The following is a 144,179-nucleotide window of genomic DNA, read 5'->3' as shown; positions in this document are numbered from 1 at the left end:
GGAACTACCAGAAGGAAAGAAAATCAGAAGAGAAGCAGAGACCACGAGAAAAATCCAGAGAGCCCAGAAAAAGTGAAGATTCACTCGGGGCTAGGAGGCCTGCCAGTGTATCTAGTAAAATCCCAAATAAAGCCTGAAAAATCCACCAGGGGCTCCAGGACTGTCCTTTATCTGTCTGCCCAATCATAGAGCTTCTGCACCGTGTCTTCCTGCTGCTATAGTGGGTCACCAGTAAAAAGAACAAGGGCAGGACACAGGGTTGCATTCCTTCTCTCCAACCCCTTGTTACTGGTACGAACCTTATAAAGCACACTAAGCACACTAGAGTTTGTAGACTGCTGAGACCTGGATGTGGCATCACAAAAAGGAGAGATATTGGCAGTGCCACAGACACATCAGTCACCCCACTGACCAATGACTAATCTCTCCCAAGGGAACCCTGTCTCAGGACCTGCAAGATCAAATCTTAGGAAAGTCAAACTTTTAAAATCATATAAAGTAGGAAAAAGTTTTGTTGTTGTTGTTTTAATAAGCAGGGCCAGTTGCTCGAAAAATGAGAAGTAATTTGAATCTTATGTTACTATTAAAGATACTCAAAAATATTGAGAAATCTATAGCAACAAAAAGAACAACAAAAAAGGAACAAAATACATTGTAATTTGAGAATTCAAGGGAATACGACATCACTAGGAGAGACTAGGTCTACAGAATTCAACTAAAAAGACATGGAAGATTTTATGTTTCTATCAGATACAGAGTTCATATTTGCCATGATAAAGAAATTCGAATAATTGGAAGAAAACTCATAAAACAAATGAATAACCTGAGAAATAAAATTGAAGAGAAAGTAGATATTGACATATCAAAGAATAGCAAACACAGAGTGTAAAAAGATAAATAATGGAGATAATATAAGTTAGAGACAGAGATGGAATCAGAATTTCCAAATGGAAAATAAAATTGGTGACCTCTAAAATAAACAAAAGATCAAAGTAGAAAGAGAGAGAGAGAGAGAAATACAGAGAGAAAATTATGAAGAACCAATTCAAGAATTATTCCACTCCATTAAGAAAGCAACATAAGGATAATAGATATTCTAGAAGGGGAAGAGCGATAGAGAGAGAAGGTACAAAGAACTTACTCAAATAAATAACAGAAGGAATCTTTCCAAACTTGGGGAAGAAAATAAATACATAAGTACATAAAGCTAAAAAGAACAGCTGGTTGTACAAACATATTGAGAGCTACAGCATCTAAAACAGATCATATAATCATGAAAATTCCAAGAATGTTTGCCAACAAAAGAAAATTGAACAAGGCTAGGGGAAAAAGCAGTTAACCTATAAAGGCATTATTATCATACTCTTTTAACAATCTTTTGAAGAAATCCTACAAACAAGGAGATAGAACGGAATGATACATTTAAAATGCTTAAAAATAATAACTATCATCCAAAAACTGTATCCTGCAAGACTAGGGGTATAAAAAGGCCTTCTCAGACAAAAAGAAGCTGAAGAAGTTTATAAACAAGCGCCTTCCCCTAGAAGAAATGTTGGAAGTGGTTATCATATCCAAATTAAGAAACACATACAAAAAACTGAATGACTAAATACACAGAACCAGAAAAATAAAGAATATTGGCAGCAGAAGACATTCATTTATCAATAATCACCACAAATGTAAAAAAATTAACTCATCAATAAAAATAAAAAGTAATATTAGAAATGAAAGTTCATCTTTCTGTTGTCAATGGGAGATCCATGTAAGCTCTAAGATTTGCCAGTTTCATCAAAATTTTCTAACGTGCAGACATGAAGAAGTTTATACTATCTTGAGAGCCTCCATATTTCTGAATTATCTATTAGTTGTTTTCATTTCTCATTTTATTAGAGTCCTTTACTATATTTCTCAGTGATTCTAGCTAGAAGTTTGTCTGTTTTTTCCCAATGACAAGTTTTGGGTTTTATTGATGGTTTGAACTCTTCTATTTCATTTATTTCTGTTCCATTTTGTATTATTTCTTTCCTTCTCCTTGTCTTTTGGTTTCATTTTTTTTTCTAGTTCTTTAAGATATAACTTTATTTATTTGAGTTCTTATTTCTTTTTTTCTTTTTAAAAGATGTATTTATTTATTTATTTATACAAGCACTGGGTACAGTCAGAAGTGCGGGAGGGTGAGAGGATTCACCAGAGACAGAGTGGGGAGCAGAACAGGCAGACCAACAAAATACACTTCTGAAAGGAGCAGCAGGCGGCAGGAGAGGTCTGCGCGCCATGTGGGACTCTCACCAACGGCTGGAGATCGAACTGGAGCTTCAGAGGCTGCAGGCAGCTTTACAACCCAGCGCTCAACCTCTGCACCACCAGGGAGGCCCCTGAGTTCTTATTTCTTAAGGTGGACATGCATTATTATGTTTCCCTCTTAGAACAGTTTTTGCTGCTTCTCATTGGTTCTGACAAATCATGTCTTCATTTTTCTTTGTCTCTGGGTATTTAATTTCTTCTTTAATTTCCTCTTCAACCCCATAATTATTCATTTGCATATTGTTCAGTCTCTACCCATTAGATGTTTTTGTGGCTTTCTTTTTGTGGTTGATCTAACTTGATATCATTGTAATCAAAGAAAATACCTGATCTGGAGTTCAATATTTATGAATTTATTAACATTTGATTTTGTCACCCAATCTGTGGTCTCTCCTAGAGAATGTTCCATCTGTACTTGAGAAAATAGTATGGGCATCTGTTCTAATTCCTCAATTAAGGCTATTATTCTTTGTTGATATAATGCCTGTTTGATCTCATTGATGTAAGTGGGGGTATTGATGTCATATATATTTGGTGCTTCTGTATTGGTGAGTGCTTTGTCTTTGATGTATTGGTACCTTGATCATTATATCATGAGCATCTCCACCTGTTATTTTTTTTTAACTGGATGTTTATTTTATCTGATACAATTAAAGATGTCTCTGCCCTTCTTTGGGTTCCATTTGATCCGAGAATTATTTTTGAAAAATTTTGTTTGAGCCTGTGTTTATATTTGGAGTTTAGATGTGTTTCTGGAGACAACAGAAATTTTGGCTTTGATCCAACCGCCCACTCTGTGCATTTAGATTGTTAAGTTCAGTACATTTACTTTTAGAGTCATATATGAGAATTTGCTACTGACATGATTGTCTTTAGTTTTGTCACCTCTATTTGTTTATTTGTTTGTTTTGCAACTTTTCTTCACATTGATTTAGATAGCAGTGCTCCTTTCAACTTTTCTTGAAGGGGATGTTTAGCATTTGTAAACTCTTTCAGCTTTTGCTTGTCTGGGATATCCTTCATTTCTCCTTCATTTCTGAAATACTCTTGTAGGATATAGTATTCTTGTCTGGCAGTTTTCATATTGAGCATTTTTAATACATCAATCTATTCTTTCTTTGCATATGGAATTACTTCTTAGAAGTCTGATATAAGGGCCTCCCTGGTGGCGCAGCAGGTTGAGCACAGTGCTGTGAAGCTGTCCGCAACCTCTGGTGAATCCAATCACCCCCCACACCTCTGACCTGTACCCCAGTTCTTGTAAAAATAAAAAAGAAATCTTAAAAAAAAAGAAGTCTGATATAAGATTGAGGGGAGTATCTTTATACATTACCTGCATTTTCCCTACCTGCTTTCATAGTATTTCTTTGTCTTTGTGGTAGTTTTACTACTGTGTGTTGGTATCTTGCATTTGGGTAACCAGGTATTCTTTTATCTTCACAGGCTTTTATATATTTAATTCATTTCCCAGGTATGGGAAATTTTCCTATTAATTCCTTGAATAGGGTCTCCTTTTGCTTCTCTCTCTCTCTTCTTCTTCATTTGGGGTGCCCATTACTCTTATAGTGTCTTTCTTAATGGTATTAGATAGTTCTTGAATTGCCTCTTAATTTGTTTTTGTTTTTAAATATTTATTTATTTATACAAGAGCTGGGGTATAGGGAAAAGGTGTGGGAGCATGAGAGGACTCACCAGAGTCAGAGCTAGGAGCAGAACAGGCAGACGGACAGAAAGTACTACTAAGAAGAGCTGCGGGCAAGACAAGACACGTCTGCTGTGCCATGTGGGTATCTCCCTGGCCATCTGGGAATTGAAAACGCACTGCAGAGGCTGTGGACAGCTTCACAGCACTGTGCTCAACCAGCTGTGCCACCAGGAAGGCCCACCTCTTAATTAGTTTTGCATTTAATTTCTTTGTCTCATTTCACCTGATTTATTAGTGCATTTCTATCTTTGAAGTCACTGAAGTGATCTTTTTACTTCCATTGCTTTCTGTAGAGTTTTGATCTCCTTTATTGAGCACTTTACTTTTGAATTTCTGTTTTTTTTTATTTAAAGCTTCCATATCATCTTCTATTCATTGATTTATTTCTGAGCTCATTAATTTGTTGCCTTATGTTTTGTTGCATCTCTTTTACCTGTCCTGTGTTTTCTCTTATTTTGTTGACTTGCTTCTCTGAGCTCTCTTGTATTACTTTGTCCTGACTTCTGAAATTTCTTCTATATATTAGACTATTTTTTAAGGGCATAGAAGTAAAAAAGAACCATTTTCATAGTAAATCAAGTCATTCTTATTTAAGTAACTAAATGAAAGGAATCAAATAAATTTTATATAATATTTATTTATATATGGTTATGCATTATTGTTTAAATCATATGATATATGTATATGATATATGTATATGTATATGATATATTATATATGTATATGATATATGTATATGATATATGTATTATTGTTTAAATCATATGATACTTATGTTGTCCATATAATCAGACTTAGATTTCACTCTTAACCAAATCATATTTATTGTCAGTTTCCTTTAATTTTTATTGAATTTTAATTCAGATATATAATGTTTTTAGAAAAACAAATGAGTCAATGATCATTAAATTCAACAAACAATAATTGATTATAGAGTTCTCTCTACTCTTTGCAGATTTATGTGATTTATTTAATATAACTGTTGTATTATGATTCTTTTCTAAACATGCTTAAGAAATATTCCTCATAAATTCAAGGTATAATCAATTGTAGAAAACACAGAAAAAATACAATATAGATTCTCTGTGTTTCTAATTTTAACAGGAAATAAAATTGATATCTATTCTTAGGTCTTTGAAATTTTCACTTGCATTTTTGCATATGCTAAAGAATACATGCACAACAGTCAATATGATGCAAATTTTTTATTGCTTAACTGAAAATGTTTAGGGAAAAGTATCTGAAAGTTAAAGTTAGAATTCTAAAGTTAGAGTTAGAATTCTAAAGTTAGAATTCCATTAAAGAACTTAGAGTCCAACATAATTCCACTAGCTACTCAGAAATTTAGTTAAAATTTTGCCATAGACTGTAACAATAGATTAAGTTTCTGCAAAGTGGATTCTCTTTCATTTACATGAACTGAGGACTTAAAAGCAGCGAGGAGGGCATATGAAAGATTCCTGATCAAAGAAATGAAAAAGTAAGCCAGAAATCAAAACAATTAAATTTCAGTAACATCTAGATGCACTAGGTTTCTCAACATTTGACAAATATGAAAATGAACGGTTTTAAAATAATCAAGAAAGATGGTAGAATAATATGTTTTTTAAGAAAGTGTTTATTTGCATGTTTTAAATAACAAGGGGAACCACAAGCAGGATGAAATTTCCAAAGCAATACCATAAATGGAGTTTTGCAGTCAATTGTTGCCATCTAATGCACTAGTGTACAACTAAACTAGCATATTTAGTGTGAAGTATGTTCATCAACACAGTGTCAGAGGTGGCATAATACACTATATTGAGGTGCTCAGGACTAGCCTATTTTGAAATAATTATACTGGTTAATAGCAAATGTTTCAGAACAGTGATGGATCTTAGAGAAAAAAAATTGTCTCTGTATGACACATTTTGGAATATTTGGTTTTAGAATACCCAAGATCATGGTAAATAAGGAACTCCCACAGGGTGATGGCAATCATAAGTAATGAAAAAATCCTTTCCGCATAAAGCATGAGACCTGCTCTTGAACTGCGGCCAAAGCTTTGCCATGAATAGATGGACCTGACATAGGTCTAAGTATGAACAGGCAATTCATTAAGATCATATGCAGTACGTTGTGATGTTTGTAGCCAAAAGACTACACTGTGGTGAGCGTCATAAGTCTATGAAACATCCTATCGTGTGCTCAGTTTGATGTACACTCACACTGAGACAAGGATCTTTTCATCCAAAACAAAATTTATGATACTAATCACTGTCCCTTTTGCTTTATTAAAATGTAATCTTCAAAAGAACAAATTTTGGGGTAGATCGTTTTGCCTAAGATGCATGAGAAAACACTTTAACCCTCTGAGTTTCATTAAAATATTTCTTGGGGCCTCCCCGGTGGCGCAGCAGTTGAGCGCTGGGTTGCAAAGCTGCCCGCAGCCTCTGCTGCCCGCAGCCTCTGCAGCACCGGTTCGATCCCTGGCTGCCGGGCTAGGGTCCCACATGGCGCAGACCCCTCCTGCTGCCCGCTGCTCCCCTCAGCAGTGAACTTCATCAGTCTGCCTGTTCTGCTCTCCACTCTGGCTCTAGTGAATTCTCTCACCCTCCAGTGCTTGTGACTATACCTCAGTGCTTGTATAAATAAATAAAATAAATCTTAAAATATATATATATATTTCTTGAATATATCCCCTAAAATAATTTTAGTTAATCTTTTTTACTCAAACTTTTACTCAATAACTTTACCTCTAAAAATAACTTATACTCAATCCAACATTTGAGTATTTTATTGAGATTAAATAATAATGAAGTGTTTATATTCTGATCAGTGTCCTAATTATACTGTTATGAGGCCTATGATGAGACAACTTTTAAATGCTAAATATTGACTTACTGAAAAACGATGTGGTTTTTGAGAGAAAGATGCCCCCAAAAGGAGGGCACAAATGATGAGTAAAATTTACTTCTAAGTATAAATGATGGATTACACATCTTGCCAGTGCAAACTTGATTGTTCTCTAAACCAAAGCCCTGTCTTCCCACTCAGGTGTTTGTGTTCCTTTATAATAGCACATACTCCCTTATAGTACATTTGTTAAATCAAAAGATTTTCTTAAAGTTTGGTGGTATACCCTATGGAGTTGATTTTGACAACTAACAAATTATTCCTGGTCTTTATGTCAGAGTTATCTTCATGCTGAATCTTTCTTGGTGAATGGTTTTTCTTTTCCTGTTTTTCTTGGAATATCTTACAAAAAAATGCTTCCTCCTTTCAGAACAGATCAGTTGAGAAAAAAATGCTACCACCTTTATCATTGTTGGGGGCTGTAAGTGGTGGTATATATTCCCTTACAATATTTTCTCTAAATGTATTATATATTAAGGGGATGCCCCTCAATAAGAATGTAAGAGTTTAACAACCAGAAAATAACCACATTACTTGGGATATACCTCCTGATATTGTTTTCTCTATTTTGTGTATATTCATAACAACTTGTCCTTTCTCTCTTTTAATGCTGTAATGTCACCTTTTAACAAGGACTGTCAAATGCATTTCCTTTTGAGGAAACTGAACTGGTCCACTGAATATTTAGTAAGTTATTTTGCAGACATTTGACACTTGACATTTTCATTTCACTTAGTGTTGTTTGACACATAATATACAACAGTTTTTAAAGGGAAACACATTTGTAAATCAATTTTGCTTAGTAAAGGAGCTTAATCTGAATTGTAAATGCCTGTGGCTTTCTGGTGATTACAATCATTTAATCATTAATCATTGATATTTTGGATAAAAGAAAGAGACTCCTTTCTTAAAAGACCTGAAGAGAGCTTTGTGACTGAAGGGGAGGGAGAAATAAAGTGTTAGTGACCTTAGGATGTATCTTCTTATTTTATTGAAATGCCCCAAATAAAAACATAACCAAAAATGCATTTTTGACCTCTTCTATATAGAAATTCTTCAGCCATCATAAAGAGTAGTATGTATTTCTTTGAATTTAGATTACCATATTTGTTAAATGTTTAGGATGCTATTAACTTAGTTTCTGAACTATATTCAATTAAAACAAATAAAATGAATGTCTAATGTAAGTAAAATCTAAGCATCGAGAATTAAACCAGTTAAAACAAAATATAATACAATAGTCATCCTATCTTCTCCATGTCTCCTATCATTTTTCATCAGTGTGCGATGGAAGTAATGGAACATTACAAGTAGAGAAGGAAAGAAATAGGAATTGTAATGAAGAAAGGGGAATATCTTTGAAGAAATGTACTCTGGTATTCTACATTTGTGAAGATAGAACTTTTTTTTATTACTTTGTTACCATTTTTAATATATAAAATTGATTAAAATCATTAAAATATCTATTATAGATCCTCAAATAGAGAAGTTGATTACACATTTTTCTAAAATGTAATTTGCCTTTTCTTTGACCTTTTTGTTGTTCCTTTCCCAGAGATGCTGCAAATACAATCTGTCAATTCCTACTAAAGGAGATCTAAATGTTCCATCTCTGTGGCTTATTTTTCATGAAAATACAATGGTGGGGGGAAAGAAGAATAAATATTTCAGAGATACCAATTGTGGATTATAAAAGGTAAATTTTTTAAAAAATATTTATTTGTTTATTTATTTATTTATTTATTTATTTATTTATTTATTTATTTTTATATAAGAACCGGGGTACAGGCCAGATGCATGGGAGGGTGAGAGGATTCACCAGAGACAGAGTGGGGAACAGAACAGGCAGACTGATGAAATACACTGCTGAGGGGAGCAGCGGGCGAGCCAGGAGAGGTCTGCTTCACCATGTGGCATTCTTGCTGGCCGGCTGGGATTGAACCCTCACTGCAGAGGCTGGGGACAGCTTCACAGTGCAGCACTCAATTGCCTGTGCCACCAGGGAGGCCCAAAAAAGGTTAAACTTGATGCAGAAAAAAATAATGATTGTTTGGAAGCTATTGGCATAATGTAAAACATGAGTTAGCATGTATTAAGTGCCTTAAGGAAAATAGTGTGATATGAATGGCTGACTGACAGATGAGAACCTGCCCTGAGACAGGTACAGCTCTTAAAACACAACAAAGAGGGCCTCCCTGGTGGCACAAGGGGCTGAGCGCAGCACTATGAGGCTATCCATAGCCTCCGCAGCACTGGCTTGATCCTGGACCTTCCAGGGAGCACTCCACATGGCATGCTGCTACCCTCAGCAGTGTATTTCGGTGGGTCTGCCTATTCTGTTCCCTGCTCTGTCTCTGGTGAATCCTCTCACCATTTGCACCTCTGGCCTGTATCCCAGTTCTTGTATGCATAAATAAATAAATCTTCAAAAAAAACACAACAAAGAATAAGAGTCAAGGTCTCTGTTCTCATGAAGAGTATGGTCCACTTGGAGGAGAGAGACAAAGGATAAATAAATACACGATCTTAGAGAATATACAACCCTAGACCAGAGTTAAGAAAGATATAGAGAATAATAGTAGCTTCTGTATTCACCTTAAGAAATGACAGTTATTTTTTTTTAAAGATTTATTTATTTATTTATACAAGCACTGGGTATAGTCAGAAGCACGGGAGGGTAAGAGAATTCACCAGAGCCAGAGCAGGGAGCAGAACAGGCAGATGGACAAAGTACACTGCTGAGGGGAGCAGCAGGTGGCAAGAGAGGTCTGCGCGCCATGTGGGACACGCTCCCTGTGGCTGGGGATCGAACTGGCACTGCAAAGGCTGCGGGCAGCTTCGCAACCCAGCGCTCAACCGCTGCGCCACCGGGGAGGCCCAAGAAGTGACAGTTAATTGAACATATGCCTGATAAGTACTCAGCCATGTGACAGTCACCATGAAGACCTCTGTGTGTGTGTGTGTGTGTGTGTGTGTGTGAGTCACCTTACTTAGTGAGTATGTTGCGAATTTGAAATGCATGAGAATTTCTGGTGATGCTAATAATTTAAACATTACTATTGGTATTTTTATTTGAGAAAATGCAGACATGATCAAATCTGAAAGAAAGAGAAAGTGTAAAGTCCCTAAACAGATATTAGTTAAGCAAATTTAAAAAAAAAATATATATATAATACATATAAAAGCTCTAAAGAAAGTCACATTCATAAAAAAATATGCTGGATAGGAGGGTAGAGGCTTGAGTTTCAGAAGCAAAATATAGTTTGAATGCAGATCTTGTACTGCTTTTTTAACCTGCATAATGAGTTTAGAATTTTTTTCTAACTTTGAAAGAAAACACTGGGGCTTTTAGAACAGGATAATATGATTTGACTTACATTTTGAAATATGACCTTCTTGGTTCATGGAAATTTTATGTTAGAAAGACTAAAGTTTGGAGCTGGAAGCAGAGTTAAGGGATATTTATGAGAACCTGATTGTACTCATTGTTAGAATAGAATAGAATAGTATAGAGTAAATTTATGGGAAATCCAGATTTCCATAGTGTCCAATACATGTTTAAGATTATATTTAGGCAATATGTGAAGCCGACAAGAAAACAGTTTCTATATGACTGGGATTTCACAGAGCACTTTATTCAGTGATAGTATTTAAGAGACAGGAGACCAGATAGATGGCATCAGCTCTGTACATGTATAGATGGATGGAAAGGAGAAGTGGGTACAGGATAAAGCTCTGATTCATGTCACTCTTAGCGTTAAAGACCAGTTGCCAGTCAAGAAGAATTAGAAGAAAACTCTGAGGTATGAGAAAAATCACCCAACTTTTGTTGATATGGAAGCCAAGGAATGTGTGATGTCAAGAAAAGTGATTGAGGTTATAAAGCTTCTCAGTCATTTTGCTAGATGGGAGAAAAAGAGAAATAGGGCAACAGTTTAGAGGAAATGTTAAGGGGTATTAAAACATGTTTATAATGATGGGGAAATAGTCTGTTGCAAAGGGAATATAGATAAGAGAGAAGAGAAATGCTAAATCAAAACTGAAAAGATAACAAAATAAAATCAACACTTTTAGCAGAGTCATTGGTCACTGAGGGAAGCAGACATCTCCTGCTTGGCTAAAGAAGAGAGGCTCTTGGGCCTCCCTGGTGGCACAGTGGTTGAGCGCTGGGTTGTAAAGCTGCCCGCAGCCTCTGCAGCACCGGTTCGATCCCCGGCCGCCGGGGCGAGTGTCCCACATGGTGCGCAGACCTCTCCGGCCGCCTGCTGCTCCCCTCAGCAGTGTACTTCATCAGTCTGCCTGTTCCGCTCTCCCCTCTGGCTCTGGTGAATTCTCTCACCCTCCGGTACTTCTGACTGTACCCAGTGCTTGTATAAATAAAAAAATGAATCTTAAAAAAAAAAAAAAAGAGAGGCTCTTTCTGGCTTATCATACCATTGGATGATGTCACTTATGTGTGGAATATAGAAAAGTCAAACAAAATGTCGGACAGACAATATTAAAACCAACCCTTGAGAGCTGACCATAATCTGAGGCATGAGAGAAGAGGGGAAGGGGTGGTGAAGGGTGGGAATGGGGAAGGAGAGAACAATGGACTGTAGAGGATGAATATGGGAGCTTTGGTGGTGGGAATGATAAGGTGACTACATCTGAGAGGGAAATGCTATACTGTAAAAACACGAGCAAGGTCTCTCTGTCCTCTCTCTGTGTGTCTCTCTCTCTATATATATAAATACGTGTCATCTATCTATATATATGGCATAACTTAAAAAAAAGGAAGACACTGTGTTTCCTTTTTTAATTATTATTTATTTAATTGTTATTGAAGTAAAATGTTTTACATCCTAGCAAGTGTTTTGACTATATAGGATTTCCTACCTCAGGTAGGAAAAAAAAAGAAGGAAAAAAAATGAGATGGGAATCTGTGGCTGTGGGTTGATGGAACATGGGCGTGGATATATTCAGTTCTTGAGTGACATTCTTATTCAATCCTTAAACTTGGGTCATAATCATAGTTCTCTTTTGAGTTTACTCTTTCATAAATACTGACCATAGTATCTGGAGCCCACTTAAATATTTGGGTTTGTTTCGTGTGTGTGTGTGTTTGGTGTGTGTGTGTGTGGCAGGGTGCAGTGAGTGGAGGCGTGTAATCCAATAACTCCAAGATCCTCTGTTTATTGTGGCAGTTCAATGTACAGAGCCCTGGCTCATCCAGACTTTTCCTATATAAAAGGGACTCCACAATTTCTGAACACCACTATGTTATTTTTTTAGATACCTCTGCATATATTTTTTCTCAAATATTTTAACAGGCACATAATTTCAACTTGTAGGTCTTTTGTTTGTGACAGAGATGAATAAAAACAACAAAAACAAAAATGAACAAAGACTGAACATTTGCACTCATCTAGTTTCCTACAGAGGATCTTTTATGTTGCTGGGTCAGCATTAACAACTGTTTTGCCCCGAAGGAGTGGAATAGTGAGAAAATCAGCAGGAAACCAAGAGGGACTGCAATATTGCAGACAGTGAAATCAAGGAAGAAAAATCTATGAAGGTGAAAGGGTAAGAAAACAGCATCAACTTGAATAGTGTGGATTCTTTTGGGAATCTGCAAAGAGGAACAAAAGAAGACAGAGAGAAAAAAAATATGCAGATGCATTGATGAGGGGAATTTCGGTAAAGAAATGAATATGCAGAATTGTAAGTCCCTGCTAACGTCTCTTTTCAAGAGAAATTTCTGGAAAGACCCATTCATTAATTAGAATGTTCTTGGAATCATTTTTGTTGTTTCTTTTAGAAGTGGTACTCTGCTGATTTCAAGAATGTTTTATTATTACTATTAAATTTTAATCCAAATTATTAGTATTAAATTTAATTTTAATTGGTTTAGTATTTGTTTGATGCACACTTGTACAATGTGGAAGCATGAGGTCAAGTGGATGAGACAAAAAGTGAATGGTATTCTACCCTTTCTTCAGCAGTGACCTCTGGTGGTAGAAGCAGACAGTGCATGCACTGTCCTGGTAAGTGCAGAAAGGCAAGGATAGGCTCCATGTTACTCTATTGTTATGGAAACATTAATGAGGAAGTCAACATTTCCTTTTGAGGAATTGGGGAATTTTCAGAGGCACTTTTTTAGGGGAAGGAAAGTGTCTTTTAACTTAACCATTTCTGTTTAAGTCATCATTCTTTGTGAGACAGGAGTCTAAAAGATGGCAACAGTTAAAATGGACATTGGTAGAATTTTCCTGTCCAAATGCACCATTTGAAGGCTCTTTTCAGTATTTAGAAAACACTAAGTATTGTCAGCTATGTAATCAGGAATGAAAATAGCCATGCTAAGCTTGATATTATTTTCTTTGCTTTATGCAGAGTACATTTGTTCATTATTAGATTTAAAATGTTTTCAGCATTTTAAACACCTAGAACGTGTTAAATGATCATTCCCATTTTTACTTTTAGTTATTAAATAGTTGTCTCTTAACAAGTTGCTGTCATTATTAGAAATTTCTGACTGTGGGCCTACCCTGGTGGTGCAGCGGTTGAGCGCTGGGTTGCTAGGCTGCCCTCAGCCTCTGCAGCGGCAGTTCGATCCCCGGCCACCGACGAAGGTCCCACAAAAAAAAAAAAATTCTGACTGCATTATTTTAATATATGCACATTTTTCTTTTTTACCACCTTAAAGGAAGTTTGTTACTAAAAATTAATATAACTTTATATCAGTTTTGTTCACTGCTGAAATCTTTCTACCTAATGCAGTAGGAAATGCTTGTGGTTGGCAAACAATAGGGGCTAAATAAATGTTTATCTGATACATGGGCATGTGAATCTTGGTTTCTCTCTTACTGCCTAGTATAATAGTGCATTGCATATAGGAGACCCTCAAGTATACATTGACTTAAATTGATCACCAGTGTTCTAATGAGTCATATGAACAGATGTGGATGACAAAATTTAGATTGAAATCATCTCTCTATGTATGTTCAATGACTCTTCAGTTCCAATCTAAAAACCATAATTTTACAACAATGTAAGTTTCTGCATCTCAGCATATCACTTCATTGGTGAATTTGAACTTCTCACCATATTAGTGAAAATTTCAGTTGAATTAATATATGAGTTTGCAAAATGAAGGAGAGTTGAAAAAAGGAAATCGTATCAGGTAGTCCTTAAAAATAACTATCATAGCTTATTACGGTGCTTAAAATATATCAGACATGATATAAAATCCATGAAGAAAATAATTAAACATAGGGTAGATATGGAACAACAATGTTAGAATGACCCTTTATGTCACCAAAATACCAAAACATGAATATTCTAGCATTAAGAAAGTCAAAATGATCTTTTTAAACTAGCACTTGATTTCTAAAATGTAAATAATAATGACATTACATAATGAATTAGGTATGAAAATCTGAAAGATAACAGATACAAAAGTGGTGAGTCTGTGCTAATTTTTTTACAAATTAGAAAAAAATGGAGAAAATAATAAATACAGATTTGTTAGCAGCTGTTCTACATTTTAAATCATGAAAGCAAATGATTGAAAATAATTTTATCATTTTAATGATTAATTTACTAAAAATAGTAGCCATTACATGAAATAATGCACACTGATAAGATTCAGAAATGCTGCTTAGTTTTTACTTCACCATGTGAACTTTACAACCTATATCCCAGGTCTCTATTACATGAGGAGTCCATTCAATCAAAAATCTCAGAACAACTTTCACTTCACTTGTCAGAATTTTCAACTTGAAATTTTGTCTCATATAGCTGCTGTCAAAGCTTGACAATTGATATTTGAAAGGTTTGACCTAAGGGACATTTATTTCTATAGGTCTCTAAAGTTTGCCTTTCTAAGAGGGCAGCGAGGTAACTGGACTCTTTCTCTATTCTTCATAAAAACACTTTCACTGAACTAGGATTGAACATTTGTCTTGAGATTTTTTTTTATAATTGGTTGCCCTAAGAAGAAAATCATTTTATGTTGCAGATACCTCCTATTATTGGTGTACAGCATGTCTTACACATAGAACTTGATATTAAACTGTCCTTAATATTGATGTGAGGTATATTTTGGTTTATTCTCTTATCCTTTCATTTTTCCTTGTTAATGAACTCTGATTTCTCATAACAAATAATATAAATGATATAACTCATTTTGTCTTTTACCTCATTTTCTAGGAAGCATTATACTGAGTTTAATGTTCACTTTATTATCTTTTTTTTGCTTTAGATGCTTTAATGTTAAGCATGATTAAGCTCTAAAATTAAATACAACCTCAATTAAATCTAGTTTACTCAGATTTTGAAATTTAAATTTTAAATTTTTTTTTTTTTAAGGATTGATTTATTTATACAAGCACTGGGTACAGTCAGAAGTGCGGGAGGGTGAGAGAATTCACCAAAGCCAAAGCAGGGAGGAGAACAGGCAGAAGGACCGAAGTACACTGCTGAGGGGAGCAGCGGGCGTCAGGAGAGGTCTGCGCGCCATGTGGGACCCTCCTCCGATGGCCAGGGAGCAGCCGGGGTGCGAACCGGTGCTGCAGAAGCTGCTGGCAGCTTCGCAACCCAGCATTCAATCGCATACAAACCAATTTTTGGTTTTGTTAAAGTCTATTCTGTATAAATAGCCAACAGTATATCACATCAAAAAACAGACTTTATCTATCTAATATATCTTTCTCTCTCTTTCTCATCTTCTCTTTCTCTATCTCTATTTCTCTAGCATCTATGTAACACTACCACATGCACTTAAGTGTGACTTGACTTTATGAACTGGATAACATTTTAGATTCTTTAGATATAAATTTGCATCCTGGCTCCCCCCATTTATTAATTGAACTTATCATCTCATCTTGAGTAACTGATCTAAATGTCTAGGCCTTATAAAACATACTAAATAACAGTATTTAACAAAAATTGCTATTAGATATTCCCAAAGAGACATGAGGTGAAACGACTGGAATTTTAATACAAGGACTATCCTTTCAATGCTATCTACTGTGCTCCATATGCAGAAATTATAACCTTTTTTTGCTAAAACTATGGCTCATCTAAGCATTTAAACAAAGTTTGAGAATTAATATCTTTTTAGAGTCATTCATATACCATAAACCATTTATTATTCAAAAGCAAAATAATTTCATGTTTATTAAAAGAATTCTGGTAATAGGAGATATTCCCATTCCTATCTGTGATTCACACTTTATCTGTGATAAAGGAATCAAATTATTCATTTTTATCAGTGTCGATTCATAGTTTTAGGTCCTTGGCTCCAATTTCAATGTAAAATTAGAGTATTTTAACAAAATGCTATTCTGGAAACTTAATCCTGGTGAGTACCTTTATGAAATGAAAGCTTACCACCAATAACTTGTGATTGTTTAGAGATGAAATTAATCACTAAACCATATAAATTGTACCTTATTAATATAGTCACAACATTCTAACATGGAAAATGAATGTATCTCTTATTTCTTAAATTTATTTTTTCCTGCATGAATATATGTTGACCCCTTGAGTAAAATATTTAGGAATATACTTTTAATAGGTCATTAAAAATAATATGTATGCTCTGTAGAGACTACACTCTCATTATTTGGAGATTCTTAATGAGAAGAACAAGACACAGAGAGGTTTGTAATTTGACCAGGACCATTCAGCTTGTAGGATGGATGGAATTCACAGTTATCTGCTCAAAACTCTATGCCCTGAGACATTAAGCTATACAAGCTCCAAAATACACTGTGCTGCTCTAAATATAAGATACAATTTAGAGCAAAAGTAATGGAGAGGGAATTTGAAGGTCATTCTTTTTGCTTGGTCTCTGCTAATAACTAATGCCTGCCTGGGAGGCACATAATATGTTACTTCACCACTAAAAGGCTCAATTTCCTTTCTGCATTTAATTATGAAGTTGAGACATGTGGTCTCTAAATTCCTCTCTGGTTATCAAGTCTTATTGCATCCATGGAGCTTTGCTCCCATGTGTGCTAATATGTGGGTGTAATAACAGTCACCTCAGTTTTCTCTGATTCTTTGCCCAGTGTTGAGAACATTGTCCTGCAAAAGTCTCTTAGATCTTGAAGAGGTATCTTTTTTTTTTTTATAGAAGCATGTTTTATTTATTTATTCATTTATTTGTTTGTTTGTTTTTATTTATACATGCACTGGGGACAGTCAGAAGCGCGGGAGGGTGAGAGAATTCACCAGAGTCAGAGCGGGGAGCAGAGCAGGCAGAAGGACCGAAGTACACTGCTGAGGGGAGCAGCGGGCAGCAGGAGAGGTCTGCGCGCCATGTGGGACCCTCCTCTGGTGGCTGGGGAGCAGCCGGGGATCGAACCGGCGCTGCAGAGGCCGCGGGGAAGCTTCGCAACCCAGCGCTCAACCGCTGCGCCACCAGGGAGGCCCTTGAAGAGGTATCTTAATTGTGGTCAGAATCCCAGGATTTCTTCCAGCATTTTGTGGTTAATATTTCCTTTCTTTCATACCCTGACATGCATATGTTATCCAAGGCCTCTTCCCAATTACTAACCCCTATAACTGATGACTTAAAAAAAAAATCTTTCAAATCTCTTATATTAATCAATGCCAGTGCCTGTACCATTGTCCCAAAGGAAGAGGGAAGCAGCAGGGCTATTTTTTCCCCACATGATTCTTCTCCCTAGGGGTTAGTCAAATGTTTATTTATTTTTATGCAAAAATTTGGTTTATTAAAGTATGATCAAAATAGTGTTTATATAGATAAGTTGCTATGGGATAGCCAACATTTAAAATGATGTATATCACATATGCTAGTTTATGTTATCATGTTCTTTTAATTGACAACATAAAATTCAATGAATTCTCACTGAGTATTTTAAAAGAATAATGCTAATATTATTTTTATTTTTAATAATACTAATTTTATTTTTTGCAATTTGATTTTTTTTCATTTTTTTATTTTATATTTTTTACATCATTTTTCATTTTTGCACAATGTATGCATTTTCATCTTGCTTATATTCCTCATACAATTTCCACTCCCAGGCAAATGTTTATTTAATTCAATGTTAAAATTGCCTTGTTTTCTAATGTAGGCCAATTGTCTATGAACTTATCTTTTGCACACCCTCTATTCTGTTAATATGTGTTTATCACAAATATCCCAGTCATTCCTGCAAATCAATCCAAAACAGGTCATCATTACAGATTAATATGCTTAGACATACCAATAACAAAATTCTGTTTGACTATAGCATTAAGAAAACTGTCTCCATGCTGTACAGACCAGACCTACCATGAGCCACTAGCCCTTGTTGCCTTTTATTTTATGTGATTTAGTAATTCAGAATTTGGGCTAAAAACAAGTCTCTGTATTGGGTCAAGACATACCAGTAAAGATATGAATAGTGAATTCATAAACTGTTAGAACAGTATAATGATTAGAATATCTTTTAGGATTAGTTAGAGCTTGATTATAATTCAAGTCTTTCACTTAATACCTCAGTGACCTTAACTCACTTGCATCTCTGGAGTTTCATTTATAAAATGGGGGTCATTTTATATGTGAAGGAGTTGTGAATTCCAAAACATGTAAAGTATAAAAATACAATAAATTCTGCATGTTACCATTTAAGAACAATTGTATAAAATATATATTTGAGTGCACACAAAGAGAAATAAAAAGGATCACATGATTGGATAAGTAAAGTCTTTGGCCTCTCTTATTACTGTCTTTTCTCTTCAGGAAATTTCAAACTAACTGATAATCTATATCATCTGACTAATACATGGGAAACAAAAAAAAATATTTGTATAAAAATCTGTATACAAAATGCATTTCAAGTCATCAATATTTTGTTTTATATCCCTGTTAAAACTGAAGTGTAAAATAGCATAATAATTTGGTAGTGTTGATTCTTTAATAATAAAACAACAACAAGGTGGTTAGTCCACAAACATGATGATCCTGTATCTCTAGAGTGAGGACCATCTTTCTCCATGCTGACAGCCACATCAGGAATCCAGCAGTAAAATTCAAAACAGATATTGAATCTCAGTATGTCACCCAGCCAGACATTTTATTTTAAAAACTTTTGCCTAAAATGAGTGAAATTTGAAACAAGATTTTTTTTTACTCCTGAGTATTTAAAAATATGATTTAGAAAACTGTCCTATAAATAATCTTTGTTAAAAAATAGATATAACATACCTAAAAGTAGACACAACTATAAGGAAGAAGTATCTAAAATGCCAACTTAGTCAATTTTTCATAAACAAATGCATTAGTGTCTGCAGACGTTTGTAATTTTTATCTTATTGCCCTATGACTCAGGCATTAATTACTAATGTGTTTACTTCAGGAAGCTGTGGGTATAACTTTTAAAATAAGTGTAAGCTCTTACAAATTAGCTTTCATAAAATGTTAATTTATGATTTATCAATATGCCTGTAATAATATTTTTACAAATATATTGAACTAGGGTACGTAATGCAATAAAATGCTAAGAGACATATTTCATAAATTTTCTATGAATGCTCTGAAAACCAATATCATTTTTTAATATTTGCAATAAGAGGATTCACTTGGAAAGACACATTTAGATGAGTCTTTCATTTAAAGTCTTTCATTAAAGATTCATTTAGTCTGAGTAACATCAAAAAAAGCATAAATAAGGGACATCCCCGGTGGTGCAGTGGTTGAGCGCTGGGTTGCAAAGCTGCCCACAGCCTCTTCAGCGCAGGTTTAATCCCCGGCCAGAGGGCGAGGATCCCACATGGCACGCACACCTCTCCTGCCACCCGCTGTTGCCATCAGCAGTGTACTTTGTCAGTCTGCCTGTTCTGCTCTCCGCTCTGCTCCCATGCTTCCGACTGTACCCAGCACTTGTATAAATAAATAAATCAATCTAAAAAAATAAAAAATAAAAAAAACATTAATAAAACCATTGTTTCTGCTGACTGTGTTTGTGTGTCTGTGTGTCTACGGATTTAAAAACTATCTTCATGTGTACAATATATAATTAAATTCTGTCCTTGGAAAATTTACTCTGAATCACAGATAAACACAAATGTAAAGCTTAAAAATACACATAAGATTAAAAAAGGAGGAAGTAAAAAATATGACTATTAGTAAAACTAGTCAAATTTTGTAATCAATAACAAAGAAGAAAATAGCCACTTATGTTTCATTCATGAAAACAGAATGATTTATTCAGGAAAATCATTGGATTCATATATAGAATTCAAATTTTCTGTTACTATCACAATACAAAGTCTTTGTCTTTATTATGTCCTAAAACTTCTGATATTTAGCAAGTAAAAAAATTTAAAAAATTAATAAGGTTCAGTAATTTCAAAATAAAAATTAATATACCATAATTATATTGAAATCAAACTGTCAAAAATTTAAAAATTGGGAAAAAAGTAAAACTTTGGACATCTGTTTTTTTCCTAAATTTGATCAAGGAGATTCATAAAATATTGAGTAAATTCACACATATTTATGACCTGGTTTCTACAGTATTAAAATGTATTTTCTATTCTAATCCAACTCAAGTATTCTAGGAATTTAAATATTTGGTCTATTTACTCAGTCTACAGTGTTGATAACTGATTGGAAGTTTCCTAGTGTTACCTCAATGAAAAGAATAAATTACTAAAAAATAAAAAAAGAAGCCCATCACAGTTTGAGCAGCTAAAAGATAAAGAAATTTAATATTTAAATATAATTTTGAAGAATCTTATTAGATCTAAAAGAAAATAATAATAAAAATGTGAATTCTAAAGTTTGCTTACATATCTCCCTAGTCCATGCCCAGAATGGCAGAGGCCTTGTGAACCCATATAAGATCCCACCAGATCCACCTAGTGGTGAGATCCTGGAAAAGTGCCAGGGAAAGAGCCATAACAGCCAGAAACCTCATAACTTATAGTAAGACCATTAAAGCGCCTGCCGAAAGTGACAGAGGTCTGACACCTTCCCATAAGACCCTGCCAGTATATCATAGATGAGCCAGAATCCTTGAGTTGGCTCCTAAGACACTGCCAGCACCTGCTCAATATGTAAAGACTCTTAACCTGCACTAGAGTAGATGCCAGAGTGGCTGGAGGCCTTCCAACCTACCATGAGCTCTCACTAGTACCTCCCAGGTAAGCCATAGCTTTGTAACCTTCCAAGAGACCTCATCAGCTGCTTGCTCAGGTGAGTCCTCTGACTAGTGAAGGGTAGGAGCCACATCCAGAGAGAACCCCACATATAGCAGCAGGGTCCCAAACCCAATAATGGGAAGAAGGAAAAAAAAAAAAGGGCAAATGACAACATTAATACTCAAAGGAATAGTATAACACAGAGAACAGATCTCTAGAACCCAACTCTAAGATTTATAAGATATATTCTCCCTATGAGATACAGTTTAATATTGCAAAGATAAAGAAATTAAAAGAAATGGAAGAATACTCAGAAAGAAAAATAAATGTCCTTAGAAATAAAAACCATTGAAATAGAGACAGAAAACAAAGCTCTAAATAAAATAAAAATGGAATTTCAAGATTTCAAAGGAGACATACAGGAGATAAACGATTAGTAGACAGTCATGGAAATAGATGAAGTGGAGGAATGAGTCAGTGTAATTGAGATGCAAATGTAGGAAAAAAAAAAACAGAAAAGGAAAGAGGAAAATGTAATAAAGAGAAAGAGAGAGAAGACTTTCCTGGTGGCACAAGAGGTTAAGACGCAACCTATGAAACTATCCATAGCTATTCAGCAAGAGTTCGATCCCTGCCAGGGATCTACCCACATGGCACATCAGACCTCTCTTGACTCACCTTCTGCTCCCCTCAGCAGTGTATTTCAGTCCATCTGCCTGTTCTGTTCCCTGCTCTGTCTCTGGTGAATCCTCTCACCCCACTCCACACACATCTGGCCTGTACCCCGATTCTTCTATGCATAAATAAAGAAATCGAGAGAGAGAGAGAGAGAGAGAGAGAGAGAACAAGAGAAAGAATTATCAGACTACATGAGAAAAGGTGACATAACAATAACGGGAATACAAGAGGGGGAAGAAAGAGCGAAAGAAGCAGACAATGTTTTTGAAGAAGCAATGGAGGAAAACTCCTAGAATCTAAAGGGAATAAATATACAAATCCATGAAACTAAATGAAACCAGCATACCTAAATAAAGTGAGACTGACACAAACACACAAGTTTTACTACAAGTTCAGGGAAAAAGAAAGAATTGGAAATGACAATGGGGAAAAAGCAGATAACCTATAACCTATAAAGGTACCCCAATCAGACTAACATCAGACTTCTTTGAAGAAACACTATGAGTGAGGAGAGAATGTAATTGTTTGTTTTAAATATTTCAGATAAAAAACTGCCAGCTGAAAATATTTATTCTTTCATACTCTCCTTCCACATGAGGGAGGGATAAAGACCTTTTTGTCAGACTTACAAATACAATAAAGTAAAATTGACTCGTATTGTTTCATTTTATTTTACTGGTTATTTTATTGATTTTTAAATTTTTTAAAGATTTATTTATTTATGCATATAAGAACTGGGGTACAGGCCCGAGGTGCGGGTTGGGGAGGGGTGTGAGAGAATTCACCAGAAACAGAGTGGGGAGCAGAACAGATGGATCTACTGAACTACACTGCTGAGGGGAGCAGCGGGCGAGACAGAGAGGTCTGCTGTGCCATGTAGGTCAGCTCCCTGGCCAGGAATAGAACTCCTGCCTGTGGCTGGTGATACTTTGATAACACTGAGACTTAACCCCTGTGCCACCAGGGAGGCCCTAACTCTTTTTAATAAATTACACTTATTTTCTCTCTTCAGGTTTGAGTTATTTAAATTTTAGTTTCATTTGTTTACTTTTAATAATGTCTTTAGCCATGTCCTGTGATAGGAAACTACTTCCAATACACTCTATAAGATGTTACTATTGCTTCTGCTTTCTCTTTGACCTAAAAAATCGGACTTTCTGGTAAAAGATATGGGCACTCTTCTGCTGTTTCCCTACGGTGAATATCTTGTGTACATTGAGGGTCCTGAAAGTTGTGACATTATATGGAGTGAGGACTGGCCTTGGGCACTTGAGAATAAAGATACCACACAGATGAAGGTCATTTTCTGGAATTCTAGATAAATAACTTTGAACACAGCATGAAATATTAATAGGATAAAGAGAAATTCAGTGATAAATGAAATTAACAAACAAAAGGGGTAATAAGTGCTACACACTTAGATGCTCGGTACTTACCAAATCTTTTCTTATTTAATTTCATAACGAACTTATTTAAGTGGAGATGTTAAATTACATAACAGAAGTCACATTTGTGATAGACCACTATTAAAATTCCATAGAGTGACTTTTATTCAAATGTGAAATGTTCTTTCATTTCTGTGTAGCTTGTATGCTATGTGTTTACTCTGATGTTTATATGATTTTGAATTATGAAAAGGAAAAGTTTAAATAACAGCACAGCATTGAACAACATTCATACTAAAAAGAATAGTGTCATATTTGATTTCTTTCTCTTCCCTCCTTTTCCTCCTCCTTTTTCTTTTTGCTTTTACTTCTTAGAAAATGATTATCATCTGCTTTTTCCACCAGAGTGTGAACTCTTCAGAAGTTAAGATTCTTCTTTTCATCTTTTCTATCCTCCTTCCACTGAGAAGAGTACATATAAAAGCCATCCAATAAATTATTGATCAAAGCACATATGGATAACTGAATGAAGTAATTTTTGCACTGGCTGATATGTCCATGAGTACATTTCCTTATTGTGTACTAGATACTATATTAGTTAATACAAACTTGATTCACATAAAGAATTGATTCCCTCATTTCATAACTCGGAAAACTGAAGCTTTAAAAGCTTAATTGTCTATGATAATATACTGCTAAAAGTGGCAGAACAGTTTGAAATAAGTCATTTCTTTTTCTAAAATCTGGGCCTGTACTAGTGTGTCATGCCACCTTATAAATAATCTCTTTTTATGTTCTGATTATGGAAATATGATGAAGTCATAGATCTAAATAACAAAATCTTATTAACCTGTCAAATCATAATGAAGACACAAATAAGAATACAGTAAATCACATGTAGTGATTAATATGATTTCATATTAATATAATAATTTAAGAATTAGAAATACGTTAGTCTCAATTCAAAGTGATGCTTTGTGGGGGTAGAAATTTTATTTATTTAAAATATAAACTACTTAAAACAAAATGTTTATAGTTAAGTAAAATATAATTTATTCCAGAGAAAATTTCATGATGATTTCAAACAATTATTATCAATGTAGAGAATAAATAGAATATTATAGAAAAATGTGAATACAAATTTTGATAAAATTGAGAAAAATATTGGTTTGTAACAGTAGGCTCACAGTATTGAAATAGATATTTTTACCTTCTCATTTGTTTTCTGTCTCAGCATCTTCAAATTCCATGTTGGCTGACCCAATTCTAGAACAGACTAGGTGACTACAAATAGCTATAATCTACGATTAAGGCAATTTTTATATGTAGCCATTAATAGAATGTAGTAAAGTCCTTACTTTTATTTCATTTAATATTTATGTTTTCTGACATAGGCCCACTCTTAAGATTAGCATATAAGAAGGTGGGTGAGCTAATATTATGTTCATAGGATATTGCCATAAATTTTAAAAATAATGTTCAGTTATGCATATATAATGCTTATGTAACTGTACCTTGCAGCTTTTTGCATAATTAGGCACATTGAATAGAATGTATCAAAGTATAGCATTCACTTCACTCTCTCCAAAAGAGATAAAACTTGGGAGAGTCACTATGTGCATAATTTCCCAAGAATTTTTAATTCCAACATCCAAACTTTATTTGAGGCAAAACTGTTCACTTTAAAGAAAGAGTGAATCTTGTGTTAAAACATAATCATTTTATTTAAGAAAATGTATCTGTTTCACTATGTAATTGTTAGAATGTTAATGGATTTGGGTAAAACAATTTGGATAAGATGAAAATGGTTCCAGGTGACAGTTTTTTTTATAGTAATCTTGTAATCATCTTCATATTAGTATTAAACCAATTAAAGGGTTTTGAAAAGATCCAACTATAACTTGAATTATTGGCAATTAAAAATAATAAATAGTAATTTCATATGTAGATAAATATTTCATTCTCATTTGTTCTCTGCAATCCCTTTCTAAAAATTAATTTCTAAGTTATATTTTATAAAAAATACATTTTCTTTAAAAATAACACCTAAAATCATTTGTTAATATGCAATTTGACTAAATGACCATTTTATTTTATTTTATTTTATTTTTACAGTTTTATTTTTTTACTTTTATATTCCGCATACAATTGCATCCCCCTTATTTTGGCCCCGATCCCTCCTTTCCCCACCCCTCCCATAGTGTGTCTCTGATTTATAGCTGTTTGTTGATTTTAATTTTTTCTTTCTTTCTTTCTTTTTTTTTTTTAAATTTATTTTATTTATTTATACAAGCACTGGCTACAGTCAGAAGCATGGGAGGGTGAGACAATTCACCAGAGCCAGAGGGGAGAGCAGAGCAGAGCAGGCAGACTGAAAAAGTACACTGCTGAGGGGAGCAGCAGGCTGCAGGAGATGTCTGTGCACCGTGTGGGACCCTCGCCCAGTGGCCAGGGATTGAACCGGTGCTGCAGAGGCTGCAGGCATCTTCACAACCACTGTGCCACCAGGGAGGTCCGATTTTTTTCTTTCTTATAGTTATTCTTTTTCCTGGTCCCTTATTTAGGTTTTCTAGAATCCTGCTATGAGTGAGACCATCCGGTATTTTTCTCTTTCTTTCTGGCTTATTTCGCTGAGCATGATCCCTTCCAGCTCCATCCATGTTGCTGCAAATTGCATGAGTTTATCTTTTTTTGATTGCTGAGTAATATTCCATCGTGTATATATACCACACATTCTTGATCCGGTCATCTATTTTTGGGTTGTTTCCTAAGCTTAGCTATTGTAAATAGTGCTGCTATAAACATAGGGGTGCAGGCGTCCTTTTGAATTATGTTTCTGTGTCAATTGGGGAAATACCTAGGAGTGGAATTGCTGGATCATATGGAAGCTCTATCTTTAGTAGGTTGAGGAATCTCCGCACAGATTTCCGTAGTGGTTGGACCAGTTTGCACTCCTACCAGCAGTGCAGGAGAGTTCCTTTTTTTTTCTCCATAGGCGAAACACTACATGAATTCACCTCAAAGACATCTTTACAAACACACCACCCAAAGCCCGTCATAGTGAAGGCAAAGATAAAGAGCTGGGACTACCTCAAGTTAAAGGGCTTCTGCACAGCAACAGAGACAATAACCAAAACAAATAGAAACCCCACCGACTGAGAGAAAATTTTTGCACACAACACTAATGATAAAGGACTGATCACAAAATCTACAAAGAGCTGATGAGACTCAACAAAAACAAAGAAAATAACCCAGTCAAAAAATGGGCAGAAGAGCTAAAAAGAAACTTCTCCAAAGAGGAAATGCAAATGGCTAAAAGGGATATGAAAAAATGTTCAACATCACTTGTAATCAGGAAAATGCAAATCAAAACTACAATGAGATACCATCTTACATCAGTGAGAGTGGCACATATTAAATGACCATTTTAACAAATAATATGTAAAATGTTACTTTGTCCATTAAAATTAGAATACTTACAAAACATATTTAAGATATCACAAACAAAGTTTTTCTGCTAGTGCTTAATGTATTATTGGTCCTCTGTACTGATAGACCCAGGAGCATATTTGCAAAATATATCCACTGAGAGTAACATCATGTCCAGGGTCAAATTTGCCATGCTACAAAGATCTTGAGGTAACCTTATCCCACTGAAATGCAAATACTCTCAGACCCAGTAGACCATTCATTATGATGGTTTTTGAGCTGTTACAAGAGATAGCCAATGAAAATTACCTATTAACTTACTTGATAAAAGCCATTCATAATTAATGTCTGCAGATAAATATCATTCACATTTTGACAAGGAGCATCAGAGCCAATAACTCTTGCATCCAGACAGTTTTATGTATCTTCTTTTCAGTAATTATCATTTTGGAAAGCTTTCAGGTGATATCTCTTATTATGGTAGAATAGTTTTGTGATAAGATTCTGACATATGTGTCCTTATTTAAAGTGAGTTCTAAGTTGGAAAGATTTAAGTTACCAATGTCAAGTATATAAATTTATAGGCAGCACGTAGAAGAACTCCAGTTTGTTAAAAACTGACAAGAAGTAAGAAAGCTGCTTCCCTGCGCCACACAGGGGTTAAAGACAGCACTATCAAGCTATCACCAGCCACTGTAGCACAAGTTTAAACCCCAGCTGGCCAGAGAGCTAACCCACACCGTGCAGCAAACCTTTCCTGCCTTACCTGCTGCTTCCCTCAGCAGCATATTTAAGTGGATCTGCCTGTTCTGCACCCCACTCTTCTTCTGGTGAATCTTCTCACTCCCTGCACATCTGGCTTACACCCCAGTTCTTGTATGCATAAGTAAATAAATCTTTAAAAAAGAAAAAGAGAAAGCTACTACCCATGGAAAATTTTTGTTGTAATTATGTAAGTCCAATTGTTATATAGGCATGAAACTTTTTCTTGAACATACTTATTTTAGGGAATGTAGAGACATAGTTCTTTCTTCATACACTTCATTTTTATGGCCATCTAAAAGATGACTACTTCTGTGAAATGAATCCCAACATAATGTTAAAGTTGAATGTTGGTTGAAGGAAAATTAATCCATCTTTTTATCTTTTCTAATCTTTAGGAACTAAGCACATTTGAATCATGAATCAGAATAATATTTAATTTATCCAAAATTTGACAAAATATGTTTTGTCTTTTTTTATTGCATTTACTTCTTACCTTCCCACTTCAAATTTTATGTCTATAGAATCTAGAAAACTTAAATAAGGGACCAGGAAAATGAATAACTATAAGAAAGTGAAAATCAAAAAACTATGAACCAGAGACACTTTTAGGGGGGCGGGGGCGGGAGGGGAGGGATTGGGGTCAGAATGGAGGGGGCTGCAATTGTATAGGGAATATAAAAATAAAATTTATTATTTAAAAAAAAAACAAAAAAGATAAACACATGTAATTTGCAGCAGCATGGATGGAGGTGGAAGGGATCATGCTCAGCAAAATAAGCCAGAAAGAAAAAGAAAAATACTGGATGGTCTCACTCACAGCAGTAATCTAGAAAACTTCAATAAGGGACCAGGAAAAGGAATAAATATAAGAAAGAAAATATCAAAATCAACAAACAGCTATGAACCAGAGACACTCTATGGGGGTTGGGGGGCGGGGAAAGGAGGGCTTGATTTTAAAATAAGGGGGTTGTAATTGTAAGAGGAATATAAAAATAAAATTTAAATTAAAAAAATAAATAAAAAATAAAGATTTATCTATCTAAAAAAATTTATGTCTCTATTATTCTGCATGTTTTTAAAGATTCATTTTATTTATGCATACAAGAGCTGGGGTATAGGCCAGAGATGTGGGGGTGAATTTTTGAATTCTGAATTTTTAAAGCCATTATTGTAACAAATAAGTCTTATATGAATAAATAAGGTTATGACATATGTATCATTCCCTTAGTTTCTCACTACATCACTCTGCATCAAGAAATTCCTAAATAGGGCCTCCTCGGTGGCAGAGCGGTTGAGCGCTGGTCTGCGAGGCTGCCTGCAGCCTCTGCCTTGCCATTGGATCCCTGGCCACCGGCGAGGGTCCCACATGGCGCACAGTCTACTCCTGCCGTGCCTGCTGCTCCCCTCAGCAGTGCCCTCCGTCTGTCTGCCTGTTCTGCTCCCCGCTCTGGCTTTGGTGAATTCTCTCACCCTCCAGCGCCTCTGATTGTACCCAGTGCTTGTATGGATAAATGAATAAATCTTAAAAAAAAAGAAATTCCTAAATATATCTAATTTGTAATCATCTATTATAGTTTAGTTTTCTTGATGCGTATAACCAATAGTGAATTGTATTGAATAGTTTATCCAATTGTAATCTATCTATTAATAGTTTATAGACATCTTTGCCAACTATAATGAATTCAGCCACCTGCATACCACTTAATATCATGCCATAAATTACTTCATAACTTAATGAGATCATTTCTTGTTTTTATTTCATCATAATCATATGTCATAACACTTTATGTTAGATCATTAAAACTGTTGCAGCAGACTCAACTTTAAAACTGAAGTCTATCAAAATATCAGTTGTTAAAAAAGAATAAGCTGACAGAACATTTCATCTTGAAAAATACAACCTGAAATGTGGACAATGTCAAGATTGAATGATAGTTTGTTAGAAAGATCAAGTGTATCCTAAGAAGAAACCGATTGTCTCTCTCTCTCTCTCTCTCTCTCTATATATATATATATATATGTGTGTGTGTGTATGAAGCTTTTTAATATGATACAATTCCTGACAAGTGTCATAGTGGAATGATTTTATATGTTGATCAAATCTTCACAAAATCTTGCATGAACATTTCAAATATATGTAAAGAAAATTCTTCCCTGGGATTAACCTACATGAGATAAGCCAGAAAGAGAAAGATAAATACTGGAAGATTTATCTTGTTTTTGGACTGTTGGGAGAGACCAAACAAAAGACCAGACAAAGACAAATTTTGAAATTAACCTTTGAAAGCTGACCATAGATCCAGGCATCCAGGAGGGGAGATGTGTGGGGAGGGGTGGAGAGAACAACAGATGGTGGGGGAGAGCACAATGGACTAAGGTGGAGGAGTATGTGTAGTTTAGTGGTGGGAGAACTATGGTGATTACACCTGGGGGAGAAATCTTATATTGTGAAAAAATTAAGAAGGATTCAAAATAATGGTATGTCATAAATTCCCTAATCAAATTATATACTTAACTATCGCTTAAGCTTTTCTAATAAATGTATATATGTGTGTATATACATATAACACACACACAATTTGAATGAAAATATATATAACTGGAAGTAACAGATGATAGTTAATAGATGAATAATAGTTAACAGATGAAAATTAATCTCTAGGTCACCAGGGAGGACCCAGAAGAGTGTCTTAGTTTCCACTGCAAAATTTAACATGCACCTCATTTCCTTTTGAACCCTAACTGTTACTGTCTTTAAAGTTCAGAGTTCTTTTACCAGACAGCTCAAGGTGGTTTTGGCTTTCTTTCAGCACTTCCTTACTCTCATGCTGTATGTGATACCAAGAATGCTTACCTAGATTTCAAGTGTATCCTGCCCCCCCATGGCTCTCCATTTTCCTCAGGAAATATAGAATACAATGGATGTATATCAGGATGAGATCACTTTTTCTCAGTGCTTTGTTGTTGTTTTTAATTTCTCACTCATTTACAAAACTGTAATATTTGAGGAGTAGAACTTCATGTTTTCATATGTGCACATGATTCACTCATGCTCACCAAAGTTCCAGGGCTCTGTACTACCCCTTCTTTCCCCTACACCCCCCACATGACCATCCATTCCCTCTGGTAAATAACCTATTTTCATGGAATCTAGGATTTATTTTCATTGTTATTTGCCAGTCTGTTTTTGTTTCCACAAATGAGTGAAACCATCCAATAATTGTCTTTTATAGTCTGACTTTTTGTGTAGTATATATAATTACCTCAAAATCCATTAATTTTGTCCAAAAAAAGGAACTATTTCAATATTTTAAATAGCTGGCAGTGTTCCATTAGTCATATATTCTCCAGTGATATTGAGCAAGATGATGGTGTAATTTCTTTTATTTACTTACGCATATAAGATCTGGGTGTAGGCCAGAGGTGTGGGAATGAGAGTGAGAGGATTCACCAGAGACAGAGTGGCGACCAGAACAGGAGGATCTAAAGAAATACACTGCCGAGGGGAGCAGCGGGCAAGACAGGAGAGGTCTGCTGCACCATGTAGGTCAGCTCCCTGGCCCGGGATCAAACTTGTGCTATAATGGCTGTGGAGAGCTTCACAGTGATGAGACTAAACCCCTTGTACCACCAGGGAGGCCCTGATGGTGCATATTAAAATATATTAAAAGTGTTGTAAGCAGCATGTCATACATAGAAACATGTCCATTTTCCTTTGACCACTTTTCCACCTTCATCTTCTTTATGACCATAAAATTTTGAATGGATGATTTAGAGTGGATTTCCAAACTGATAAGTTAGCAATAATGTTCTATGTTTTTACAAACAACTTATCACTCAAAAATACATCTCTATAAATAATCCTCTGAAGTCTAAATCCGTACTTTCATCTCACGAATATTCTTTTATGAATGTACAGAATAATTTGACTACAATCAATCAATAATTCTCAGCTTGATTTTCTAAATCATAGAACTACTCAAAATAACAAATATTTCATGATTTTTTCTTGTATGGTTGTGTAGCATGTTTTAAACTTTAAAATGCTTGCGATATTCAATCACATGTTGTATCACTCAACAAAAGAAGCATGGTTATTATCAGGGCACCCTTGGCAGTGCAAGGGGTTAAGTTACAGCACTATGAAGCTATCCACAGCCACTGCAGCACAGGTTCTATCCCTGGCCCCAGAGCTACCCACATGGTGCAGCAGACCTCTCCTGTCTCGTCTGCTGCTCCCCTCAGCAGTATATTTCAGTTCTGCCTGTTCTGTTCCCCACTCTGTCTCTGGTGAATTATCTCACCCCCCCACACTTCTGGCCTGTACTTCAGTTCTTGTATACATAAATAAATAAATCTTTAAAAATATAAACATGATTATCAAGCAATAAAATTCACCATTTTATACAAACATTTTAATTAGAGATATACTGTCTTCCACTATGTCTGTTTACTATCACTTCTTAAAGTATGCAATTTCAGAAAGAAACAAAATGAAATTGTGTATTTATTTTATGCTTATGTGTATGTTTATGTATTCATAGATATGTAAATATATAAACTGAATATTTGTATGCATGGGGTTCTTTTGTTTATCAGTCTAATATTTAAAGAGTTTAACTATAAACTTTTTTCAATAATGTAAAAAATCCTTATAACTCTTGATTTAAGAATAAGAGTTGAAAATTTTCTAAAATTACTAAGAAATATTGTTTTAAAATGTCAGGAAATGAAAATACATTTATATCCCTGTATTCCTCTATTCTCCTCTGAGCCAAATTGATCAATAAATGTGAAATTGTTACAGGACCATGGCCTATTACATATACAGAGCATTCACTTGCTTAGCAAGAAATTGGGGGTTTTGAAATTAAAGATGGTTTAAAATTAAGTCATACATATTAACTTCATTTGGATGATTTTTTTTTTTCATTCCCATTGGACTTATAGCAAAGGACTATACTCACCTAACCAAGGATTTCTTTGCAATTATATGATTTTATTTCAACCCAAGTCTTAAAATTTCAAATCACATTTATAAAGACAAGTTTTCTTATCAACTGTACATGATTAAGAAGAGAACTGGAAAATATATGATATAATAAGTAAAGAAATACACACACACACACACACATATTTGTTTTTGTATAACTTCTCAGCTAAACCTTTAATTTTCTTTTATTCATTGTCAGTTGGGTGACAATAGCTGCCATATATTTTGTGGCCTTTGGAAATACCAGAAAATGATAAATTCTCCATTTGTATCTTTTAATTGTTGAACACCAGCTTTGGTAAAAATGTCCGGTCAAGTGTCCCTGAAAGGATGAGACGGCCTAGGCCAAACCTTAGGACTGAGGGGAGAGGGAGTGAGGCAGACACAGACACTCTTATATTGGTGAAAGCATCTCCTGCTGAGGGTCTCAGGGGGTCTTTATACTTTAAGGCAAGGGATGGGATTACATCATCATATGCATAGAAGCAAAACAAAAACAATCAGTACATTCCTTTCCCATAGACATTTTGGTACTGCCCTATTGCCAAGGCTACAATATCAGGAGACTCCTCTATCTATGTGGCCTGCAGCTAGAACCAGTTGCTTTCCGGTAATCAGTTGTTAGAACTTTTTTCTACCTAGAAACTCCTAGCATAATCAACTTCATGATTCATTACAAGGCTTCTCTATGGAACTTCCACATGAGGAATATTATGACCAGCTCTGGGTCGCTTATCAGACACACCCTTGCACAATAATTGTTTCCCATTGTCAAGTGGGCCAAATTATTTAGTGTTTAATTTTTAAGCAAGTAATTTTCCATGCCATGTACTTATAATAGTCTTATACGTATAATTTATTGCCCAATGTATATTCCATGAAGTTTTTTCTTTTCATGACCAAGAACAAAAAACAAAAGGATGTTTAATCCTCAGCCCCACAGAGTGAGACACAAGGAATCTTCAGCCCCACGGTGTGAGGCTCTTTAAACTTTGGCCCCACAGTGTGAGGCCCTTTTCTTAGTTGCTTGCCAGTGTCTTACCTGGCTGGGACAGCAAGGCCCCCTGCAGCATTTAATTATCTATTTTTATAATTCCATACAAGACTCTTATTTTTATCCTAAAAAACAATTTTCATAATTGATCAATTTTTATGCATGCTTCATCTGTGCTCACCTTCATGCTTATACACATGCCAATATCACAATTTTATTTATTACACTAGAGCATATATGGTTGCAAATAATGTAGAAGAAATATCTACCAACTCAGTCTCTACTTATACCTCACCTAAAGCACATAGCGGTAATGAGAACCGTGCCAAATGTACAGTGGTTAGAAATATAGGTTATATTCAACATCTTACACAACCACTGTGTTCAGAACAAGGCAGGACACACACCAGAATCTGTTGAACATTACTGATAGCTGAAAGATTCCCTGTGATCACCAAAGAGCAGTGAATTGGCAGTCTATGAATGCCACTTCCAGTAGATTGTGAATCTATTTTTTTCTTATTATTTGCATTTATAAACACAATAGTATACAATAGTAATAATAATAGACATTGTTCAGTGAGCAGCTACTATGTCACAGGTACTTTATTTCATTAGATTTATTCATATTACACCTGATTTAAGCACAAGTGATATGATTCGAGAATTCTACCAGTTATCTTGTCTCTGCATACACTGGAAGATCAACTTCATTGAGCATAGTATACAGAAATTATTTCTATAATATAATATTGTGATAATAATATATTATTTCAAAATTAATTCATTTATTTATTTTATTTTATTTTTTAAATATTTTATTTATTTATACAAGAACCAGGGTATAGGCCAGATGCGCAGGAGAGTGAGAGGATTCACCAGAGATAGAGTGGGGAACAGAACAGGCAGACTGACGAAATACACTACTGAGGGAGCAGCGGGTGTGACAGGAAAGGTCTGCCTTACCATGTGGGACCCTCATTGGCCGGCAGGAATTGAACCGGTGCTGCAGAGACTGCAGACAGCTTCACAGCACGGCGCTCAACCTCCTGCGCCACCAGGGGAGGCCCCATTTATTTACTTTAACTGAGGTAACATTGGGGTCTCCCCAACAGGTATTACCACCATGTGCACCCACCATCAACTCATCCAAACTCCTCCCTCCTTGGTGTCTCAGGTCTATAGGCAGCTATTAGGGGTTAGTTTTTCAACTTATCTTTATCTGACTATTATTTTAGTTACTTTATATTTCACATATTAGTGATACCATCTGCAAGAATATGTGGCATGTATATACACAATGGAATACTACTCAATAATCAAAAAAGATAAACATATGTCATTTGTAGCAACATGAATGGAGCTTGAAAGGATAGTGCTGAGAATTCAGAAGAAGATAAATACCAGATAGAATATTAATATAAATTTCACTGTATTATTGACAAATAAAACACAAAATAGTGTATCTGATACAGAGTAGATAATAGAAAAATGGCAGTTTCTTCCCATTAAGTGTGCATCAGTCTCTGTTTATGTGGAGGTATGAGCCTATTAAGAAGCCTTAGATTTAACAACATCATTATCCTTGAGTTTCGTATTTTGCTTTCTTTTTATAAAGAGGTGCCATTTTCACTACTGTAATTTAATATCACATTAGAGAAATATCAAAATAACTGAAAGAATGCTCTCCATCTATTGAGCTTTATGATGAAATAGTATCATAGTTGTTCCCTATACATCATCAAATTTAGTCTTATATAAGCCTAGACTATTTGATATCCAAATCATATTAATATTTTTTAAATATTTATTTATTTTTTATACAAGAACCAGGGTACAGGCCAGATGTGTGGGAGGGTGAGAGGATTCACCGGAGACAGAGGGGGGAACAGAACAGGCAACCTGATGAAATACACTGCTGAGAGGAGCAGCATGAGAGGCAGGAGAGGTCTGCTTTGCCATGTGAGATTCTTGCAGGTCGGCTAGCCAGGATCGAACCCACACTGCAGAGGTGCGGACAGCTTCAGTGTAGCACTCAACTGCCTGCGCCACCAGGGAGGCCCATAATCATATTAATTTGATATCGCATTAAAAAGAGGGAAAATGAGGCAGGGGTGATTTTGTTAAGTTAGGTAAAGGCTCATCTCTAGGAAACAGTGGAAAATCAAGAATTTATAGCCAAGTCTGTTGACACAGAAACCACCTTTTTAACAACTAATATTTTACTATTCTCTAGGAGCTAAATGTAAAATTTTCAGTTTTTACACATATATTTTTATTTCCTGATTTTAATGTTACTTCAATAAAAATATTGGAAATTCGCTTGAAAGAGCATTTCATTTAAAAAGCACCATTATGCTTATTATTACATTTTGATATACATTCTAAAATATAATTAAATGTCTCCTAGTTTCATTCAATTTTGTATACTGATAAAGTATGCCAGAATGAAACAAAAGAATATTAATTACCCAAATCATACCATTTCCTGTGCTTTTAAAACTAGCATCTATTCCCGATATTGTAATAACTGTGGCTAGATTGGTTTCCAAGTACCCACTAGCTGGTATGATTCACTTACTTTGCACATTACTAACATCAGTGGTATGAATATAAATGGGTCATTTATTCTTTGAGAATAATTTTTTACACGTGTTCCTGAACTCTAAGCATTTTTTGCAAATTAATTGCACAAGAAACAGCAGTTTGTGAGAAATGTCCAGGAAACCATGTAGCTTTTAAATGTAGCAACTTTAAATTATTTTTTTCCTTTTAACCTCCAATCTCTCAGCACTTTCTCATATCTGCTGCACAGTCTTTTTTTTCCTACCCTAAAAATGATTATATTCCACATCTCTTCACAAAGTATATCCTTCTTGCTACCACTTTCCCTTTTCTTGATGCAGTGTTTTCAGGTTTTACCTTTTCAAAATTCTGAAATCATATAATCTACTTGTATTCAGTTGTATCTTCTGGATCATGATGATCTAGTAGAAATGGTGACAATCACAGTATTAAAAAGTCCCACTTCTGGGGACCTCCCTATTGGCACAAGGGGTTAAAAAGCAACCTATGAAGCTTTCCGCAGCCACTGAAGCATGAGTTCGAACCCCGCCCAGGGAATTACCCACATGGGCAGACCTCTCCTACCTCACCTGCTGCTCCCTTCAGCAGTGTATTTAAGTCTATCCACCTGTTCAACTGTTCCCCACTCTGTCCCTGGTGTATCCTCTCTCCCCCCATACCTCTGGCCTCTACCCCAGTTTTTGTATGCATAAATAAATCAATCTTAAAAAATAAATAAAATAAAAAAAGTCCCACTTCCCCTACAACCATGATGGGAATGTGTTCACAAAGAATTCCTCCTTCAACAGGTGAAGACTTTTCATGCTAGAACATAGAGTTTGCATTTATAAACAACATGACTATTTTTATTTGGTTAACACTTAACATTTGCAGAGAGTTTCCATATGCAGCTTCTCACTGCATTAATTCCTTCTGGATCAGTGTGAAATAAATGAAATAAACAATACTTCAAAAATTATTTTATCTTCCCATGAAGTCTGGCAAGAAGGCAGGCTGGGTACAAATATTTACACTGGGCACATGAGAAGCTTGAGGCTCAAAGATGTTTCATAATTTGTCTCAGATTATATATATATATATATATATATATATATATATATATTTAGTAAACATTGGAATTCAGATAAGCATTTATTTTGAACCATAGGCAAGTCCCTAAGCTCACATTTTGTCTTTTCATTCATAGAGATATACTGTAGTGAAGAACTTGAAATCTCCTGAAGTTGAGCTGTCTGAGTGCTTGCTTTTATTTTGCTGAACTTCTCTGGCTGTTAATCTTGGCAAATCACTCAACCACTCTATGACTTAATATTTTCCTTTATGTAAAATGTATTTTTTTTGTTTGTGTGTGTGTATGTGTGTGAATTTTATGTGGGAATGATTGGCATTATTATCTGTACATATAAATTATCAGCAATAAACCCTGACCTACCTGTTTTCAGGCATTGATTTTCTAGGTAAAATTATATAACATACAATGGTAAACAAATTACCTGAGACACCATAGAGTTGATAAAGCCTTAGGAAAGATGAATGTCTTTTGCTGACATCAACTCCCAAGCCCCAGCACAGTATAGAAAGTGTCAAGAGAACAGGGAAAGACAAAGAAAAGATTTTAAAGATAAATGAAGAAATTGAGATGGCTATTTGGTGCTTAGATACCACCCCCAAAAATAGCACCTCAATTCCCAACACTTCATGAACAAACTGAGAAATAACACAAAAGTGTGGCAATGGAGATCAAAATGACAGTTTCTTACTGGTAAATAAACAAACATGAGGTCACAGCTAGAGATAAAACAAAGTAGCTATATTAATTATGTCTAAAATTAGGCTGATTTACAAACCTAAATATGATATGTCCCCTGGGAACAGGTAGATCTTATCTACCTCCAAAGAGGTGTGAGAACTATTGTTTCTTGTACCCTGATTGATCTCGGGAGAGATAGAGAACAGGCCTGACCAACCTTGCCAGTTTATTACTCTCAAACATATTGATGAGAAATAATAAATCACTCTGCACCCTAGATGAAGAGGCAGACAATAAATAATAGACAATATTTAGGGTGGTGAAAATGATTTCCCAGCAAAAATAGAAAAAAAATAAACGCAACCTCCACAAAACAGAGAGATACAATATTTAAGTGTAAGTGCAAGGAAAAAAAAAAACTTATCATGAATTCCTACAAGGAAATAACAAGGGCACGCATTAATTTTAACAAGAGTAGAACTATTAGAATATGTTGTGTTCCTTCAATATTTCATACTTGCTAGACATTCAAATAAAACTTTCCTTTTAAAATTCCATTGTAACACTATGCAGTAGGTCTTGTTTTATTCAATAATGGGGTAAAATTAGAAAAATTTCATTGTTATCTATGTCACTAAACTAATATATAGAAGACCTGGGAATGGACTCCCAAGTAGTAAGATTCCAATTTCTCTGCAGAAAAATTTCTCTGCATATAACACATATGCAGCAGGAATCTATTTTGTCATTAACGTGAGTATCAAAATACTAACAAAATTTGCTTGTGAAACAGAGAATAAAATTAAAGAAAATCTGATAACCCTAATGGAAAAGATAAGCCTAATATTCTCTCCATTGTAAGAATATACTGAAGTATAACTTGCAAAATATGTGAAATCAGGACTCTCAGGCAAATATAAAATGAACTCATCTAAATATTTTATTTTGCTTATTAATTAAACCACCTGTAAGATTTTGTTTGCTTATTATTTTAAAGATTTATTTATTTATGCATACAAGAACTGAGATACAGGCCAGAGGTGTGTATGTGAGGGTGGGAGTGAGAGGATTCACCAGAGACAGAGTGGGGAGCATAACAGGCAGATTGACTAAAATACACTGCTGAGGGGAGCAGCGGGCGAGTCAGGAGAGGTCTGCTGTGCCATGTGGGTTACTCCCTGGCCTGGGATCGAACTCATGCTTCAGTGGCTGTGGATAATGTCATAGTGCTGTGTCTTAACACCTTGCGCCATCAGGGAGGCCCCGCCACCAGTAAGATTTTAAAATAGTTCAAAGAGCAATGAGAAAACAGGTGTACCTAGGGAAATTGTCAAAACAATATGAGGTAAACTTGCTTGGTTAGATTCTTTATTAAGTGGTTAATATATAATTGTCCCGAAGATCAGTATATCTTGTGTTTAATCTGTTGCACTGCATAGAAGTTATATGCATCCTTTCTGGATAACTATATGCAATGTGATTTCTGTCCCATTCTTATGAATGTGAAAATTGTCCAGTCAATTAAAACTCAAGTTCATGACTGAATAAAAAAGCACTCAACACTAACTTTTTATTGCTTCCAAATTTCAAATAAATACTCTACTAGATGAATGTAAATACTTGCTACATGCTAATTCGGATCACATATTTCTCTCGGTTACTCAAAGCTTCCTTTGCCACCTGTTTGATAGGGATGAGGTGCATAAAATTATTCATCTTTGGCCACTTGTTTGTTTAAAATAAACTGTTATGGGCCTCCTTGGTGGCACAAGGGGTTAAACATCACACTATGAAGCAATCCGCAGCCTCTGCAGCATGAGTTCAATCCCCGGCTGGCCAGAGAGAAACACACATGGCGAAGCAGACCTCTCCTGTCTCCGCCTGCTGCTCCCCTTCAGCAGTGTGTCTCAGTCAGTCGGCCTGTTCTGTTCCCCACTCTGTCTCTGGTGAATCCTCTCACCCCCCCACAACTCTCTGGCCTGTACTCTAGCTCTTGTATGCATAAATAAATAAATCTTTAAAAAAAATACAGTGTTGTTTCAGTCACATTATATACTGTCACCTATTGGATCGCCACTTTCTTTTACATTTTCTCCTGGACTGCCTGACCAGGTTGCCATAATTGGATTACAAATTATTTTATATTATTAACTAGATATCTAAATACAAATAAAAATTGAAAAAATAAAACCAATCAAACAAGAAACACACACATAAGTTCTTTCCCAGGAATTTATATTATAGTCCATAGACTTTCTAGGGCCAACATTCACTATCATTGTTATTGATAGCAAACACAAGAATTCTCAGACTTTTATCAATGAACAAATGACATTAGAGATCATCACAAGCAGCTTCTGGATGTCTTCTTGAAGAATTAATTTAGGGTGATATTCAAAGTCAGATAAAGTGTGACTCCCTCCTACCTTGTCAAGATCTTTTTTCATTGCATTTTTCTTACATTTCACCAAACCATTTTACTTCTTTTTTTTTCAACTATGCTCATGTTGCATCTAAAAATTCTTTCCCTCCCCATCTCTTATATGTGTTCTAATCATCATTGCTCAAATGACATCTCACTGTGAAGATGTGTTATTCCTAGTCAGTTTCCCCTTAGTCTACTCATAGATTTGAATGTTCCTGTTTTAAAAGCACTATTTCATTCCTTTATGATAATTAGATGCTCGTGTATCTTTCCCTAAAACCTACATGCAAGATATGCACTTAATATGAAATGAGTGAATTAGTATAAAAAAAGTATTTATTAGAAACACATATTTGCAATTTATCACAATTATATTGGTAAAGTATTATGATTGATATTTGGATATTAATATAAGGGTTTATGTTATCAGATCCAATTCCTCATACTGTTGAAGATTCTATTCAGAGGTGACCTCTTCTTTTCTCTCCTCTTCCAGGGGAATTACCTTGCACTTGTAAGAATGATGAGGTAGGCAAGTGAGTATAATATGCTAGAGGAGTGGTGAAAAAAAAAGAGAGAAACTAGATTAGATAATATAGCAATTAGTATGGAGAATTACTAATAAAAATGTTACTTAATCAAATGTTTCCAAGTGTGAACCAGGTACATTGGTTATGTTCAGAAAAGTTAAAAACATTATCATTTTTCCCCTCAAAATTTCATACTTCCTAATGGCAAATTTCTCTCTACTAGACACTACATTTGGAATTGGAGCCATTCTATGAATTAATAATTTCTTTCACCATGTGAAAGAAATATTGTCTAATTTCCCAACTCTCCTGCAAAGCTAAAAATTACATATGTGTCTCATGTTGAACAAAAGTTGATTATTTACACGTTCCATGAGCTAATGTAATCGTGAGAGAACTTTTTAAATCCTAAGAATTTCAAACTGTTTTCAATGCTTTTGAAATTGCAAGTTACAACATTTCTAGTCACTTATTAAGGACTTTACATTGTGCTTCATGTGTTTGAACTTTAGGGGGGTTTAAGATTTATCAAATTATTTAAATAGAAAAATCACAAAATTTAAGGCTAAATTTTAAGTACATTAAGTACTCATTTTCTGAATAACCAAACCTATATAACTGAGAAATTGAAAAACTGTAGTACCCAAAGCCTATATGGAATATATTATATCCTTAATGGAACAACAAATCACATTCTTCCTTTAGGTTTCCTAACGTCTACAGTCAGGACTCCAGTTGAAGGGATTGTTTATTTTTTTACTGAGAAAATTGCCAGATACTTTTCATACGCAGACAACTGTTTTTCATTTGTCTGGGGTGTCATTTTGCTTAATTTTTTTCATTTCTTACCTCATTTTACTTAGGCTGTTATCAAACACTCTTTAATCAAAAATACAATATAAAAAGTGATACTTAAATGAAAGTGGCAAAGATTTATGATAGAAACAGAAGAAATGGATCTGAAGAAAGATTCAAAACCATGATGAGTTTAAATAATGAATATAGTTTTCATCATTTTTTTTGTTTCAAATTGCATAGTTCAACCTATTCTACTTTCTTAGAAAATTTTTTAACATAATATAAAAATATTCTTCTCATCCCTGCACAAAAAATAGTTTGTACATATCTTTTAGTATGCCTCTAATTTTATTAAAGTGCAACACTGAGGAATATTTAAACTTTGGCAACTAATGAAAAGCAAATAAATATGAATCATTCTAGTTTTTAAAAATACAAAACTGTAAAGAAATGAAAAGTAAAATGAAATAAAATAAATGAACAAACTAAAACAAATTCTTAAACTGTAAGAGCAAACTGGTGGCCAACAGAGGGGAAAGGGTGAACTAGTAAGGAAGAGCAGTTATAGGGTGGTAGATAGAAACTAGATGTTTAATGACGTTCATGGTGTAGTGTACACAGATGTCAAATATAATTCCGTATATATAATTATGTGATTTTTTAAGCAAATGTTTGATAAAACTGAAGAAATTACAAAATAGTAATGCAAAAATCATGGTATTATTCAAATTCACTCTATTTAAGAGTGCAATAATACCAAGTTTTCCATATATTTTTGTTCACACTAAGATTTACTAACAAAGTTTAAAAATTCTGCTTCATTGGTGAAACAAAAATTAGAATTTAACCATTTGGAAGTAGTACCCCTTAATATTTTGGCTCTATAAATTGCCCTAAGGCAAAACAATAACAATAGAGTGCCAGATAAATAAATAAAATATGTCAAAAGTTAAGAATATGAGTCAAGAAGTTTTCAAAATACACTGGTACAAAGTTGGCTGTTGAGAAAATTAGACAGCTGCATGTAAAAGAATGAAATTAGACAATGATCTCACACCATACACAAAAATCAACTCAAAATAGATCAAAGACTTGGATGTAAAATCTGAAACCACAAACCATAGAAGAAAACATTAGCTTTAGTGATGCTTTTAGGATTTATCCCCAACAGCAAGGAGATAAAAGAACATAAATAGCTGAAATTACATCAAACAAAAGGGTCCTGTATGGTGAAAGAATCCATAACTAAAATGAAAAGACACCCTACTGAATGGGAGAATATATTTGCACACCATATATCTGACAAGGGACTGAGGGGAGCAGCGGTATATCAAAAATATACAAAGAACACATAAAGCTTTACAAAAACAAAACAAATAACCCAATCAAAAGATGGGCCAAAGAAGTAAACAGACATTTCTATAAAGAAGACATTCAAACAGTCAGCAGGCACATGAAAAAATGTTTACAGTCATTTATTTAGTTTTTTTAAAGATTTATTTTCTTTCTTTATAAAGAACTGTGGTCAAGGCCAGAGGTACGGAGGGTGAGAGGATTCACTAGAGACAGAATGGGGAACAGAACAGGAGGATCCACTGAAATTCACTGCTGAAGGGAGTAGCAGGTGAAACAGGAGAGGTCTGCCATGCCATGTTGGTTAGCTCTCTGGCTGGAATTCGAACTCATGCTGCAGTGGTTGGTGATAGGTTGATAGCACTCACTTTAACCCCTGCACCACCAGGGAGGCCCTAACAATTATTTATTATTAGAGAAATGCAAATCCAGATCACAACTCAATGCTATATTGAGATGGCACATATTGAAAAGTTCAGAAACAGGGCCTCCCTGGTGGCACAGGGGATAAAGATAGCACTATCAAGCTATTGCAAGCCACTGCAGCACAAGTTCCATACCTGGCCGGCCAGGGAGCTAACCCACATGGTGCAGCAGACCTCTCCTGTCTTGCCCGCTGCTCCCCTCAGCAGTGTATTTCGTCAGTCTGCCTGTTCTGTTCCCCTCACTGTCTCTGGTGAATCCTCTCACACTCCCACACATCTGGCCTGTACCCCGGATCTTGTGTAAAATAAATAAATAAATAAACAAACAAACAAACGAACAAACAAACAAACAAACAAATAAATAAATAAATAAATAAAAAAGAATCATGCTTTGTAAAGACCACAAAGAAATTGTGGTTGGATAGTATGGAGGCTTTATGCAAGGAATGATTAGCAAGTAGGCTGAAGCTCTCCTTACCTGTGTATTTCTTTAAATCCGTCTGTTCTACTCTCCACTCTGTCTCTGGTGAATCCTCTCACCCCTTGAACCTCTGGCCTACTTCCCAGTTCTTCTATGCAAAAAAAAAAAAAAAAAAAAATTAAAGAAAGAAAGAACTAGAATGCTCCAAACTTTAAAACACAATAAATACTAAAAATTAATTTTCTTGAGGTACTTATGATCCTTCCAGTCTTAAAATAAAAAGTAGAATATAACCAGAGAAGTATATAAGAAGTAGCACATTATTATTGTCCCATAATTAGTTTTATTTGAAACATACTTTTAACTTATCTACCGGGCATTCTAGACAGGAAGAGGAGTATGTTTTGGACATGAGTCATATTATTTGTTAAGGATTCTGAATATTACAATTTCTGAATTTGGGCTATTACTTCAGGGACAACAGTTTTTACTTAAAGAAAAGTATGATGAAAGGAAAGAAATTGGAAATGTAATTTTTAAATTCTTGAATAATCTATGGCAAAGATATGATTAACAAAATGCATATCTGCAAATATTATATAAGAATCTGAATTTTCTAAAAAATAGATTATATATTTGCATATAATATGTAATTGTGCCTGTATATGCATGTAGAGTGTGTATATGATATACGATCTATACAGTATGTGAAGTGCATTTGGTATCTATATATGTGATATACATATATATATGATAAAACAGACTTACAACTAAAATAAGACAGGGATGGGCATTATTTAATATTACAGGATCACTATATCAGTAAGATATAATACTCAAATGAAGGATCACACAAATTACAAAAAAAGCAATTTTAGTAGCCTAAAAGAGATGTTGACAGATATATATAGTAATAGGGGATTTGAACATCCCACAGTCATCAGTGTACAGATCAAACAGAGAGACATATACAAGGACAAACAACCTTATATGGGAAATTAGAACAGATGGGCTTAATAGACATTCATAAATCTGTCCGGAGCCGCCTGGAGCATGCGCTGTGTTGCACATGTGCTCTATGAATTGGGTTTCGATCTACTGTTTCACCTTTGGAGAAACCCCTGCGTTCTCCTGTAAATCACGCGAGACTGAGAGGTACGATGGGAGGAGCGACCAGGGTATAAGAAGGGAACCATGAGAGAGAGAGAGGAGACTGCAAGGAGACTGTGAGAAGGAGATACAGCGAGGGGTACTGCGAGAGGAGCAGAGAGAAGGCCAGGGAAGTAAGAAAGACAGGGAAAAGAAAGACATGGAAAAGTAGGAAAAGGATAAAGGAAAAATAAAGAAGCAAACGCTAGCGTCAAGTTGTCTCAAGCCCCTCATTTCAATCCTCAGCCCTTCTCTTTTTGTGCCTCCGAATCCCGCGGGTCAGGACATAAATCACTGTACCCCACAAATCCTGAGTTATTCTTGTGTACATGAAATAATCTTCAGAACTGACCACCTTTTAGGTAACAAAACAAGGTTAAATTAATTGATGAATATTGAAATAATATCAAGTAAGTTCTCTGGTAAAAAATGATAATAGATTAGAAATGGAGTCAAAGGAAAATGGGAACATGAGCTGCCAGAGCCTTGGGTGTAGCAAACACAGTACTAAGAGGGAATTACATAGCAATATGGGCCTACATCAAAAAATAAACAATAAAAAGAGCTTAAATAAATAGTCTAATCTTATAACTTGAGGAACTATAAAAAGTGCAATAAGTGAAACCAAAAACCAAACATAGTAAAAATTAGAGCAGAATTGAATGAAATAGAAATTAAAACTAGAGTAGAAAAGATCAATGAAACCTAAAGCTGGTACTTTGGAAAGATTAACACAATATAAGGACTTCTAGTGAGCTCACTGGGAAAAAAAAAATGAGAGCGAGAGAGAACCCTCTAATAAATACAATAAAAATGTAATATATATATATTTGCATATGTATATCAGAATGCAGAGAATAATAAGACTGCTATGAACATAACTCCGCCAATAAATAGGATAACCTGAAAGAAATGGGCACATTATTGAATGCATACAGCCCTCTGAGACTAAATAAGGAAGAAATAGAGAACCTAAATAATTAAAAGCAAGAAAACGGAAACAATAATCAAAGTCTCCCAGAAAAAAAAAAAAACACCTTAGACAGTTTCACTAATGAGCTCTAATAAAACTTTAAAGATGAACTAACAATTATCAATCTCAAATTCTTGATACAAATTGAAGAAGAGGGCCTCCCCTGGTGGCGCAGTGGTTGAGTGCTGGGCTGCGAAGTTGCCCCCAGCTTCTGTAGTGGCGGTTCGATCTCCGGCCATTGGCGAGAGTCCCACATGGCCTGCAGACCTCTCCGGTCCTGCCCACTGCTCCCCTCAGCAGTGTATTTCATCAGTCTGCCTGTTCTATTCCCCGCTCTGGCTCTGGTGAATTCTCTCACCTTCCCGTGCTTCTGAATGTACCCAGTGCTTGTATAAATAAATATATCTTTTAAAAAATAAAAAAATAAATAAATTGAATAAGAGATAATGCTTCCCAACATGTTCTATGAGCTCAGTGTCATTCTGACATTAAAGGCAGACAAGGCCATCACACACAAAAAAACTACACATCAATATCCCTGATAAACATAAGTGCAGAAATGCTCAACGAAATCTTTGTGAACCAAATTCAATAATAAATTAAAAGAATCAGAGCTCACGATGAAGTGGAGTTTATTGCAAGGACACAACCATTCATTCAACATCCAAATGTCTATCATTGTAATTCACCATGCCAAAAAAGGAAAGGTAAAAAAATATATATATATATGATCGTATTAACAGATGCAGAGGAAGTACTTGATAAGATTCAACATACATTTGTAATTCAAACTCTCAAAAAATTGTGATAGAAGAGACATAGCCTAAACATAATAAAGGCTGCATTTGACAAATCTATAATCAATGTATCAATGGTAATAAACTGAAAGTTTCTCCTCTAAGAAAAAGGAAAGGAGAAGGATGTCCACTTTCACCACTACTATACAGCATAGACTTGGGATTCTTAACTAAAGCAATTAGGCAACAGGGAAAAAAATACAAATTAGGAAAGAAGAAGTAGACCTATCACAATTTAAAGATGACATAATATATAACTAAGGCCCACAGACCCCACTAATAAACTATTAGAAATAACAAATTAATATAGCAAAGTGTAGGCTACAACATCAAAATATCAAATTCTGTTAGGCTCCTATATGAAACAATGACCTAGAAGAAAAAAAACCTCAATTATTACCACATCAAAAAGAATTAAATATGTAGAAATAACAGAGAGGTGAAGAAACTATACAATGAAGGTATAAAACATTGTTAACAGATTAAAAAAAAACACAGGGAATGAAAATTTAAACATGTTCTTTGATTGGAGGAATTTACATTGTCAAAATGTCCATTTTACCCAACACGTTATGAAAACACAAAGCAATCCCTATCAAAATTTCAATGGATTTCTTCAAAATATAGAAGATACATTACTGAAACTTATATAGAACAAAAAAGACATCAAATAGCCAAAGTAATTCTTAATATAAAAAGAAGTATGAAGCTATCACACTTTCAGAGTTCAAACTATGCTATAAATCTATAATCAGCAAAATAGTAAATTGCTGGATGAAACATTAGACATATATACTAACGGAGAAGAATAGTGAGTCCAGAAATGTACCCACACTTTTATGGACATTTAATCTATGACAAAACAGCCAGTTGTATACAATGTAAAAATGAAAACCTCTTCATTAAATGATGATGGAGAACTGAACATTCATGTGCAAAACAATGAAACTAGAGCACTATATCACACTACACCAAAAAAAAAAATAGTCAAAATGCACTCAAGGCTTGGACATAAGACCTGAAATTACAAAACATACAGAAGAAAACAAGTAAAACACTCCATAATCTTGTTTTTGAGGATTGGATACCAAAAGCAAGGAAAACAAAAGCAAAAATGCACAAATAGGACTACATCAAATGAAAGTTCCTCTATAGCAAAAGGAACTATCATTAAAATAAAAATTTAAAAAAAACTTTCTGAATATGAGAATATAGTTACATATCACACATGTGACAGGAGGCTAACATTTAAAATCTACAAAGTACACATACAAATCAACAAAAAGAAAACAAATAATACAATTTAAAAAATGGTCAGAAGATCTAAATAGACAGTGCTCCAAATATGATATATACCTGGTTTACATGTACAAGAAAAAATGTTCATCAACATTTATCAGCAGGGAAATATAAATCAAGACTACAGTGAGTTGTTTTTTCTCACCCTTAAGACAGGTCCATATCAAAAAGATCAGAAACAAATGTTGGGGAGTATATAGAGAAAACGAAAGCTTCATAAACTGTTGCTTGTCAAGTCCACAAGGAAGAAGTATGAAGGTTTCTCAAAGTATTAAAAATAGACGTACATCTGACCAGTAATTCTACTCCAAGATATCTACTCAAGGATTAACACAAAAATCTAAAGAGATATATACAGTCCCATGTTCGTTGCAGCTCTATTTACAATATGCAGTTTACATAAACAACCTAAATGTCCAAAGACAGATCAGTGAATTAAGAAATTTTGATCACAAACTCTTTCAAAAAATTGAAAAAGAAGGAATACTACCAAATACGTTCTACGAAGCCAAAATTACGCTAATACCAAAACCAAACAGACAGCACAAAAAAAGAAAATTACAGGCCAATCTCCCTAATGAACACGGATGCAAAAATCCTCAATAAAATTTTAGCTATCAGAATCCAACAATGTATCCATAAGATAATTCACCATGACCAAGTAGGATTTATTCCAGGGACACAAGGATGGTTCAACATCCAAAAATCAATCAATGTAATCCAACACATCAACAAAAAGAAATATACAAACACACACACACATACACACACATGCACACAATGGAATATTACTCAGAAATCAAAAAAAGATAAACTCATGCAATTTGCAGCAACATGGATGGAGCTGGAAGGGATCATGTTTAGCGAAATAAGCCAGAAAGACAAAGAAAAATATCAGATGGTCTCACTCAGCAGGAATCTAGAAAACCTAAAAGGGGACCAGGAAAAAGAATAACTATAATAAAGAAAAAATCAAAATCAGAAAGCAACTACAAACCAGAACACACTATGGGGGGGGCAGGGAGAGGAGAGACTGGGGTCAAAATAAGGGGGGTACAATTGTATGGGTAATATAAAAAATAAATCTTTAAAAAAATTTTAAAAAAGGAACTTCGATCCATCTGGACCTCCCTGGTGGTGCAGGGGTTAAAGATGGCACTATAAAGCTGTTGCCAGCCACTGCAGCACAAGTTTGATTCCCCCCACAGCCTGCAGGCCCGGGAGCATCTCAAATGATGCAGCAGATCTCTCCTATCTCGCCCGCTGCTCCCCTCAGCAGATCTCCCTGTTCTGCTCCCCACTCTCTCTGGTGACTCCTCTCACCCCCTGTACTTCTGGCTTACACCCCAGTTCTTGTATGCATAAATAAATAAATCTTAAAAATAACTGTGATACATCTATACACTATTTTGCTATTAAAAGAGATCAAGTCTTACTATTTGTGAAAGCAATAGACAGAATTAAAGGGGACTGTGCTAAGTAAATAAATTAGATGGAGAAAGATAGAAATATAATATAGAGGAATTAAACAACAGAACAGGAAAATCAAATCAAAGACAAACCCTAGAAATCTGACTGTGTAATTGGAACTAGCAGAGGGGGAGGGAGTGGGTAACAAAAGGGCAGGAACAATGGACCATATTGTGAAGGACTATAGGCACCTAGGGAGTGGATATTATAACACACATGTGAGGATCCAGGGACATATACCTCAGAAGCATACATAGTGTAGTAAGCCAAGGTTATCAAAAAGCAAAACAAAACAAAATTAACAAAAAAATAAAATAAAAGCAAAATTTCCTATTACTAGACTGAAAAATGACACCCCTTCAACAATAATGCCCATAGCAATATAACAGAGGATTTAGCTGATATCTTCAAGTAGAAGGTAACTAGGCCACACCAGTTGGCTTGGCAGCTTCCTGGGGATTTTATACTTAACATAGGAAAAGACGCCCCAACTTAGAAACAAAACCACTTATGCACTAATGGAGAAATATCACATTAATTTTGCTTTTCAAGTACATCTAATTTAATTTTTGTAAGTCAATAAGGGGAAAATATACATTTCATTGTATATGGGCAAATTAATAACAAAATTTCTAACAATTTCTTGAATATTACTAATCTTTCATATTTTGATTATTCAAAAATTAGTATGAATAAAAACATAGAATTTCTGCCAGTTTTAAATAAGGTAAAAAATGGATCATATTAATTTATTTTGCTAGTATTTTACTTCTCTCCTTTTTTTAAAGATTTATTTATTTATGCATACAAGAACTGGAGTGTAGGTCAGAGGTGTGGGGTGGGGGAGAGTGAGAGGATTCGCTAGAGACAGAGTGGGGAACAGAACAGGCAGATCTACTAAAATACACTGCAGAGGGGAGCAGTGGACGAGACAGGAAAGGTCTGCTGTGCCATGTGGGTTAGCTCCCTGGCTGGGGATCGAACTCATGCTATAGTGACTGGGGATAGCTTGATAGTACTGTGTCTTTAAGCCCCTTGCCACCAGGGAAGCCCTTTTCTTCTCTCTTGACCAAAAAGAAAAAAAAAATTTAACATAATCTTTATCTTTCCATCACCAGGATCTGATATTTCAATTTTTACTAAATGATTTGAATTGGAGGAGAAAGCCGAGTGGGAACTGGACTGGTCAGAAAAGTCACTTCCATCCATGAGCAGCGTGGTCCATTTTCACCTGAGTGTCGTATATATCTCTTTTTTTTTTTTCAGATTTATACTTTTATTTATGTATGCATACAAGGACTAGGATCTAGGCCAGAGGTATGGGAGTTGAGAAGATTCACTAGAGACAGATAGGAGAGCAGAACATGCAGATCTGCTGAAATATACTTCTGAGGGGAGCAGCAGGCTAGACAGGAGGAGACGGCTGTGCCCTGTGGGTCAGCTCTCTAGCTGGGATCAAAGGCAGGTCATAGCATGATAGCTTGATAGTGCTGAGGTTTAACACCTGCAAGACCAGGGAGGCCCTGTCATATACACCTTACTGTATTCCCTGTGTCCTATGCTGTGAAATGCTTGAGAAAACCTGCCTTAGGGACTGTTTTGTTTTTAGAAATTCAATTTAGAAATTCAACTCCTCAGTGAGCAGTGTAGAGCAGGTGACATTTCCAGAGCTTTGTCAATCAGGAAACCACTTCCTCAACTTTATACTCAAGCTTTTGACTGTGTGCACTGAGCCAAAATGCATCATAAAATGCACAGAGAATGACTTTAAGAACAAGTGCCTCTGGGGTATAAAAACATTTTGCATGTCATGCTTTTAAGATTTGTAGACTTACTGATGATGATCCCTGCTAGTATTTAAAATTTACTCAATTAAAATAGTCAAAACATAAACCTTAAAGCATAATCAAATGTTAAAAGATTTTCATAATAAGATGGCATTTTGACTTTGAACATTATATTACATTTTATTTTGCTTTGTGATTTTGTACAAAATGTTTTTCAAACTTCTGATGTGAATACATATTACTTTAATAATCTGAAAACATAAATGTGTATTTAAGAAAAAAATACTTTACCTCTGAACTGATAAAATGGAAAGGTTTTATAATTATTCTACAAACTTCAATGGTATAAAGTTGTCATTAAATGTTTACATTTGGCTAGAATGCAATCAAATTTTGTCCACAAGCATAGTGAATAGCAATGACAATAAGCAATTAAAATGCCAATATACTCATTTCCACCTTACACACACCTATTTATATTTTCTTTCATATTGAGGATAACATCAGTATGTTAGGGAAAATTAAGCATAAGTTAGATTTGTTTCTTAACTCATTGAGGTTTGAAATTAGGCACTATATTTTTGTATCTATCCCTCCTCGATAAGACTATCTTATATAACCAGGTGAAAATAGCAAAAGTATCAGCAGAATGAGAGCTCCCACCTACATACTATGGTTGACCTCTAACTCTTTAATGTTTTTCAAGTAGATTTTATCAGTGACTTAAGTATCTCTGTCAAATAACTTTTGTAGACTTACTGACTTACAATGGCCAAATCAAATTTTCTCCTCTTCTAAGTGTCATGAGAGCAACTCTCCTTTGCTAATCTCAAGGAAACTTTTGTGACTGACCAAAGACTATGTCTGTCTATAAATCATTTAATCTATTTATTTTTATTTATTTATTTATTTATTTTAGTTTTGCATAGAAGAATTGGGGTGTAGGCCAGAGGTGCTGGGTGGTGAGAAGATTTACCAGAGCCTGAGTGGGGAGCAGAACAGGTGGATCAACTGAAATACACTGCTAAGGGGAGTAGCAGGTGAGACACGGGAGGTCTGCGGTGCCTTATTAGCTCCCTGGCCAGGATGGAATTCAGGCCAGAATGATAATGTTGCTGAGACTTAACCCCTAGGCTAGCTGGGAGGCCCATATAAATCATGTAATTTTTTTTTAAAAGCAGGAATTTGGGGTAAAAATCACAGGGGATAGTGATCATACCCCACCTCATTTATGTAATACAGTTCTTAGGGAATTGCTTAGCTCATTATAAAGTATGCGGTTTTATTTATTTTTTTATTTTTTTAAGATTTATTTATTTATTTATACAAGAACTGGGGTACAGGCCAGAGGTGCCAGAGGGTGAGAGAATTTACCAGAGACAGAGCGGGGAGTAGAGCAGGCTGAATGACTGAAAACACTGCTGAGGGGAGCAGCGGGCGAGACAGGAGAGGTTTGCCTCGCCATGCAGGTTTCTCCCTGGCTGGCTAGGAATTGAACCCTCACTGCAGAGGCTGCGGACAGCTTCACAGTGCTGTGCTCAACCTGCTGCGCCACCAGGGAGGCCCTAAAGTATGTGGTTTTAAAAGTCATACCAAACCTCACTGCCTATAAACATGTATACAGCATTGTCAACTTTAAATGCATCAGTTTATTATATGAGACAAGATTAAAATTATAGAGGCAGTTGTTAAAAATTTTTAAGCAAGTAAAGTTGGAAGTAATTTGTTTAATTTTACAAAACAATATTATAAAGTTGGTGGTATGATCATAAGTTTCTATTAACATCATATTTTTATATTCTTTACTAATAGAAACTCCAATCAGTTCAGAAATATTTGATTAAAATTTTAACTTTGGTACCAAAAACTCACTTCACATCTCCTAATCCTTGTTTGAGCAGAGAATATCTTTTCTTGGGGGAAGATTCAGAAAGTCTTTTCAGATCTTAGATAGAAATTTTATAGCTGGTCATTCTTTTTTTAAAGATTTTTTTTTTAAGATTTAGTTATTTATTCATACTAAGAACCGGGGTACAGGCCAGATGCGTGGGAGGGTGAGAGGATTCGCCAGAGACAGAGCGGGGAACAGAACAGGCAGACTGACGAAATATACTGTGTGGGGAGCAGCGGGCGAGACAGGAGAGGTCTGCTTGCCATGTGGGACCCTTGCCGGGCGACAGGGACCAAACCAGAGCTGCAGAAGCAGCAGAGAGCTTCACAGCGCAACACTCAACCGCCTGCGCCACCAGGGGAGGTGCTCTAGTTGGTCATTCTTAACTTCATTTTATGTCTTTTGATGTGTTGCTAAGTCTTATTGTTTCTTTCTTTGGATTTTTAAATTTTTTACGTTTTCACATAATTTCCTCAGTTGTAAGCTAGGTCAAACTGCATTTTCCTAAATGTCTGGATGACCACAACATTCCCTGACATACATTCACTAATGGGTCTCCTTGCTCTTAGCCACAGGATTACTGGACCAATGACTGAGCGCTGATGCACAAACCACCAGGCATGAACGGCTTGGCAGGACCCCTGTCTTGAAGGCTGAGTGGCCGTGGCGCTTTCTGGCCCTGTTGCCCATGTGGTTAGCTTGTGCTCCTCTCTCAAATTGGCAGAGAATTGGGAATTCCTGCCAGCCTCCCTAGCATGCTCCCTGCAGGTAGCTGTTGCCCTGGCACTAGCCATGTTTGAGTCCCAGCTCCACTAAGGCACCTACAATGGTGGCAGCTGCTACCCAGAGCACTAACTCTGGGCTTCCCTGAAGGGCAGGGAGGTTTCAAAAGAACTATAGGAAGGCCCCTTCATTGGGTTAGGGTTGTTGGTCTGCCCCTCACTAGCCAGGTTTGATCATAAGAGCACCCTTGCTTAGGGCTCTGGTGGCTAACCCCAGAAGCTGCTTGCCAACAGTAGCAAGTGGCAGCTGTTGGTAGGCATTTTACTGCCCACCACCAGTGGCTCCACTCAGGCTTACGCTGCTGGCAGAGGCTGGCAGCGATGGTGGGGTCAGTGGTTCCCCTACCACATGAGCACAGGGCATGCAGTCCCACTGGGGCTACAGTGGCAAAGATGTCTTCTACCATAATGAGCTTTGACACTGCCTTCTTGTGGACAGTGGTGATCAGCACTACTGATCAGTGCTGTCCAGTACTATTGACAGGTGACCTGCCATCTGTGTCTGCTTCACCTCTGAGAACTGTCCACTGCTTCTGATCATCCAGGCACTGCCTCCTGGTGGCTGTTGCCTCCATTGCTGTTTGGTCCAGTGTTGGAGACCCCTAAGGCATGGGTATTCTCCCTAAGGAGAATGTCGGGGTCATGTCTGGAAGACTAGTCAGCATAGGCTGAAAGATTGGCCTGTGTCCAGACCACGATGCGCTTTCTTGTGTTAACAAAACTAAGCCTAAGAAACAGGCAAGATTAGAAAGGGAGTAAAATATACATGATAACACAGAAACTTGGTGGTGAATGTGTGCCTAGGCAAGAATAAATACTAAGAGAATAATTCACTGTCTGGTAACTAACATGGAGGGGAGTGGGGCAATTTGTATCAGTAAAAATGTGTTACACCTGGCACTTGGGAATTTTGTGCACAGAATGAGAAGCCTGGCGTCCCCTGGGTCCCACTTCTCTTAAACTCAATTTTCTGTCTGTCAATTCTTTGTTTCTCAGTGCTTTCGGAGTGCTTTCCTCAACCTTGTTCACCAGAGCTGCTTTCTGGCAGTCCGACATCCAATGATGTCCAGTCCCACTTGCAGACAGTGGCTGTAGGCTACTTTGGTGTCATCTCAGAAACTCCATCTGGATCACCTCCCACTGCCACCTTGAGTTGTATCCCGATCCACTGCTTGCTGGTGTGTCACGGTCTCAGGCCTTTGTTGATGGGACAGGGCCATCTTGAATGAGCAGCCTTTCGTTTGGTACTCCTGGACAATGTGGACACAATCTGGGGTGAAACAGCCTGCCATTCTTGGAATCAAAAACCTTTTTGATTCTCCTGTTGGTTGAATAAATCCCCTTGTTATTATTCCCTAAGCCTGAATGCTTTTTAAGCACTCTTAGAAAGTAAAAAAAAAAAAAAAAAAAAAACTACTAATCAAAACAAATTGTCAGTACATCAGATAATACAACCAGTTACTGAAATATAAACCAGAACAAAAAGTCTTCATTAAGAATTGAGAGCCAGTGGATAAAGAACTCTATAGAAAATAAAAACAAAGGCCTGTTGGAAGAAGAAATGTCCCATGCTGCATAGGGAAAAAATGGTAAAGGAAATAGGGACAATACAAACACCTGTCAAATCTGCTTTGAGGGAAACATGAGTACTGAGAATTTCCCCATTTTACTCTAAATTTCCAAGAGATATTATTTATGAATATGGATAGTCAACAATTTAATTTTCTTGTTGGCAGGGTGTCATTGCATAGAATTCAGATCCTCACAGTACATTATAAAAAGGGGGGGGCAAATGAAACAATATGAAAAATGAAAGATAACACAAATGATATTTAAGTTATAATTTCTTATAAAAGATGAACTTGAAAGTGGACAATGGTGAAGAAGGGCCTACTTCTATGCACATCCTCCCCAACATTTGCTGTTCTGTTTTTTTTTTTTAATTTATTTATTTATACAAGCACTGGGTACAGTCAGAAGTGCGGGAGGGTGAGAGAATTCACCAGAGCCAGAGCGGGGAGCAGAGCAGGCAGAAGGACCGAAGTACACTGCTGAGGGGAGCAGCGGGTGGCAGGAGAGGTCTGCATGCCATGCGGGACCCACCTCCAGTGGCCATGCGGGACCCTCTGCCATGCGGGACCCACCTCCAGTGTCTGGGTAGCAGCCGGGGATTGAACCGGCGCTGCAGAGGCTGCAGGAAGCTTCGCAACCCAGCGCTCAACCGCTGCGCCACCGGGGAGGCCCACATTTGCTGTTTTTTATCTTTTGGATAATATCCATTCTCCCAGGTGTGATGTAATACATCATTGTTGTTTGAATTTGTATTTTCCAAATAATGATAGATGGTGAACATTATTTCATGTGTCTATTGGGCATCTGTTTATCTTCTTTGCATATGTGTTTGTGTAAATCTTCTGCCCATTTTTTAATTGGGTTACTTGTATTTTTGCTGTTGAGTTTCATAATTTCTTTTTACATTTTGAATATTCACCCCAATTGTTGGACATATGATATGCAAATATTTTCTCCCATTCAGTAGGATGTCTTTCTGTTTTCAGACAAGTTTTTTTTCACTGTGCAGAAGTTTTTTAGTTTGACAAAGTCCCATTGCTTTTGTCTCCCTTTTTGTTGGAGTCAAGTCTTTAAATATATCTCTAAGTTCATTGCCAAGTTGTGTATCACCCATATTTATTTCTATGTATTTTATAAATTCAAGGTTTTTTAAGATTTATTTATGCATACAAGAACTGCGTGTAGGCCAGAAGTGTGGGGAGTAAGAGGATTCACCAAAGACAGAGTGGAGAGCAAAACAGGAAAATCTACTGAAACATCTGCAGAGGGGAGCAGGGAGTGAGATGGAAGTGGGTTAGCTCCCTGGCCAGGGATCAAACTCATGCCTCAGCGACTGGGGTTAGTTACATAGTGCTGAGACTTTAACACCTACACAACCAGGGAGACCCATAGTTTCAAATTTTACACATGAATATTTTAATTCATTTTGAATATAGTATTTCTGTATGACATTAAGTAATGTATTTCATTGCATGGAAGCAAGCAACTGTCCAGTTTTACCAATACCATCTGTGGAAGAGATTTACCTTTCTCCACTGTTTGGTCTTGGCTCCTTTATCATAAACTATTTCTCCATGTAAGTATGGCTTTATTTCTGTATTCCCAATTATTTTCCCTTAATTTGTCTATGTGTTTTTATTTTAATAGCATGATTTTCTAATTACTATTGCTTTGTAGTATACTTTGAATCTTCGTGCACTGTGGAGGGAATATAAATTGTGCATGCTTTATGATGATTATTCAAAAAATTAAAAAAAATAATTTTCATGTAATCTAATTATCTTACTTTGGGTATATACCAAAAAAAAAAAAAAAGGAATATATGTATCCACATATCTATTACAGAGATACGTACAATACCCAAGAGCTGGAAACAATCTAAGTATCTGCTAACAGAGGAATGTGTAAATAAGATGTGGCACATACACAGAATGAAATACTATTCAGCTATAAAAAATGATGAAATAATTTGCAGCAACATGGTTGGACCTAGAGGATATTATGCCTTATGAAATAAACCAGGCAGAGAAAGACAAACAGTATGACTTCACTTATGTGTGGTACAAAGAAAAAAAAAACAAACAGCTGTATTACTGAAATAAAACAAATATATTTTTATTTATTTTTTTTAATTTTTTTTTAAAAACTCTTTTTTTTTTTTTAAAGATTTATTTATTTATTTATTTGTTTGTTTATACATACAAGCACTGGGTACAGTCAGAAGCGCGGGAGGGTGAGAGAATTCACCAGAGCCAGAGCAGGGAGCAGAGCAGGCAGAAGGACCAAGGTACACTGCTGAGGGGAGCAGCGGGCGGCAGGGAAGGTCTGCGCGCCATGCGGGACCCTCCTCCGGTGGCCGGGGAGCAACCGGGGATGGAACTGGCGCCGCATAGACTGCGGGCAGCTTCGCAACCCAGCGCTCAACCGCTGCGCCACCGGGGAGGCCCCAAAACAAATATATTTTTAGATTTTAAGACCAACTAGTGATTACCAGAAGGGATAGGGGAAAATGTTGGATAAGGTGGATAAAAGGGTACAATTGTATGATAAAGTATATAATTAAACTATTAGTGTTGGATTTAATGTAATACAAGCACACATATAATTACATTGTGTATATGTTGACTTTTAATAACAGTCAGCTGAACTTATATAATATTATGATGAAAAGTTGATTCAATGACAAAAATTTAAATTGTAGATAGTATGTAAGAGGAAGGTGTGGAAGCCTTGACAAGAAAATGTGTTATTTGCTTTGGTTGATAGAACCATCTCAAGAAGATGGAAATTCCAGGATTCTAAATCCTTTCCCATATCCAAGCTATAACTTACTTGGTGACCATTATAAAAAAGAAATACATTTTTTATCTTGTTTTGAAAACCACAAAATATAAAAATATGGAAATATTTCTAGTCTGAAAATCAATTTTCCCACTATGATCCTATAGAGAATACTTTTTCTTAAATATTTTACATCCATAAACATATCATTGTTGATCTTGACATTTTTATACATGCACTATGTATGATTAAGAAAATAAATTAAAAAAGAAAAATTATCTACGTTCATATAATTCCTAAGGGGAACATCTCTATGGATACAAATGAAATATTTGTAACAATACATGAGTCCAGGTAGATTCTTCCAAGATTTTCATAATCCATTTGTGTGTAAGTTCAGGTTAGACTCCAGGATTATTAACAGCATGACACACATCAATCACCTGTCTTTCTCATAGGCTATTTCCTCTTCTCACAGCAATTTCATTCTTAGAAAAATTAACCACAGAATCTTCAACACCAGATAACCATTAAATATAGTGGTACCACATACACTGTAAATCCTATTGCTAATTAAAGAAAATTGATAGCCCTGAACTGCAAACTGCAAACATACATATATACTTATATACATGCATATGTGCTTTTTCTTTTCCTGAGCCATCCTGGAGGGACAAAGCAGTTAAATATGAAAGTGCATCACCTCACTCAGGCTTTGGGCACCTCACATGGGTCAGGGCCAACACCAGAGCACTAAGGAGCAAACTATGCTTTCCTTCCTTCTTTCCCTCCCTCCCTCCCTCTCTCTCTCTCTTTCTCTCTGAACTACAACTTTGAAGGAGTTTAAGTTGGACCCCAGAGAGTTGGACCCCAGAGAGAGCATCCCTTTCAGCCTCCCAGCACCCCACAGTGAACCAGGCTAAAACACCCATGGCCAGGGCCTCCCCTGGTGTCGCAGCGGTTGAGCGCTGGGCTGTGAGTCTGCCCTCAGCCTCTGCAGTGCCAGTTCGTTCCCCGGCCGCCAGCGAGGGTCCCACCAAAAAAAAAAAAAAACAAAAAAAAACAAAACAAAACAAAAAACACCCACCACATCTCCTCAAGAGCCCACAGAGTCCTGAGCCACAATTTCTCTCTTTTTCTATTTGATTATTCCTCTTCTGTCTCTTTTTTTTTTCGTTTTCTCTATTTTTTTTATTCCTTTCTTCTCCTTCCTTTATTTTCTTTTTCTTTTCTTTCTTTTTTTTCCCCAATCTTTCTTCTTTCCTGAGCCACAGCCTGGAGGGACCTAGCAGTTCAACACAGATTTGCATTCCATTCAACCTGTACGCACCTTGCAGTGGACTGGGTCCCAGCTGGGCCTTGTAGTGCCATGCTCCTCATCCAGGACTCATGGCTGCCCCAGGTGAGCACCCTTGACTCCAGCACCAACTGCCAGATCCTTGGAAGCAGACAGAGCCACGAGCCACATGTTGAAGGATCTAGCAGTTGACCACATGCCCCCAGTGACACCAGGCACTACATCCCACTCAGCCTGCCAGCACCACCCACAGGTTTGGGCCCAGACAAAGACCTGTGATGTTGTGTCCTGCATCGGGGACCCTTGGTTACTACCAGGTGTGCACCCCTGACCCCAGAACTGGCTCCCAGCTACTCAGGAGTGGAGAGCGATGCAAAGTCCAAACTTGAAGGACCTAGCTGTTCACTACAGCCCCCAGGTACTGAGAAGTCCATCCTACTCAACTTTCTGGCTTCTCCTAGGGGACTGGAACCAGCCCAGGCATTGAGGTGTCACACTCTACATCAAGGACCCTCAACCAGGAATCCTCCAGGTATCTTCAGCAGTCCCATGACCTCCCAACCACCAGAAGACACTGAGCCACTGTTCCTGGGAGTGGTGAGGTCTCAACAACTCAACATCCAGACTCAGTGACCACCCCTGCCCGTCCAGTCACAAGAGCAAGGCCAGTTCCAGATAATTGAATAGTTTATTATGAAAAAAAGTTATTGTTTCCACTACAACCCATCATCTCTAGTATCCTTAAACATAACTTTGTTTCTGAGGCTTAAGAAGTCTTCACATAGACAGATGTTTTGGACACTCTATTAACAGACTCTTAAGAAATAATTTTAGCTTTAATATCTGGCCTTAAAAATTAAAAGTGACAATGCCAGTCTTGAAATAAAATAGCTTATATGCTACTTTTTATAAAAACAATTCTTAACAAGAAGTGAATAAAAAAGCAATCAAGTCCGATAGACACAATTGTAACATTAAAGCCTATGCCAATTTAATAAAAGTGTAAATATATACACTGATTATATAGTTATATATAATATACATACACAATTCCACATATAATATGCATAGGCATACATATGTGTATGTGGAGTCTAGGTATTGAGTGATTATTAACTGATGCTTTGATACAACGTAAGGAATTTTTCACAATAAATATATGACAGTAGAGGCTCACTGTAAAAGAAAATATTTAGCAGATCATCATGCTAAGCAGACATGTATGACTAAATTTATATTTAATATAAAAAAGAGATAAACCCATATAGAAATTTAGGGAACTTACTCTAGGTATATAAAATATTTAGCACCAAGTATATAAAAACTTGAAGAAGTTGAATGAGAATAAGGTGGAAAGAAGTAAAAAGGGCAGCATAGCTTTAACTTTGATACTTGATTTTCTTCACAAGACAATATGCCACAATGGGTACAAACTGATTGTAAATCATGATAAATAATGATATTAAATAAGGAAATGTGTTTTTTTTTTAAAGGGAAGAAACTATCATTTATTTATTTATTTATTTATTTATTTATTTTTTAAATAATAAATTTTATTTTTATATTCCCCCATACAATTGGAAATGTATTTTTATTGAAGTAACATTGGTTTGCAACACTATACATGATTGATTGGCATGTGATCACATTTATTCACAAATATGATACCACATCAAGTCCACAAACAAGGCACCCACAGTCCTCCACCACAACCCACTATGCCCCACAATTTGTTTACCCGCTTACCTTCCCTGTTTTGTAGCCTCAATTCCACAGTCAGATTTCTAAGATTAGTCAATGGTTTGGTTTTGTATGGTCCATTATTTTCTCTAAATTGCACATGTAAGAAATCATCCAACCTTTCTCTCTTTCTTTCTGACTCACTTTGCTTAGTATAATGCCTTCCAGTTCCATCCGTGTGGTTTCAATTGGCAAGAGTTCATTTTATTTTTTAACTGAGTAGTATTCCGTTGTGTATAAAAACACCACATTTTCCTAATGCACTTATCTGTCCTTAGGCCCTTAGGCTTATTCCATAACATGGTTATTTTAAATAAAAATGCTACAATTAACAGAGGAATGCATATTTCCCTTTAAATTAGTGTTTTTTTTTTTTTATTCTTTGGGCAGTTAAATCGTGGATCTCATGGTAGATCTATTTTCAATGTTTTGAGAAAACTTCATATTGTTTTCCATTGTTGTTAGGAAAGTCTACATTCCAACCACAGTGTAGGAGGGATCGTTTTTTTTCTCATATACTCGCCAACATTTGTTGTTTCTGGTCTTTTTTATAATAGGACATTCTCACTGGTGTAAGGTGGCATCTCAAGTGGCTCTGATTTGCATTTCTCTGATGATAAGCAATGATATTTTTTCATGTGCCTGTTGGCCATCTGGATATCTTTTTTGAAGAAGTGACTATTTAGATCCTTTGCATTTTTTTTTTTTTGGTTGGGCTATTTTTTTTCCTTCAGTTGAGTTTTATGAATACTTTATAAACATTGAGTATCAACTTTTTGTCAAATATATGATGTACAGATACATTCTCCCATAAGTAGGGTGTCTTTTTGTTTCACTGATAGTCTTTCATTGTGCAAATGTTTGATGTCATCTTATTTGTTTATATTTACTTTTACTTTTTTGGCGTTGGTGATTAATCCACAAAAATGTCACTGAAACCAATATTGTGGAGAGTTTTGCCTATGTTTTCTTCAATGTATTTAAGTGTAAGGTCTTTAGTACATCTTCAGTTATTTTATTTTTTTTTTTTGTAAGGTGTGAGATGGTGGCCTTGTTTCATTCTTTTCCTTCTGACTTTCTAATTTTCCTAACAAAATTTGTTGAAGAGACTCCTTTCTCCAATATACACTACTGGATTTGCTGTCCATAGATGTGTGGGTTTCTTTCTGGGTTCTCATTTCAATTTTGTTGGTATCACTGTTTTGACTACTAGAGCTTTGTAGCATAAATTGTAGTCTGGAAGTGTGATACCAACACTTCCTTTTTTATGTTGTCAGGATTGCTTTGGTTATTCAGATTTGTGTGTGTGTGTTTGTGTGTGTGTGTGTTTGTTTATTCAGATTTGTGTGTGTGTGTTTCTATATGAATTTCATTTATGTTTGTTTTGTGTCTTTGAAGAATACCATTGAAGCCTTTATAGGGATTTTATTGAATTGGTATATAACTGGCCCTTTTAACAATGTTAATTCCTCCAATATATGAGGAGAGAATATCTTCCCCTTTTTTATATTTTCTTATATTTCTTTTAACAATTAATTAGTGTTTTCATTATATAGTTCCTTCACCTCCTTTGTTAATTTACTCCTATGTATTTAATTTATTTTTGTGCAATTGTTAATGGATTATTTTTCTGATTTCTTTCACTTCTAGCTTGTTGTTTGCAGATAGAAATGCAACTGATTTCTGAAACTTGATTTTGACCCTGCCATTTTACTGGTTTGTGTATTACCTCAATTATTTTTTTAGTGGACTCTTTAGTGTTTTCTATGTAGAGTATGCCATTTGCAAATGGTAATAGTCTTACTTTTTCTTTCCCAATGTGATTCACTTTTCTATATTTATCTTGCCTAATTGCTCTAGTTAGGACTTCCAAAGCTATGTTGAATAGTAGTGGTAAAAGTGGACAAACTTATGTTGTACCAGATCAGAGAGTAAAAGTTTTCAGTTATTCACTAGTGAGAATGATGTTTGCCGTGGATTTGTCATATGGTCTTTATTATGTTGAGGTGTGTTTCTTCTATCCCATTTTTTTTTGTGGTTTTTATCACAAATGATTGTTGGATATTATCAAATATTTTCTTGGCATTTGTTGATAGTATAATTGATTTTTATTTTTCCTTTGTTAGCTATGGTGAATTACATGTAGTAATGTGTTAAATTACACTGACCAATTTTCAGATATTAAATCATACTTGTGTCCCTGGAACAAATCCCACTTGATCATGATGAATGATCCTTTTGATATATCCTTGAAATTTGTTTACTAAGATTTTTTAGAGAACAATGTTTTTATACTTAGAAAGAGGAAAATATGACCTGCCATCAAAAATGTGTGCCTTATTTTGCATAACATATTCAATAATTAAATTTAGTCTTTCTGGATTGAAACAAAAACAATTATTTCCGAGATGAACAACAACATAGTCCTTTTTCATTTGATCAGTCATAAGAAAATGGCAAAGATGTTAATACTTCATGTTGTACCTGGGTTAACACTAGATAAAATTAAATAAAATCTATTTTAAATAAAAAGCAAGTAAATCTGATAATTTAAGATAGAGTTAAGTCTAGGGCATGTGTCTGGGGAGGGTCATAATTATAGCGAGACATCAAGTGCCTTAATGTCTACATAAGAATTCTGAAATTTATTTTGTATCTATTATTCAAATAGATGCTATGACAAATCATTGAAATATAAAAATGAGATGAAATAAGCTGGATGACATAGAACATTAAAGTCAGTCTTTTTCAAAAGGAGAAAGAAAACTAGTATCATTATAACATGGGAGCCTCACGGAATTAGGAACAATCTGCCTGCAGCCTCTGCAGGGCCGGTTTGATCCCCGGCCACTAGGTGAGGGTCCCACATGGCGTGCAGACCTCTCCTGCGCCCGCTGCTCCCCTCAGCGGTGTACTTCATCAGTCTGCCTGCTCTGCTCTCTGCTCTGGCTCTGTTGAATTCTTTCACCCTCCTGCACTTCTGACTGTGCCCAGTGCTTGTATAAATAAATCTTTAAAAAATTTTTTTAAAAAATGATTAAAATCTGATTAATCTTTAATAATCATTCCTGCAGGTTTGACTGAAGAAAAATGAAAACTGAAAAATGAAAAAAAAGAAAAAAAAAAAAGAAAAATGAAAAAAAAATGAGATTAAAACATAGGTTCTATATGCCTGGGAAAATTGACTGCTATTTAGCCACAACAAATAGCCACTACAACTAGTTAGATGCTAATTTAATCAGTAAATCACACATCTATATTTATAGAACTACTGCAATCCAATGTGAATCTGAGTTTAAACAAGGACATAATTTTTCTCAGTGAAAAGCTTCTGAATGCCAACCAATTAGTAACATCACCTCATTAGACTTGCTTTTAATCAGCGAATCAAAAATGAACCCATTTCAATGAAGTGTTCCTGGTGCCAGCCTATCCGTAACAGTATCACCTGAATAACAAAGCTTCTACAGCTATTAACTCATTCACTCACACCTCTGAAAATCTGTCCATCTCTGAAGGTAGTAAGTGGCCTTGAAATCCATTTGGGTTTCTTTGCCAAGTATTTTTTAAAAATATTTATTTATTTATACATAGAAGAACTGGGGTACAAGACCAGAGGTGTGGTGGGTGAGAGGATTCACTAAAGACAGAGTGGGGAACAGAACAAGCAGACTGACTGAAAAACACCGCTGAGGAAAGCAGCAGACGAGTCAGGAGAGAGCTGCTGTACCATGTGGGTAGCTCCCTGGCTGGATGGGGATGGAACTCATGTTGCAGAGGATGTGGACAGCTTCACAACACTGTACTTAACCCCTTGTGCCACCAGGGATACTCCAATTTTTTTGCCAAGTTGTATGGAGTTACATTATTTTTTCATTTTGAACAGAAGAGTGACATGAATATTTGCTATCAAAGTCATTTTTGAAACTAAATGGTGACTATGAAAGAGACAAAATGGGAGAAACAAGATAGAAGAATGTGAGTTGTTATTGTTGTAACAGAATATGTGTAAGTTCATTAGAGTTTAAATAAAACAGTAGGAATGAACACAGAGAGAATGTGGTATAATTTAGAAAGAAGATGGTAAGTTGAGTTAATGGATAATTTTTGTGAACTTTTTTAAAGGTTTTTTTTTATTTATTTATGCAAGAACTGGGGTGTAGGTGTGGAGCAGAGGGTAGAGAAGATTCACCAGAGACAGAGTGGGGAGCAGAACAGGCAGATATACTGATATACACTGTTGAGGGGAACTGGGGGTGAGGCAGGAGAAGTCTGTTGCTCCATGTGTGTTATCTCCCTGGCTGGGGATCGAACTCATGCTGCAGTGACTGGTGATAGCTTGATAGTGCTGAGACTTTTAACACCTGCATCACCAGGGAGGCCCTTTGTGAACATATTTTTAAATTTTCTGGGGACATCTCCCCCTTGATCTAGAAACAAGGGAACAAAGCCATCTTTATTAATTTAAGAGTGTGAACAGGCTCCATCCTTTAACCTAGGCAATAATTCTTCCTGAAGATAAAGTTAGGTCTTTTCAGACCATCTGATGATCAAATAGTCAGATAAAGAAATTCTAACCATGGGTACCCAGCATTTTCATCTCCACAGTGAATTATTTAAAATCACGCATTGCCTTCCTCTAGCATTGGCATAACTTTAGGTTGGGACAATTTAGAACTGCAAACCCCCCCAATCAAGAATAATTATGCATCAGTACTGAAGCAATACAAAAAAAAATTAAAACAGAGTTCTAATAGTGCCTGACAAGTCACTGTCAGTGGATTTGCAATTATATGCACAATTGCGAGACAACTGAGGCTCAGAGTTCAACAACAAGATTTATTTAACAAACAAGAGATTTGAAAAGGAAAGAGTTTTTGATGCCACAGTGGTCATCTGTCTCACCCCAGATAGTGTACTATGTACAAAAGTTCCAAACAAATGCTGCTCATGGATGATGAGGTGACACACTGCAGCAGCCCATGACAGCAGTCTGAAGGCTGGACCAGAAACCAAACCAGACAGTGACAGTTTTGACACCAGCAAGAGGTGATGCCAGAGAAACAGAGGCTGAGGTCAGCTCTTTGAGATGCTGGATGGAGCCAGGTGATGCTCCTCACAGAGGAAGGGCCAGAACCAGGGGCAGTGACCAAGTCTCTTGAAGATTTATAGAAGTGTGAAGGTCTTTGATGTCTACAAAGCCTACTGAAGTTTATGAAGTCTACAAAATCAACAAAGGTCTACAGAGACTACAAAGGTCTGGTGAATCCAATAGAAGTCAACTACTCAGTGTGTCTCTCTCTTCAGAGGCTGGACCCAGAATCCTTCTCCTTGAAGGTGGTCTGATGAATACTTCCTCTTTGAAGGCCGGCTGCTGACTTCTTCGAAGGTGATCGAATGAGTCCTTCTACTCTCTTCAGAGGATGGCTGCACACTCCCTTCTTAAATGGTGGTCCAACAAATTCTTCTCTCTTCACAGGCTAACTGCAGACTCACTTATTCGAAGGTGGTCCAATGGATGTATTTTCTCTTTGGAGATTGGGAGCAGAATGACTCTCTTCTTCAAACGTCACCTGTGAGCTGACTCAAGCTAGCTCTTTCTTTGCCTTACACCCCCTTATTTGCTGCTACAAGACTAATTGGACGAATTTCAATCCTAAGCATCTGATTGAACTATGTAGCATCAATCAGCTCACTTTCCATTTTCAATCTGAATAATTAACTAATTAAATGAACTTGAACCTGACTGGTCCATTTAGCTCGTATTTGATTGGTTCATTTTTTAAGCCAGAGCCAAATATAAAAGTGGGGAAAGGTCAGGCTGGTGGGCTTGGTGGTCCCAGAGAGCAATGGACAGAACTGGCCTCTCTGGGCTGAGGGAAGGGGAACGTGTACAGGCAGTTGGTTGAGGCTGGTGTCCCTCAGCTCCAACAAAGCCATCTTGCATCACTGTCTCTGGAGGCCACAGTAATCCTAACAATTACATTCTTAGTATCAATGACTCAATGTTTCTACTTATATAAACTAAATTCACACTTCAGTTTTTGGAACAACTCTCACAGAATAAGAACAGTTGGGCTGATTCCAGAGTTTGAATTCTCACTTTATCTAATAAGCTCTTTAAGTAAACTCTTTAAACTATCACAGACACTTTATTTCCAGTTATCCTTAGAAAAGTTTATTTTATTCAGGTTTTATCAAAAGAGTACTAGGTAGATAAAAAAAAAACACATAACTAATTATGTTTCAGTCTTCTATTAATTGCTGAGAAAAGAACCATCATAGGGGTACTGATGATCACTTATTCAGTAAAAATATGCACTAGTCATTAATTTTAACCACTTTTTAAAAACATTTCTTACATAATGGTACTTAAATAAATTTGCAGATGGCTTACACTAAGAGTCGTCTTGTTATCAAATGAGAATTCATAAGGGTGAATAAATAAGGCTAAACACAGCAATTCAGATACTTCTATATTCTTGATCTTAGAACAAAATTAATAAAATAGTTCCTATTAAGTGGTGTGCTTTGCATGTTCATTTTCACTTCCCTATAGTTAGACTCTGAGATAAGGTAAGTTTAGTGATTTCTAAAGTCTGCGAATTTGCATTGCTATTTCTGTTTATTTATTCTACCTTCTATTTTTATTATATTGAAAGATTTCTGTCTGATTAATGGTTTATTTTAGCAACAACACAGCATCTGGTTATCAGTGAAAGTTTGCATTCACAATTTCTTTGATGAAGTTGTAAGTGGATGAAATAATTCACTCTGCATAGCCAAGGTATCAATCTTGTTAATCTACAATTCAATCTTTTTTCTTTAAATTTTAATCCCTATTTTATTTTAATTTTTAAAATATATTATTCTATTTTTAACTATTTTTAATTGTGGTAATATTAGCATATGCCTATCATATATTTCCACTGTAATACACCCACCAACAAGTCACCCATAGTCCTCTACCATAATCCATTGTGCTTTCTTAGCTCTTTATTTTTACCCTTTATTGTCCCCCTTCAGTCTCTGGATGTTTCATTTCTATAGTGAGATTTCAAGGGTTATAATTTAAGCTTGTCTTTATCTGAACTTTAGTATGGTTTCTCTATATTCCACATATTAATTACAGTATTTATCTTACTCCTTTGACTTATTTTACTTGACATTATCCCTTCCAACTCCACCCGTGTTGCCACTAATAGCAGGAGGTTGTCTTTTTGACAAACTTGTTACACACAAGTAACATTCCCTTGTGTGTACATATAAACATACATTCAAGGGATATATACATATACTGCAACTTCTTGGTCCACTCATCTGTTTGGGGACATTTAGTTTGTTTCCATAATTTGGCCATTGTAAATAACACGGATAAATATGGGAGTGCAAGTTTCCTTTCAAACTAGTGTTTTTAGTTTTGGGGGTAGATGTCTAGTAAGTCATATGGCATATCCTTTTTTAATGTTATGAAACAACTCCATACCAATTTCCATGCAAGCTAGACCAGTCTGCATTCCCATTAACACTAGTAAGTTCCCTTTTCTCCACATCCTCACCAGCACTTGTTGTTTCTGGTCTTTTTGATATGAATCATTCTCACATGCATGAGATGTCATATCTTTTAGATTTGATTTGTATTTCCCTTATAAGTGATGATGAACATTTATTTTTTCATGTTCCTTCTTGCAGCCTGTGTATTTTCTTTGGAGATGTATGTATGGGTGTCAAATATTTTAGTTAAAATATCAGATGCTCATCAGATGTATGGGTGTTTAAGTATTTTCTCCCACTCAGTGGGGTGTTTTTCATTTTAGTTAAAGTTTATTTCACTATGCAGAACTTTTGGGTTTACTGTAATCCTGGTAAATCCCAGGGGCTTGCAGTTTTTTCATGTGTTCTTTTGTTTCTGTTGCTGTTGGGGATGAATCCCTAAAGATATCATTGAAGCTATATCATGAAGTGTTTTTCCTATGTCTTCTTTAAGTCTTACTTCCAAGTCTTTTATCCATTTTGAATAGATTTTTTTGTATATGGCATAAGATAATTTTATCTAGTTTTATTCTTTTGCAACAGCTGTCCAGTTTTTCCACCACCATTTATTAAAGAGGCTATTCTTGGTCCAGTGTATATCCTTGGACCTTTTTCAAACACTAACTGCTCATACAGATGTGGGTTTACTTCTCTGCTCTCCAGTCTATCTCATTGGCTGTGTGTCTGTTGTTTTGTTCTTTTTTTTTTTAAAGATTTTATTTACTTATATAAGAGCTGGGGTACAGGCCAGAGGTGGGGGAGGGTGATAGGACTCACCAGAGACAGAGCTGGGAGCAGAACAGGCAGATTGACTGAAATACACTGCTGAGGGGAGCAGCGGGCAAGGCAGGAGAGCCCTGCAGTGTCATGTGGGTATCTCCCTGGCCATCTGGGAATCGAACCAGCTCTGCAGAGGCTGTGTACAGCTTCACAGCTCTGCGCTCAACCTGCTGCTCCATCATGGAGGCTCTGGTTTTGTATTTTTTTTTAAGATTTACTTATTTATGCATACAAGAACTGGAGTACAGGCCAGAGGTGTGGATGGTGAGCGGATTCACCAGAGACAGAGCGGGGAACAGAAACAGGCAGACAGACTGAAAACACCACTGAGAGGAGCAGTGGGTGAGGCAGGAGAGGTCTGCTGTGCCATGTGGGTATCTCCATGGCCAGCCAGGGATTGAATTCGTGCTGCAGAGGCTGTGACAGCTTCACAGTGCTGTGCTCAACCCCTTGCACCACCAGGGAGGCCCATCCCTTCCATGTGTCTGCTTTTATTCCAATGCCAGGCTGTTTTAATTAGTATGGTTTTATAATTATTTTTGGCTATTTGGGGCCTTTGTGATTACATGTAAAAATAGCAGTTTTTGTTCCAGTTCTTTGAAGAATGTCATTGATATTTTTTATTGGAATTGAATTGAATCTTTATTTTGCTTTGGGTAGGATGGACATTTTGACAATGCTGATTCTTCTAATTTGTGAGCAGGGAGATTTTTTTAAATTTCTTTGTGTTTTCTATTTATTTTAACATGTGCAGAGTTCATAGTATAGATATTTCACCTCCTTTGGTTTGGTTTACCTTCAATTATTTATTTATTTTTTTGTTGTGATTGAAAATGAGATGGGTTTCTTAATTTCTCCCTTCTCTCTTTCATTATTCTTACATAGGAAGAAAAATGATGTTTGTGTATTTATTTTACACTGCTATTGTGTTAAACTGATTGTTTCAATTAGTTTTTTTCCCCATGGATTCCTAAGGCTTCTCTATGTAGGTCATCATTTCATCTGCAAATAATGATAATTTTACTCTTCTTTCCCAATATTTATTCCTTTTATTATGTCTTTCTTTTGTATAATTGTTCGAAGTAGGACTTTCAATACTATGTTGAATAGTCTTGTACCAGATCTTAATGGAAAAAGTCCAATTTTTCTCCATTGACAATAATATTAGCCATGAGTTTGTAGAATATAATGTTATTATATGATGCATTGTCTATTTACCCCAGCTTTTGATGGTTTTCATCATAAATGGATTTGGATCAATAAGTTACATAGCAATATTCAATTATTATATATTGTTATTAGGGAATTTTGACAGTCAATAATTTAGAAGACAGTGCCTCCTGGAAAGAGCTGATAGAAAAGGAAATATTGGATGTAAAATAATGACTTAAATAGGGCCTCCCCTGGTGGCGCAGCGGTTGAGCGCTAGGCTGCGAAGCTGCCCACAGCCTCTGCAGCGCAGGTTTGATCCCGGGCAACCAGCGAGTGTCCCACATGGTGCTCAGACTTCTGCTGCGCCCACTGCTCCCCTCAGCAGTGTATTTCGTCAGTCTGCCTGCTCTGTTCCCCGCTCTGGCTCTGGTGAGTTCTCTCACCTTCCCTCGCTTCTGACTGTACCCAGTGCTTGTATAAATAAATAAATAAATCTTAAAAAAAATAATGACTTAAATAAATCCAATTATACCTTCAACGATGATATAACTGTCATACAATAATAAATCAAACCAGTCTATGAAAGTCATTGTATTAAGTTCAACATGAGACAAAGTTCACAGGGATAATTGCTATACCAAAGCCTTAAAATGGTGTTAACTGGAGGCCTCCATAGTGCAGGGGTTGTCACAGAGCTACCAAGCTACTGCCAGGCACTACAGCTTGAGTTCGATCCCCGGCCAAGGAGTTAACCCACATGGTGGAGCATACCACTCCTGTCTCACTCACTGCTCCCCTCACCAGTGTATTCAGTAAATCTGCCTGTTCTGTTCCTCACACAGTCTCTTGTGAATCCTCTTACCCCATCCAAATCTCTGGCCTACACCCCAGTTTTTGTATGCATAAATACATACAACTAGAATTATGTCTCAATTGTAGGAATGAACATAAGTACTATGAAAAAAAGTTCCAAGTAATTCTACTATGGAATCACAATTAAAACCACTAGGGCAGTTGCATTTATCATGCACCAAACAGATTGTATAGATATCCAATAGAGTCAGGATACCATCATACTTTTTCACTTCAATTAATAATAAAGATAATGAAATTAGAATGATCACTGCTGAAACAAGCTATTACATAATAGGTAGTTCTATTTCTTATAAACATGTCTAAATAAAGCATTATCTCTCTTTCACAGCCTCCCAAAAATTCTCCCATTGCTAGTATAGATTTCTTCTCCTACTAAGAGAATTGCGGTTCAATTCAATCTTTTAATTAGCTATATTTTTTAATTTGGGTCACACTTTAAATGATTTTTAAAAATTACAAATTATGTCACCTGTATTTTAATTCACTGCTATAAGCAAAATATCTTATATTAACATCAGAATAATGTATCCCATATCTATCTAACCCATATCTAACTTGGGTTGATTATTTGGGGCTATTCAATATCTCCTTTTTTCTGTTAGAATTACTCTGAGGAGTGATTCAAAATGATATACCTGAAAGAAAGTCCAAAAACAAAATGATTGAAACATAAGTGTCTACTGATAAAAACAAGCTCCATTTAGATGAATATCCTGGAGTCTGAGAACATAAATTATCCTGGACTACCTGCACTCTCATCCACAAAAAATTTTTACTTACACCAAACCCTTCCCCTTTTTTCTCATCAATTCTTCCAAACTTTATACATATCTCTGTACACTCATCATTCTTCATCAGCAAATCTCTTTTTGTATAAAATTTCCATTGTCTAAACTGATGACAATGTTTCTCCTGGAATCAATCTCAAGGGCTGAACATTAATATTTAATGTACCCTTTCCACTAAGCCTATGATGAGTATCCTACTTCAGCTGCTTTCTTTTTACTAAAATGAATAAATAGATAAATAAATATCCTGTAACTTTGAAACTAGCACTTCCTTCTTATAGTCTTCAACATATTCCTTTAATTGCCTTCTCTTTCTTAAAGATCTTTATATCTACCCCAATCAATGTTTCTCCAATATGATCCCTGACATAATTATATATAATTCTACTGTCTATGTAGAAGATATTTTTTTTAATTATCAGACTCTCTTTTAATATGCATATATTTTATTAAGGTAGCATTGATTTACAGCACTGTATATGATTCAGAAACATAGGAGCCCCACTCTACAGGTGTATGTCATTACACCACAACCACTACCAAGGCCCAAAGTCCTCTACTACAGTCCATTGTTCTCTTCCCTCTTTCCTTTCCACTCTTCTCTCCTTCTCTAGTAGCCTGAGTTTTACATCCAGATTTCTATGGTTCCCCAATTTCAGCTACCTATTTTGCATTGCATAGGTTAGACCATGCTACTACTGACAACTCTCCATAATCTTAATTTCAGACTTGGTCTCTGACAAACACTTAATATTTCTACAAAATATCTTCCCACACCAAGATTCAACATTTTTGTATTCAACTGGAATTGAAAATCCATTGGTCTTACCACTTCACCACACTTTTATTCTTTTGTTTACTGTTTTACTGATCTTGTTTTCAAAAATTTGCCTGTATTAAATTATTTTCCCTATCATTATTAGTCTTTTCATACAAACTTAACTTTCATCCATTTTATGGTAATCATCTAACAAAACAGCTACTCTATTTAAATATAACCTTCTGCTTCCTAGAGAGCCAGTAAGTATAGAAAAACAATTAAAACACCAAAACAATTTCACTTTATGTTAAAGATTAACCAGAGTGAATCCATAATAATATCAGTCTTATATTCTCCTGTCTGTCCTTTTCCTATTGTAATCCATTTTCAGTACTATTGTAAGTCATCCTTTTAAACTGTAAAATCTGATCATTTCCCTCTTCTCATAAAACATTCCGAAGCTTTAGATTTTTGTTACAGAGTAAAAGACACATTCTTTTCAATTATCCTAGCATTGCTTAAGGTAATATTAGCTTCTAGATCAAGCATATCAGAAATATATAATGACAAATATGATAAATGTTTATATTTCATTCTCTTAAGTCCAAAATCACAATTTTCTGATTGAAAGGTAATTTTCTTCCCCAAGATCATTAAAGTTAACAAAATAAATCTTGTGTCACTCTCCTCTTGAGCCTGCAAATTTCTTGGGCACTGTACTTACCTATCTAAAGTCAGAAAGCATGATGGCTAAATCTTGGAAATTTATAGACTGAGACTAAATAGAACCTATCACTTCAATTATGTTCAATTGCATGTAAGTCAATACACATGGCTACTCTTAGCAGCAAAGAAAATTGAAATGTGGAGGAATTCACATTAGTAAACTGTATGTAACAAAAGATAAAATGTTTTACATAATCTAACTTTTTCCAACTCTCTCTCTGATCTGACTTCTTATAATTCTCACCTTTAAACTCAACTATACCACATTGGTCTCCTTATTTTACTCCACTAATCTTAAATACGCTCGATGATCTCATTTAATGTCCTCTTTACTCTAAGTATTCAACTCCCAGAAAAATATAATAGCCACACTAAGGCCACTGTACATTATTCAGATGTCACTTAATCAGTAATATATTCTGATTATCTATTTACTATAAAAAATTATAACCACCAATGTTCCTTATTATCTTTATTTATTTTCTCTCTAGAATGTATGTTTTCTTTTTTATGTATTGTTTTTAAACCTTTTGCAGCATTATTTCCAGGCCATTAAGAGTATAATTACCATTCGCTAAATGGTTAATGGTTAATATATGTGTCTATTACCTGGTCCGGGAAACCGCGGTATATTAATTTGGGTATCTCAGTATTCTAACTATTACAAAGATAATATTTTGTTTCTGAATAGCCCCATCTCCATTTACATATTGATCAATATGGCAGTTTCTGTTTCAATTATTCCTAAAACAGCTAATAAGGTGGAAGAGTAGCTGAATTTTCATTTTAACTAAACTGACTTAAGATTTAGGGTGGGCCTCCCCAGTGGCACAGCGGTTGAGCACTGGGTTGTGAAGCTGCCCGCGGCCTCTGCGGCGCAGGTTCGATCCCCAGCTGCTCCCCGGCCACCGGAGGAGGGTCCCACATGGCGCGCAGACCTCTCCTGCTGCCCGCTGCTCCCCTCAGCAGTGTACCTTGGTCCTTCTGCCTGCTCTGCTCCCCGCTCTGGCTCTGGTGAATTCTCTCACCCTCCCGCACTTCTGACTGTACCCAGTGCTTGTATGTATGTATGTATAAATCAATCAATCAATCAATAAATCTTTAAAAAAAAAAGATTTAGGGTAGGTCAATAAAGTTGAGGTCAGCATATTTAAAGAAAGAAAGTCATTTTTAATAAGAAATTGCCCCAAATTTCATTGTAAGGCATTTTGGTTTGTTTCAAAAACCAAGAACATAGGTAATTCAAATAACACTGCAAATATATGGTACATGCATCTGCATGTGAAAGAGTTATATGTATTAAGGTAGGGAGATGGAGTTGTATTCTTCATATATTTTTCTAATTTAAATTGAGATAAGGGATTATAGCTTAGTTACAAAAGTTTGCTGAAATACAAATTTTATATCACATGATAAAAATTATTGGACCATGATGTATTGAAGGGACCATGTTTCCGTTTTTATTTACTATTACCCTGAGAACTCATGGACAAGTGAATGACCAAGAATACCAGCACATCATGATTTATAACATTTAGTATAGTTTCTGAAAGAAATTTGTTTCTAAATTATTGTTTCTGGGAACCATAATATACTATATTTTTATATTGTGCTTCATCTGTTCATGTGGATACCTTATTTCAAACTTTCAAATTTTAGCTTTTTGAAAAAAAATTTAACTTTTCCTCATTATCTTCAATGACAGGATCCCTGAGGATATGTACAGGTATAAATCTTTATGACATAGACTCAAAATTAACTAATGAAATCTTACAAAATTCTGTTTTTGAGCATTCTAAATTGTTCTTTGTTTTTCTGTTGTCTCTTCATTCTTGAATAAAAACACATCTTATGCTGTATTTTTAAGCATTGTTTAGAATTATTGAAATTTTAAAAAATATTTTTTAATTTTGAAAATTATTAATATATTAACATTTTAATAGCCTATAGTTATGTGAAGAAATAAAATCATAAAGGCATGATTTTTTATGTTAATTATTTTTTTAGATTTTTACATCATTGTTTATTTTTAGACAGTATTTTCTTCACCCCACCCTCTCAGGTGTTGTCCCCATAAAGTTTCCTTCACCAATGCACCCATACACCATCACCTCGGTCCCCTGTGCTCCTCCCCCCCTCCCTCTGATCTTTCTCCCACCTCCTCCACTTCAGTATGTCACTGATTTATAATTGTTTTTGCTTTGTTGTGTTTTGCACTGTTACTATTTTTTTACACTGATGTCTTATTTGGTTTCCCTATTTTCCTGCTATAAGTGAAACTATCTGATATTTTTCTTTTTCCTTTTGACTTATATCACTGAGCATAATTCCTTCTAGCTCCATCCATGTTGCTGAGAATGGCATGAGTTTATCTTTTTTGATTGCTGAATAATATTCCATTGTGTATATATACCACATCTTCTTGATCCAGTTACCTATTTTGGGGCATTTGGGTTGTTTCCAGGTTTTACCTATTGTAAATACTGCTGTAATCATCATAGGGGTACAGTTGGTCTTTGGGATCATTGTTTTTGTGTCCTTTGGGTAGATCCCTAGGAGTGGAATTGCTGGGTCATATGGTAGCTCCATTTTTAGTAGACTGAGGAAACTCTATACAGCTTTCCATAGTGGTTGGACCAGTTTGCACTCCCACCAGCAATGTAGGAGAGTTCCTTTTTCAATGCATCCTGGACAACATTTGCTGTTGCTTTTTTTTTTTTTTTTTGATATGTGCCATTCTTACTGGTGCAAGGTGGTATCTCAATGTGGCTTTGGTTTGCATTTCCCTGATGATAAGGAATGTTGAACATTTTTTTTAAGATTTATTTATTTATTTATACAAGCACTGGGTACAGTCAGAAGCGCGGGAGGGTGAGAGAATTCACCAGAGGCAGAGTGGAAAGCAGAGCAAGCAGACTGATGAAGTACACTGCTGAGGGGAGCAGGAGGTGGCAGGAGAGGTCTGCGTGTCATGTGGAACCCTCGCATGGCAGCCGGGGATCGAACTGGCACTGCAGAGACTGCAGGCAGCTTCACAACCCAGCGCTCAACCGCTGCACCACCGGGGAGGCCCTGTTTAATGTTTTTTCATATGCCTGTTGACCATTTGCATTTCCTCTTTGGAGAAATGTCTTGTAAGTTTTTCTGCCCATTTCTTGATTCGATTGTTTATTTTGTTTTTGTTGAGTCCTGTGAGTTCTTTGTATATCTCTGTGATCAGTCCCTTATCAGTTGAATGGAGTGCAAAACTTTTTTTCCCAATCAGTGGGGTGTCTCTCTGTTTTGATTAATGTCTCTTTTGCTGTAGAGAAGCTTTTCAGTTTGATGTAATCCCAACTGTTTGTTTCCCCTTGCCTATTTTTGCTTTGGGTGATGAGTCTTTAAAGATGTTATTGTGATGTATGTCTTATAGTGTTTTGTTTTACCTATATTGTCTCATCTATATTTTATTGTTTCAGGTCTTATGTCCAGTTCTCTTACCCATTTTGAGTTGATTTTTGTGCATGGTGAGAGGTAGTGGTCTATGTTCATTTTTTGGCATGTGGTGATCCTGTTTTCCCAGCAGCATTTATTGAACAAAGTGTCCATGTTCCATTGCATGTTCTTTGCTCCTTTGTCAAAGATCAGTTGTCCATATAAGCATGTTTTTTTTTTTTTCTGGGCTCTCTATTCAGTTTCATTTGTCTGTGTGCATGTTTTTGTTCCAATACTAAACTGTTCTAATTATTATGGCTTTCAAGCTATATTTAGCTTGAAATTTGGAAGTGTGATGCCTCCTTTCTCCTTTGTTTTCATCAGTAGGGCTTTGTTATTCATGGTTTTTTTTTGTGGTTTCACATGAATTTCATAAGTATTTGTTCTATTTCTTTAAAGATTGTCATTGAGATTTTTATTGGAATAGCATTGAATCTGTATATTGCTTTTGGTAGGATGGACATTTTAATAATGTTAATTCTTCCGATCCATGAGGAAGGATGTCTTTGTGTCTTCTTCGATTTCTTTTAACAGTGTTTTATAATTTTCTTTGTATAGGACTTTTACCTCTTTTGCTAGGCTTATTCCCAAGTATTTGATTTTTTTTTTGTTTTGATTATAAAAGGGATGATTTTCTTGATTTCTTCTTCAGATTGATTGTGTGTAGGAAGGCTACTGATTTTTGCATTTTGATTTTGTATCCTGCTACTTTACTGAAATGGTAGATTATTTTGAGTATTTTTTCTGTGGAGTTTTTAGGGTTCTCTATATATATTATGATATTGTTTGCAAATAGTGATAGTTTTACTTCTTCTTTCCCTATTTGGATTCCTTGTATGTCTTTTTATTGCCTTATTTCCCTGGCTAGGACCTCCAGTATTATATTGAAGAGCAGTGGTGAGAAAGGACATCCTTGTCTTGTTCCTGATCTTAAAGGAAAGGCCTTCAGCTTTTCACATTGAAAATGATATTGGCAGGGCCTCCCTGGTGATCATATGTAGAACACCAGGTATTTTAAATTATGCTGGAATCCTTAGTAGAACAGTGATTTTTGTCATCCAAATGGGCACATTGCAGAAATTCAGAGGATAGTTAGATACTACCATGGACATCCACAACTGAACATGGAAGAAACAGAAATCCTTTACAAACCAATCACAAGTAAGGGAGTTAGAATAGTGATTAAAACTCTCTGAAAAACAAAATTCTAGGGCCAAATGGAATGACAAGTGAATTCTAGATATCTTCAAAGTTGAACTAATAGCTATCCTACTCCAACTCTTCCAGAATTGGAAAAAGATGGAATTGTTCCAAATACATTTTATGTGGTCAACACTGATACCAAAACCAAAGAAAGATGACACAAAAATAAGATTATTGACCAATCCTAGTAAACACAGACACACAATTCCTCAATAAAACCCTAGCGGATTGAATCCAACAACACATTAAAAGGATCATACACCATGACCAACTGGGATTCATATCAGGGACTCAAGGGTAGATCAACATCTGAAAATCAATTAGCATAATTCATTATATTAGCAAAAGGAAGATTTTAAAGAACAACATAGCTATAAATGCTGAGAAAACATTTTATAAGATCCAAATCTGGCATGTATAAAAATAAATAAATCTTAAAAAAATAATATTGGCAGTGGGTTTGTCATATATGGCTTTTTATCATTTTTTTTAAAAAGATTTATTTATTTATACAAGAACCTGGGGTACAGGCCAGATGTGCGAGAGGGTGAGAGGATTCACCGGAGACAGAGTGGAGAACAGAACAGGCAGACTGATGAAATACACTGCTGAGGGGAGCAGCAGGCGAGACAGGAGAGGTCTGCTCACCATGTGGGATACCTGCCGGCTGGCAGGGATTGAACCGGGGCTGCAGAGGTGGTGGCAGCCTCACAGCATGGTGCTCAACTGCCTGTGCCACCAGGGGAGGCCTGGCTTTTATCATGTTAAGGTATGTTGCATCTATCCAGAAAATTTAAAGGACCTTCATCATAAATGGATGTTGGACTTTGTCAAACGCTTTCTCAGCATCTATTGATATGGTCATATGGTTTTTATTTTTCTATTTTGTTGACGTGTTGGATTACACTAATCAATTTTCGTATGTTGAACCATCATTCTTGTGCCCCTGCGATGAATCCCACTTGATGGTGGTGGTGTATTAAATCTTTGATGTATTATTGGATTTTGCTAGCTTTAGGGTTGTTTTTTGTTGTTCTTTATCTAGTTCTTTGAGATGTGAGATTAGGTTGGTTGAGTTCTTTCTTATATCTCAATGTGAGCCTGTATTGCTATATAGGTCCCTCTTATTACTGCTTTTGCTGCATCCCATACATTCTGTAAAGTGTTGTCCTACTTGTTGTTCAACTCAAAGTACTTTTTAATTTCTTCTTTGATTTCCTCATTAGTCCAATGGTCTTGCAGTAGTGTGGATTTCAATCTCCATGAAGTGGGAGGGTGTTCCTTTTTTTTTTTTTTTTTTTTTTTTTTGTGGGACCCTCACCGGTGGCCAGGGATCAAACTGGCACTGCAGAGGCTGCAGGCAGCCTCACAACCAAGCGCTCAACCGCTGCACCACCAGGGGAGGCCCGGTTCCTTGTTTTCTTTTCATGATTTATTTCTAGTTTAATACCTTTATGACTGGAGAAGATAGTTGGAATGATTATGAGCATGCATCTGTTTATGTTTGTCTTGTGGGCCAGTATGTGATCAATTTTGGAGCATGATCTGTGAATGCTTGAGAAAATGTATACTCGGATTTTTTGGGGGGTGCAGTGCCTTATAGATGTCTGTTAAGTCCATGAGTTCTATGTCTTTACTTAGGGCTCTAGTGTCTTTGTTTATTTTTTGTCTCATTTATCTGTCCATTGATGAAAATGTGGTGTTGAAGTCTCCCACTATATATGTATCTTCTTTAATATCTGTTTTCAGAGCTGATAATAATTGTCTAATATATTTCGGTGCCCCTTCATTTGGTAAGTATATGTTGATGAGTGCTTTTTCTTCCAGGTGTATTGCCCCCTTGATCTAATGTAGTGTCCATCTTTGTCTCTTTTACCTTTTTTAATTGGAAGTCTATTTCATCTGATATAAGTATGGCTGTTTCTGCCTTCTTTTTTGGTCCATTTGCTTGTAGGATTGTTTTCCAACCTTTTACTTTCAGTCTATGTTTGTCTTTTGTGGTTAAATGTGTTTCCTGGAGACAGCAGAAGGTTGGATTTTGTTTTTCAATACAGCCTGCTTTTCTGTGTCTTTTAATTGATGAATTTAATCCATTTGCATTTCGAGTTAATGTTGATATGTTGTTATTTGCATTTGCCATGTTCTTTGCCTTCTTTGTGATTTTATTCCTTGCTTTATTCTGTTCTTCTGTTCATTCCTCTATTGGTTTTGGCTTTAGGACTTCCTATAGAATTTTTTAGAGTGGGGGTATAGTTTGAATTTCTGGAGTTTGTGTTTCTCTGAGAAGGTCCATATTTTTTCTTCATGGAAGAAGGAGAGCTTTTCAGGGTAAAGTATTGTTGGATGGCATTTGTTGTGTTGAAGTTTGTTGAATATGTTACTTCATTCTCTTCTTGCCCTTAGTGTTTCTTCAGAGAAGTCTGAAGTTAACTTGATTGGTTTTCCCTTGTATGTTATCTGTTTCTTCCTCCTTGCCAGTTTCATTATTTTTTCCTTGTCTTAGACTCTTGCAAGATTAACTATTATGTGTTTTGCTATAGTTTTCTTTTCATTGCGGTAATTGGGTGTTCTTCTCACTTCTTGTATGACTATATTTGTCTCCTTTTTCATGCTTGGGAAGTTTTCTTCAATTATCTCCTTGAATAATTTCTCAGTTCTTAAAGGCATGATTTTGATCACCAAACCTTTCCAAGATCACTCTATGATAAATTTATGAGGAGTCATGGATAATTTTGGGAAAGAGGGTGACATGCACAGATTTGAATTTCAAAACATTCTCCTATATCTGATTAAGTGAGATTGTAGAGAAGAAAGTTGGGAGGCATTGAAACCATTTTTGGTAGTGGTGTTGAAAAAATGTAGATTTTAAGAAATTGGAGTTTCTCAGACAATTGTCATTTCAGTGGAAATTGAGGAAGAATCATAAGGTATAGTATATGTCAGTAGATGAGAAAAAGTACTAGGTTAATTGTATAAAACTTACTGTGGTGACTGCTAATCAGATGATCCCTGTCTACCAGCTGATCAGGCTTCATGTGGCAGAAACATAGTTTGTCAGAATTTTCAAAATAAATTATCCATCTTTTAATCTTAAGTACAATTTGTCCAAAAGTCCCCCCAAAAGACCTATTTTTTCCTTATTTCATGTATGAGTGATTTCATTTCTTATTACACAATTGAACTTTGTCCAGGATTTGACAGCGGGGACCTCTACTATCTTAGAGACCCTTTCCCTGCTCACATCAAAAGCTATCATGTCCCAAGACCCTCAGGATTGAGGAAATCAGATAAATTGACCATATGCTTTCAAGATTGTAGATGTAAAGTCTCAATGAGTCCACAAATGGCAGAGCAACAAACAACTCCAGATGATACTGTGTCAAGTTCAGGGCAGTTTTTTGAATTTACACTGGCAAGAGATAAAGAGACTAGCTTCACATAATCTGTACTGTCACACGATAGCCACAATCTCCTGTGACCAAGTGCTTACATACACACTCAATTATCTAAAGAGAAAAAAATACTGTTAAGGCAAAACCAGTGTACATCTAGATGTGGGGGAGGGAAAAAGTCATTCTACATGCACAGTGCATAATCAAAGTAAAGATACACCACATCCCAAATCTTACACAAAAGGCATAGCATACCATGTATCTCAATCTGAAATAAATTGCATTTGTGTTACATATGAGTTAAGTTTAGAGTGAAAATTTCTACCAAATGTTGTTTTTATTTCCCTGATATATGTAAAAGTAAAAGACATTCAAAGTTTTATATGATGCTAAGAGCTTTTTGTCCCAAATGTAAAAATTCCAAGGCTGACAGCTTGTTTCTTTTAAAATGGCTATTGTAAGTCCTAGTCTATTCCAAACACCCCATTATATTAATGAATACATTGAGTTTGATTTCCAAAATTAAGAGACATTAATAGAATCTGTGTTATCAGGGCCTCCCCGGTGGCGCAGCGGTTGAGCGCTGGGTTGAGAAGCTGCCCGCACCTCTGCAGCGCCGGTTCGATCCCCGGCTGCTCCCCGGTCACCGGAGGAGGGTCCCACATGGCGCGCAGACCTCTCCTGCCGCCCGCTGCTCCCCTCAGCAGTGTACTTCGGTCCTTCTGCCTGCTCTGCTCCCGGCTCTGGCTCTGGTGAATTCTCTCGCCCTCCCGTGCTTCTGACTGTACCCAGTGCTTGTATAAATCAATCAATCAATCTTGTATAAATAAATAAATAAATAAATCTTTAAAAAAAAAAAAAAAGAATCTGTGTTATCAGAAAAGTCCTCACATATATATTAGAATATGCTTGTGGCATTTATATGAAGACATGCATCATTTTTCCTTTGTAGGGGGTCCTTTTAATGATCTTAATTCATTTTCTTCATTCCAATACTAAGTAAGACCACCCCATTTAGTCTCCATTGCACATTTCTGCAATCAGTTTTATATTTTGTACTTACGATTCTATTGTACATTTTTAATTTTTAAAAGAGAACCTATATTACCATGCTAGCCCCTAACTAGTCTCTTTATCTCAATTTACTCAGTGGTTTTACTTATCTCCTAAACTGCTAGTTGAGTCATCTTAGGTAAAAGTGTTGACATCATAATTGTCATTTCTATGCCCCACATGCCCCACATGCCTATTTTAGGGAATAAAGTTCAGAGTTTCCAAGATAAGAAATAGCTGTTGCTATGTGTCACATAAGGATTGGTGGATATTATGGGAGGTGAAGATCACAGACCCATATTATAATCATTCTAGTATTTTCAAAACATTCTAGGTTTTGAAACCATTTATAGATATTAAGTCTATTAAGAAACCATTAAGTCTATTAAGAAACCATTTTTTCTATTAAGAAACCAAAATATTAAGAAACCATTTATAGACCTTTAATTTGTGATCCCTCCATTTGGTAAATCCAGGTATATCTTTCCTGGTATTCTTTGTTCTTACTGCATTCTTTTTACCAGGTCAGACTTATTCTTCAATAAGCTCAGAATTTTACTGCCTTTGTGCAATAACTCACCAATATTCTGCAGATAAGAAAGGAAGCTCAGTGGACTATGGATTATTAGGAGGCAGACCCCCTATGGTGGTGATACCTGATGGAGAGAATTCTAATGTTACCACAATTAAAATAATGGGAAAAAATAAGTTTTTTTTTTCTTTTAAAGAAAGGCCCCTTTACCTCTCTGTAGCTATACCAATGTTTCATTTTTGATTGAATTCAAATGGTTTGCTGTCCCTATCATAATCCATGATTTCAGAGTTAAAATTAATTTTTCATGTTCAGCAATTTGTTTTTACTTTTTGACTTCAAGTTACTTATTAGTATTTTTTTAATATACTTGTGTAGTCATTTTCTATCTATTGATGTAATACTTTGACTCTCAGGAAATGTATGACAATCTTGCAAAACTCTCAATCTATGGCATAATGCCTCAAAATTCTCCAGCAAAATTTTGTTAACAGGGTCTCTCTGGTGGTGCAGGGGTTAAAGATACAGTGCTATCAAGCTATCACCAGCCACTGCAGCATGAGTTTGATCCCTGGTCAGAGAGCTAACCCACATATGCATAGCAAACTTCCCCTGTCTCATCTGCTGCTCCTGTCAGAAGTGTGTTTCAGTGGATCCACCTGTTCTGCTCCCCACTCTGTGTCTAGAGAATCCTCTAATCCCTTTCCCTCTCACACCTCTGACTTACACCCCAGTTCTTGTCTGAATAAATAAGTATTTTTTTAAAATGTTAACATTAATTTGTAGAAGAAGAATTATTTCAGTTGATAGAAAGCAATACTTTTGGATCCAAAAAAATTTGGGATTTATTTGGTAAGATTCCACTTACACACACACACACTCCATATATACACACACCACTGTCAAAATTCTCTGTTCTCAATTTCCTCACTTCTTAAATGATAGTAAATTACCATACAGCATTGACATAGGGTTAGTCATAGCCAAGTTCATGTAAAGTCCATGGCAAGCATCATGTACTTTGTGGCTTTTCTTACTATTATTAATCTTTGCCCTTGTAAGCTGATTTTTACCTTGCATTTTTCAGTTTGTCTCTTAAAAATTGTTCACGATAGGATGGCACAACTTGATCTTTTATTCAATAAGTTACTGATACATCCAAAATAAGTTAAAAAATAAAGTCCTGTAAGACTAAAGTACTGTCTATGATTGGAAGCTAACTTGCCTGATGGAATGAATAAAAGCTGATAGAATGCCAACTATAAGGTGGAAAAAAATTCCAGTTGCTGGATAGTTACAGAGCTCTACAATAAATTAAGGACTATTTAATGAGCTTTATTTTATTATTTAAGATACTTTCAGTAGGGGGGGCTCCCTGGTGGCACAAGGGGTTTAGCACCCCACTATGAAGCAATCCACAGAATCTGCAGCAGGAGTTCAATCTCCAGCAGGCCAGGGAACAATCCACATGGTGCAGCAGACCTCTCCTGACTCACCTGCTGCTCCCCTCAGCAGTGTATTTCAGTCAGTCTGCCTGTTCTGTTCCCCCTCTGTCTCAGGTGACTCCTCTCACCCCCTTGCATCTCTGGCCTGTACCCCAGCTCTTGTATGCATAAATAAATAAATGATTACAAAAAAGATACTTTTAGTATTCAGTAGCAAGTAACTGAAAAGCCAAATCAAACTGACTTTAGTTATCAAGGGAACTTAGTTCAGTGTCTAGGTAAGTTCTTAGCATGCTTTGATCAGACACCAAACCAGATTCAATTCTTGGCAGTTTTATTTGTTCTGATCTTTCCTGTTTATCAGCTTCTAACTTAACTTATTTTTCTTCATAGAAGTGAAGAATATGAGGCCATATTAAATCTATATTTGCATAATATATTTTTATTTATATTTTAAAAATATATTACTAGTTTTTAAAAATATATTTCATTTTTTAATTTATGTACTTTTGCAGTATAACATATATGTGTTAGGTGTAAACCATTAAAAATCAGCATGAACTTTTAAGACCTACTGTAGGGCCACGATGGCCACTGAGCAGGTTATCTGTGATCCAGCAGACAGGTAAAGGAGAGTCTTTGAGCCCTCGGTGGCTTTCTCAGGCTTTTATTGAGCTGTTACATATAGAGCAGCAACCAGGTACACGGCAGGCAGGGATTCCAGGGGTCCAGGAAGCCCCCAGCAAGTATTCACTCTGTGCTTCTCTAGCTTCTTTCTCCCCTTCTCTCTCCTGCCTCTCTTCTCTCCTGCTTCTCTCAGTCACTATCTCAATACTCCTCCCATGGCCCACAGAAGTAAACAAGACAGCTTGCAACAATGTAGCAACTGCAAGTGCCCCACAGTCAGGGCAATCCAATTGGTGGGAGGGCAGAAAAGCCTGAAAAACAATTTACCCTACACCTACTCTCTTAGCAACCATTCAAATACTCAGTACAGCGTCGCCAAGCTATAGTTTTATCCCCTATTTTCATTTCTTTTATAACTGGATGTTTATAATTTTTGTAGCTTTTTTTTATTGTGCTTACATTCACCTATAACACAGTAGATATCTTAGGTGTATAAGTTACATCTCTTTAGATGTTCGTTACCATACCATTTGCATCCCAGAACTATGAGCCACCACCACAGACCACTGGGGTCTATAACCCCCCTTTCCTTTCCACTCCCACTGCCCCCCTCTAGAAGGTTCAATTATGCAGTTATAGTTCTAGGACTTGTTTTCATTTGGCTTTGTATGTTCCTTATCTTGCTTCTTTAAATTGCACATATGAGTGAAATCACCCTATATTTTGTCTTTCTCTTTCTGACTTATTTGACTTAGCACTGTCCTCTCCAGTTCCACCCACATTGTCACAAATGGCAAGATTTCATCATTTCTTATTTCTAAGCAGTTTTGCATTGTGTATATATACCACAACTCTTTATCCATTCACCTGTCATTGGGTACTTAGCTTGTTTTCATAAATTGGATACTGTAGACAGACATCCCTTTGAAGCACACACACACACACACACACACACACACGAAACATGTAACTTTGTGATGACAAATGTAAAATAGATTTGTTGTGGGGATCATCTTGTAATATGTACATACATTGAATACTATATTGTACATCTGAAGCTTATGATATATGTCAACTAAATCTCAATAAAAATGTCAATTATAAAAACACTAATTTAAATAAAAACTAATATCTGTATATACCTTATTAAATTCACTGCTACATGTCCAATTCTAACCTTCACCATACTATTGATTTCTTTTACCACCTTTGATTTTTTTAAAGATTTATTTATTTATTGGTACCTCCCCGGTGGCGCAACAGTTGAGCGCTGGGTTGCGAAGCTGCCCACAGCCTCTGCAGCGTCGGTTCGATCCCCGGCCACCAAGCGAGGGTCCCACATGGTGCGCAGACCTCTCCTGTTGCCCCCTGTTCCCCTCAGCAGTGTACTTCATCAGTCTGCTTGCTCTGCTTTCCACTCTGGCTCTGGTGAATTCTCTCACCCTCCCGTGCTTCTGACTGTACCCAGTGCTTGTATAAATAAATAAATAAATTTTAAAATAAAATTATTTATTTATGAATACAAGAGCTGGGGCGCAGGCCAGAGGTGCAGGGGATGAGAGGATTCACCAGAGACAGAGTGGGAAGTAGAACAGATAGATCTACTCAAATACACTGCTGAGGGGTGCAAGTGAGTGAGACAGGAGAGGTCTGCTATGCCATGTAGGTAGCTCCCTGGGCGGGGATCTAACTCATGCTGCAGTGGCTGCAGATATCTTCATAGTGCTGAGACTTAACCCTTCGAACCACCAGGGAGGCCCCAACTTTAAATTTTTAAAAGAGAAGACAGAAACACCACTTACCACCAGCAACACCCTCAATGTTGTTTTTGGGTTTGATTCTTACTGGATCAACATGTGTGATGATCCCTCCCCAAACCAATCAGTAAGACTGCTGAAGTGACCCTAGCTGACAAGTTTAGGTGAAAGAGTGCCTATTCAACAACTAGTGTGTGGTCAATGTAATCGGAATGAATGACTGCCACACAATGATAAGAATAAAATGGAAGATCCCAGGGACACATTCACTATGTCATAAATGTGGTGTTTGGGACTGTGTGTGTGTGCATGTGTGTTTGTGTATAAGCCAAGAATGCCATTAAATTTTGATGTGAAAATCTGGTTTATTTGTAACGAGTATAAAGTGAAGTCAATATATCATTTCAAATCTCAACCAAAAGTCTTATGAAATTATCTTTTATGTAATATGGATGCAAAAGAGTTATTATTAACATTTTTGTAAGAATTTATTGATTTACCATTTTTTAAGTATAGCTCATATCTCTATATGTGAATAACCCACACTTTCCACATGACAAAAATTTCTAGTTTCATTCCTACTATCACATTAACCCCCTCTACCCTTTCTTTTACCCCCTTTGCCCTCCACCTCTGGTAACCACATTTTTCAGGGTGTAAGAATTATTTTTGATGTGATTTGTTAGCTTTCTTTAGTTATTTATATTTCACATTTGAGAGAAACTGCTAGGTGATTGTATTTCAATTTCTGACTTAATTTACTTAGCATAGTCACTTCAATTTCTGCCTATGATTTTACACAAAGAAAATTTCATCTTTTGAATTGCTGAGTAGTATTCCATTGAATATATACCAAAACTCCTTTATCCAGGGCATCTGTTAATGGGTGTATAGTGGCATGTAGTGGTTATTGTGAATAATGCTATTATAAATATGGGGTAGACATTCCCATTAACAGTGGCACATTATAATCTTTTCAAATACGGTTTCATTAAAGGAACAAGTACTTAACTACAGGTTACTTTTCAAATAGGGTTTCATTAAAGAAACAAATACTTAACTACAGGTTACATAAGATACAGAAAATCATCCTTTATAAAATTTTAAAATCCAAAGAAAACAGGTCTAATTCCTAAAATTATTTTATTGTATTTGCTGATACCATTATACCATTAAATCAAATGCAAATGATTAAAAAAGTGATTTTTTTTATCACATGAATGTATTCAAACACTGTAAAATTTGAGAATCAAAGACTTAACCGGTTCTGTGGAACCAGAAGTATTTTCTTATTCATTTAAAGGGTACTTTTCTCTAAATAAATAAGTGCTTGCTCTTAAGGTTTCTTGTTTTACTTAATCTTTTCATTTTTCTGATTTTCTTGAGTAGGCATGGTAGATCAAGTTTGATTTTATAAGTAACATGGACACTAACATAGAAATATTTCCACATTTATAATAATAGATAAATGAGAGGTAATCAATATAGTACTGCTATAAGTAGTGTTCAAGGTGAACAGCCTTAGCCCTGACCTCAGTAAGTCTGTGACACATTGACACACTGGCATTAATGTCAATTCTTATCATCGATGAAATTTGTGCTAATTGTACTCATTGTTTTTCATTAATTAGAGTTTTTTGGATCTTGTGTGTCTGGATTTCAGAAGTAATCTTCACTAGCATCTTTTCTATAAAAAGTTTAGCATCATCAATTTCAGAATGATATATCCTATATAAAGAAGACAGCTCAAACACAGTGTTAAAACATTGATTTTTAAAAAGGGTAGGAGAATTGCTACACTCAGATAGGACCGTGAAAGGACACCCACAGTTCCACAAGAACAGTGGTGTTCTTAAATGGTAAATAAAATGTCATTTTATTTTGCTTTCCTGATTGAATAATTATTCATGTTTTTAGTTTCAAATTACCTGAAATACTGTGGTGTTTCTCACAGTCTCACAGTCTCTCAAAAAAAGGAGCTTCTGAAATGCCTAATTATTGAAATTGTTTCAATTCATTTAGGTATTTATTGGCAGATTTTCTCTAGAGAAGAAGGTAGGATTAAGTTGACTGAAATTGAAGAGAGTTTTAAGTCTGTATGCTTTATGTGAAAGCACTTTGCATATTCATTTTTGACAGAAATTTTGGGAAGGATTGTTTGTGTTGGGGGGGTGTTTGTGTACACAGTAATACTAAAAATATATTCTGGAATGTTTTAGCTAATATGGACCAACTAAATAATCATCCAGCAAACAACTTTGAACAAATTACATGTCATTATTTAATTAATGAATACAATACAGTGCTATGGTGCTCCCTGGGAGGCAAAGCAGTCCATTAGCTGTTGATCCAACAATTTCTAATTAACAACCTCCACTAGTATAATGTTTCTGATTTTTCTCAAATGAGTTAAATAAATCACAGGATTTCTTTCTACTTGTGCTCACCTATTTGGTTGTGCAAATTCCACCTGCAATGCTGTGAATCTGTGAATACAGTTGAATTTGGAACTTCTGTGATATTAGCTGGATAGAGCAATGACTTTTGTTAATTTATTGTCAGCCATTAATTCCATGAATAAAGAGTATGTTGAAAAACAGTGCCCAGGAAGTGTCAGGGGCTCAGAAATTTACGCACAGTGAAAATATGTTTTTCAAGCAGCATTCAAATTGGACACTCTCCTTCTAAAAACTAGAATCAAACAGTGGAAAATAATTTTATTTTATTTTTAAAAAATGTATTTATTTTATGCATACAAAAACTGGGGTACAGACCAGAGGTACAAGGGGTGAGAGGATTCCCCAGAGACAGAGTGGGGAACAGAACAGGCAGACTGGCTGGAATACACTGCTGAGGGGAGCAGCAGGCAAGTCAGGTGAGTCAGGTGAATCAGGCGCCATGTGGGTAGCTCCCTGGCCGGCCAGGGATCGAACTCATGCTGCAGAGGCTGCAAACAACTTCATAGTGCTGTACTTAACCCCTTGCACCGCCAGGTAGGCCCCCCAAAATGATTTTATTCAGTGTACAACTGGAAACAGTTTTCTCTCACAAGCTGTGGATATGTACAATCTCATATTGTACCACGACCTTCACTTCCATCACAACTTCCTTTCTCTTTAAAATTGTATATATATTACAGTGTTGTTCATTCTCCTCTAGCATAGTTGTCATAAAATTCCCATCACTTTGGGCCTCCCTGGTGGCACAAGGGGTTAAGCACCACACTATGAAGCAATCCACAGCCTCCACAGCACGAGTTTGATCCCCAGCCGGCCAGGGAGCAGTCCACATGGTGAGGCAGACCTCTCCTGTCTCACCCGCTGCTCCTCTTAGCAGTGTATTTCAGTCAGTCCACCTGTTCTGTTCCCCACTCTGACTCTGGTGAATCCTCTTACCCTCCTGCATCTCTGGCCTGTACCCCAGCTCTTGTTTGCATAAATAAATAAATCTTTAAAAAAAAATTTCCACCATCAAGACATCACCATCACCATAGTCTCTTGTGCTCTTTCCTCCCCCATTTTGATCCCTTCCCTCCCCTCCCTACCTGAATGTCTCCAATTTATAGTTTGCCTGCTAGTTTTGTCTTTTTTTTTAAATGTTGTACATATACACAAAAGAATACTATTCAGCCATCAAAAAAGATAAGCTCATGCAATTTGTGACAACATGGATAGGACTAGAAGGGATTATGCTCAGTGAAATAAGTCAGAATGAAAAAGAAAAATATTGGATGGTTTCACTCAGAGGAGGAACAGTAGGAAATAAAATAAGGGCTCTGGGGTGGGGGGTGGACTTTCTGTTACTTTTTTCTCTCTTACCACTTCTCTGTCATTGCCAACACTATCTGAATATAGGCAGGTATCGGGGGGAGAGAATCAGAGCCAAAGAGAACAGCCAAAACTGAACTGAACAAACACTGAGGCATTTTTTTTTTTCCTCATGGGAAGCAGACTTTTTTTTGAAATATATAGCTCAAGAAAATGAAGCTTCTTAAGTTTCAGCATCTGATGGATTGAAGTCATTAGGGAAGAGAAAAGGCAGGGACAGAAATAATGCTGCAAAATCTCCACTTAACTAAATTCAGATGTTTGGATAATTACATGTCAAAGGAATGTTTTCTGTAATTTCTGGAGAAAACAATATAAGGGAATTTCCTTTCTTGACATGATTGGACATAGGGAATGGAAAAGTTTGGACCCTTTCAAAGCATTATATTATCTGACAGCATTAGAAAGTAAATTCTAAATTAATTAGGCACTAATTTCTGTTAAGAGACTTGAAGGATGCTCTCATTTCTTGGAAGAAAAATAGTGTTGAATGAGTGTTAATCAATAAAGCATGAATTGAACCAAGGTGACACTAAGAGAAGAAGGATCATAGGAGCTTCTACCTTCCAGTTTATCAGGGGCCACTTCTGATTATCCTGTGTATTTTCATGATACAGATACATTCTGATACAGGTAGGGTTCTGATATTTCTATCATCCATTCAGAGTAACTTGAGTAATGGAAATATTTGAATTTTACAAGTCAATGATTTAGTGACTTAATGTCTCCTAAATTCATTTCTCAGAATATGCAAAATATCAATTGCTAAATGCAGTTCTCTGAACTATTACTAAGTGTTGCCAAGTGTTAACCTCATTACAAAACCACGTGCGTGATCATGCTCTGGAATCACCTTTTTATGTACAACAGCACCTGTGAGCAAACAATGACTGTGAACCAAGATCAAATACATAAAGTGTTCCCTTCATAGTTTTCTGAGCTTCTTTCCCAATGTGGAGTAGTAACGTACTGGGTTCAGGCATCTGATAGACCTGACAGCTGGGCAGGCGAATCAGCAATTCTGGCACTATCATATTGCAGGTGCAGGAATGAAACTCAAACACTTGACAACAGTTGCCTTTAGGCCAGCTATGAACTTGACCTCATTTCAGAGAGCAGCTTTTCCTTCTCACCCACAGCACAGCTGAAGTCTAGAAAAGAATTCATTCAGCTCAACTTTCAAAAACAAATTGATTCAAGGCCCACTTTTCCAAGTTTCTTTGAAGACAAACTGCCGTGAGTTTTTATTTGTTGTTTAAAAAGTTTAGAAAGAATTAATTACCCATAATTCTCTTTAATAAGTGAGTATAAATTCCATTATTCTGTTTCTAGTGAAGTTCTTATTTATTTCAGTTACCTTGAATGTTTTGTGAAATTTTGGAAGCTTTTGCTTATTTTGATAAGATGTTCTTGAATTACTGAATGAGTTCATGTATTTTTATTATAACACACAAATTTTAAGATCTGTCCTGCTAGTGAGCTGATCACTATTTTTCTACTCAAGACATTATTCAATTGAGTTGCTCAGTTCAAAAGTGTGAATCCAGCAGTTGCAATCTTTTTTTTTTTTTAATTATTGTGAGGTATCTGGTCACTTTTCCAAATTTAGAAGTAACATGTAAACATTAGCTATGTATTTAAACATGAGAAAATAGAACAGTCACTTAACTCTAAATAATAATTTGCTAAAAATACATCTTATTTCATACAGGGACAAACAGGTACTCAGGGATTAGTAAACCAAAGACTTTATATAATCTACAGACAGAAATGATTATAACAATGCATAACAATTCTAGACCAAGCTACACAATTCAAATCCAGAAATGATTACATAAAAAAGGTAATAGGAAAATTCTGAAACATCACGGCAAGTAATGTGCTTAGATAAAATATGACATCATATCCATGATTCTACCAAGTGAAGAAGTAACTTTTTCTTAAAAATGTATGTGAAAAATCTATATCGTTTTTCTTCTGATCTTTTGTATATGGAGAGGACTGGATACGTTAGAGAAGAGAAACAACATCTTATTTTTTATATTATTCATTTATATTTGTATTATTGAAGAGACATTACAAATTGTATATTATATAGAGGTAAGGATCACTTAGTTTATATTTTAATTGATGTGGCACTACTTCTTTATATGTTTGCTAAAATCTATGTCCATATACATTGACAATGACATCCTCTTATAAGACAACTATAGTGGCAGGAAAGGCATGGAGCAGGATCTCTTTAGATCTGAGTAGACCGGGTAAAGAAGAGAGTCTTAGAGCCCTCGGTGGCTTTTTCAGGATTTCATTGCCCTTTAACCAGGTACACAGCAGGCAGGGGTGCGGGGGAGGGCGCGCTGGGGAGGGCGTGTGGGGGTGGGGGGCGGGGCTGGCAGGCCTCCCAGCTGTGACCCCCCCAGCCCCCGCCCCCAGAGAATCTTCATTCTTCCTAGGCTCTCCCTTGTACTCTCTTGGCCTCTGCTGGTTCTCTTCCAGTGGTTCCCTTCTGCGATGTCGCCCTTATAAGCCCTGTCTCAGTCCTGGTGTACGAACCTATGTTGGCCCACAACACACTTCAGGTGCCCACCATCAGTCATGCATTCAGGACTGTAGGGATCCATCCTTAACCCTAATGGTGAAGGGCAGAAAGCCTGACAATCATTTACCCTACAACATGGCTATCTTCCACTGACACTGATCATCCCTAGCTTATTAAGTGAGGAGAATTTAACCCTGTAAGTATTTTTAAGTCTCTCATTTGTGCAAATAAATGAACAACTTGTTTGTGACATGAGAATAATTAGGTATAATTCCTGTTTTAAAAGAGATGGTCAGGGCCTCCCCGGTGGCGCAGTGGTTGAGCGCTGGGTTGCGCAGCGGTTGAGCGCCAGTTAGATCCCAGGCCACCAGGCGAGGGTCCCACATGGCACGCAGACCTCTCCTGCCGCCCACTGCTCCCCTCAGCAGTGTACTTCATCAGTCTGCCTGCTCTGCTCTCCCCTCTGGCTCTGGTGAATTCTCTCATCCTCTGATGCTTCTGACTGTACCCAGTGCTTGTATAAATTAATAAACAAATCTTAAAAAAAAATAAAATAAAATAAAAGAGATAGTCAACTAAAGAGAAAGTGGTATATGCATGGAACATAATTCAAGAACAAACCATTTAAAGGAGCAATGAGTAGGGGTGAGAATCACAATTCTGGAATGTCATCATGAAGAATTCCCATGTGAATTAGATCTGAGTGACTATGCCAATATCAAACAGGAATTGAGATGGAGGTGTAGGAAGAACTGTTCCAAATAGAGAAAAAAACATGATTAAAGTAGAGCAGTGATGCACAACCATCCCAGGTGGGGTAGGTTCACCGTCAGTTCTCGCAGAGGAAAGAGAATTTGGAAACTTTGGTGTATTTTGCAGGCCTTTAATGTTGAAACAGGCAGGCAGAGCAAGAGACTTTAACACTGAGTAGACAGAACAGCAATTCCACTGTCCAGCCCCCTTTACACTGTCGAGTTGTGGCCACACAACCAATACATCGTTGCAAGCACATGGCCCATCTGTTATTTGCTAGATGTGCAATGGTGGAAAACATAGCATTTCAAGATATTGGCTATCAGTTGTATGGAAGGTGAAAAATAACCTTATTTTAACTCATTTTTCTTACAAGCAGATAGGAAAATACACTACACAAAAAAAGAAAGGGGTCTCTGTAATTGCTAATATTTGTATAAATCACTCCTCTAAGGAAGACTCAGAAAATACACACAACCAGGCCAACTACATATTTCTATCCTAATATAATTTTGTCATCCTATTATCACACATAATTGATGTGGTAATTGAATTGAAAATCTTAGAAGAATGAGGTTTGTGACTTAATCATCTCTGTATCTTGAATCTATAGACCAGTGGCTAATACTTTATAAATATTTGTTGAATATAGGAATGATCAAATGTTCAAAATATTTAGATTTAGATGCATATTTATATCTATTGACTCATTTAATTCTTGTAGCATGTTTTAGAGAGATAAATACATTTTATATGTTACACTTAAGCTTTTGGAAAATATTTTCCTTGCAATAAAAGATTTTACTCTGAAAAATGAATTAGTTGTTTTACATCCATATCAAATCCTTGCATATGCATGGTTTTAGACTATAAATGTAATAGTACATCAATGCTAAAACACAATGTTATATTGACAATTTTATTTCTAAATGTCCACTTCCCTCTCCCACATAGACATTCCCATGATGAATATTGCCATCATTTCAAAAAATGATAGATTAAATGATATATTATGCCAAATTATCCTTAATACTTTTCTATTAAAGATTTTTTTATTTATGCATATGTATACAGGAATTGGGGTATAGGCCAGAGGTGTGGGGTTGAGAGGATTCACCAGAGATAGAGTTGGGAAGAGAACAGGCAGATCTTCTGAAATATACTGCCCCTAAAATCTTTTAATGACTTGCCAGCTTATGAAAATATTACTTTGAAATATTAACCAATTTTATTTTACAAGTATTACAACCATCTTCCGAACATACTTTTTAAATGTGTATTTATGGAGAATTTTATTTTACAAATTTTAATAATTTATGCAATTACACTATTTTCTCCATTTGCCTTGAGATTTTGTATCTTAATTTAGAAGGCCTTGTCTCCTCTTATAAGCTCAATGATTCTTTTTAACATTTAAATGATCCTTTCCATTTATTCAATTTTGTTTTTGAAAGCTTATCTATTGGTAACCTTTTTATTCTCAAAGGATAAATAATTGTTAAAATAAGCTTGTAATTAGACTCTTTTTTCATTAGATTCTAAAATTTTTAACTCAATTTTGAAAATAAAAATGACATATTTTTTCTTAAATTGGGGAAATTATATGAAATATCTCTCATTGCAAACCATATTTTTTCTTAAATTCTAATTTTGATAATATTAGAGTTTTTATACCAGTTGTCAACTATTTTTTAAACAAAACACACAACCCACGCCCAGGTCCTTTCCAAAAGTTCCTACACAAAATACTTATTTTTTTTTGTTTGTATTTAATATCTCTCTTTGGACATAAATTTAACTAATGTTTTCAATCTGCTATAGAACCCATTAATAGGTTAAGGATTCTGACATGTCGTGAATATTAATTTGTGTTCACTTAGCTCTTTCATTTTATATGTTATACTAACTAGTATTTTAAACTTTGCGAAACATTAACCCTAAACTCACTCCCATATTTTTCTACATCCTAGAGTTTTCTATCCCCAAACAAGAAGACAATATTAATGTTCTCGGCTTTTAATATTCAGTACTCTAAAAATTTGTTCCAACATGTATATAGAAATTAATCTTATTTAAATTCATTTTGTTAAGTCATTATTAGATCCTTTCAAGCTAACAATGCAGGCATTATTTCAGAATGTGAGATATTATTATTAATATTAGTATTGTTAAAATAGTGCTTCCTTTCTGTCCTATTGATTATTTTAAGAAAGTTCTCTTTGATGAACACTGTTATCTGAACTGTTCCATATCCTCAAATTTCCTTACATTTTTCTCATCTGAGTCCACTATTTCAATTTACTGTTGGTTCTAAAGTGCATTCTTATTCATTTGGCCCTTTGTCAGACTTCACAAAGTCTCATCACTCTTAATGCTCACCACAATCCAGCTGGTTGGTATATTTCAAGGACCAGCCTCTACAAGTGCATCACACTCTGCTTCCTCACAACACTGAATCCTCCTGCACACAAGAATTTTTGTGGTTCCATTACCCTACTTTCCTAAGAGAACAGAATGTACAGGCAGAATAAAAAAAGAAAGTGAGATAATCATGTGTCCATTACATGAGTCATATCTTTTACTCTAATTTTAACCCTATTCATTTTGACAATGACCCTTGGATAATTTTAAAAGAATGTGTGAATTTTGCAGACTTGTGCAGAAAGAAAGTGTGTGAAAGAAAAGTGTCATGAAGTTGCAAATGTCGGTGACATCAAGTGACAGAAATTGGACAGACTATTTGATTGTACTTGAGCTAATGGTGGTATTGATTTCATGCTCCAGTAGACCCTAAAGGATATCGCAGCATAATGGTATTTCATTTCCATTTAATGTTATGGGTGTAATACAAGTAAATGTACTTCTCCTTTTGAATTCCTTCATTTAAAGTAAGGTGAATTAAAGATACGGAAAATAAATGCACAGAAATCATATTTGTTTGGGGTGTGAAAATGCTTTTCAAAAGAACAGTCATATAGATTTACTATCATTATTATTAAAAATACTTAAAATAACTTCTCATTAAAACACATGTTAAAAAAATAAACCTGGGCCTCCCTGGTGGTGCAGCGGTTGAGCGCTGGGTTACGAAGCTGCCCGTAGCCTCTTCAGTGCCATTTCGATCCCTGGGCACCGGGTGAGGTTCCCACATGGCACGCAGACCTCTCCTGCTGCCCGCTGCTCCCCTCAGAAGTGTACTTAGTCACTCTGCCTGTTCTACTCTCCGCTTTGGCTCTGGTGAATTCTCTCACCCTCCCACACCTCTGACTGTACCCAGTGCTTATATAAATAAATAAATAAATAAATATTCAAAACAAAATAAATAAATAAATAAAACTGGGAGATATTTAAAAAATAAATAAATTAACCTAAAGTGGACAAAAAATAGATGTACAGGCATAAAATAACACTTTTTAAATAAGTATAGACATTATCACACTGTTAACCTTTAATAATATGACCAAAATATTTATTTAGGCTATTATGTTCTGGGTACAACAGAGATGAACAGAAATGTTCACTCTTCTCAAGAAACATTGTATCAAGAGAATCACCCATCATGAAGAAGAATCCCTTTCTTCCATGAATGAAATGTCAGCTCAACATATACAGACCAGTCAATCATTCACCATGCAATATAATGAAAGGTAAATTCACATGATCACTATTTCAATAAAATCTTAAAAAAAAATTTGATTTATTGTATAACTCAGTAAAATGGTAGCAAAAGAACATGCCTCAACATAACAAAGATCATATATCATACTCAAACCCAACATCATACTCAATTGAAAAAAAACAGAAGAATTTCTGGGCCTCCCCTGGTGCCGCAGAGGTTGAGCGCTGAGCTGTGAAGCTGCCCGCAGCCTCTGCAGCGCCAGATCAATCCCTGGCCACCTGTGAGGGTCCCACATGGCAAGCAGACCTCTCCTGCTGCCCGTTGCTCCCCTCAGCAGTGTATTTCATCAGTCTGCCTGTTCTGTTCCCCGCTCTGGCTCTGGTGAATTCTTTCACCCTCCTACACTTCTGACTCTACCTTGTGCTTGTATAAATAAATAAATAAATCTTAAAAAAAAAAAAAAAAAACAGAAGCATTTCTTCTTTTTCTTTTTTTTAAGACATTTTATTTTTTTTTTATTTATTAAGATTTATTTATTTATTTATTTATACCAGCACTGGGTATAGTCAGAAGTGCGGGAGGGTGAGAGAATTCACCAGAGCCAGAGCGGGGAGCAGAGCAGGCAGAAGGACCGAAGTTCACTGCTGAGGGGAGCAGCGGGCTGCAGGAGAGGTCTGCGCGCCATGTGGGACCCTCCTCCGGTGGCCGGGGAGCAGCCGGGGATCGAACCGGCGCTGCAGAGGCTGCAGGCAGCTTCGCAACCCAGCGCTCAACGGCTGCGCCACGGGGAGGCCCCAGAAGCATTTCTTCTAAGATCAGTAAAAAAGAAAAGGATATCCTCTTTCACCACTATAATTCAACATATTGTTAGAAGCCCTACCTGAAGCAATCAGTGGTGTTAGGAGTCATGGGAAACCACATATATAAAAGAAATGAAATTAGAACATTACTAAATACATAAAAATTAATTCATAATGGATTAAATATTTGGATATAACACATGAAACTATATAATACATTATAGAATATAGTATTCTCTTTATATTAAGAAAATCACATATGATGCATAAGTGGTACACTCATGGACATCAACTACAAGGTGTATGTAAAGACTAAACTCCAAAGGCAACAGAAACAAAAGCGAAAAACAAAGCAAAACAAAAGCAAATCAGACATCATAAAACTATAAAGATTTTGGGGCCTCCCTGGTGGCGCAGTGTTTGAGCACTGGGTTGCAAAGCTGCCCACAGCCTCTGCAGCGCTGCTTCCATCCCCGTCACCAGGTGAGGGTCCCACATGGCAGGCATACCTCTTCTGCCGCCCTCTGCTCCCTTCAGCACTGTACTTTGTCAGTCTGCCTGTTCTGTTCTCCGCTCTGTCTCTGGTGAATTCTCTCACCCTCCAGCGCTTCTGACTGTGCCCAGTGCTTGTATAAATAAATAAATAAATAAATAAATAAATAAATAAATAAATAAATAAATAAATAATAAATCCTTTAAAAAATAAACTATAAAGCTTTTGTAATGTAAAAGAAACCACTACAAATACAAAAAGGCAATCTCCAGAATAAGACAAGACATATGTATACCACACACCTGACAGGGGATTAACTTTCCAACTATGTAAATATCTCATAAAACTCAACAACAAAAATTCAACTAAAAAAAGTGTAAAATACCTAAATAGACACCTCTAAGTAGACATGCATCTGAACTACAGACATATGAAAAAATCTTTAAATTAACAATTATAAGGGAAATGTAAATCAAACCCACCCACAATGAGATAATATGAGAATAGTCTATATAAAAAATACTGGAAACAACAAAATTTGGTGAGGGTATAGAGAAAAAGGAACATCCCAATATTGACTGGAATGTAATTTGATCAGTATCTTTGGAAAACATTATGGAGCTTGATCCAAAAAAAAAAAAAAAATACTAAATGATCCAGTAATACCACTACACAGTACTTACTATTTACCTATTTACCAAAAACCATTTACCAAAACACTATTATGAAAATATTATGAAAATTAAAGCACTAATGAATATATGCCTATGTTCATAGTATTATTCACAATAACCAAGTCATAGAACCAAATTAAATGACCATTTACATATGACTGGATATTGTGGATTGTGGGGGGCTTGAGGATGGATGTTGTGGGGTAATGTATCTCTGAAGAGGTATGGTCCTATAGTTCTAAATCCTATTACAATGTTATAATTCAATGTTACTTCAAAAAAAAAAAGAAAAAATCATATAAATTCAATGGTATACTACTCAGCTATTTTAATTTTTTTAAAGATTTATTTATTTATTTTATACAAGTACCGGGGTACAGAGAAGATGTGTGGGAGGGTGAGAGGATTCACCAGAGACAGAGCAGAGAACAGAACAGGCAGACTGATGAAATACACTGCCTTCTCAGCTATTTTAAACAAATGAAATTTTGTCTTTTGGGACAACAATTGATCTTGAGGTGGTTATGCTAAATGTAATAAGTCAGAAAGTGAAACATAGTTACAGGATAGTTACATTCATTTGCAGAATATAAATAATCAAAGAAAACAAACTGTCAAGATACACAAAAATAATTCTTAGACTCAGAAAAATAAACTGAGTACATGAGAGAACGACTGGTAGGGAGGAAGCAATAGGAGTGGGAATGGCATGAGCATTGACACTGGAGGAAGGTGAGTAATGTGCGCACACATATGGAGGTGCAATGACTGTAAAAATGATGTAACTTTCTAAACAATTGACAAATCAAAGGAATTTGAAAATAAAATTATTATGAAACTCCAGATCTCATGTTTATTAGAGATTTATTTATTTATGCATAAAAGAGATGGGTGTTGGCCAGAGATGTGTGGGGTGAGAGTAGTCACCAGAGAGATAGTAGAGAGCAGAACAGGCAGAACTACTGAAATACATTGCTGAGTGGAACAGCAGGCGAGACAGGAGAGTTCTGCTGTACTATGTGGGTTACCTCCCTGGTCGGGATTTGAACTCATGCTGCAGTGGCTGCACATAATTTGATAGTGCTGAGACTTAACCCCTTGCATCATCAGGGGATGCCCCCAATCTATTTTTTTTATTTTATATATTTATGTACATATATATATATATATTTATCTTGTCATTTTTTCCACATACATCTTAAATATGTCCTAACATTTGGTGAGTTCTAGCTAAATTCTACCATATATTCACTAGTCAATCAAAGTAAATAATCTCTTTCAATTTGAACCTAGTGAAACTTGAAGAGAGAAAATTAATAGATTTGCTCACTAGAAATATTAGAAGTAACAACAAAAGGAAAATAAGCTAGGAATCCTTTAGAAAGGGAAAAATAATAATGTAAAAAACATATTTACCCCCTTATAATATTGCAGTTTATTCACTGCTTTTCCATCTTTTGTAGTTAGCCAAGTTCCAGTCAGTTTCCTTGCTATAAACAGCATTTGTATAGATTTCACCTCTGTCAATTATATTCTTAGTATCACCATTGATACAGATAATCAACAATAGATGAAAATATTTAATAATTGCTTGTAATATTTTGCAACTCCAGCACAAATACTTCTTATGGGAACTACTACTTGCTGAAGATATAAACTTCCACTATATATCCATACACACACACACACACACACACACACACACGAGAGCATATGTATATGCACACATATGCACTGCAGTTCAATAAAAAATATCTGGGTAATGCCCTTCATATTTGACAAAGTGTGTGTGCATTAGTAATGAGTAAACTTTCTCTAGCAATTCGCAAAGAACTTTCACATTAAGCCTCATAATAACTATTTTTAGTGGGCGTTAGCATTCCTATATTGCTGATAAATTCTGACTTGAAGATATTAAATGATTTCTTACTTTAACTCAGCTAGTAAGTAGATCATCAAGGATGTAACTCATGACCCCCTAACTAGAAATGCAAGTGCAAATCCATATGTGATAACTACCTAATAATAATTATGTTTATCTTAATTATTTCATCAGGTGTGACTTTATTTTTTCCATTAATTTTCAGGGTTTAGCTAAAGGAGAGTATATATTTCTCATTTTTTTACATAGATCCCAAAATACTATATAGACAATTCATATATATTTAGATATATATATATATTCACATATATTTCTGCACATGGTACCACAACCTCTTTATGCAGCAACTATTGCTGATTTTATAGGTACCATATACCTAAAACATCTCTTTTATAGCTAAACATCCAGACTGGAAATTTGTGCTAAAGTGTATTCTGCATATATATTGCTAGAATAGAAATATACTATAAAGCATCTCCAATTTTATTTATAATTTAAATAAATGCATTCTTAGTTATGACTGATATTTGTAATTAACATGTAATACAAACTCAGGAAGTTCAAAAATTATATTGTCTTTTTATAAATAACTTAGAAATAATTTAATTACTGTATGAAATTATTTTAAAATAATACTTAATAACATGAAAATAACAGCAAGAACAGTAACTGTATACCACCAAATGAGTTTGCAAAGACTAAACTTTTTAATTTGATTTCATATATAGAAAAACAACTATTAGAAGCAGATTTAATCAGGTTCTGATTTCTATAACACTTCTGAGATCACCTTTTAGCAATTGGATAAGGTCATGCAATATGTCATTTAAAATAACAATTCGAATATTTCTCATAAATATACTAAAAATGTACTAAGAAGAATTCTGAAATTAGAAAATCATTTAATTTCCAAGTTACAAAGCACATCATTCACAGAGTTATGGGTTTTCCTAAAAATTTAATTTCAACATTCTTTTCACAAAGGACATCCTGTCATATTTTTATTCATAAGCAACCTTTAAAAAAATATAAATTAGATTATGATTTTCCCAGGGAAATTTCAAGTGTGATTTTGACAAAAACAAATTTCAGCTTATAAAATTAAAATCATTTGTATTCAGAGATATTTAACTGACATTCAGTAATAGACTAGTATAATTAAGAATTAAATTACTATTTATTGAGGGCCTACTATAATAAAATAAAAGGCCTGAGCACTTCAAATATATTTAATCAGCAGAGCCTAATGCTGACCTTTTATCAGTTTTTGTGATATACAAAAATGAATTCAACATTTATAAGAAAATACACTATACTATAGATAATGAAAGGGGGAATACTCTGGGATCATTTTCCTGTCACCTCTACCTATCCAAAATAGTCAAATGTACACAAATATACACACACACTATCAGTTTTCTTTTTTAGCTTTACATTCATACATCATATGTGGAATGAGTCGGCAATTCATCACCCATCTAAGGTAAGTGGAGATTCTATCTCATTGAACCACCCAATAACATTCCTCTGAGAAGTATGAATTTCATTTATTTTTATTTTTATTATTTTTAAAGATTTATTAATGCATACAATAACTAGGGTGCAGGCAAGAGGTGTGTGGGGTGAGAGGATTCACCAGAGAGAGAGTGGGGAGTAGAACAGGCAGATTTTACTGAAATACATTGCTGAGGGGAGCAGCGGGCAAGACAGGAGAGGTCTGCTGTGCCATGTGGGCCAACTCCCTGGCCAGGGAACGAATTCATTTTGCAAAGGCTCAGGAAAGTTTGATAGTGCTGTCTTTAACCCTTGTGCCATGAGGGAGGTCCCAGAAGTATGAATTTTATTCCCAATGTACAGATAAGAAAATTGAGACACAACTATATAGCAAATGATCCTCTTAATATTATTCAACAACTAAATTTACAGTGAATTTGAACTCAGTTTTCCATGAAATTTGCTCTTATGAAAACTATAATCCATTGTCTCATGCTTGATATCTCCATGGAGATAAACTTCATGGACTATAGGCCCCTTAGTTCGCTAACAGATCACCTCCCTCCTCCCAACAGTGAGGAATGCAGTTCTAAGAACACAGTAAATTGAGCATCTTTCCATAGCTTTCTTACAGCTAGGGAGTAAAGCTCTCTATTTCTATCCTGCCATTTTTTTTATATATCCCTATTTTTTTCCTAATTATCAAGTTTATAAGTATGGTAATGATATTTCATAAATTTAAAATATGACAATAAATAGTTAGCAACTAGAATTTAAGTCTGGGCACCATGCTAGAATATATAACTCTTCCTTTACACTTTCAGATAAGACTGACCCTTGAAAGCAGATCAAAGATCTAAGACATTAAGGAGTGGGAGGGAGAGAGAGGGGCAGAGTAGGAAATAGGAAGGCAGGAGAACATAATGGAATATGGAGGGCTACTTGTGTGTGTGTGTGTGTGTGTGTGTGTTTGAAGATTTATTTATTCAAACAAGAACTGGGATATAGACTAGAGGTGTGGGGGTGTGAGAGGATTCAAGAGAGACAGAGTGGGGAACAGAAGAGGCAGATCAACTGAAACACACTGCTGAGGGGAGTAGCAGGCAAATCAGGAGAAGTCTGCTGTGCCATGTGGGTTGCTCCCTGGCCGGGGATTGAACTTTTGCTGCAATGACTGCGGCTAGATTCATAGGTTTTGTTTTAACCACTTGTGCCACCAGGGAAGCCCCGACTTGTATTTTGATGATATGAAAACTGTGGTGGTCATATCTGAGGGGACAAATCCCATATTGTGAGAAAATAAACAAGGATGTTAAAAATAAACAGATAAATAAATAAATAAATACAATTTTAAAAGTTTAAGATTTAATCAAGAACAAAAGTATATTTCTATTTGATTCTATATTTAAATTTGTTATAGTTTTCACCTGACTATTTGTTTTCTTTTTTTAATACTTGTTTATGCATACAAGAGGTGGGTTACATGTCAGAGGTGCTAGGGGTGACAGGATTCACCAGAGACAGAGTGGGGAGCAGAACCAGATTGACTGAAAGACACTGCTGAGGGGAGCAGTGGGCAAGACAGGAGAGGTCTGCTGTGCCATCTGGGTAGCTCCTTGGCCAGAGATGGAAATCGTGCTGCAGTTGCTGGGGATAGCTTGACTACACTGTCTTTATCCCCTGCACCACCAGGGAGGCCCCGTATTTTATATTTCCATATGATCCATGTGAGTTTTTTTTTTTTCTTTTTTTTGACTCCTTGGGAAATAGTATAATTTAAAAAAAAATTACTACACAATAGGATTCTGTAAGACTTAAGACTTAAATTATTATTATAGGTAAATGAAAACATATCATAGATAAGAATTCTTTTTTGTTTGTTTTGTTTTGTTTTGTTTACTAAATGTTTCCTAGAATCGTGGTGGAAGAGTCTAAAATGTTTCCCATTTCTCTCTTCTTCCTAGTACTCACACCTTGTTCAGTCCTCTTGCATTTCATGTGGGTGGCACATGTATTTGTTTCTAAGAATTAGAATATAGCAACGACTACAGAACATCAGTGATTATATTACACAAGATATCAAAGTCTGCCATATGTGATACTCTCCCTTGCCAGGTATAACAGATAAGTGGTCATCTTGGGGAAGGTTAGGTGGCAAGGAAACTAGGGTGGATTCAGGAAAGAATCAGACAGGAAGTGAGGACAATCTTTTTCCTATCATTTTTTTATCATTACCCTCTTTCCAAATTTGAACAACATCCTGACTTCTAGATCTGAAAACAAAAACAAAAACAAAAACAAGCAGTAATCTAATTTTGTTTTATACTGAAATCCATTATGTCATCCTATTTCATGTATGTTGGGCCTGTGTAATTGCAAAATGCACCACAGTAGAACATGTAAAGCGTACTTGACATTGTGAATTGGATACTTAGGGCCTGAAATTGGATTTCTCATATTGCTTTGTGAATGGGTATATGGCTCAATAATTCAATAAATATTATTGAACATCACCAGGTCAATAACTATTTAGGATGCAGTAGACAAAACAAGAAAGGCAAGATATCATCCTTGGAAACTTATATTTTACTGGGCACAGGAAGAAAATAAACAAAGTGAATGCTGAATACTGAAATGGAAGTAAGTACAGTTATGCAATTGGATGTGATAAGGAGACATGAAGTGGGATGAGTGAGGTGGCTAAGCATGGAAAGGAACCAGGTCATCTGCCAAACTGGAATGAAGCACTGTGGAAAAGAAAGGTATAAAGTATAAAAAAAATGTCTTGTTTTCTCTAAGAAGCTGGACCAAAGCAGATGAAGCCCAACAAGCAATGGGGAGAAAGTGTAGCATGCATAAGAGATATAGATTGGAACTGGAGAGGATGTGGAGATAAAAGAACTCTCTTACATTCTGGTGGGAATGTAAACTGGTCCAGCCACCATGTAAAGTGTGCGAAGTTTCCTCAGAACACTAAAAATGGATCTGCTATATGATCCAGTAATTCTACTCCTAAGAATCTGCACAAAGGAAACAAAAACACAAATTTGAAAGGAAACCTGCACTACTGTTTTTATAGCAGCATTATTTACAATAGTCAAGATATGCAGGGCCCCCCTGGTGGCTCAAGGGGTTAGGTCGCAGCACTATGAAGGAGTGCAAGTTTGAGCACTGGCAGTGCAAGTTTGAGCCACAGCAGTGCAAGTTTGAGCACCGGCCAGGCAGGGAGCTATTCACATGGTTCAGACCTCTCCTGTTTGGCCCACTGCTCCCCTCAGCAATGTATTTCAGTCAATCCGCCTGTTCTGTTCCCCACTGTCTCCGGTGAATCCTCTTACCCCTCACACTTCTGGCCTGTACCCCACTTCTTGTATGCATAAATAAATAAATCTTATTTAAAAAAAATATATGCAAACAACCTAAATGTTCCAAAATAGATGAATGGATCAAAAGTGGTGGCAAATTTATACAAGGAAATATTACTATGAGGTCAAAACAGACAAACCCGTGCTATTTGCAGCAACACGGATATAGCTAGAAGGGCTAATGCTAGCCGAAAGTGGTCAGAAAATAGATAAATACTGGATGGTCTCACTTATATGTGGAATATAGAGAAAACAAACAAAAGGTCAAGGAAACATCAAAATTAGCAAGGTGACCATGAAAGTAAGGCACACAGCACAGGAGAGGTTGCGGGGGATGGAAACGGGAGGGAAGAACACAAGGGAATATCATGATGGGTCATGGGTGACAAGATGGTGGGAGAACTATGGGGATTACAATGATGCAAGAAAAATAGATAAAGAAATTAAAAAGATCACTTATATGTGGGGCATAAAGACACCTCACAAAAGATCAGATAGAGACAAATATTAAAATCCACCCTTGAAAGCTGATTATAGATCTGAGGCATCCAGAGTGGGGAGAGCAGAGGAAGGAGGGTGACAGCACAGTGGACTGTGGTGGAGGTCTATGGGTGCTCTGGTGGTGGCGTAGCTACGGTGACTACACTGGAATGGGGAAGTCCCATACTGTCAAAAGACTAACAAGGATGTAAAACAATGGTAATTCAATTTTTAAAAAAAGCAATGATTGCCTCAAATATGGGCTTATTTTGCTCAAATAAAATGTTAAAATGTCCATGTAAGAATGATATTTGTTTATTTTTTAAAGATTTATTTATGCACACAAGAACTGGGGTACAGGCGAAAGGTGTGGGGGGTGAGAAGATTCACCAAAATCAGAGTGGGGAACAGAACAGGCAGGCAGATTGACTGAAATACAATGCTGAGGGGAGCAGCAGGCAAGTCAGGAGAGGTCTGCTGCGCCATGTAGGTAACCTCTCTGGCCGGGGTTCTAAGTCATGCTGCAGTGGCTGGTGTTAGCTTCATGGTGCTTCATCTTAACCTCTTGTGCCAGCAGGGAGGCCCTTAAGTATGATATTTAAAACCAGACTTTAACCACTTATATTTGTTACAGAAATTTTTCCTATGCCATGTTTGTGTTTGGATTATCTGGAGCACAGATGAAAAAAACATCTGCTTCATTAAAAAAAAAAAGAATAAGACTCAGACTCATCAGACATGGAGAGATGTCTGGGTCTAATTCTATGGTTTTATTCAACCTTTGCAACCTAAGTCTAGAAAATTATATTTACTGTTTTGTGTAGAAGGGTTTATTGCAGAGTGAGAAAGAAGCAGCAAGACCAATAAGGAGTTTCAGTGAGTGAAGCAAGAGCAATTGAGGCAGGTATTGGGATAGTGGCCTTGGATGCAGAAAGTTATAGGTTGAAGGGAAAGCTAATTGAATGGCCAAGGGATTAGAGGGAGGTGAAGGGGGAGGAGTTAAGAATGCTTTCAAGGGGTAGGGCTAAAGCAACTAGAGGTGTACCTTTCAGAAATAACATTGTTATCTAGTGAAGTTTAATGTCTCAGGAGATAAATCACAATTGATACAAGCTATGATTTCCCAATAATCTGCCTTACAAATTAGATACTCAAGGAAGTTTTCTTACTGACACCATCACTCTTAATCACATTAATGCTGATATGCCTTTTTTTTTTTTTAAGATTTATTTACTTACAGAAGAACTGGGGTACAGGTAAGAGGCGTGGGAGGGTGAGAGAATTCACCAGAGACAGAGTGGGGAGCAGAACATACAGACGGGCCTAAGACACTGCTGAGGGGAGCGGTGGGCGAGGCAGGAGAGGTCAGCAGGGCCATGTGGGTTTCTCTCTGGCTGGCCAGGGATTGAACCTGCACTGTGGAAGCTGCGGACAGCTTCACAGCACAGCGCTCAACACCCTGCACCACCAGGGAGGGCCAATGCTGATATGCATCCTTAAAGGGTAGTGAAGGGTAGACTTAAACAACAGAGTACCCTACACAAGTGAAAGTATGAATGCCTTGCATGCATGTGTGCAGATGTGTGTGTCTGTGTATGAAAGAAACATATACACACACAGACACTCTCACACACACAGAAACAATGAAACAAGAAAGGAAAGTACTGTGACTATGGAGACTGTGTGCATATATGTGGTGTGTCCTTGTGTGTGTGTGTGTGTGTGGGAGAGAGAGAGAGAGAATGTGTTCTGGGGAGAGATTGGATTTCTAGCAAAAGATCTGGGGCTACTTTGAATGCATCTTTATTAAATGCACTATTTATCTCTTGGTTCGAAATATAGTTTGCAGTGAGTCAAAAGCACAATTCCGTCTCATTTATTTTGACTGATGTTTAAGGTATTATGCTGAAATAAAGAATAACAGTTTATGGGTTAGAATCTAAATTATAGGTTGATGATAACTTCTATTTATAAAAGAATTAAGTGGTGAGACTGAAAACAGACTTTGAAAGTGAAATTTTGATTATTTTATGGTATCTTGGAATGTTGCCATTTCAAAAGTTCATGAGGCAGCCTAGACAGAACAGTTTGAGAACAGATAACTGAGAAAGACAATGTCAGGCTTATTATGAAAATCATGGAAGGCTAGAGAGTGTGGGTAAATGTTAAAGATAAGATTTATACTCAGTTTAACTCAGGAATGATTCTATCTATTATTATTTGCAAGGAAGGGCTTCAAATCAACTATTTCTTTGGAAACTACCTAACCATAAATCAATTTAACTAAAAATTGGTATACAAATGTAAAACACTAAGCCATGAGTAAACCTATACTCTTATACTAACTTTATGAATATGATATTACAATAAGATTCATTTTGTATGAAGTGAGACATTAAATTTATCATCTTGTTGTGAACAAATAGTTCCAGCTTGGTGAAATCTTGGATTATTTGAATCCCATTTTTCACCTGTTTATGAAGACAACAAATGACTACTTACCTTTTTTAATTTAGGAAAACTTTTTTTTGATTGAAAATTTTTAAACTCTTTAGTAAGTCAAATTAACCAGTTATTTGAATCAAATTACCCACCTCTACTTTCCCTGAAGAAATCACAAATGCGCCACAAATTAGTCATTCAAAGATGAATAAATGATCATGCCATCTTATGTAAGAAAACTTGAGTATCCTGCAGGAGGTCAAATAGAAGTCCTTTGGAAATGACTAATCAAAAAATAGTAGAAGACAATGTGCAGCAGTTTCCTAAGAACATTGATTTTCTTCTGATAGTCATAAGGTTAAGCCTTATTCATCTGTTGTGACTGAGAATGGCCAGTAATTATCCCAAATCTCATAGTGCTAGAGTTAAAAGTCAATTTAATTAGCATTTTTATCTGACCACTTGGACTTTTATTACTTCAGAGCAAGATTTTGAAATAGCAGTGAATTCTTCTAGAAGTTTAAGGAGGTTTTTTTCATTTTTTCCTTTCTGCATGCTGCATGTTTTGTTAGTCTTTTTTTTTTCTAGCTTTCAGTTTTTTCTTCTCAATATTTATCCTTTACACTGTGTGTGTGAAATAATATTGCAACTGGAAGATGTGTACAGATCATCTTCTGCAGGTACGGTCAATTAGAGGGCATTTAAAAAAATAATCTTTATTTTTCACAATGTAGGATTCCTCCCCTCAGTGTGGTCACCATAGATTTTCCACCACCAGAGTGCTACACTACTCCACCACACTCCACCATATTCTCCTCGTCATCCACCCCCGACCTGTGTTGCCTACACCCCCTTCCTCTCCCCTCCTGAGTGGCTCATATGTACAGTTTGCTTTCAACACTCAGTCTCACAGCTTGTCTTTGCCTGATTCTTTGGTTCCCCTAGATGTCATCTGGTATTGAGATTTATCTTTCTCCTTCTGACTCACTTCACTTAGTGCAATACTTTCCAGTTCCATCCATGTTGACACAAATGGCATGAGTTTATCTTTTATGATATCTGAGCAGTATTACATTGTGTACATATATCACATCTTCTTGATCCATTCATTTGTTCTGGGACATTTAGGTTAGAGAAAAGCACAATGTAAGAAATTATTTGTTGGGCCTCCCCGGTGGCGTAGTGGGTTGAGCGCAGTGCTGTGAAGCTGTCCACAGTCTCTGTAGTGCAGGACCGATCCCGGCCAGCCAGGGAGATACCCACATGGCCCTGCAGACCTCTCCTGTCTCTCCTGCTGCTTCCCTCAGCAGCGCTGTCGGCCCGTCTGCCTGTTTTGCTCCCCGTTCCGTCTCTGGTGAATCCTCTCACCCTCCTGTGCCTCTGACCCGTATCCCAGCTCTTGTATAAATAAATGAATCTTAATAAAAAAGAGAAACTATTTGTTGCCATTTCTCTTGGCATGTGATTACCTAGTTAATTATTTAAGTGATGTTTTATATCCTTAAATCTTTTGATTACTTTTAGTGAAATTCTTTGACAGTCTATGCTAAATATAATAGACTTCCATTTGAAGAGTTCTCTTAGCAGATATTAAAAAGACAATAATTATAAGTATGTTACATTTTGAGAAAATTATAAAAACAAAAGTATAGAATCCTAGAAATGGAAAGATCTAATGCTGCTTTTGTTTCAACCATGAAATACATATTGCTATAGATTGTTAACCATGAAATGTATATTGCTATATGATTGCTCATAATCATAAAGCTCTGTTTTCAAAAAAATTCATAAGAATATTCTATACTGTAATTTGTTTAAAAGAGAACATAATATGTTTGGATAACACAGAGCAAGAAAACATAAACCTATATTGACTAGAATAATTAGTATTGTTAAAATGTGCATAATATCCATAGCAATCTAAAGATTCAATGAAATCCCTAACAAAGATCTGATGGCATTTTTCACAAATAGAACAAACAATACGAAATTTTGTTTGGAACTACAAAAGACTCTGATAGCCAAAGCTATCTTAAGAAAGAAGAATAAAACTAAGGAAATAATACCGCCTTATTTCAAACTACATCACAAATCTATGATTATTTATTTATTTATTTATTTATTTATTTATTTATTTATTTTTATAAATTTTATTGTTATATTCCCCATACAATTGCAGCCCCCCCCCATTCTGACCCCAATCCTTCCCCTTCCGCCCCCGCCCCCCTAAAAGTGTCTCTGGTTCATAGTTTTTTGTTGATTTTGATTTTCACTTTCTTATATTCATTTTCCTGGTCCCTTATTTAAGTTTTCTAGATTCCTGCTATGAGTGAGACCATCCAGTATTTTTCTTTTTCTTTTTGGCTTATTTGCTGAGCATGATCCTTTCCAGCGGCATCCATGTTGCAGCAAATTGCATGTGTTTATCTTTTTTGAATGCTGAGTAATATTCCATGGTATATATGTACCACATCTTCTTGATCCAGTCATCTATTTTTGGGCATTTGGGTTGTTTCCAAAGCTTAGCTATTGTAAACAGTGCTGCTATAAACATAGGGGTGCAGGTGTTCTTTGGAATTGATGTTTCTGTGTCCTTTGGGTAAATACCTAGGAGTGGAATTGCTGGATCATATGGAAGCTCTATGTTTAGTAGGTCCAGAAATCTCCACACAGCTTTCCACAGTGGTTGGACCAGTTTGCACTCCCACCAACAGTGCAGAAGAGTTCCTTTTTCTCCACACCCTCGCCAACATTTGTTGTTGCTAGTTTTTTTAATATGTGCCATTCTCACTGGTGTAAGATGGTATCTCATGGTAGTTTTGATTTGCATTTCCCTGATGACAAGTGATGTTGAACATTTTTTCATATGCCTGTTGGCCATTTGCATTTCCTCTTCAGAGAAGTTTCTTTTTAGCTCTTCTGCCCATTTTTTGACTGGATTATTTTCTTTGTTGTTGTTGAGTCTCATCAGCTCTTTGTAGATTTTTGTGATCAGTCCTTTATCATTAGTGTTGGGTGCAAAAATGTTCTCCCAGTTGGTGGGGTTTCTCTTTGTTTTTGTTATTGTCTCTTTTGAGGTGCAAAAGCTCTTTAATTTGCTGTAGTCCCAGCTGTTTATCTTTGCCTTCACTATCACTGCTTTGGGTGATGTGTCTGTAAAGATGTCTTTGATGTGCAAATCACGTAGTGTTTTGCCTATATTTCCTTCTATATATTTTATGGTTTCAGGTCCTATGTCTAGTACTTTAATCCATTTTGAGTTGATTTTTGTGTATGGTGTGAGGTAGTGGTCAAGCTTCATTCTTTTGCATGTAGCGACCCAGTTTTCCCAGCACCATTTATTGAACAAATTTTCTTTGCTCCAATGCATAGTCTTTGCTCCTTTGTCAAAGATTAGTTGACCATAAATCTGTGGGTTTATTTCTGGATTTTCTATTCGATTCCATTGGTCTGTATGTCTGTTCTTGTTCCAATACCATGCAGTTTTGATGATTATGGCTTTGTAGTATAGTTTGAAGTCTGGGAGTGTGATGCCTCCATTCCCTTCTTTTTTTTTCAGGAGAGCTTTGGCTATTCGGGGTTTTTTGTGATTCCATATGAATTTCATCAATAATTGTTCTATTTCTTTGAAGAATGCCATTGAAATTTTGATTAGAATAGCATTGAATCTGTATATTGCTTTTGGAAGGATGGCCATTTTAATAATGTTCATTCTTCCAATCCATGAGCAGGGGATGTATCTCCATTTCTTTGTGTCTTCTTCTATTTCTTTTAACAGTGTTTTATAGTTTTCTTTGTATAGGTCCTTTACCTCTTTTGTTAGATTTATTCCCAAATATTTGATTTTTTTTGTTTCAATAACAAAAGGGATGGTTTTTTTGATTTCTTCTTCTTCAGATTTATTGTTTGTGTCTAGGAAGGCTACTGACTTTTGTGTGTTGATTTTGTATCCTGCCACTTTACTGAACTGATTGATGAGTTGAATTAGCTTTTCTGTGGAGTTTTTGGGGTTCTCTATGTATAATATCATATCATCTGCAAATAGTGATAGTTTGACTTCTTCTTTTCCTATTTGGATTCCTTGGATGTCTTTGTCTTGTCTTATTGCCCTGGCTAGGACTTCCAGTATTATATTGAAAAGCAGTGGTGAGAGTGGACATCCTTGTCTTGTGCCAGATCTTAATGGAATTGCTTTCAGCTTTTCACCATTGAGAATGATACTGGCTGTTGGCTTCTCATAGATGGCCTTTATGATGTTGAGGTATGTTCCTTGTATCCCAAGAATTTCAAGGGCTTTTATCATGAATGGGTGTTGCACTTTGTCGAAAGCTTTCTCAGCATCTATTGATATTATCATATGTTTTTTATATTTCTTTTTGTTGATGTGTTGGATAACGTTGATTGATTTTCGGATGTTAAACCATCCTTGTGTCCCTGGAATGAATCCTACTTGGTCGTGGTGAATTATCTTATGGATACATTGTTGGATTCTGATAGCTAAAATTTTATTGAGGATTTTTGCATCAGTGTTCATTAAGGAGATTGGCCTGTAGTTTTCCTTTTTTGTGTTGTCCTTGTTCGGTTTTGGTATTAGTGTAATGTTGGCTTCATAAAACGTGTTTGGTATTGTCCCTTCCTTCTCAATTTTTTGGAAGAGTTTGTGAAGGATAGGCACTAATTCGTCTCTGAATGTTTGGTAGAATTCATTTGTAAATCCATCAGGTCCTGGGCTTTTGTTTTTGGGGAGGTTTTTGATTACCATTTCAATTTCGCTGCTTGTAATTGGTCTGTTTAGGTGTTCTATTTCTTCTTTATCTAGCTTTGGGTGATTGTAGAGTTGTAGGAATTTGTCCATCTCCTCTAGATTGTTAAACTTGTTTCCATATAACTGTTCATAGTAGTTACTGATTATTCTTTTGATTTCTGCTGTGTCCGTTGTGATTTCTCCTCTTTCATTGATGATCCTGTTTATTTGTGCTTTCTCCCTTTTTTCCTTTGTGAGCCTGGCTAGGGGTTTGTCTATTTTATTGATTTTTTCGAAGAACCAGCTCTTGGTTTCATTGATCTTTTGGATTGTTTTTTTAGTTTCAATTTCATTTATTTCTGCTTTGGTTTTTATTATTTCTTTTCTTCTACTGGTTTTGGGGTTTTTTTGTTGTTCTTTTTCTAGATCTTTGAGCTTCGAGATTAGGTTGTTTCTTTGAGTTCTTTCTTGTTTCTTGATGTGAGCTTCTATTGCTATATATTTTCCTCTTATTACTGCTTTTGCTGCATCCCATACATTTAGGATATTGGTGTCCTCCTTGTCGTTCAATTCAAAAAATTTTTTAATTTCTTCTTTGATCTCCTCATTAGTCCAATGGTCCTCCAGTAGTGTGGTTTTTAATCTCCATGAGGTAGGAAAGTTCCTTGCCTTCTTTTTATGGTTTATTTCTAGTTTGATGCCTGCATGGTCAGAAAAGATGGTTGATATGATTTCAATCTTGGTGTATCTGTTGATGTTTGTCTTGTGCCCCAGTATGTGATCGATCCTGGAGAATGATCCGTGTGCGCTTGAGACAAATGTGTACTCCGTTTTTTTGGGGTTTAGTGTTCTATAGATGTCTGTTAAGCCCAATTGCTCTAGGTCCTTATTTAGAGCTTTGGTTTCTTTACTTATTTTTTGTCTTGTTGATCTATCCATTGTTGATAGTGGTGTGTTGAAGTCTCCCACTACGTATGTGTTTTCTCTGATGTCTGTTTTCAGAGAGGACAACAGTTGTCTGATATATTTTGGTGCTCCTTCGTTTGGTGAGTATATGTTAATGAGTGTTATTTCTTCTTGAAGTATTGTCCCCTTGATCAGAATGTAGTGACCATTGGGGTCTCTTTTTATCTTTTTGAGTTTGAAATCTGTTTTATCTGATATAAGTATAGCTGTTCCTGCTTTCTTTTTTGGTCCATTTGCTTGTAGGATTGTTTTCCGTCCTTTAACTCTGAGCCTATTTTTATCTTTTGTAGCTAAATGTGTTTCCTGGAGACAGCAAAAGGTTGGGTTTTGTTTCTTAATCCAGGCTGCAACTCTGTGTCTTTTTATTGAAGAGTTTAGTCCATTTACATTTAGAATTAATATTGATATGTTAACATCTCTATTTGCCATTGTGTTTGTCTTTCCTTTGATTTTATTTATTTACTCTTTTTTTTTCTTGGCCTTCTTTCATTGTTATTCGTCCCTCTGAGGTTCTGACTTTAGGACTCCTTGTAGTATTTTTTGGAGTGGGGGTTTAGTTGCAATGAAATTCCGGAGTTTCTGTTTGTCTGGGAAGGTCCATATTCTTTCTTCAAAGAGGAAGGAGAGCTTTGCTGGATAGAGTATTCTTGGTTGGCATCTGTTTTCTTGGAGTCTGTTGACTATGTCCCTCCACTCTCTCCTTGCCCGTAGTGTTTCTTCGGAGAAGTCTGATGTCAGCCTGATTGGCTTTCCTTTGAATGTTATCTGTTTCTTCCCTCTTGCCAGCTTCATTATTTTTTCCTTGTCCTGGATTCTTGGGAGCTTTACTATTATGTGTCTTGCTGTATTTTTCCTTTCGTTGTGGAAGTTTGGTGTTCTTCTTGCTTCTTGTATATCAATTTTCAGCTCCTTCTTCACATTTGGGAAGTTCTCTTCAATTATCTCTTTGAATATTTTCTCTGTTCCTACATCTCTCTCCTCTCCTTCTGGTATTCTTATAACTCTTATATTTCCTTTCCTCATGGAGTCAGATAGTTCCCAAAGTCTTTCCTCATTCTTTTTCCTTTGTGCTTCTCTTTCCTTTTCTGTTTTGGTTCTTTTTATTTCTGTGTCTTCAAGATTACTTATCCGTTCTTCCATTTCATCTATTCTGCTTTCATTGCTTTTCCCAGAATTCTTTAGTTCTTCCATTAATTCTTTGATCTCCTGCATTTCTTTTACTTCCCTCTTTAGGGACTCAATTTCTTTCTTCTGACCATTGTTTTCCCTCTCTAGGGACTTTATTGCATTCTTCTGATCGTTGATTATTTTTCCCTTATCATTGTTTTCCTTTATGACTTCTGTCAGTTTTTTAATCACGGCAATTTTAAATTCTCTTTCTGGAAGGCTCAGAAATTCTTCCAAGTTATTGTCGTTGCAATCTGGGGGCTGGTTTTCTTTTTGTGGTGTGCTTTTCCTCTGGAGAGTTGCTAGGTTGCGTGTGGTTCTTCTCCTCCCTACTGTCTGTTTTCTAATTTGCCGTATGCGTTGGGATACTGTGTTGTTGGGACTGGCCGGCATCTTGGGTGGGCTTCTCTGCTCCCCTCTGGTTCCTCCAGGAGTCATCTGTCAGTTTCAAGCAGTCTTTACTGGAAAAAGGTCCCTGTTCTAAAATGCCAATGTGGGGACTCACTCCCCTGTGCACCTGGTCTGCCCCGGCGGTGGGTTCCTGCTCCCCCTCTGGGCTTGGACTGCAGGCCAGAGGGGGTCTTGCATGGGCGAACTTCCCCCCGCTCACCTCTGGCTCGTGAGGAAGCCTTCTGCAGGTAATCTTTACTGAAGAAATGTCCCTGTTCTAAAATGGTGATGTGGGACACACTCCCTGCGCGTCTGGTCTCAGGCACACTCTTCTGCGTGACTGGTCTGCCCCGGCTGTGGGTGCTCGCTCTCCCTGTGGGCTCAGACTACTAGTTCGGAAGGGGCCCGGTGTGGGCTAACTCCCCAGCTGGCCACTAGCTCCTTCAGGAGCCTCTGCTGGCTTCAAGTCGCTAGGTGGCGCCAGAGATCTCTCCTAGAGCCCTTGGGGAGCTGATTTTCCACCCCGTGGGACAGGGAGCAGAGCGGGGATGGTAGGGTACACCTCAACGGCTTTGGGGTGCTGTGTCTGCCTTGTGCCCCACCGTCGTGGGGAACCCACGCCCCTAATTTTGTGCCCCGGGTCTCAGTTCCAAAGCCCTCAGTTCCAGGACGCGGGCTGTAGCCCAGATCAGTGGCGCGGGAATGGCGCCTTTTGAATCCCACTTCCCTGCCTGGGCGCCTTGTTCCTGCTCACTCAGGGAGGGCCTCCGTGGTCTCCCCGCAAGCCTAGGTCGCAGGCGGGGACCTGGGCAGCTGCGATCTGATCTGGATCAGTGCACTGCATTCCGAGCAAGCTTACCGGGCGGCCGGGGCTGTGTGCTGGTGCTGGTCTCCTCCTGGGGGGTGGGGCTCTCTTTAATGGCGCCTGGAGCTCACCTCCGCAGCGGATCCTGCAGGGTTCTCCACAGCTCCCGTTCACGGGGTGTGGTGGCTGAAATAGTTCCTTTCCACTCACAGTCCCACTTGCTGCGTCCGTTTTTCTTGTTGGCCATTTTGTTTTGTTGTTTCCCTCCTCTCTGCCGGTCGGAGAGTGCTGCCTCTGTGGGTGGGGGAGGGGAGCAGGGTTCTGCGCTTCCCTCCCTTCTGGTCCTCTTTATGGCAACTTTCTTCTTTGGGCAGTTTGCTGGAGTCGTCCGTTTATCTTCCGTGTCCCAGTTCTCACTGGGACCTGCCGCTTTTCCTCCCTATTAACTTTTTTTAATGGGAGATCTTACTCGCAGCGTCTCCTCGCCGCCATGTTGCTCCGCCCCATTCCACAAATCTATGATTATTAAAAACAACATGGTATCAGCATGAAAACATAGGGCCTCCCTGGTGGCACAGGTGTTAAGACACAACTTCTATGAAGTTATCCGCAGCCACTGCAGCAAAAGTTGGATCCCCGGCCAGGGAGATACACACATGGTACAGCAGACCTCTCCTGACTCACCCACTGCTCCCCTCAGCAGTGTATTTCAGTAGATCTGCCTTTTCTGTTCTCAACTCTGTCTCTTGTGAATCCTCTCAGCCCCCACATCTCTGTCCTGTGCCCCAGTTCTTGTAAACATAAATACATAAATCTTAAAAAAAAAAAAGACACAGAATAGGAAGCCCAGAAACAACTGCATGCATATGGTCATAGGTTTCCAATATAATCAATTAATTATTGTAGTTAATTTACTGCAAAGGAGCTAAGAAGAGAGAATGGAGGATGAACAGTCTTCTAAATAAAAAAAAAAAAAAAACTAAATGGATTAGACTTGAATATGAGACCAAAAATGATGAAACTCTTAGAAGAGAGCATATACTATAAGCTCCTTGAAACTTGTCTTCATACTGTTCTTGGATTTGACACCAAAAGAAAAGGAAACAAAATAACAAATAAACAAGGGCGTCTACCTCAAACTAAAAATGGGAAGATCAACCTAAGAATTGCAAGTAAATATTTGTGAATCATATATCTGATAAGGGGCTTAAAAGTTATTTCTAAGTTCATTATAATTTTGAGTATTTATTACTTTTTTTATGTAGAAGAACTGGAGTGTAGGCCAGAGATGTGAGTGTTGAGGGGAGGGAGGGAGACACGATTTACCAGAGACAGAATGGGCAGCAGAACAGGCAGATCTACTGAAATACACTGCTGAGGGGAGCAGCAGGTGAGACTGGAGAGGTCTGCTGTGCCATGTACGTTAGCTCCTTGTCTAGGGCGACAGAACTCAGGTGGTATTGGTGAAAGCACTGAAACTTAACCCCAAGGCCACCAGGGAGGCCCATATAAATTATATAATTTTTAGAAAGTAGGAACAGAACGGGTGGATCTATTGAAATACACTGCTAAGGGGATGTAGGGGCAGGACTGATACAGTTGCAGGTTTTCTATGATCCAGCAGACCCAGTAAAGGAGTCAGAGCCCTCAGTGGCTTTTTGCAGGCTTTTATTGGGGTTTACCAGGTACACAGCAGGCAGGGGAACTGGGGGGCCGGGAGGCTGGCAGGCCTCCCAGCCGCCAACAAGTCTTCACCCTGTCTGGGCTCTCCGGCATTCTCTCTCTCTTTCTCTCTCTCTCTCTCTCTCTCTCTCTCTCTCTCTCTCTCTCTCTCTCTCGGCTTCTGCTGCTGCTGGCATCCCCGTGACGCTGCCCATAAAAGTCCAGTCTCTCAGCCCAGGTGTACCCACTTCAGGTGCCCACTATCAGGCATGCATTCAGGACCACAGGGTTCCCTCATCTATCCTAACAGCGGGAGGGCAGAAAAGCCTGATACCTTTTACCTATCCTACAGGGGAGCAGTGGGAAAGACAGGAGAGGTCTGTTGGACCTTATGTGGGTTAGCTCCCTGGCCAGGCATTGAACTCAGCTTGTAGCAGTGATAGTGTTGAGACTTAACCCAGAGGCCACCAGGGAGACCCTCATTTTAACATTATTTGAAGCATGAGTAAAAGTCACCGTAAGCTTCTCTACCTTCTAACTTGTAGTCAACACATAACTAAATGGCCTTTGTTCTTAACCTAGAGTTGGTCAAATTATTTTGGGGTAGGAACGTTTATAGATGGCAGGGAGGAGCTGTCTGTGTTTGTGCCTAATAGAGGTGATCATTTTGATGTGTATGAAATCTCCACTGAACTATAGGGTTAAGGGATGTAGTGCCAGGAAGGCACAGAGCAGGATCTCTATGATCTGAGCAGATGGGCAAAGGAACGTCCTGGATCCCTTGGTGGCTTTTTTCAGGCTATTATTGAGCATTTACCAGTTATACAGCAGGCTGGGGTGCAGGGGGACAGGGAGGCCTGCAGACCCCCCTGGCGCCCCCAGCTAATCTTCACTTTTCCTTCACTTTTCCTGTGAAGATTTCTTGTGCTGTTGCTCTTTCTTCTGCTGGTCTTTCTCTCTGCTGCTCTTGTTCTCTTCTGATGGTTCTGTATCTGGTGACGCCGCCCTTATAAGCCCAGTCTCAGCCCAGGTGTACCCACTTACGTATGCCCACACCCCACTCCAGGTGCACTCCATCAGGTGTGCATTTAGGACCACAAGGATTCCTCATCGATCCTAATGTCAGGAGGGCAGAAAGGTCTGATCACTCACCCAACAGGAAACTATATATAAGGCATTAATTTCCAATGACGTGCTTCCTCTTTGTGTTCAGTGTTACAAGGACACCTTGGGGATTTCACAACTCGGCCTCTAAAAATATTCTCAAACAAACATGCTTGAACACCTAATATCTGTCAGGCACACCCAAAGTTATAGAGAATACCAAGTTCTATACCAGATTACTCTGGTCTTTATAACAAGAGAATATTTTTTAATCTTATTGTCTCTTACTTTTCAGCTTACACATTTTATAAGTGTTCATCATTTACTGCAAAACGTCTCCAATGTTGATAAGAACAGCTGCTGCTTGAAAATTCTTTCCCACTAAAAACAAAATTTTGCATTAAGGAACAACAGCATAGAAGGTTATCTCAACTAAACCATTTCATGGATAGTAAGGTTATAAAGGCAATGCAATTTTTAATAGATTTTAAATATTTATAAGGTAAAGGGAATTTTAAAAACTATTCATAGTGAGTATCTCTAGCTACACAGAATTTTTTAAATTCCTAAAGACTAAAACTGTAATTTAAGAAAACCACCTCATTTTTGCCTTTTTTCACTAATTTTTAGGATCCAGAGTTGTAGGTAGGTAAAAGGTATCAGGCTTTTCTGCCCTCCCACCCTTAGGATAGATGAGGGAACCCTGTGGTCCTGAGTGCATGCCTGATGGCGGGCACCTGAAGTGGGTACACCTGGGCTGAGAGACTGGACTTTTAAGGGCGGTGTCACAGGGATGCCAGTAGCAGAAGAAGCCGAAAGAGAAGCAAGAGCAGCAGAAGCCGAGAGAGAGAGAGAGAAGGCCGGAGAGCCCAGATAGAGTAAGGATTTGCTGGGGGTTGGGAGGACTGCCAGCCTCCCAGCCCCCCAGCACCCCTGCCTGCTGTGTATCAGGTAAATCCCAATAAAAGACCTGCAAAAAGCCACTGAGGACCCTGACTCCTCCTTTCCCTGGACTGCTGGATATTAGAAAACCTGCACCATGTCCATTCCTGCCCTTACAAGAGTATATAAAAAAATCAAGTCCATAAAGATTATATTATTTAACATTAGATTTTTGTCTCCTAGAACTCACATTTTTTTAAAGACACACACACACATTCATAATATCTTACCTCAATCTATTTTATGCAAATTAAACTTGTTGGGTACAGTTCTATTTTTTATATTTGTTAAAATTTGTATATTTTGAAAATAAACAAAGACCACTAAATGAAAACAAGCAATTCAGAACTTGCTATCACAAGGGAGTCAGTCCCATCACTTTTGCTGTCATGCAGGGGTGTGGGAAGTTTTATGATTAAAAAAAAAATGTAAGGACTTGAGTGCATCTGACATGAAACTGCAAGGGGAAGCTGGAGGGTGGCCAACTGGAAGCAGGGCCTCCTATGTCGTTAGTTGGGGAATATGTTTGACTTTCTCTGGTGGTCCTGAGATTGAAGCAGGGAAGCAGAAACAGGAAAACTGAAAGTAATTGACCAAGTCCTATCCATTTGAGGCTGATATATACAGAGGTTTGTGGTTTGGCTTCCAGAGCTAGTTGCTATAGTTGTTGGAGGTCAGGCAAAGTTATTTTCCTATCCCGTCTGGTCATTGTCTGAATATGCAGTCTCTCAAAGTTATATCTAAAATGAAAGTTTTAATTAGTCAAAAAATACTTTTTCTTCTTAGACACCATAAAACTATATCTCTATAAATTATGGTTGGAGGCAATTCTTCATGAGTCCCTTGTTTTCCTGCAGATCTTGCTGTGAAGCACAGGTATCTTCTGCAGAAGATTACTTTTCCAGGATGTTTATATAAGGAAAAGCCTTGGAAGTTAGAGACTCCAAAACAGAGTAGAAGTGTATTTTCTGCCTACTATAGTAAAGTTAATGTCCCTCCCCCTCACACACACACATCCGGCCACACTGCCCCAGAGAATATTGGAGAGGTTTGTTTTATAAAATAATTGAGTAGCATAATTTTAAGCTTCCTTAGCTATAATGTCAAATGTGTGTAACAAACACTGAGGGCACCCCATATACCCTCCTGGGACTTGGAGGGCCCTCCTCTGTGATTGAATTGGGGAAGTGAAGCCAGCAGGAAGCTCTAACTTCTTGCTGTGATGAAAGAAATAATTCCTTTGTATCTGACCCATAAGTGCTACATTTTCTACCAACATTCATGAAACCCATTCATTTAAAAGTAGACTAAACTAGGTCCTCCCCTGATGGCGCAGGTGGTTCAGTGCAGTGCTGTGAAGCTGTCTGTAGCCTCTGCAGTGCTGGTACAATTCCAGCCAGCTGGCCGGTGAGGGTCCAACATGGTGCAGCAGAGCTCTCCTGCCATGCCCGCTGCTCCCCTCAGCAGTGTATTTCATCAGTCTGCCTGTTTTGTTCCCCTCTCTGTCTCTGGTGAATCCTCTCACTCTTCCATGAATCTGGCCTGTACCCTGGTTCTTGTATAAATAAATAAATCTTTTTTTAAAAAAAGTAGACTAAACTAAAATAACTTGTTAATTTAAAAGTAGATTAAAATCTCAGACTCTTCTATTGTTGGCAACAACTAGGTATTAATACCCAAATCAATCATATAAGTGAATGCTATTTATTCCTTCTTATGATTTAGGAATAGAACCCAGATTATATGAGTAATATACAAAATGTAAAAGGCCTCTTGGGAAAAACCCATACAAATTAATTCAGATTGTCTTAGTAAATGGAAAGCAATGTAATGCTTTAGGACAGGTGGGACTAATGAAACAAGGCATATGATTGTGCTTTTCAAGATATATGCACACTACTATTCCCCAGGTGGCTCATATTTAAATAAGGCCAATCATCAAAACTGTATCAGAATAAAAAAGATTACCAAAAATGTTCAGATTTATGTTAAATACTTAATACCCCATCTTTCTCCAAATCTCATAAAAATAATTACCAAACAAATGTATCAAACATGAGAAAATATCAGTGCACCTGCTATATCTAAATCATTTGCTTATAAACTACCAGAATTTTCATCTCCATGAAAATAGCTCTAACTAGAAAAATTCATATGCTTAAAACACATCTAAATAATAACCCATAGATTAGAAAAATAGCTTTTTTTCTAAGTCTACTAAATCAAGTAACATAGTTTATAAGTTACTGAAATACACTTGAAACACATATGACTACACAGCATTTTGCAGAGTCCTATTATGTATAAATGGGTCCTAGTGCAAGGTTATTTTGCATAAGGTATTTATTCGTTTAGTTTTTGTTGTCTGAAAAGATTTAAATAAATTATTCTAATTTATCCAATATGAAAATATTAGGCTGTATAAATTACATATTTTTTACAGAATGACCTAATGCTTAGGCTAGAATATTTGGTTTTAGATTTTACAATGTGCTGTTAAAACAGAGAAGCAAGAGCATTTCTAATATGCCACAGCATTTTATTTTATTTTTTTTAAAGTGAAGCCAACATACTTTCACCTTCAGAGTCAGTTACTTTTAAAAATAAAACTAAGTAGGATCTCCCTGGTGGCACAATGGGTTTTAAGATGAAACCTATGAAGCTATCCGCAGCCATTACAGCACAAGTTCGATCCTCGGCCAGCCAGGGAGCTACCCACATGGCTCAGCAGACCTCTCCTGACTCACCCACTGCTCCCCTCAGCAGTGAATTTCAGTCATTCTGCCTGTTCTGTTCCCCACTTTGTCTCTGGTGGATCTCTCACCCCTCACACCTCTGGCCTGTACCCCAGTAATTGCATAAATACATAAATCTTAAAAAAATGAAATTAAAACCAAATAGTTGAGGAATGAATGGTCTTAAAAGTGACCATTGGATAATATTGTTCCTTCTTAGAAAATATGCTTTATCTGTGATAGATATTATAATAATCTCAGGTATTAGGGAAATTTTCAGAAAAAGTACCATTCTGAGAGCAAAATGGGCAGTGATTATATAAGTGAAGTTTATAAATGTATTGGTATCCAAATATGTATTGGACCTAGTCAAGAAGACATAGGTGACACCCCAAAACTCTGTTATATTCATGAGTTGAGAGCTTTGATGCCATAAAACTTCCAATAAAGTTTAAGAGAAATCTAGAGTAAGAAAATTAAAAGTTGGAGAATTAAATACTTTCATATTGTGTAGTACAGAACAAAACAACTTTAATTATTTCATAATAAACACTTTTAAATAAGTCAGGATGTCCTGACACATCAAACTAAAAAGCTTTTGTACTGTGAAAGACACCACCACAAAATCAAAAAAGCAACCGAAGGACTGGGGAAGATATTTGGTTATCATATGTCTGACAAGTGGAGGATTTTCAAAATCTGTAAAGAACTCGTATATTCAACAATAACAAAAAACACAACCAAACAACCCAACATAATATATTTTTTGTTCACAAGGTGACAAAAGACCTAATAGAACTTTCTCCAAAGAAAATACTCAATGGCCTACAGACACATGAGGAAAATGTTCATCACTTTTTTTTAAGATTTATTTATTTATACAAGAACTGGGGTACAGGCCAGAAGTGCAGGAGGGTGAGAGAATTCACCAGAGACAGATTGGGGAGCAGAACAGGCAGACAGACCGAAAACACTGCTGAGGGAGCAGCGGGCGAGACAGGAGAGGTCTGCTGCACCATGTGGGTATCTCCCTGGCCAGCTGAGATTGAACCTGTGATTCAGAGACTGTGGACAGCTTCACAGTGCTGCACTCAAACCGCTGTGCCACCAGGGAGTCCCTGTTCATCACTTTTATAAGGGAAAACCACAATAACTTAACACCTCACCCCTGAGAATATCCTATATATATTGGAAAGACTGGAAACAACGATGTTGGCAGAGATGTGGAGAAACTCATCCACTGTTGACAGGAATGTAAGTGGGTTAACTGCTATGGAAAATGGTGTGGAGTTTCCTCAAACAAAATTGGAAACACCATATTTAAATACTATTTAAAAAGATAAAATAACACTGTCTTAGAAACATGAACCCTAGGGTGATTATGCTAAGTGAAACTAAAACAGAAAGCAAAAGACTATTATTGGATGGTATCATCATTTGTATAATCTAAACAACCACTGAAACTGGCAAAATAGAACAAAAACTGATTAAACTGATTTGTTTTTATTTTAGCAATTGGTTTTATATTATTTGTTTATTTTTAGTTAACACTGGAGTACCCCCATAAAGTATTACCACAATAGTGCACCCACTCCCAAGTCACCCATATTCCAATACCATGGACCACTCTGCTTCCTTCCCTCTTTTTTTTTTTTTTTTTTTTTTTAAGCCTCTCCCACTCCCTACTTCCTTGGTGTCTCAATCCTATGGTTAGCTATCAAGCGTTAGTTTTACATCTGGTCTTTATCGGACTATTAATTTAGTTACCTTATAGTCCACATTTCATGAGTAGTTTTCAATTGAGTATATGTACCACATCTATTTGATCCATTCACTGTTCTGGGACACTTAGATTGTTTCTATCATTTAATTAGAGTAAAAATAAACAGTACTGAAATGAACAGGAGAGTGCAAGTTTCCTTTCGAATTAATGTTTTTGAATTTTGGGCGTAGGTGCCTACCAGTAAAATTACTGGATCAAATGTCAGATCCATATTTAATGTTTGGAGACACCTCCATACTGCTTTGCAGAAGGGCTGGACCAGTTTGCATTCCTACCAGCAGTGTAGGAAGATTCCCTTTTCTCCACATCCTCTCCAGAATTTCTTGTTCCCAGGCTTTTTGATATGGACCATTCTCACAGGTGTGAGATAATAGCTCGCTGTGGTCTTAATTTGCATTTCTTAAACAAGTGATTGTGAATATTTTTTCATGTGCCTGTTGGCCATTCTCATATTTCCTTTGAAGCACTATTTGCTTATAGGATTGTTTTCTAACCCTTTACTCTGAGTCTATGTTTGTTTTTGGAGTTTAAGCATGTCTCTTAGAGACAGGAAGGAGGAGATTGGATCTATTTCCTGATCCAAGTGTATACTCTGTGCCTTAAATTTGTGAATTCACATCATTTACATTTAAAGAGATCATTGATATGTGAAAGTCCATTGTTGCCATTTTATTCTTAATATCTGTAGGTCAATCTACTGCTTTTCTTTTGTTTTTTAATTTACTCTATTTAGCTTAACTCTTTATTCTGCACCCAAAATCCTTGTAATTTGCAACTTCAATTACACTGACTCCTTCCACTTGATTTGTTCTACTTCGCAAATTTCTCCTGAGTTTTTCATCTCTTGTATTTCTGTCTTGAAAACCTGAAACTCCATTTTTATCTTATTTTGAGCTTCATCTCTGTTTTTGTTTCATTGATTCATTTCTCAGGACACACATCTGTTTTTCTGAGTTTTCTTCCATTTGTTTGTATTTCTTTATCATTGAAATTTTGAACTATATCTGACAGGGAGAACATAGCTTCCATGACTGTGACTTGGGATTTTGCAGTTTTTTTTCTCTATGCTGTGCTATTCACATGGAGACACATATTGCCATTTGTTGGGTTTCCCTTCTACCCATTATTAACTTTGGAAACCAGCTGTTGTATATGGGATTTCCACTGGACTTAGGGCTACCCCCCTGACAGATTAGGGTTCTCTCCTTACTGGGCAAACTGGGGAGGGTCTCCTGGGAGGTCATGAGACCTCTGACCACTATGGCTCATTCGCTTCTGTGATCCAGGATATTTGCTGTCTGTGCAGGTGTGACAGAGACCTCTTGGGAACTCACAGGCCTTTAATGATCCAAGCAGGCACAGGCAGTGTTGTGAAGCTTCTGTTGGTCTTAACAGGAGCTGGCTATGTTCTGTGGTAGATGACAAAACCTCTGCTGCTTGGGTGGGGTTGGCAGGGTGGCTCGAGGTCTCTGGCTGATATGGCACAATCCCTAACAGCAGTCCAATCCCTAACAGTCACTCATCTGTGCGGGTACTGGAGAGGTCTCTCAGTAGTTGTGAGAGCTCTGCTGCTCTGGGTGGGGGCAGACAGGATGCTGTAATGAGATCTCTGCCCACTCTAGCTCCATCCCTGACAGGGATCCAGGATAAGAAACTGACAGGGTCTTATAAACCCAATTATTAATTATTTTACTCCGTGAAAAATATATTGACTTTCAGAGGATGTGGGCAGGACTGAATAGAGGATGATGGGAGAGGTATATGTCATTGACACTGGAACTTGGTTGGGCTGTGAGTGAAGCATATGTATACTGGATAGGGTAAATATGTACTCCCCAAATGATCTCGTTATCTAAGTGACTGGCAAATAATACAATTTGAGGCTAATAAAGTCTTCCAATTTCCATAATTTGATAAATGTGCTTTCAGTTCACCTAGCATTCCTTTTCCTATTCCATGTTTATAATTATTTTTTTACATTTGTAATTGCATCTCCTGAGTGGTGGAAAGAAAATCACTTTGCAATGAAATAGTCCTAACTCTTGAATCAAGTGAATTAATAATGTCATTATGGTCTATTTTATTGTTAGTCATTTATCTCCAAGTCTGAAAATCTATAAAATGAAGCTTTTTTTTCCAAGATTAAATATTCAAATGCTGGATCATGGTGATTCCATACAATTATTGATAAACACACTCACTGAATGGGCTTACTGTTCCTCTTTACTAGTGTAAGTTTCCAGAAGAGGTTTTATATAAAACATAGTCTGTACTTCATTCAAAAATCAGATGAAGAGGGCTTCCCCGGTGGCACAGCGGTTGAGAGCTGGGTTGCGAAGCTGCCCGCAGCCTCTGCAACGCCTGTTTGATCCCCGGCCACCGGGCAAGGGTCCCACATGGCGCGCAGACCTCTTCTGCTGCCCGCTGCTCCCCTCAGCAGTGTACTTCGGTCCTTCTGCCTGCTCTGCTCCCTGCTCTGGCTCTGGTGAATTCTCTCACCCTCCCGCGCTTCTGACTGTACCCAGTGCTTGTATAAATAAATAAATAAATATTAAAAAAAAATAAAAATCAGATGAGGAAATGGAGTTTTCTAAAGAAATCCCCAGATCAAAAGATAGCTTCTCTGATTATAAGTGACAATATGCCCAAACAAGCATGTTTAAAGTAGATGAAAGTTCTCTCAAACCTAATTCTAGACCAACTCTTATATCAGGAGGTGAAGTGATTGGAAAAATCAAATTAAAAAATGGAGAAGTTTAGCTTTGGATATTGGAAAAATCAAATTAAAAATAGAGAAGTTTAGCTTTGGATATTGGAAAAAATCAATTTAAAAATAGAGAAGTTTAGCTTTGGATATAAATCAAGGGCTTACAAGTGTCTAAAACAAGACAGGTCATATCTTAAGAAAACAATTCAAGAAGAGGTAGCATATCCTAGAAACATTATTCAACTCCAAACAAAGGCTGGAGAAAATGTCCTGACATGTAACTAAGTGACAGTGCAGTCAAATCACTACCATGTGCACAAAAATCTAGTTAGATGATAGATTTTGCCATCACTTTACCAAGCCAATTATTTACCCTGAGGTGATATCCAAAGCTTTTGGCTTTTGATGGTTAACTACTTTTTAAACTTACATTTTAGTCTAGTTTTGTTTTCCAGCAATTTAAATTAAACATAAAGGCCATTTTAAGGCATACTTGCTCTTTGGAACTAAGTTATTTGGTTCCTATTGCTAAGGTTTGTTGTATGGGGCTAGTTGGTTCACCTGTCAAAATATACATATACAAATAGGCATTAAGGATCATATTAAAAGAGAAGGTATTCTCGGAAATGGTTCTTAACTGACCACTTAAAAGGCTGTACACATAACTTATTTGTATTGTGACAGATATTTCCAGGCAGATGAAGAATCCATTAATAAATGGCCAAGCAGATAAGTAGAACACAAACCAGAGAATGTCACTAACTCCAGATAAAGACAAGGCTTGGGTATTTTCAGAGTTTCAACCATGGTAATATAACAAGGGTAATGTGGAGATGTCATTAGAAAGGTGAAACAAATCTAAGTAGGACATGGAATAATGCAAGATCAGGCAGTGCAAATGGTGGCCATTACACAGTTCATTGTTAGAGCAAATAGGATTGGGATGTAAGTTGTAGAACTCCATCACTCTAAAGACTGACAATGGTCATGTAGGACGCTCTACTTTTACAAAACAAAACAAAAACAAATGTGACATTCTAGGTAGATTCAAGTCTCTTCTTGCTTACACATTGTTTACAAAATCCAACCATATTTTTTGACATTTGTTGCTACTTCTGGTCAGACGAACTAAACAAAATGTCCATGTCTGTTCATATATCTGCTGTTCAAATAACTAATTATTTCATTTGTCTTTTTTTTTTTTACCATATTAACTGTGCCGTAAGTATGGTTTTATACCAAAAGTTTAGTTGCTATCATCTACAAGATTTCTTGCATTCTTGGGTATGAACTCAATGTTGAGCTATTGATTATTTTTTGTCTGTTTCCTGACTCACATACTGGACCCATTAGCTTTGCTTCATGGTATCCAGTCCTGGGCTCCAACACACCATTAATGCTCCTTAGAAGAACCCTAGTCCACTTGCTATCTTAGAGTTCAAATAACCATTACTTACATCTTTTCATCTTCTGTCCATTAACAAATGAGAACATGTAGAGTGAATAAGACCAGGTTGCTATAGTTAGAATACAAGCTTAAATATAATGAGCTAATAATAACTACAGCATATATAACCAAATTTTGCTGATTCATGACCTCCATCTGCTTAACTTCAGAATTATAAACCCTCATATCTTCTGTCCTCTGTAAGCAGCCCTGAGGAGCTCTAGAAAGGTGGCTTTTAAGTACTCCATACTCAAGGTCTCTACACTCAGGAATAAGAAACTGAGGTTCTACTCAAATAATCACTAAAGAAGTTCTCTGTTAAGAGCCAACTCTGCTGGGTTAAGCGTGGGAGGTGTATCTACAGTTCTGGGCTGCTCTGCTGTTGGGATGATCAACTGCTTGACTGAGTTTTTAGCTTTTAATACTGAATATAGTAGCTATTTCATATCAACTTCCCAGTATTCAAGTCATAATTTGGGAAGCAAAAGATCAAACTACAGCATATGGCAAAACTGAGATAATGCATTTCTCCCCCATGGGGTTTCAATATTATTAACATATTCCAGAGGGGAAGGTACTACATTCCAATATGTAGCAGCAGTTTTTTGCTTGATGTTGTTTTCGTTTTTTTTTTTTTTTTTTGTAGCCTGTTCCTTTTCTTAGGACTTATGGACCTGGTCTAAGGATGCATTCCATTTACAGACAATGAACATCGCATAGAATTCCCAGTTCACTCAAGAAAATAAGAATTAGTTATAAACACTCAGTATACTGATGTCATTTTCTGGGTGCTCAGCCAAGCAGTTCAATAGTTTTGCTATCCATATTCCACCACTGAACTACTGACTTAAAAAATCAGATGTCCAATTCCTGGAATTTGGGATACCTTGAATTAGTAAGGAAGGTTGATTTATTGCCAGGCTAGTGATTAGACATTAAATAAGCAGGCATTTCTTAAATACGTTTGCCTACAAAGGTTGTCCAATCTACCTATGCACTAGTATCGCAATTTTAAAGTTAAAATGTGACTCAGGGAATTTAAACAACTTGTGCAAAGTCAAATAGCAAATAAATTAAGGTCGAGATGAAATTTAAACTGATATTTATTCAAGTTCCAAGTTTATGTTCTTTCTACAGAATGGCACTGTGCTTCTCAGAACATATTTTTGTCCTACTAAAGAGTTAATTTACTGTAGGTCAAGGAAAAATATAGAGGCAATATTAAACTCAACTTATCGGAAATTTTATTTATATTGTGAATTACATCATTTGAAATGTTTCCTCAGGGACACAATATCTGAATATCAGCAGGGCATGTGAATGTCATATATTACATATTTATGAATGTGAACTATGAAAATGAAAAGTTGACTATGAAAATATAAACATAATTTTGATAATTTATCATGAAAATGACTTTTTGATTGATGAAAAGTCTGAGAATACAAACCTGCCTATATGAGGCCATTTGAGCTTGCACTGCTGATTAAGTTAATTCCTTTTGATGGGCTGAGAGCAAATGTAGACAGGCAGCTTTGTGACACAGAACACATTATAAGAGTCTAACTGAAGTTTTCACCTGATTTGAGCAGAATAAATTACAACATCACTCAGTTTGCCCTTTGGAGCATTTTCGGTAGGGATTCCACAAACTCCAATTAACCCTAACAAGAGAGACAAACTACCGAAAATGCCGCCTGTCTGAAATATGTTCACTGCTTTGTTAGTTAAGTGCTTGGAGCCCAGACAACTCCTCAATGTCTGTTAGCCCATCTTCCTTAATAACAAAACACTGACTTGATTCCAGGTAACAATTTTCATAGCAAAATGGCTACAGTTCCCAACTCCCATGAAGCTGCTGGAGATGACTGCTGAGAAATATGTGGCAGCTGCAGGATAGGATTGGGGGGAAGGTGATAGAGCATTCATGCACCCCCTCATTTATTTCTGTAGCTTCTCTGACATGTAGATATTATGATAGATATTATGACTAGTATTCCAACAGCCATTTTGGACTTGGGGACAAGCTTAAAGATCAAAGATCTATGCAAGAATGGTAAAGAAGAAAGAGAGAAACAATGTAGATACTTGATTGAGTCACCATACTGCAGTCAAAATAATTATGGACTACCTATTTCTAGTCTTTCTGGATGAGAAAGATAAACATCTATCATATTGATGCCATTGTCATTTCTGGTCTTTGTTGCCTGCAATAAAATGTAATTTGAAGCTGATTCATTGTCCTTTCTGTCTATGGTCAGTTGGTACTCAAAAAAAATAAAATCATCTAAGCAGTAGTTACAATGGTATGTCTGGGAAGTTAACTTCTTCTTAAGTTCTAATTTTTTTATCTCTTCTATCATAAGTCATTATTGAAGATGGTCATTATTTCACAAACAAAACTGTATTATTTGAATAGGGAAAATAGAACCAGGTGATATTAGTCTGCAGCATATTATAATGAAAAGGGCTTGGTATTTAGAATCAGTGAATCCTGATTTCAATTTCAGCTCTAACAAGTATACATTGTATGCCTTAGAGAAGTTAGCTGCTTTTCTTAGTAGTAAAATAGGAACAATAAGAGCTAATTCATGGAATAGTTTTTTTATGTTATATTATAATGTATGAAAATATTCAATAACGTGTGATATTTTTAATATTTAATCCCTATAACAAATGCTATCCAAAGTTTTGAAAGATTTTTATAGCCTCAATAAAATAAAAATCTCAAACATTGATATTAATCTGACTGAAACATTATTTCTTCCAACCCTGGATAATTATTCTCTTCTATATTTTATGTGTGTTTGGTTTTCCACACAGACTAATTTCTTTATATCCTTTGGCATTACCAGTGGCCCTTCTGAAGAGTGGCTAGTCAAGGAATAGATGAAACTGCTGCTCTAATTTCATCTTTCTTCACAAATAGCAGAAAACATCAAGGAGGTAGGGTTGATTATAGCAATCAGAATTCAGTTATTTCGGGGGCTTCCTGGGGGTACAAGGGGTTAAGACACAGCACTATGTAGCTATCTGCAGCCACTGCAGCATGAGTTCAATATCTGGCCAGGGAGGTGACCCACATGGCACAACATATCTCTCCTATCTCGCTCGCTGCTCCCCTCAGCAGTGCATTTCAGTCAGTCCACTGAAATGGACTGACTGTTCTGTTCCCCACTCTGTCTCTGGTGAATCTTCTCACACACAACCCCACACCTCTGGCCTGTACCCCAATTCTTGTATGCATAAATAAATAAATCTTTAAAAAATTTTGAAAAAAAAAAGAAAAAAAATAGAATTCAGTTATTTCTTTACCACTGTAGTGTAAACCCTGATTCAGCAGCATTAGAAGTAAGGAAGTTCTTTTTGGACAATTTATGTCATTTAATAGGCCCTAATTAATATTGTTAAGCATTATACCTCATTCCCAATTTACATAATCAAATTTATCTATACCATCTGCATTATTTTGTTAGGACAACTTTGTGCATGTTCAGTGGCTGTTCCAATGCAAACTCTAGCAGACAATGAATCATTCTATGACAGGTGTCATAGCTTCTTCCATGGGTTTTTTAATTATGGGTTTTGGTATCATGTTAGAAAGTGAACAAATACAATTTTATATTGATTTTAAGTTTCAGATTAAATTCAAGTTGAATTGTTACTGCTAAACCAACTGAAAACTTACTCCAATCTTCTTCATCAGTGATACATAAAAATATTTCAGTGATATTTTTGTGCCATTACAATTTTAGCGTAATTTCAGCTTCAGAGACATAATTATGTTATTAGTTTTATATATGTATTAGTACACATTAATTATTAGCATGAATTAGTTTAAAAATACAAATCAATCTATTTAAATTAAGAAATTATTATAGAAAGGTTATCAAGGGTAGTTATGCTATTAAATTCTCATTACAAAACAAATTTCAAATATAAGAAATTATCATATGTCAAGCAATGGTAGATTAATATAAACAAGTAATTATAAAATTAAATACCAATGCTAAATTTGAATATACTGATGCCCCCCATAAAGATATTGTTCCAAAGTACACTGGTCAAATGGCAATTTCAGGGCCTCCCTGCTGGTGCAGGAGTTAGTCTCAGCACTATCAATCATCAGCCACTAAGACATGAGTTCCATTCCTAGCCATGGAGCTAATCCACATTGTTCAGGAAACCTCTCCTGCCTCGCCCGCTACTCCCCTCAGCAGTGTATTTCAGTAGTTCCACCTGTTCTGCTCCCCACTCTGTCTCTGGTGAATCTTCTCACCTCTCATGCCTCTGTCCTACACCCCAGTTCTTGTATGCATAAATAAATAAAAAATAAATAAAATAGCAATTTCATTTTATGCTTCACATTTATTGTGTCCTATCACTGACTGTAATCACTTTGAACAATTTGTCAAAACCATAGATGTTTATGTAAATAGAAAATAAAATTAGATACTTTATGAATAGAGGTTAATACTTCACACTGATCAAGAATACTTACTTATATGCACATGTATAAAATTCATCTTACTCAGTTCAAATACTATACATTAAAATCAAATTCTAGAAATGTTAATATTACTATTCCCCCTACCTCTAAAGTGCTTATAGTTAAATCAGGTATAATTATAGTACAATGCAGTAAATTGAATTATGTGCAGGTATGCATACACATTTATATGTTCATAAAGACGTATATACATGCATACACAATATTGTGTGCAAGCTGATGAGGGATAATTTTCCAGCTACAAAATTTAGGGTAGGCCTTCTTGCAGATATAAAACTTAAGTAATCAAATTTATCAAATTTAGATAGACTTTGTTTTTGTTTTCTTTTAGATAGACTTTGCAAGCATATTACCTATTTGAATTTTGAACTCTGTTGACTCTTCAATTTGATACAAGACTTTCTATTGACATCATAAAAAAGATTCATCAAGAAAAGAACAGCAATGTGTCCCTCATTACCGGCCCCCACTAATCCCATTCCCAGCCATTATCATCTGAAAGTTAAGGAAGAAACTAACAGAGGACATAGTTAAAAGGAACAAAAACATCTAAATTAGGGCTAGAAAACCAATAAGAGGTGTTATGCATGTGATAAAAACTTTCAGATTTTTTCCTAGGGAAATATTGGACTAAAAACTACCAAAACACTTAGAAAAACAGCTTACTTACCTAAAGGGTTTTTTTTTTTTTTTTTCCATGAGATGCTAAAGTAAAAGATACTGGAAAAAGCAAAATAACTCCCAATATGTTTTGAAAGCAAGCCAAAGATGAGAGTGGTATATGGGAGAAAAAACATCATTACATTTAAAACATTCTCTTTTTATTTGTTTTTTCCAGAAATCAAGGAAACAATTGTCTATTGGCAAATTCTTTGGCCACTATGTCCAATTCCTAGTGGAGTTACTGAGAAACACACATCATTCACAAATTGCTAAATACTGTGAACTCTAAGTATTCTTTTTTTTTTTTTCATTTTGTTAAGACTCTTTTTAGAGCAGTTTTAGGTTGGCTGCAAAATTGAGGGGATAGTACAGAAATTTCACATATATTTCATGTAGAAACCCATGTCATGTCTTCCTCCATTTTCAACATCCCCTACCAGAAGAATGCATTTGTTACAATTGAAGAACTTATATTGACACTCAATATTCATCCAAAGTCCAACAATTATATTAAGGTTCTCTCCTTGGCATTGTATTATGTCTTCTATGAACTTGAATAAATGTATACCATCATTATGGTATCATCTGGAATATTCTGACTGCCTCAAAAATCCTCTGCAGTTTTTCTTTTCCACTTTCACCCACATCTCTTCGTAAACATTGATATTCTATTGTCTATACTGTTTCACATTTTCTGGAAGGTTAGTTATGTACAATCATACATTAAGTAGGCCTTATCAGATTTTTTTTCTCTTACTAATATACACTTAAGGTTCATCTATATCTTTTGAAGGCTTGATATTTCATTTCTTTATAGCACTGAACAATATCCCATTGTCTAGATGGGCTAGTTTGGTCATCCATTGTCTACTGAACAATGTCTTTGGTGATTTCAAGTTTTTTTTTTTTTTTTTGGTGATTTCAAGTTTTAGCAAATAGGAATGAAGCTGTTAAATGTGAAAGTTATTGTATGGAAATAAGTTTTCAATTTCTCTGAGTAAATACAAAGGAACACAATTGTTGAATCATATGGAAAGAGTATGGTTAGTGTTACAAAAAAAAAAAAAAAGCTACACTGTCTTCAGAAGTGGCTGTGGCACTATGCATTCCCAACACCAATGAATAAGATTTCCTAGGCCTCTATATTTTCTTATTTTTTTTTTTTTTGTATTTGGGTCATTCTCATATGTGTGTAGTGACTTCTCATTGTTTTATTTGCAATCCATTGATGGAATCTATCTTTCCATTTGCTAATTTTTCATCTGTGTATCTTCAGCAGTGAGACATCTGTTAAGGGTTTTGGGCACTTTTTTAGTCTTCGATTGTGATAAATATTTAATAAGAACATAGTTGTTGTTTCCTTCACAATTTAGTATTTGCAAGGTTAATATTCAAATAATAGAATCAGAAATGAATGAGAGAGCAGTTAGAAAAGACATATCAGAAATTTAGAGGATCATAAAAGAGTACTATGAACATTAATATGTTACTAAGGCGAATAGCCTAGAAAAGCTGAACAAATTCTTAGAAATATACAATAACCCAAGACTGAATCAGGGAAAAATAGAAATCCTGATCATATCAATTACAATCAAGGAAGCTAAGACAATATCTAAAGTATCACACAAAAAAAGTGCATACTAGACAGTTTCACTAATGAGTTCTACCAAACCTTCAAAATGATATGATACCTATCCTTCTCAAATTCATCTAAAATTTATGAAAAAGGAAATAATTTCAAATTCTTTATGAGTCCAAAATTATCCAAATATCAAAACCAGAGAAAGCTACCAGAGAAAAAGTAAGTTATAAACCAATTCCTCTGATGAAGATAGATGCAAAAATCCTCAACAAAACCTTAGAAAATCTAATTTAAAAACTCATTTAAAAAGGTTATATAATATGATCAAATGGGATTAACTCCAAGGTTTAAGAGATGCTTCAGCATCAGTCAGCATAATTTACCACATCAATAAAAGGAAAAATAAAAATTATATGGTCATATCAACAGATACCGACAAAGCTTTTTGATACAATTCAACATGCATTTGTAATAAAAAAAAAAAACCTTCAAAGAATGGGAACTGATAGAATATATCTAAACATAATAAAGACCACATATGACAAACCCAGAGCTAATCTAATTCTTAATAGTAAAATAGTGAGACATTTTCCTCTGTTATCTGTTACAAAACAAGTATGTTCACTCTCATTACTAATATCTAGCATAAAATTTGAAGTCTTAACAGATCAATTAGGCAAGAGGAATATATAAAAGAAATCCAAATTGAGAAATAAATACAACTATTGCTATTTGCAAATGACAAGGTAATATATATAGAAAACCCTACAGATTTCACTAAAACAAACAATAAAATAATTGAGGCAATATAATACTACAGCAAGTGGCAGATTTGAAAATCAATATACAAAAATCAGTCATGTTCCTTTATGCAACCAACAAGCTGGAATAGAAAAAAACACAACAACCAAGTCCCACTCAGTCACACCAAAAAAGAAAGAAATGGAAATACAATGGGATAGAGGACCTATGCAATGAAAATTATAAGACATTGTTCAAAGACATAGAAGAATACACAAATGAAAAAATATCCATGCTTATGGATTGGAAGGATTGACATTGTTAAAATGTCCATCTTACCCAAAACATACAGATGCAATATAATTCTTATAAATATTTCAATGGTGTTCTCCAAATAAATTGAAGATATATCACTGAAATTCATATGGAACAACAAAAAAAATCTGAATAACTAAAGCATGCTGACCAAAAAAAGAGGGAAAGTGATTAGATCATACTGCCAAACTTCAAGCTATACCACAAAGCTATAATAATCAAAATAGTATGGTACTAGGCCATGAATAGACAGACCAATGCAAAAGAGTTGAAACACATAAATAAAACCACACATTTATGTATAGTTAATCTATGAAAAAGATGCCAAAAGTGTACAATGAACAAAAAAGTGTCTTTTCAACAAATGTTGGGAAAAATGAACTGCCATTTGCAAAAGAATTAAATTAGACTACTATCTCACAACACACACACTAAATAACTTAAAGTGCATAAAAGACTGATGTAAGACCTCAAACTATAAAATGCATGGAAGAAAATAAGCAAAATATTTCATGAAATAGGCTACAGTGATGTTTTTATGAATTTGTCTACAACAGCAAGAAAACAAAAGATATAAATAAATGGGACTCCATCAAACCAAATAGCTCTATGCTATGAAATGAGCTAACACAATAAAAGCCTACTGAATGAAAAAATATTTGCACATGATAAATCTAACAAAGAAATGATACATACCTAATATCTACACAGCTTTCAACAAAGACAAAAATAATCTAGTTAAAATATGAACTGAAGAGCTAAATAGGTACTTCTCCAAAAAAAGATATACATTAGCCAATAGGCACACCTACAAAACAAATGCTCAAAACAAATGCTAACCTTCTTGTATCATCAGAGAAATGCAAATGAAAACCATGAAATGCCACCATACAACTTTTGACAGTGGCCTGTATCAAAAAGACCAGAAACAAGAAGTGTTGTTGAGGATATAGAGAAAAAGGAATCTCCTTTTACTGTTGGTGGCAATGTAGAATTGTCTACTATCAGTGGGAATGTAAACTTATTTATCATTTTTGGAAAACAGTATGGAAATTTCTCAAGACATTACAAATATATCTATCACATGATGCAACAACTCCATTTGTAGGTATCTACCCAAAGAATGCAAAAAATACTAAATGTATATATGCACTGCTATGTTCATTCAAGCACAATTTATGGTATCTAGGCTATGGAAACAACGTAGGTGAATAGGTTCATCTTAACCTGGTAGAGAAATAAAGTTCATTTTAAAGTATTTTTCCTAAAATTTACACAAGTCAGATAACCATGTTGGGAAATTATTCATGAAATAAGTCCTTGGTCCTGTTTTTTTTTTATTTCATGCATATATTATAATCACAAGTTAATTTGATTGTGATTAATTTTTTTAGTCATGCACCCAAACTCTTCAGTGACTCCATCTAAACTCTGTGTAAAAATAAATAAATAAACTTTCATTTTACAGATGTGCCTGGAGATATAATCATTTGTTAACACAAAGGTGCCATTAGCAGTTAACTGCTTGAGTTCCTTTATATCAATGGATCTGAACAAGCATATTTTATGATCAGATTATTATAAAAGAGACAGCTTATGAGGAATAAATTTGTATTTATGATCTGTTAGCAAGGAGTTTGTCACAGGATAATTGACATTATTATTCCATTTTCTAATTTCCATGACTTTCAGAATAAAGCCAACCTGTTTCCCAAAACATACTGACTCCTGGCTGTCTTTCCTTGGTGTACTAGTTTTATCATCTCCCTCATGTTATTCACTTAAGTGTCTCATTCCATGAGCTGAAAAGCAGCTCTTTCTCCTCTTATATCATGAGCCTCCTCCCATCTGGAAATTTAAGCATCTCAACGTTTCCTGAAGGAATGAACTAGATCATTTCTTCTCAATCATTTGTTCTAACTTCCTTCCTTCTCAAATCCCAACATGAGTAACTGTATTGGTACCTACAGTTTCATTATCTTTTAAACTTATACTTATATACATACCCCTAAAAAGCTCAAAATTCAAAGGTAAGTAGAGTAGTATGTGTATACTTTTGCATATCAACAATATAGCATGAAATCTGATACTTTCATTGTTGAGTGAATAAAACTGAATGTCTTTCCATTCTGAAGAAAGCTAGCTATAACTCCTCTTAAACAACACACAAATATTTTGCTAATACAAAATGTAACATAGGTAAAAGACTCTATCCAGAGTTACTTTATTCTCTTAAAAAATTATTTCATAGAATAATTGAAATATACTTCTGAGGGGAGCAGCAGGTGAGACAGGAGAGGTCTGCTACACCATAAGAGGGCTGGTTTCCTGGCCGGTTAGTGAACTCAGGCTGCAGGGAAGATAGTAATGAGACTCAACCCCTGGACATCAGGGAGACTCTGATATTAGAAAATCCAAGAATTTACTCTATTGGTTAGGTCTTTGCATATGAAAAAAATATATATTCATTCTGTTCTTTAGAGAAGAGAAACTTTGGTTGCATTATATATCAAACTTTCATCAACTGTTATCCCTCAGTCCTGACAAATTTAATCACTGTCGAAAACTTTTAAAGATTCTTGTTATATCTGTCAATGTACAGATCTTCTTTCGGCTTTATTTAGGTAAAGAAACATTTCTTTTTTAAATCAGTTAATATTTTCTAAGCTGTCTAATAGTTCATATATATCTATGTTATGCTGTATAATTCATAGGGATAGAATTGTGGAAAAGACAGTATTTACCAAGCATTTTACATATATCTCACATTAATCATAAATGTTTACAATATTGAAGTTGTCATGTAAATAAAGAGATATCTCATTGAGCCCTTGGAAAGAAGCATTATACCACCAAGATTTTAACATACTAAGTTACAGATAGTTATCAGAAATGGTAATCAGAGGGGCCTCCCTGGTGGCGCAAGGGATTAAGCGCTGTACTACGAAGCAATTCACAGCCTCTGCAGCGCGAGTTCAATCCCCGGCCTGCTAGGGAGCAACCCACATGGCGAGGCAGACCTCTCCTGTCTCGCCCACTGCTCCCCTCAGCAGTGTATATCAGATAGTCTGCCTGGTTCTGTAACCCCACTCTGTCTCTGATGAATTCTCTCACCCCCTGCATCTCTGGCCTGTACCCCAGATCTTGTATGCATAAATAAATAAATCTTAAAAAAAGGAATGGCAATCAGAAAATAAAATATGACTTTTATGTCTAAAATACTACCATGTAGGGTCTCCCCGGTGGCGCAGCAGTTGACCACTGGGTTGTGAAGCTGCCCACAGCCTCTGCAGCACCTGTTCAATCCCCGGCCACCGGGCTGAGGGTTCCACATGGCACGCAGACCTCTCCTGCTGCTGCCTGCTGCTCCCCTCAGCTGTGTATTTCATCAGTCTGCCTGCTCTGCTCTCCCCTCTGGCTCTGGTGAATTCTCTCACTTTCCCGCACTTCTGACTGTACCCAGTCCTTATATAAATAAATAAATAAATATTAAAAAAAAAATACTACCATGTAAAGTTTTATCCCGTATGGTTCTAAATCTACACATTTGTCGTTCTGCTAAAAATAGCCAGCGAGGTAACATTTGTAATTCTATCTTGGTCAAAAGATAAATTGTTGAGGTTGTTTCTATTTATCACTTACCACCTCTTAGTTCACTCCCTTTTCATTTATGACCTTGTATTGAAAAGTTTATATTACTTTTCAAGTTATTGGTTTCTTGTAGTTCTTAACACTTTCAATTTAAGTTTTGGAAAGTTTTCCTGTCGAATTCAGTTGAACCAGATATCCTTTCTTCTATCTCAGTGATAAGATAGCAGCACCTATATCCTGCACAATAATAGGAACCCGCTGCCAAATAAGTGTCATTTTCTCTTATTCAGAGGGAGGACTCTCAATGTTGAGACTGTATTTCACATTCTATAATAGCAGCAAATAAACAGAGCAGATTAAATGTTTCATACTAGATTTCTGGAGAGAATGCTTCAAAGATCAAAGTGATAGTTAATTGTTTAAATTTTATATGATTTGGATATAATAATAACATGTAAAAACATGGTACTCTTTAAGTAAAATAGTTAAAGTAAATGTTACATTGTCACTCTGGTTAACTAATTCCATAAAATAAGAAAAATGAGAGTGATAATAACTTATATTACAATTTAAGATGAATTTTTAATGTTTCACATTAAAAAAACTTTCCAAAATGACTAACTATATTTGACTCAAAATAAAACATTCAAAAATATTTCCCTTCCAAAGAATGTTTTATAATGACTATGCTTATTTGCACCACTTACATAAATTAATTACTTCAATTTTTGTCAAAATGCCCAAGTTTGTAAGGGTGATTTGTTGTGATAACCAAAATAAACATTATTGTGAAAGTCTCTAGAATAATCAGTGATAAGTATGTAAACACCATTACCCCAAATTAAATCTATTAATAGGTACAAAATCTCTTGTTTAACAAAATTAAATTAATTAATAGACACAAAATTTCTTAGTTAACATTACACCTTTTATAACAATCATGTTTGTAATTTATGATGAATTTACTTGGGGTTAATTCATGTCCTGAAAGAAACATTGAGTCTATGTATGCTCTTCTGTTATTTCATTTATGATGCCTAGATATTATAAGCTCAGTTAAGGTGTACTTCTTCCGACCATGTTGGCAGTTATAAATTATATATGGTATATGAGTAATGGTGAATTGCCAAAACCCAAAGTCCAGGAACACATATGTTCCAAAGGTTTGAAAAAGTTTGCAGGACTCTGCTATAATTCTAAATCAACGGTTTAGTTTGCTTTATAATAAAAGTAGTATGTGGTAATATAGATACCTATAGTATTTTAAGTAATTAATAAAAATATATTTTGGGCCTCCCTGGTGCGTAGGGGTTAAGTCTCAATGCTATCAAACTATCGCCAGCCACTGCGGCATGAGTTCCATTCCCAATCAGGGAGCTAACCCACATGGTGCAGCAGACCTCTTCTTTCTAGTCCACAGAGCTCCTCAGTGGTATATGTCAGTATCTCCGCCTGTTCTGCTCCCCACTCTGTCCCTGGTGAAACCTCTCATCACCCTCACCTCTGGCCTACACCCCAGTTCATGTATGCATAAATAAAAAAATAAAAAAATATATATTTTACTTGGTTGTCATAAGTTTTCTTACTAGTTTTAAAGAATAAGACATATTTTTCTTCTTCCAAGAGTATACTGGGAAGCTACACAATTAGAATTAAAATAGACAATAAAACTGTATTACTTCAAACCTCCACAAATGTATACTTTCACACCCTGCCCAACACCAGTGCCCCATAATTCCCCATGTTCCACTGGGCCTTTCTCCCCCCTCCCCCACTACACCACCCTCTGGTTGCACCAGTTGTGAGGTCAGATGTTAAAAGATGTAAACCTACTTTACCCTAACAAACATAGTTTGGGGAAAAAAATAAAATAAAATCTGTGTAATATAGATTTTGATTTATAAAGACACACACCTCAAACATATATACTGTTATAATATTATGTCACTTGAATTAAAGAGTTATAAAAATAAAGAAACATTGCTTTCCGGGACCACCACTTAAATATAAAATATCTTATCTCTCAATAAATGATAGACTGATGACAAATAAATAGATGTATTGACAGAGAAAGAGAGAGAGAGACAGAGAGAGAGATTCATATGTTGAATTGCAATTTATATTTTGGAAGTAATTATGTTTAATCTAAAGAAAAACTGGTATAGAAAAGAAAATGATGGGCCTCCCCAGTGGTGCAGCGGTTGAGCGCTGGGTTGTGAAGCTGCCCTCAGCCTCTGCAGCGCTGGTTCGATCCCCGGCCGCCCGCAAGGGTCCTACATGGTGCGCAGACCTCTCATGCCATGCCTGCTGCTCCCCTCAGCAGTGTGTTTCGTCAGTCTGCCTGTTCTGTTCCCTGCTCTGGCTCTGGTGAATTCTCTCACCCTCCCGCGCTTCTGACTGTACCCAGTGCTTGTATAAATTAATAAATAAATCTTAAAAAAAAGAGGGGCTTTGTACGCAAATGTGCGCATAAAATTTTCTAGTTATTTTGCATGTCACTACATGCAGAAGAATGAAGCTTGACCACTGCCTCACACCATACACAAAAATCAACTCAAAATGGATTAAAGAACTTGACATAAGACCTGAAACCATAAAATACATAGAAGGAAATATAGGTGAAACACTACGCGATTTGCACATAAAAGACATCTTTACAGACACATCACCCAAAGCAGTGATAGTGAAGGCAAAGATCAACAGCTGGGACTACATCAAATTAAAGAGCTTCTGCACAGCAAAA

Source organism: Talpa europaea (assembly GCF_964194135.1).
Source record: "Talpa europaea genome assembly, chromosome: 4".
Classification (NCBI taxonomy): domain Eukaryota; kingdom Metazoa; phylum Chordata; class Mammalia; order Eulipotyphla; family Talpidae; genus Talpa; species Talpa europaea.
This window is presented reverse-complemented; position numbering follows the sequence as displayed.